Here is a 144,179-nt window from a genome sequence, read left to right on the forward strand (position 1 = left end):
AGTATCTTGAAGCCTCTGCCCCAAAAATGTCATTGCCTCAGCAAGCATATAAAATATTAAACAAACATCATAGGATAATAATAAATATACATCAAATACAAAGAAACCAATTGGGCGAGTCTAATATAAGATACAATCAAAACTATGAAAATATGTCTCTTAAGAGTGTCTATAATCTTGTTCCTGATCCAAAATGGTGGTGAAACGAGCGCCACGTATGATGTCATCACTTGTAACCCACACAACGTTATTACACGGTATAATAATAACCGACTTTCCTAAGTATACTAACAGCAATCGGACCGCGAGAACATACCATGCAGCAGAAAGATAGAAAATAAAGCAAGACATCATTCAAATAATTTTCTAATCTAAACAGTAGAAATCCTCTAACCAAACAGAATAATGCATACGATAATGTGGATGATAAAACTTCAGGAGCACACTGCCACAGAGGGTATTGAAATGTTAACTTCTGCTCTATCTATGCGAATATACCGCTGCTCCAAAACTGAGACTAAAGCTTTTCAAAATGTCTATCCGTAGGGAGCGAGAGAGAGATAACATTTACAGATCCAAATCAAATATCAAATTAATAATCCTAAATCGGTAATCTATGGTGACTAACAGGCCATATTGAGAAGCCATAACGATATTGGCAACTACCATAGCCAAGCACGGCAAACCGACGTCAAGTGAGTATAATCTATTCTAGAAAATAAAAAACTATTTATCCTTTAAAACAGGCAATAAGTGACCCGTACTGGATTCCCCTTTTTAGGAAGCACAGCACCAAAATTTAAAATAAATAAAGACAATCAACTGCAAGCATCATAACAAACTTTGGAACTTAAACACATCACCATTCGAGTGCAAACGGCACCCCCTGATGAACCGTCGTATTGTAGACGGGGAAACACGTGTTGAGGAATGAAGTAACTGAAATTAGTCAAACCAGGGGAATTAAATCACATATAAGTCAACTGAATGAGGTCAATCCAATTGTTTAAAACAAGTAAAGTATTAGCTGAATGAAGATGAATTCACACAAATGCTACTATTGAATGAAGTCAATTTAATTGTTTCTAGTATGAACAATGCAATTCAACTAAAAGTGCAAAATAAATTTTGAGGTGAACAAAACTACTATGTATCATGTAATCATTTAAGTGAATCAGTTGCCAAAGGGATCAACAAATGGGGTGCGTAAGCACAAACAAATAGACTCCAAATGCCATAATTCAATACTTATAGAATTCTGGCCAGCCTCATGACAAAGAGTCTGTGAGTTGCAGCACCTACCAAGATCATCAAAAAATTAAACACTATTGACCAGGTGAAGCACCACAAGCTGCCAAAGGAGGAACATTCTCAAAATAAACCACACCGGGGTCCTGGTACAGGGACTGTACAGAATAGGAACATGCCGTAAGTCTGGGAAAAAGAAAACAGTCTGAGTTGATGTATGGCTGTAATAGTACGACTTAAGCAAGGTCCATGAAGTGAAGAGAGTAAGTCAATGGAGTTGTAGATAGGAACAAGGTACAGTGACCCTCAACAAGGAGAGGGGCATAGATCCATGGAGTGTGGGCTGAGGGTAACAGGGAGCAGGCCTCACAACGATTTGCCTCAGGAGTAATTGCCTTTGGGGCAGCGGGGATGTGATTCTATACTCTGCAGGGCATGAAGTGTAACTCGTATTTTGGACACATGCACATGACTAGCAGGATGCAGCAAACAACTGTGCACATTGTGGTATCATGTTGCAGATGTTGGGCGATATGCTAGTGAGGCACGTTCAACTGATGTACAACACATGGTTTGTATTCACTTGTGTGTACACTGGAAAGGAGTCAGTACATCACATGACATGGTTCACCTGGGGGCAGTCATTCCAAAAAGGCCAGATGGCACCACAATTATGCATGTTGGTGATGCTTTACTTCACATACTTAGGATGCACAATGTTGAGCACTCACCGGATGTGCCCTCATAATTTCCCTGGCCTCCCACGTCTCTTGCATCTGCTCCAGTAGAATTAATCATCTCATAGCCTCCTCATGCTCCATGAGCTGCTCCTCCTCTAGTGACCCCCTCCAGTTGCCAGAGCAGAGGCTAGGTTGGTACCCAGCTCAGACTTGTGTGATGGGTGAGATGATTCCAGTGCTTCACTACCTGTGCAGCAGTGCGCTTCTCAAACCCTAAGGTGTTGATCTCATTTGTGAAATGCTGCCAATGCACCATACGCTGAGCTGGTGTATGCGTGCTCCCCGGTTGCTGGCACATGTCACAGTGGTGAATGTCATGTAGTCCGTGAGGATCTCGAGTTCTTCATCATGTAATTCTTCTTCCTCAATATGTCAGTATCCTGTGCCTTGTCATGGTGTTGAGCCTGTTCCTGCTGTGCAGGCTTTGCCTTCTTGCCACAAGGTGTTGGTGCCACCCCTATTTGGCTGGGACAACTCTGGGTCAAGATGCCATACCACAAGTTGGCTGGTGCATGGCATTACCCTCTGGGGCTGGGAAGCTGCCTGCACAGCATGTCCCTTAGTCTTTTGGGCTGGGACAGCTGCTTCCACAGCACTTCCCTTGGCCTTTCGGGCTGGGACAGCGGCTTCCACTGCACATCCATTAGCATTTTGGGCTGGGACAGCTGTTTCCAGCGCACGTCCCGGAACCCCTGGGGCTGGGATAGTTGCTCCAACAGCATGTCCTGGAAACCCTGGTGCTGGTACAGCTGCTTCCACAGCATGTCCCTGACCCCACTCGATCTGCCCCCTTTCCCTCTTGGAGCCTTTCCACTCATGTTCCAGGTGTAACAGAAATATGGAAGGCACACCAAGTAATTGTACTGAGCAATTTGAGTGAGGGGGCAGTCTACATGATGGAAGATGTAGTTTTGTGGTGAAGCAAGACTCAATTGTACCTAAGGTGTGAAAAATATGGTATGCGTAATGCACAGGCACCCCAAAATAAAAAATATATACGTATGCGATACCAGCAGAGCTTCTGGAAAAAGAAAAAAAGCGGTACGCGATACGCAGTGGTACCCAGCACCAAAAGAAATGCATACATCAACTCCAGAAAGCTACTATAAGGGTAAGAACAGTGGTACGTGATCGACAGGGGCACCCAGAGTTGAAAAAAATGGGCATGCAACTCACCATTTGCCTTGCAAAAATCAAAAGTAGATGCGCGTATGCGCGGAGGCAAATCCCACACAAAAATAAGAAGTTTGTACGGTCCCTGAAGTGAACAGATTGCGTGGCAGCCCAAAATACACAGTACTCCACTCGTCTGTCTCCTCCTCTTCGCACACACGTTAAAAGTTGCTTCTACAGGTACTTACATATCTCCGAATATGGCAATCTCAACACCTGTGCTCAGCACATGTAATGTAAGTTACGCACTGAGGGCCTTTCCTCTGATTTTGTAATGTCCACACTTTTCTCATTTTTTACACGCAAAGTCCCTTCACTCTGTTCACTGCGAGAAACGGAAGACCCACGCTCCTGCCTCCCTGCCATTTTACCTGCCTCCACCTGCACTGTGCTGCCTCCAACTTTGCCATCTGCTATTGCCTGCACAGTGTGTGTGCCTGCTGCCCACAAGCACTGCGTTTGGTATGCCTGCTGTCGAGCCATTGTCTACGCTCCTGTCTCTGGCCCTGTGACCACGTCAGCTGCTTCGTTGGACTTCCACTGTGCCATTCCACCACCAACACTCCACAGCCCAGCTCCAGGACCACCTTGCCAACCCACACATGCCTCAGAATTTGGCATGTCTGCACCATCATGTAATGTTATGTTATGTTACTTGCCATTTGTATAGCACTCTATATGTCATTGGTATGATCTCAAAGCACTGGTGGGTTGAACGCCCTCGGGAACAGCAGTTCTGGTCAGTAGTGGGAGACAGTGGCATAGGGTGAGTGGGTGCACCAGATATGTGCGCAGCTGATGTAATTGCTGGATGGTAGCTGCATCCTAGCGTTAGGTGTGGTGATGAAGAAATCAGTTGGATGTGTGCAGTCTGGTGGGCAGACACACAGACTGGGTTCTGGCTGCGTTAGACCTGAAGGATGCTTATGTGGGAAAATGGGCCGGAATGTCATTGGATAGCTGTGTTTTATTAGGGTGATGAGGTGATCAAGGGGTAGTATTCGTATGTAAACAGATGGGCCGAATTTGTCAGGGGTATAGCTGTGTTCTAGTTGTGTGATGGTGTATAGTAGAGAGTAAGCGTAGTGATGTGATATGATGGTTATATTTAAAGCGCCCGAAACCAGGCAGGTGAACAGGATGGCAGGGAACACAGCGACACACAGACACACAGTGACAGGGGGCTGGGCCTACAGCGATAGGAGGGGGCATACAGACTTAATGCAACAGCATGGGGAACAGGAAAGCAGGGTACACAGTGTCACATGTGTGGGGCATTCTAATAATTACATTAGTGTTCATATCCAGATGTGACTCAGGCCAATGTTCACAACTCCACCCAAGTCTGGGACATGCTAAAATGTGCACTTCTATATATTTGCGACTCAGGCCGATGTTCACAACCTCATCCAAGTGAGGCACATGCTTCCATCCACAGGGCCATCAAAGTGTGGGACATGCCAACATCTGCCCCTCTATCTAGATGTGACTCGGGCCAATGCCAACAATTTCATCTAAGTTTGCCACTAGATACTGCCATTCACAATTCCATCCAAGTGTGGGACATGCCGACATTCACATTTCTGTCTAGGTGTGGGACATGTTTGGACATGCTAACATTCACATTTATATCCAGATGTGACCCAGGCCAATGCTCATGATTTCATCCAAGTGTGGCACATGCCAGCATTCACAATTCCATCTAAGTGGGACATGTTAGCATTCAAAATTCTATCTAGGTGTGGGGCATGCTAACAATCTCATTTCTATCTAGATGTGACTCAAGGTAATGTTCACAAATTCATCTAAGTGGGGCACATGTTACCATTCACAATTCCATCTACGTGTGGGACATGTTGGGACATGCTAACATTCACATTTCTACCCAGATGCGACTCAGGCTAATGTTCATGATTTCATGAAAGTGTGGTACATGCTACCATTCACAATTCCATCTAAGTGTGGCACACACTACCATTAACAATTCCATCAAAGTGTGGGACGCGCGGACAATTGCGTTCTATTTAGATGCGACTCAGGCCAATGTTCATGATTTCATCCAAGTGAGGCACATGCCACCACTCACAACTCCATCCAAGTGTGGCACATGCCGACATTTACATTTCTATCTAAGTGAGGGACATTTTTACCATTCATAATTCTATGTGTGGTACATGCTAAAATGCACAATTCTATCAAGATGCAACACCGACTAGTGGTCATGATTCCATCTAAGTGTGGTACATGTTACCATTCACAATTCCATCTAAGTGTTGGACATGTTGACGATTGTAATTCTATCCAGATTCGACTCAGGCCAATGTTTATGATTTTATCTCTAAGTGTGGCACACGCTACCATTCACAGTTCCGTCCAAGTGTGGCACATGCTACCATTCACAATTCCATCTAAGTGTAGCACTTGCTATCATTCACAATTCCATCTAAATGTGGGAAATGTTGACAATTGCATTTCTATCTAGATGCGACTCAGGCTAATGTTCACAATTTCATCTCTGATTGTGGCACTTGCTATCATTCACAATTCCATCTAAGTGTGGGACATGTTGACGATTGCATTTCTATCTAGATGCCACTCAGGCTAATGTTCACAATTTCATCTTTAAGTGAGGCACATGCTACCATTCACAATTCCATCTAAGTGTGGGACATGCCAACATGCACAATTCCATCTAAGTGCGGGACATGCCAACATGCACAATTCCATCTAAGTACAGGACATGCCAACATTCACAATCAATTCTATCAAAGTGTGGGACATGCTAGCATGCACAGTTTCATTAAAGTGTGGGACATGCCAACATGCTCAATTGATCAAGATGCAACGCAGGCCAAGTGTGGCACATGCTACCATTCACAATTCCGTCTAAGTGCGGGGCATGCTGACAATTGCATTCTATCTAGATGCGAATCAGGCCAATGGTCACAATTTCATCTCTAAGTGTGGGACATGCTACCATTTATAATTCCATCTAAGTGTGGGACATGCTATCATTCACAATACCATCCAAGTGTGGCGCATCTTAACATTTACAATACTAAGTTTGGCACATGCTACAATTCACAATATCATCTAAGTGTGGGATATGCTACAATTCACAATTATATCTAAGTGTGGCACATGCTACCATTTACAAATCCATATAAGTGTGGGCCATGCCATCATGCACAATTCTATCTAAGTGTGGGACATGTGGGGCTGGGAAAAGGGCCTAAAAATGTCCAACCAAGCCCTGGAGGGTCTCCCATTGCATTTCCCACTCACCTGGTGCTCGATGGTAAAAGACTGTGTGGCGCAGGCCAAAGTTCACAATTCTAACTAAGTGTGGCATTGATAACAATAATAATCCTTGCATCTGGCGCATACTAAGGTTCACATCTCTCTCTAAATGTTGGACTACTTAATGATCACAATCCTTAGAGGGAACATCGCAATTCTATTTAGATCTCAAGCAGGCTATTGTTCACAATTGTAAATTGGTGTGGCATTGCTTACATTCACAGTGATGATGTAGGTAAAGTTGAGTGGCAGGGTCTTCCGGCGTAGAGTAATTGCTCTACTCCCCACCTATACCACACTTACTATTGTGGTTGCTGCTGGTTGATGGCTTGTCATTGGCTTCACTACCTTCCCCTGCGGACACCTGCTGACACTTTCTGGAGCAGCCTCTGTTGGAGGTGCCGTTTGCCTTAGGACCCTTAGCCGCAGTGGCTGTGACGGGCAGAGGGCTGCCCTGGGAGGGACCGTTAAGGCCAGTGGACAAACCAATCATGGGTGGAGGGAGGAATGGGAGGGGGGCAGAGGGAGGGTATGAGCAGGAGAAGGAGCTGGGGATGCGAGGAAGCATGCAGGACCTGGGGGCATAACAGGGCAAGGCCAAAGATTTCCAGAGGCCTGGGGGGTGGGGGTTCTCACCTACTCACCTGGGAATGCCAGATTGTAAAAGGTATGATCCCACAGTGTAGCGACCCAGCCAGCAGTGCCTATTACAGGCATCCAATCACAGGTGGAGGCAGGGATGGGAGGCAGGTGGAGGGAGATGACAAGCAGTGGAAGGAGCCGGGAATGCAAGGAAGCATGCGGGGGGCCTGGGGGCATAACAGGGCAAGGCCAAAGATTTCAAGAGACCAGAGGGATCGGGGGGTCTCACCTGCTCACCTGGGAATGCCGGATTGTAAAGGCATGATCCCACAGTTCAGCGACCTAGCCAGCTGTGGCTATTACAGGCATCCAATCACAGGTGTAGGGAGGGATGAGAGGCAGGCGGAGGGAGGGGATGAGCAGGAGAAGGAGCAGGGGATGCGAGGAAGCATGCGGGGCTTGGGGGCATAACCGTACAAGACCAAAGATTTCAAGAAGCCAGGGGGTCTCACCTGCTCACCTGTGAACTCCGGATTGTAACAGGCATGATCCCACGGTGCAGCGACCTAGCAGCAGTGCCTATTACAGGCATCCAATCACAGGTGGAGGGAGGGATGTGAGGCGGGCGGAGGGAGGGGGTGAGCAGGAGAAGGAGCCAGGGATGCGAGGAAGCACACAGGGGCTGGGGGCATAACAGGACAAGGTCAAAGATTTCAAGAGGCCAGAGGGGTCAGGGGGGGTCTCACCTGCTCACTTGGGAACGCTGGATTGTAAAAGGCATGATCCCACGGTGCAGCGATCTAGCCAGAAGTGCCTATTACAGGCATCCAATCATGGGTGGAGGGAGGGATGGGAGGCGGTCTGAGGGAGCGGATGAGCAGGTGAAGGAGCCGGGGATGTGAGGAAGCACGCGGGGCCTGGGGGCATAACACAACCCCTTGGCAGTGAGGCAGAGGGCTGACAACTTCAGCACCGGGGAAGTTGACAACTTGGTGGTAAAGGTCCTGGAGAATTATGATGCCCTCTTCAACCCTGTAATGCAAGGAAGACATCAGCTGATCTGGGACGGGATTATGCATGCCATCAACGTGGAGGTAGTCCGCTCCTTCAAGACCATGCACAAGCACTGGGAGGATCTTAAATCCAGGACCCAAGGCAAGGCCATGCGATTCATCCAGACTAGTGATACTGTGGAAGGGCACCATGCGTGCAGGTGCCAGATGTTGGGGGAAGAAAATGCGGGTCAAAGAGAGGTTTTACCCGGCGCTGCACACATAGGTCAGTGAAGTATGGCAATGTCTGGAGTTTGCTGGTGAATATCCCTGTGGTGCACTGCTGTACGGGTGCATGTGTGTTGTGCATGTGCCAGCATGATGCCAGTGACCCCCTTAGGCTTGCAGAAAGTATGCTTCTGAAACAGATGTCTGCATGCATGTGTTTGGGAGCGAGGGGTCATTTGGGCCCCCTCACACATTCAGCATGATGTGGACCACTTGCTTGTACAATAGAGGGGGATGCCTCCATTGCCCGCATGCTAACAGTAGCATAAGTGGGGCTGTTGTGAGGGACACTTGGCTTCCATTTTGTGTGCCCTCGACTCCATCTTTGGACTAGGCCTCACATTGATAATACAAAAAGGCTTCTCACCCCTCTGCAGCGCCACACACACCGCACTCATGCCCCCACCTTTTCTTACTCTGTCTGAAGGCTTCACAGCTCCATGTCTCACAATGCGCCGGGGACAATTGAATATGCAATGTAACATCTGACTCTTCCTCTGAGATCACTGTCTTGTGTGTGAACCCACCAGAACCATGATTTGTAGCCCATTCATCTCCACAAACCTGCTTGTGCCCTCTTAGCCCTGCTGTTGGAAAGTTATTGCCACTATAACCCTGTGCCCCCTAAGGAATTCCCTTGATGTACCCGAAGTGTGACCCTGCTGTGAAGCCCACCCCAGTGTGCCCCCTACTAAAACTAGACCTCTGTCACACTACATTGCACCCTAGAACTAACAACTGTCAGCGTGCCCCATAGTTGCTTTAATGCACACTGTTCCACCCCATGATCAATGTTATCACACTGACCAAGACACCTAAGCCTGGTACTCCATATAAGTCCTAATGAGTGATGTTCTGATTATATGCATGCAATTTATAGGTTCAAAATAATTTACTTAAGAATATACTAATGATCATTGTTTATTGCATGTCTAATGGTAGTTTTTCATGTTAGCTTAGTGTAGGTCCTACCTCAACAAGTCTTGACCCTCACCCCTCCTGGATACTGGCAGTCGGACCACGTGATGCTCACCCTCCCATCAACAGAGCAACCAATCCGGATGAAGTAGCCCCCACAGTTCCATATGTATCAATGTCATTCATCCAATCAGAAGCAATTGTAGTCCCATATAGAGTGATGTCATTGATGACGCTTTGTCCCTTGATAAGTTCATGTCTCTGTAATGTTTGCCAGAGTGCTCTCAAGGCAGCAGAGTTCTCTGGATGCCAACTTTATATAAAACAAAACTTAACTCTTACAACCTGTTCTCTTAGTCTCATTCCCCATTGGAGTGTCTCATATTTTTTGGTATTGCATGTGTAAGACGGGGAGTGAGCCTTTACATTTGGTGACCCCCGTGACGTGATTGGGACACCCCCAGCAAAACCATTGCCTCTGCGGTTGACCAGTTTGCAGACAAAACAAAATGTTCCAAGGGTCTCCGTCATCTTTACAAATATCCAACTAACTGCTTGCCAAGGAGGGTCACGGCTTGGTTGAGGTATGGGCCAGATTGTGGATAGACCGTGAACAGCAGCTCACGGACTACCCTACCGAACATGTGAGTACTGGTTGCAAGACTCTCAGGGGTGAAGGGAAGAAATTGGGAAAGGGGTATAAAAAAACCAGGGACAAAATAGTGGGAAAATAGAAACTGAGGGTGATGTTCAGGGCCTGTGTGAATGTGGCTGAGGCGTTTTCTTATCTATCCTTTATATGGCCAGTAGGTTGTTGTGGAAAAAGAGATCAAAAAGAATATGGATCCTAGCCCCGAAGGGGGGTAGAAGGTGGCGCTGCATAGCATTGTCTCGACCAGTGCAGGGAACAAGTGGCGATAAAGAGAAAAAAAAAGTAGGAGTCTTATATATTTAGTAGACTCGGAGTAGTAATTTAGAATATTCTTTTCTGTGTGAGCAAAATTCTTTGGAAGGTAGCCTAAGAGAGCTCAGAGGTGGGGAGTGACTGAGAAGATAAGAACAAGGGGTAAAAAACTAAAGTAATCCAGAGGGGGAATAAAACTGAAAGGTAGTAGTATATGTTACATGTTCAATGTGTTAAAGTCTTCTGTGTTGGTTTGTCAATAAGTACACGTGTTTCTGTGTATTCTCCAGTATGAGGTCTGATGACAAATGTTGGTAAATAATTCGTGATTCCTGCAAAAGGGTGTAAGTAAAAAAAGTTGCTGGTATTTTTTGATGTTGACAGCGAAATAAGGTTGAAAAGAGGTGTCAAAGAAAGAAGTTTATTTGGTAACTGACATTGTGAAATTGTACCCAGGAAAAGAGTGAACACTGGTAAGAGCAAGAAATACAGTATCATGGAAGGGACTACACCGTAGCGCATATCTGACAACACCTCCCTTTGTATAGTGAGAAAATACAAAAGTACCACGATCAGTGGTTGATTGAAATAAAAGGAGAGGGTGTGTCGCCAATAGGGCCAGATGGAGGGTCTTTTGAGAAACGAGAACACATTTGCTAGCGAAATACAGGGGAAAGCAATTGCAAAACAGGAGAGAAGTACTAGACTTATGGCGATTGTCTGAGGAGGTAACTCCTAGTGATGCGGTAAGTAAAGACACACCCATAGAGAAAGAGAAGGCCCCAGAGGGGGAGAGGCTGCTGCGGTTGAGGACTGTACAATAAAAACAAGAGAGAATGATCTCACTAGAATTTACCTGTTAATGACAAGAGTCGCCGTGGGATACAATGAGCCCACGTATGTGCCAGCACCCACTGCACCAAACACCCCGGCAGCAGCGGCTACTGCCACAGCCCCGCCACCATATGAAACAGGAGGGTTATACGGACCAACTAGTGCCCCTCCAGTGAATTTAGCACAGCTGACTGGAAATTTAGACAGGCAGCTCGCACATGCCCTAATGGAAATAACACGATTAAGAGCCTTGTGTGATAAGGGCCAGATGTTGCCCGAGGGAGGGGAAGTACCACCATTAGCAGCAGTTGATCTCACACCTCCACCAAGTGTAGCAGGGGGATCTACACAGTCCCTGCCACCACCAGCACCAATATCGAAAGGGCAGGAGCAAGAGTGGCAATCAGGAGAGTTCCTTTTCCATTTAAATGGCAAACCTGAAAGAATAATACAACCTGGAACACCAGACAGTCAAAGAGGGGTGGGACAGGGAGAAAGAGAGTCAGAAGAAGAGATAGATGAAGTATGGAGTGATCTAGATGAATACTCTGCTGCCATTCCCATTCGACCAAGAGGATGAGAGGGCCACCCCAAAATGGCAAGGGAGGTTAAGGCAAAGAGTAGGGAACATGCTGGTAAGTAAAACAAAGAAGGGAATGGTAAGTAAAAAAGGAGGAAAGGCAAAACTACAAATGCCCCTGATACATAAAGGAGCAGGGAGAACACATTAAATACCATGGGCACAGGTGGACAAGAATAACTTGTTGAAACTTCTCCCTCCACTTTCGGGTGAGGCGGGGAAGTAGATACATGTATTTGAAAAGAACACAGCAGGGGTGCAATTAGCTTTAGGGAATGTAAAAAGTTTATTAGTGTCCGCCGTTCATGACCAAGCAGACGCAGTGTAGGTGAAGGTGGGCTTCCCAGGGGTTGCAGTGAACTGTGACTGCCATGATGGGTCATCATTTAATAACATAAGGGCACAAGTATGGGATGCATTGCGGAGAACTTTTCCAGAAACTTCCTATTTACACTTAGTGATGCAATGCACTATGGGAGAGGAGGACGAGCCTACGCAATTCATCCTTCAAGTTCCAGATCTGTGGAGATCTGAAACGGGCACAGCGTGGGACCAATCCACCACCTTGTTCTATTTTATAATTAAAAAAAGGCTCCCGAAGCTGGGATAGAAGCCAAAGGCTGGCCAGAGATTCAGAGCATAATTGTGCACCATTGTAGGAGGATCAAAGAAAGGGAAAGAGAGATAGCACAGAGAAGGTTGGCAGACAAAGCAAAGTTAGTACAAAATAAATTAGTGAAGGTCGCATCAATGAATGTAACAACATCCCCTGACAGGCACGGGGAAGGAGAGGAGGGGTTAGGAAACACACCAGCAAGGATGGCCGCAACTTGGTCTGCAAACGCACAAGAGCAATGGGTTGCAGAGGATCAGTACGAAGGCCCCCAATGGCAGGGCAGGCCCGCAAGAGGATGAGGTGGGTACAGAGGAAAGAGAGTGGGATATGGAGGAATGGGAAATAGAGGATTTGGAGGGCAAGGGATGAGAGGAGGACCACAAGGGTCATGTTGGAACGGCGGTAGGTGGGGACATTTTTCGAGAGAGTGCAGAATGCGACCAATGGGTTATTATCAAGGGCAACACCCCATGGGATATGAACAGCAGTATGGCCACCCACACCCAGCCAGTAGGGCTGTACCAGACTTCGGCTTTGAATCCCTATTCTGCCGAAGTTCAGCTGAAATACAGCCATCCGGCTTTGGCAGAATAGTCTCTGCGTAGTGACTGGAAGCCGAAGTTCACTTTCTATGATTAGCTGCCCTCTCCCTGTTTGGGAGATGACAGCCAATCATATAAAGTTTTACAGTGTTCAGGCTGCAGAAGCCAAACAAGCTGTTTGCCTATTGGCTTCTGCAGCCTGACCACAGAGGAACCAGCCTCAGTCAGAAGAACGTGTTGAAATAGGGAGCAAGGGAAGGGAACAGTTCTTCCCTTCCCTCGCTTCCTATGCCAACGGACAGGCTCCAGCCAACGGACAGATGCCAGCAGCACCCGGACCTGGAGAGACCACCATCCCCAGGTAAGTGACTGCCTATGACCCCCCCCATACCCCCTCATCACAGTGAGGCCATGGGGTTGCCCTGCACCCCCGCGGTCTCATCACAATAATATTGTTCCTGCTGGTCGGGCCACCGGTGCAAAGCCGGTGGCCCGACATTGTTGTTCAATGTGCCTCCCCCCAGACTCATGAGGCTGCCGGGGCACTTTGCCCGCCCTGGTGGCCTTGATTTCCAATGTGCCCCCCCGCCCCTTTAGCACGGTGAGGCCACGGGGCCACAGGGAACCCCTGCGGCCTCACCGCAATAATGTTGTTCCTGCTGGTTGGGCCACCGGTGCAAAGCCAGTGGCCCGACATTGTTGTTCAATGGGGGGCCGCTCCTGCAGGAGCGCCCCCCCCAGACTCATGAGGCCGCCGGGGCACTTTGCCTGCCCCAGCGGCCTCGATTTCCAATGTGCCCCCCTCCCCTTCAGCACGGTGAGGCCGTGGGCCATAGGGAACCCCCACGGCCTCACTGCAATATTTTGCTTGATGGTCGGGCCACCGGTGCAAAGCCGGTGGCCCAACATTGTTGTGCAATGGGGGCCTGCTCCTGCAGGAGCGGCCCCCCCAGACTCATGAGGCCACCGGGGCACTTTGCCCACCCCAGCCGCCTCGATTTCCAATGTGCCCCCCCACCCCTTTAGCGCGGTGAGGCCGCGGGGCCTATATGGAACCGCTGCAGCCTCACCGCAATAATGTTTTTCTTGCTGGTCGGGCCACCGGTGCAAAGCCGGTGGCCCACATTGTTGTGCAGTGGGGGGCCGCTCCTGCAGGACGGCCCCCCCAGACTCATGAGGACGCCGGGGCACTTTGCCCACTCCGGCGGCCTTGCATTCAAATGAGCCCCCCCACCCCCTCCGTTGTCTCGCAATGTACTCCCATTTTCCCACACCCCCTCCGTTGTCCCGCAATGTACTCCCATTTCCCCCCACCCCTCCATTGTCCCATGATGATCTCATATGTCCCCCCACACCCTCCATTGTCTCACGATGATCTCCCATGTACCCCCACACCATCCGTTGTCCCGCAATGTACTCCCATTTTCCCCCACCCCCTCCATTGTCCTGTGATGATCTCCCATGTCCCCCCACCCCATCTGTTGACCTGCAATGTTCTCTCATGTCCCCCCACCCCTCCATCATTGTCCCATGATGATCTCCCATGTCCCCCACCCCCTCCATTGTCCCATGATGTCCCTGCAGGAGCGGAACGCAGAGTTGCTTTTAGCCTTGCCCTCCATAGAGTTCTGTGTCTGAAATGTTTTATAAGTGGATCTCAGTTCTGCTATCTGTCATGGGACTTCTGCATCCCAAAGAGTCTCATAGTTTGTTCCTTCTAGGCCATAGAGTTTCTTGATCTTCTGAATTCTACCTTATGATCCAGTTGTCCTGGGCCATTTATTTGTTCTTGTAGACTTGTTGTGACAAAATGTGATGAGTAGAAAAATGTTGCATTTTCTGAATCCTGCAACACTTGTCTAGCAGTAACATCATCCGTTTCTTTACTTTAGTTGTACCACAGCCCAGAAAAGACGCAGCACCTACTAAGAAAGCTCACCCCTGAGATGGACTTACACCACCTTGATGCAGATTCCTGCTTAGTGCCTACAATCCTGGTGAGTACTAAGGGGCTTTTACTATTCAGGGGAAGCTTGAGGTGGGTGGTTACCACTCAGTGCATATGCCCGATTAAATGAAAGACTGCTATATAATGCTTTCTGCCGTCAATGGATGTACATAATGGCTCCTTCAACTCCTGTCAATTTCAAGTGTGGTTTTTGTCATTCATATTTCGTTTTTTACATAGTTATTTTTGATAAAAGGCTTTTTCAAAAACATGTTTAGAGGGAATCCCAATACCACTTCAGAGCCCAGAGCCATCATGCAGTACTGCCCTGCCAAAACTCTTAAATTTGACTTTTGCTTTACATTTCTTTGTCACTAGTACGAGCTTCTAATTTACCTAAAGGCCAACAAGCAACAGCTAGGAGACGTGCCCAGCAGAAAGTTACCCTATCCCTCGCCCAGAGCTCCAGAACCACCTTCGTTGTCGACATGAGTAGCACCAAGGAGAAAACCAGCCCTGTGTGGGATTACGTTGCCATTAAAATGGATGATAACTCCAAGGCAGTGTGTGTTGAGTGCCTTGCGGTTTTGTCTCGTGGATCTGCAAACTCGAGACAGTGCAGCACATCAGCACTGACCAACCATCTGCGGTCCAAACATCACAATGGCTATGTCCAATGTGAAAGGTAAAAAGAGGCAATTGTTGGGAGAATCAAGAGCAATGTGTATCCCGCAAAGTGCAAGAGGGCATTGTCACAGCTGTCCATTAAAGATTGTCTGGACAAAAAACAAGTGTGGCCTCTGGACAGCCCTTCCACACATGCGGTGCATTGCAGTATTGGCGAAATGATAGCACTAGACTTGCAACCATTTTCTGCTGTTGATGATGTCAGTTTTGTGCGTTTACCCCATAAATTGGAGCCTAGGTACAAAGTACCATCATGTAAATATTTTTCAACACACACCATCCCTGACCTATATGAGAAAGTGAGCCAGTTTTTTGCTTCAGAGGTTCAGAGGGCTTAGAAAATTGCATTTACTGTGGACATTTGGACATCTGATAAGACTGTGAAATCTTTTATGAGCTTAACAGGGCATCGGCCGGTCAGCAACATGAAAAGGCATGGAGTTTTGTTGCAGTGAGAGGCTTTTGGCAGAAGCCATACTGGTGCCAAAATAGGATTAACATTCCAAGAAATGCTAGAGAGGTGGCAAATTAGCCATTCCAAAGTGCACGTCATTCTTCGGGATAATACCGCTAACATGTGCAAGGCCTTCAGAGAAGCAGATTTAGCTAGTGTGGGGTGTTTTGCCCACACCCTACAGCTTTGCATACATGAGGGCCTTTTTGTGCAAAGATCTGTGTCGGACATGATGGCATATGCAAGAAAACTTGTAGGCCACTTCAAACATTCTAGTTCTGCCACGTCTCGCCTGCACGCACTGCAAAAAGATCTAAGGTTGCCTGAATTGCAGTTGATTCAAGATGTGTCAACACGGTGGAACTCGTCCTTTTTGATGCTTGGTCGACTGGTAGGGCATAGGCGGTCAGTAAGTTTGTACTGTGTAGAGGACGATAAAGTGTCAAATCTTTCTGCCTGCCAGAGGCTTTTGGCAGAAAATGTTTTATCTTTGTTGGCACCCTTTGCAGAGCTCACAAAGGAGATTTGCTCCCATGCATCAATCATCTCCTTGGTGGTTCCTGCTGTGAAAGCTTTAAGGGCCTACCTGAGCTCTGGCGAGGTTAGGGACACTGGTGTGAAGCTAGTGAAGGCAGAGTTATTGAAGGCTGTAGAGGCACGATTCAAAGACATTGAGGCCATACCCATCTACTGTGTGGCGACAGGCATCGATCCGCGGTTCAAATTAACATTTTTCAGCAATGATGTTGTGTCCAACAATGTGAAATGTTCTATGCACTCTACTGCCTTAGCTTAGCCCTCTGTGAGCAGACCACAGCTCCTGAGGGGCAACCTGCAGACCCTGACCCCCAAGAAGATGAGCCACCACCCAAGAAGAGTGTTCCATCATGTGGCATATGGGAATTCTGGGACAGTGTTGTTGAGCAGTCCACGGCTGGTGTGAGTCAGTCAATAAGTTCCCTGGACACTGAGCTCACTGTCTTTTTGAGAGAGCTGCTGCTCCCTAAAACTGAAGACTAACTGGAGTGGTGGGACATGAACAGTGTTAGGTTTCCAGGGTTGGCAAAAGTTGCTTGTGTGTACTTGGCACCTCATCCTACCAGTGTGGACAGCGAGAGAGTGTTCAGTTCAGCTGGAGATATTTATTCTGAACACAGAATTAGCCTCTTAGCTGAAAATGTCGAAAGGCTTGTTTTCCTAAAATACAACCTTCCCCTTACAGGTTACTCTTACTAGGAGTGAGGGCTTTTCCCATAACTTTTGTTTTTTTTTGTCTTTTGTCATAAGTTTACAGAGGTGTGTCCAATTAATAAATATATACCCATGCATAGAATGCCTCCTTAGTTTATTCATTGAAATGCTGTTTATTATGCCCTAGAATATGTTTGCCTAAAAAAACAACTATTCAGCTCACTATTCGGCTCCGGACGAATAGTTGACAAACTATTCGGCATTCGGCCGAATACTAAATATGCTATTCGGTACAGCCCTACCAGGCAGTCCCTATGGGTTATCAATTGGAGGGAGTGGGCAGAACAAACAATCCTATAATGAACCAAAACAGAGAGAGCCACAAATGCAACAAAGACAGCAACCACAACAGAGAGGTATGCAGCAAAAAATGGCAAGGAAGAATACTATGGGAAACGCAAACACCAACAGTTTTGCAACTTCTGCAAATGGCGCACCGGCACCTTTTCGCAGTGCAGCTGTAGTGGGGGACAATGTATTCTCTGTTCCAGGAACAGAGACATATGCAGATTAGGACACCCCACAGAAAGCACTTACATGTCCAGTCCTATCCACTACCCTACGTGCAGAAGAGGACCCACTAGTGGGGGTGGAGATAGGCAACACACAGTTCATCTTTATTGTGGACTTGGGAGCTGAAAAATCATGTCTTGTGGAAGGCCGGTTCTCGCTCTGGGGAAAAAATGTGGAACCACAGGGGTTCTCTGGGGCTATTTTAAATGTTCCTTACACAAAAGATCCTTGCCTCCAAACTCTGGAACTCCATTCCCACAACTATTAGATCCATACACTCCCCTACCATTTTCAAACAAAGAACCAAATTATGGTTAGTCTCTAATGTTGTCTAAATGACCAATGTATTACAGGCTCATATTCTACCTCTTCTTGTATATCTCCTCGCTACCTGTTAATATTGCAATGTGCACTTTGCATTAACAACTTAAACTCTGTGACTGTAAATAATCTTGTACATTATACTGTTTCTATGCCATGTAGTAACTTGTACTGTAAATTTACACCCTGTGCCAAGAAATGCGCCCGGTTGCCCTTGGGCCTGGCTGTGCTATATAAATAAATAAAATACAAAATACAAATTGACATAACGGTGGGGGGAAAAACAGTGCGAGCACCTCACTATATCATGAAGACTTGCCAATAAATTTGTTGGGAAGAGACCTTCTGAGTAAATTGAATATGACTATCTCATTTACTGAGCAAGGGATAGTGTGCTCCACTCTAGGGGTGTGCCCAGTAAGAACGATGTTGATGATAAGCACCATGACAAACAGAATTGCTGTAAGGGGGGTGCTCATAGACTTGGACATGTTCATTTATGGGATCAGGGTACTTGCCAGGGTGGTACCGGAAATAACAAGACAATAATGGAAGGTGCCTTCTGATTTTGTCTTTCAACCAATTGTAAATACAGATGTTATGTCTGGCACAATATTGTTTATTGATCTGGAAGGGGCACAGGTCTCAAGCAAACATATTGCAGTAATAGGACTGGACACACATGGTTGCGAATGGATAACAGTGCTCTGCATAGACCCAAACATAACTTTGCATGATTTAACTGATGAAGAATTGTTTACTGACAGTGATACTGATGGGGAAATAATAATGGAAATAAGTGTGCCTTCTGACATCATGATCCAACACAGAGAAATACACAACCCTCTCATGGCCAGTGTTAATGTGCCACCCACTATATTTGAGGAAGATATGGAAAAGGTACTGCCAGAATTATGGACCACAGGCCCCCATGACAAAGAACTATTACAAGAGGTCACACCCATAAAGATAAAATTGAAACCAGATGCAATACCGCCTAGAGTAAAACAGTACCCATTATCAAGAGAAGCAGAGTAAGAGATACGACAAACAATACGTGCATTATTACAACAAGGGATAATATTGCAGTCCAATTCACCATGTAACACTGAAATTTTCCCGATCAAAAAAGCAAGGGGCAGGGATTGGAGGATGTTCCAGGACCTACTCACACTTAATGACGTCATACAGAAAGAATTTCCACTAGTGCTTAACCCTGCATCAATTTTATGCAGCATACCTAAAGATGCTACTTTGTTTACAGTAGTGGACTTGAAGAATGCCTTCTTCTCAATACCACTTGACCGAGTTGCCAGTACCTCACAGCATTCACATTGGGGGGCAACAGATATGACCATTGTAGATTACCACAAGGGTACTCTGAAAGCCCAAGTATCTTCAACAGAATATTGCATGAAGATCTTGGTAACATAAATGTAGAGAGCAAGATAATTCAGAACGTAGATGACCTGCTCATCTGCAGCAAGAGTGAAGAACAGTGCAGGGCTAATTCAATATCATTGCTAAATTGATTAGCTACAAAAGGATACAAGGTGGACAAAGGTAAGTTGCAATACTGTCTAGCAGAGGTACTCTACTTAGGACAACTGATTTCAAAGGATGGCAAAAGAATAATACCAGACAGAGCAGCAGCATATGCCACCTAATCATGCCAAAAACAGTAAAAAACATGCAAAAATTCCTTGGTATTTGTGATTACTGTCGCGCATGGATACTTGACTATGCAGCATACACACGCCCACTATTACAGGCTTTGAAAGAAGCATAGAAAGGCAATGTTCCCTTAAAATGCACACAATAGATGATAACACAGTATTTCAAGTTAAAGGATCTCATTGCGCATGTATCAGTTTTAGCAAACCCTGACTATGATTGGGAGTTCTACCTGTTTTCACACTGCAATGGCATTTTAATGACAGCAGTTTTAACACAAAAGACATCACTAGGCCACAAGCCATTGGCCTACTACAGTGGTACTCTAGATTCAGTAATGCAGGGCCACTTTGCGTGCGAACAAGCTCTCACCGCAGCGGCATTCACGATAGAAAAAGCGCCACCATCATGATGGGTTGTTCGGTGACACTATACGCAGACCACTCGCTGTTTGCCATTTTAGAAAGGTCCAAAAACACTCTCACCACACAAAGGGCAACAGCATATGAAATAATAATTTTGAGCACAAACGTTCACGTCGTAAGACTGTGAACCCAGCCATATTCATTACCGAACCATGCACAATAGAAGACATACAGGAACATGATTGCCACATATGACAGAGAAGAAGATGACATTCCAAAAGCAAATGAAAATGCACTGGAGGAGGGGGAAATAAACTTTGTAGATGGGTCAGCCTCAATAGACAGCAAGACAGGTGAAAATCATGTTGGGGTGGCAGTGATAAGAATGGAAGAAGAAGAGTATGAAGTAATTGTACAAAAAAGGCTCCCCTCACACTATTCAGCACAGGCAGCAGAATTGATAGCACTAATTGAAGCGCTGCATACAGCAAACGGATGTGCTGTAACAATGTAATCTGACTCAGCATATGCAACAACAACAGTGCACTCAGGATTATCCTGTTGGCGGCGAAGAGGGTTTAGAAGGGCAGATGGTTCACCAGTGCAACATGCAGCACTGATGAATAAGCTAATAGAAGCATTAGCAGAACCGCCGGTGGTAGCATTGGTGAAGTGCCAAACACATGCCAATAACATGGACGCAATCTCATTGGGAAACGCGGCAGCGGATGCTGCCTCAAAAGAAGCAGAATATTTTAATATCCCACAAGCAGTAGAGTGCATTGTAAAAACGCCCAGTTCAGATACAGCAGAGGAAGGATACAGCCATACACCAATTGCCCAAATAATTGAGCTCTAAACATGTGCACCTGTGGAGGAACAGGAATTGTGGGGAAAAAGAGGATGTAAACAGTCACCAACAGACTTGATTTGGCGATAGGAACAAACAGGGAAGGTAGTAATGCCTGTGGAATTGTTAGACATAGCATTTCAACAATTGCACTTCCCAACGCATGTGACTAAACAACACATTGCAGCTGAAATACAAGAACACTGGTTTGTTCTGAATTTGCAGTAACATTTGTCAAAATTCACAGTAGAATGCACACTTGGCAAACATACAGATCAGAGATGACACTACCACGTCCTGTGGGCCCATTCAGAGAGCTCCACATTGACTACGCAGATATGGGGGAGAGATGCAATGGAGCAAAATATCTGATTGTAATAGTTTGTCCATTCTCAAGGTGGGTGGAAGCTGGACCCTGTCCTCACCCAGACACGAAGCATGCTGAAAAATTTTTAGTATGAGAGGTTGTCTCAAGGTGGGGAATATGTGACATCATACAGTCAGATAATGGCAAACATTTTGTAAATTATATTTTCAAGGATGTAACTACATTATTGGGTGTGAAGTACAAATTATGTTCGATTTATCACCCACAGGCAAATGGAATTGGTAGAAAAAATCAACAGCCTGCGCAAAGGCAAACTGTCATAATTGTGTAACACCCTCAAGAAAAACTGAGTGTATTGCTTGCCCCTAGCACTGTTCCAACTGCGAATGCAACCAAATAAGGACCACCATTTGAGCCCACACGAAATAGTGGAGGGACGGCATGTTCATACACCACTCTCGCCAATAAGAAGAACATCAGATGCTCACAGAGCTGCCACAGTGCTGGGGGTGAATTTAAGGAATACATTACCCAACTAACACGCGCAGTGCGCAGCACAGCAAGACAGATTGCACCACCATTAACATAGAACACTGAGACAGATACTACAGCCAGCACAGGACAGCCCAAGGGGACAATTAATGGCAGGTGAAAATGTTTATGTGCAAAATCTTGTGCGGTGGTAGAACTCCCCAAGGTTTCATGGGCCTCACGAGGTTGTATATTGTACACCAACTGCAGTGAAAGTGAAGAGTTTGAAATATTGGGTGTATCTCTCAGATGTGAGAAGAGCACATGATAGCACAACCCCTCAATGTGAACAACATGAGAACCACGAAGTTGCAATTGGCTAAAATAAAGATTAGCAAAATATAACAAATTTAAAAGCAACACATTAAGAAATGTGAACAGATATAATTGTATGATAAAGAGAAATATGTAAAAGAAGTGCATATATAATATACAGCAAACAGCTCTCTCTCTCTCTCTCTCTCTCTCTCTCTCTCTCTCTATCTCTTTCTCTATCTCTCTCTCTTCCTCTATAATAAGAAATTAATGTTATAATAATCGAAACAAAGTTATGTAAAGAAGTATGAAAAGTATTTTTTGCAATGTACTTAACAAATTAATATCACCCCTTCACATGGAAAAATGGCATATGTAGATAGTGATAGAGTAGAGGCAGTGCAAGAAACAGAGTATTATCGGAGGGAGAACAGTAAAAAGGATTAGTTTGTTACTTTAGATGTAACGAAAGGGGGAATGTGCGGGAGCGAAGGGTTGTTTAGGCCCCCTCACACATTCAGCAAGATGTGGACCACTTGCTTATACAATAGCGGGGGACACCTCTATTGCCCGCATGGTAACAGTAGCATAAGCAGGGCTGTTGTGAGGGACACTTGGCTTCCATTTTGTGTGCCCTTGAGTCGATCTTTGGACTAGGCCTCACTGCGATAATACAAAAAGGCTTCTCTCCCCTCTGCTGCGCCGCACACACGGCACTCATGACCCCCACATTTTCTCACTCTGTCTGAAGGCTTCACAGCTCCATTTCTCACGGATGCGCCGGGAACAATTGAAACAAATATGCAATGTAACATCTCACTCTTCCTCTGAGATCACTGTCTTGTGTGTGAACAGGCCAGAACCATGACTTGTAGCCCATTCATCTCCACAAACCTGCCTGTGCCCTCTTACCCCTGCTGTTGGAAAGTTACTGCCACTATAACCCTTTGCCCCCTAAAGTATTCACTTGATGTACCAGAAGTGTGACTCTGTTGTGAAGCTCACCCCAGTTTGCCTCCTACTAAAACTAGCCTCTGTCACAGTATATTGCACCCTAGAACTAACAAATGGCAGTGTGCCCCATAGTTGCTTTGTTGCACACAGGCCCACCCCATGATCAATGTTATCACACTGATCAAGACCTCTAAGCCTGGTACTCCATATAAGTCCTAATGAGTGATGTTCTGATTATATGCATGCAATGTATAGGTTCAAAAGGATTTACTTAAGAATATACTAATTATCATTGTTTATTACATGTCTAATGGTAATCTTTCATGCTAGCTTAGTTAGGGTCTGCCCTACCTCACCGAGACCTGACCCTCACCCCTCCTGGACACTGGCAGCCGGACCGAGTGATGCCCACCCTCCCGCCAACAGAGCAACCACTCCGGATGAAGCAGAGCCCTCAGTTCCATATGTATCAATGTCATTCATCCAATCCAAAGCAATTGCAGTCCCATATAGAGTGATCTCATTTATGACGCTTTGTCCCTTGATAAGTTCATTTCTCTGTAATGTTTGCCAGAGCGCTCTTGGGGCAGCAGATTTCTCTGGATTCCAACTTAATATGAAACAACATTTAACTCTTGCAAACTGTTCTCTTAGTCTCATTCCCCATTTGGGTGTCTCATATTTTTTGGTATTGCATGTGTAAGTCAGGGAGTGAGCCTTTACACATGCCACAGACATTGCTCTACATGTGTGCATTGAGATATCTTTGGATTTAAAATGTGCTTTTACTTGTATTGTGTGTTGTTATGCTGCCTTGCAAACCAAGCACCTGCAATGTTACTTCTGTCTACAATGTTCTAGGATGGCATGTGTGCCTATTGACAGAGTGTAGCCCACATCATGTGCATGCCTAATGGCTCATGTGTATGTTGACCAACATAGAAATGTGTGACTGTGTATCATTCATGCCTGGATGCAACACGTGCATTTGGATGTCTGGCTTAGTCATGTTGAGGCATTGCAGTTCATGGGACTCTGATGTGATTGGTCATGGCACTGTTTGGGCCCTCTGAGTTCATGTGTATGCATGCCATGTGTATGTGCCTATTGCTATGGCATGCTCACATGTGCAAGTGCAATAGATGCATGTGTGTATAGCATTTGCAATAGATTGGTTGTGACAGTGGCATGTAGTTTGATGAGATTGTGTGAAGTGATGGCCAGGCATTTGTATGCATGGATGTGGATTGCATATCCACATGTGCGGGTGTGGAGGTTTATGGTTGTTCCCTTTACAAGTCATGTTTCTGTGTATGTTGGTGATGCAACGCTGGCTTTGGTGCAGTACACTGATGTTGCTGTTCTGTGTCTCCTTTTTCACAGTTGCATCTGATGAAGAGGGTGGAAGCAGTGCTGTGGAGCAGGGATGCAGAGTTGCCTCCACCATGCAGAGGCTACGGCCGCAGCCACACACACATGACAGTTTATCTTTGCTGAGTGATGTGCCTGTGGCAGCACTGGTGACATCAGGCATGGCTGCTGTGTGTTAGTCCAATAAATTGAAGGTGGGAGTAGACTCTTCAGCAGCAGTGGGGCCAGGTGATGCCACACAGGGGCCATCCATGATGGAAAATGCCCCAGAGTCATCTAGGTTGACGGATGGGGAGGTAGAGGAGGTGGCTGTTGAAGCCCAGCCCATGGGGTCAGGTGGGGGTTTTGAGGTGGGTGTGCATACTGCAGTCCTGTCGCAGGGACATGAGGCTGTGCAGGCCACCGTGGAGGCACATGTGCAAAACCCTGTCCCTGGGCCATTGAATGCAGCAGTCTTTGCCTGCTGGGATGCCTCCACTCAGACCCATCCCCCGCTGTTGGCTGGTGTGTCCACCCAGACCGATACCCCCTTACCATATGATGTGTACATCAGGGATTATGTGCTACGGCTGCTGGCTGGGTTGATGAGGTGAACATGTGCCATTTGTGATGATCTGTAGGCTACTCGGAGTCTGCTTGCACATCATTACAATGAGCTCTCCCACTTTGTGTCCTGGCTTGCAACATGCCTCTTCCGTGTAATGTTCCATGGGATGTTCACTGTTGTGACCCCCTACTCGTCTTCCTCCTCTGTGTGCCTTTCGTTCTCCAGGGTGCCTTCTGGGCCAGATACCAGGAGGGCCGTCTGTGCACTAGTCCCACCCACAATGCCCTGTCTGGTGGAGATCACGTCCCTGCCTACGTTGGAAGTCCAAGGCACAGCAGCAGAGGTGGCCGTGTGCCTACCCAGGCACCGACAGGGGCATGTGCAATGGAGGGACAGCAGGCACCTATGAGCAGTGCAGGTGCCATACGCCCCCGGGTAATGTCATCAGCTCGGAGGGCATGCCAACTAAACAGTGACTGGACACTGGCCCAGCAGGTGGCAATGAGGAGAAGGTGATTTTTCGCAGGGCAGACCACCAAAAGGAGGCAGGTGGCAAGAGTGAGGCAGTGGCATGCATGAGGTGCAGATTGTCTTCCATGTTTCAAAGTTATAAAAGGCAGATTGTGGCAGAAAGACAACGGGCACAAGAAGCAGGAGTAATAATGGCCAGGGCTTGGATTGCGCTGCTTCGTGCAAGGAGGCAGGCTGTCATCCTGGAGATCACTTGCAGGTTGGCGCAAGTGATAGAGATATGGATCCTGGACGATCTGCAAGACCTCCAGGCAACAACGGAGGCCCATCTCTGGCATATGAACCAGCCGATAAAGATCTGTGAGGAGGACTAGCCCGCTGACTTTATAAATAGTTATTTAGATGTAGGTTTCCTTTTTTATTTAGTATTTTCCCCGGACTTGGCAGACTTTCCTTTTTCGTTTTCCATTTATATATTTAGTTAGGCATAGGGTTTTATTTCTTTTCTCATTTTCCCCTGGACTGCTTAAACCATTCATTCCCTGTTTTAATTGTAAATATGTATATGCAATAAATATTTGATTTTGTTGCATTCCACGCTTCATGCAGTTCACTCGTATGTCAGAAACATTGATAGTTCACTTTTCAGCCAGTGCTTCTCTCTATTGCAAGTCATGTGTCTTGTGGCATGCATGCATGTGTGTTGTTGCTGTGGTGGTTGCGGCTGCAAGGATGCACATGTGCCTGACATGCGGGGGGTCCATCAGATGACTGGGTCTGCACTGTATGTTTTAATTTGCTTTTAGCTGTGCAGCATCATTGTGTGTTTGCCATCAGTGTGGTTTGGGTGGAGGTAGGTGGGCTCACTGTGGATATGTTCCATGGTCCTTTTAATAGCACTTTTGTTTGTCATTGCTGTGTTAAACCGATGTCATGCAGACATGCCCACCAGCATGTGCAGTCACACACTGCCTTCTCTCAAATGTTGATCCACCTCGGATACTGGAATGCAGTATTGGGCCATGTTTGCTCTGAGTGGCAGCACAATTTTCTGGTCTCTGTGACTCATGCACTCTCTGACTGCCCTCACATTACCCATGCATGGCACTGTCATGTTATTGTTCCCTGCCTGGTAATTTTCTAAACCTTCCTCCCAGGTTACTGATACTCAGGCATTGACGTGCCTGGCCATTGTTTGTGTATATTTCATTTGTATTAGTAAGTTTACTTCTGTCGTGCGCACATATTCAGTTAGTGTGCTTTGATGCCTTGGCAATGTGCCATGGCCGCATGCCATTTGCCATTGCATTCACTTGTCACATGTGTATGGGGTGGGCTGGTAAAAGTCTTGCGGGGTGCGTCCACAGATGCTCCAGTCCCGGATGGATCTCTGGTGCTTCCTGTTGATCATCTTTGCGGTGGACATATTGATGTTTCACTTAATGGAGCTGGCTGACCACAGGGGTTCAGGTAAGCTGCAGACATGCATTGCACTATTATTGTGGGAGACGTCAATGGGCTGCCTGGCGGGTGGTGTCCAATCTGGAGGGGGCTGCCTGGGGGAAATTACAGATCCTATCATACAATGTCCAACCCTATTCCTATAACACAACTAGCAAAAGTTCCCATTCTCCATACGGGTTCTGTAGACAGACATGATAACATTCTCATTAATTGTTGAAAATGAATGATCCTGTTCCGCCTTACCCAGGCATGGTGCCGTTTGTTGTGGTGCATTGCAGATATCTCGGAAATGGTGCATTCCTATGGCCTTCAAACATGGTTTTCGAAGGTGCCTATGGGACCTCCAGCTTTGTTCATTGTCTCGGGACCGGTTGAGAAACATTTTTCTCTTTCCCTTCCTGGAGAACATGGTTTACTGCTTCGGCAGCAGACACCATTTCGCAAAAATCCTCTGGAAAAGTAATTTCACCTAATGCTGCAAAAATGTAGAAACTTCTGTTATGCTACCTACCTTCACCTTCGCCTCTCACATCCATTCACCTTTCATACATTTTTTGATTCCCTTCCCAGTAAAAAGGGTTTAAGGCTTCATCAGCAGTCCACAAACACTCAAACACATTTTTAATTTTGCTGAAATCCTTGGAACGGGGTGGTTTGTCCAAATGTCATGTAGCCAGTAATCTCTAAAGGGTACTAACATGTATCTATGCAACATTTGGTGCAGATTGGTGAAACGCTGTGGAATTGTGGAATTAACAATGCTTTGCACCACAAACCGACACACAATTTTGAAATGTATATATAGGTAAAAAGAGGTTTCTACTAGAAAGTCTCTTTCAAGATTAAACAACAGTCTGAACGGTCTGTCTGTCTTCCTGTTTTTAAAGTTCTCCTTCAGTCCTTCAAAAGGTCCTTGGATTCTTCAAATTCTCTTCAGTCTTTACTACATCCTCTTTACCTTTCAACTAATTACTGTTCATCACAGCACTGTTGGATTTCCCTTTGGTAATCACTGTTACCATATAGGAATATCTCTGACCTTCTCATTTGAGGCCCAAACTCAGGGCTCTTCAGCATTCATTTGATCAGGTCCCTTTTTATTTCACAAATTTCACTGAATCAGGTCAGTGATTCCTTGATCAAGTAGTAATATCACATGGCTCACAGGATTCTCTTGGCCAGGTTTCTCCATGATATACTTCTTAACACTCACTTATGTAGGTGTCTCCATACATGGCTTCTCAGGATTCACTGGTTTAGAAGTCACCACCTCTCATCATTTGCTAGATTCCACTTGTTTGGGGCCACACCAATATTGTGCTCTCACCATTCACTTGTTTAAGCCTCTGCAGAAAATTGGTTCTCCTCATTCACTTGCATAGGTCTCTCCACAATCTCAACAGCCCGACATTCACTGCTTAGGTCTCACTATGACCTGGTTCTAAGGATCCACTTCTATATTCCTTTTCACAGCTGGGTTCCCAGTATTCACTTGTTCAGGTGTCCCCACATTCTGGTGTTAAGCATTCATTTCTTCAGGCCACAGAAGGTTCTGATGATATGGATTCACTTGTTCAGGTCTCAGCACAATATGGCTTTCAGGATTTACTTTTCAGACCTCACCATGACCTGTTTTTGCATTCCCTTCTTCAACCACAGCACAACTTGGTTTTCAGAATTCAGTTCTTCAGCTCTGAATGCAGCCTGTTTTTCAACTTTCAGTGTTTGGGTCCTTCCTAGACATCTAGCAAGCTTCACAAACTTGCAGTAGTGCCAGAGTATTAAGTAATTACTCCAGGTTATGCTTTTATAAATACAGATTTACTAACCTGAAAGATAAAAAAAACACACATTTAGACCTCATTTAACATAGATGTATTTTGTAAGTCAATTAAGATAATTTTTGAGCATGTAAAACATTTTCTAATTTAATTAGATAAAAAAAGAAACACTGACTGAAAACTATTTAAGAAAACATGCAGCCGTCATTATTAAAACAATGGGGAAATATTGTTCTCCCTAAAAGAGAAGGTTTTGTATATCATGGTTTGAAACATTGTAAAGATTATGTTTGTAACAAGGAATTTCAATCAATTAATAATTAGCGAAAGAAACAAGTATCTCATGTTCAGAATGAATATCTACAGGAGAGAGCATTTAACAAAAGACCAACATTAGTCTTCATTTATTTTGTGATCCAAATGCATTAGGTTGGTTTTGAGGTTCACCTTTAATTCCTATAATCAATGATAAGCTGGTAAAAGTGGATGTATGTCAGAACTTTCAACCCACATGGTAATAACTGTTTATATTCTGCCACTCGTTTTCTTACACTTCTTCTGTGTTCCAGTCCATTATTATCCTTCTTGGTGGTTCCCCCCCAGTCTCTTTTCTTTTCCAGTTAGTCAACTGGTGCACATGGATCTAGTTCACCTGACCTTTGCCCCACCCACCTGCTTGCCACTACTGTTCATTATGTGTCAATCTTTTTTGCATGCCTTTTGTCTCTGTCTCCCTTTTTTACTGTTTTAAGCATCCCCCAGTCCCTTTCATGTTGTGTTGCATCAGCTGGTGGATTAGCATCTAGGTCATGGGACTGATGATCTATCCACTCATGAATCACTGACTACCATGTTCACCCCAAAGGGTTCTTTTGCATGGGACCATTGAGTACATGGCCACTGCAGACCTATTGACTCCAGGCTCCACTGTGAAGACCTCTTCCCTGCAATCAACATATCTCTGTGTCCTTTGACTGGGTTCCGGCCTTTTGCGCTCACCTCATCCACATCCATCCCCCCTCCGGTATCAATGGCAGTTCACACCTGTGACTGTGCACTCGCAAGGGGGCTGGGTGGATGTGAACGCACAAGGTGGCGAATACCATGTACACCCCAAAGAGCTTTGTCGCATGGGGACCATTGTCCTCAGGGCCAGTGCATACCCAGTGTCACCATACCCCCCTTTGAAGACCAAGTCACTGCAATTAGCATATCTCTGTGTCCTTTGACAAGGTTCTGGGCCTTTTGCACTCAACTCATCTGCATCCTTCCCCCTCAGGTATCAATGCCAATTCACATCTGTCACTGTGCGCTCAAAAGGGACTGGGTGGATGGGACCCCACATGCTGCTGAATACCATGCATATCACAAAGAGGTATTTCGCGTCGGGACCATTGTCCACATTGCCACTGCAGGCTCAGTGTATCCATATTCCCCTTTGAAGACCCCATCCCTACAATCTACATATGTATGTGACCATTCACGAGGCCCTGGTCTGTTCAACTCGCGTGATCCTTGTACACACACACCCTTATCAAAGGCAGTTCCCACATGAGAGTATGTACTTGCAGTAGTTGGATTCAGGTGCCCACAATCTTCTTTGAAATTTGATGTCATCAAAACCTCACCGCCATCAATCTTTAAACATACGCAAATGTGTGATGGTCTGAAAGGTTTGGGGTTTTGTGTAATATTTTTATAGATATTGAATTGACAATTTTTCTATTATGTGACAATTTAGACATGTATTTAAATATTACACTTTGTATTTGAATACATCTCTACTTTCTGGATCCACAAACAGAGAGCCTTTCCAAAAACATTAATAGCAGTATCTGAAAATTAAATATGTTTTCAAAATGTGATGATTAAATGTCTGACATTACACAGACAACACTGATAGAAGTCCAGACCTTTACCTATGAGGCAACGGCAGACACTGCAAACAGTCAAATGGTGTGCCCTACTGACATGCACTTATACCAGTTCTTAGTGGATTACATTGTTTATTTTGTATTACTAATATATCTTTTCTATTGACAATTGTTATGAATATATAAATTGATTAAAGGAAAAAGCTTCAACATCGACAACTATTCTGGAATCAACATCAATCTCACTTCCATTTCAAGTAATAGGTTTGGATATTCTATGTTTATATGCAACTATACTTTAGCTGTATAAGGTCAAGTTCAACTTATTAAAATTATGATAATTGTTATTGATTATATTTCATATTGATAATAATTAGAATATAAGATCTTAGCACAAAATCAATTCTGTGTTTATTGTACTTAAATTTGCTATAGTTCCCTTCCAACATTATCATCGTAAAAATATGCATATATATATTCAGTGAAAAAAATGTGCTAAAGGGACATTATGGTTAAGTTGCCCTCCTAGAAACCTATGAAATTCAGTGAAAAAACATTGTTAATGGGACGTTATGGTTAAGTTGCGCTACTAAAAACCTATGAAATTCAGTGAAAAAAATGTTGTTAAAGGGACGTTATGTTACAAGTAAAACCGAAAAAACACAGAAATTTGCCAGTTATAGTAAGCTAAGCAACCATAACTCACGCCACCACGGTGCACTGCTAACACTAACACACAGGACATCAAAGATGACATCACAAATGTCATTGATGACCTCACTGATGACATCTCATGTCTGGCTCCCTCTTTTTTGTTCACTGACATATCTAAACCAGGTGGCTTTCTTCACTGTCAGTCAGGAATTAAAAAAGTAGAAAGTACTATATTTGTAGACCTTACCCTTCTCATATGTTCTTACACTACTTTCCTTAGGGTACAGTTACATCATATGAGACATATACATAGGAGAAGAAGGAATCCTGAAACACAAGAATCTTTTCTGTGCATGAAGTTAATTAGGTTATGAACATTTTCTGGTAATACTGCAGTGTTTTGCTTATTTTACTGTCCATGTATATGCTTCTATTTGTATGCATTGTGGTCTCTTTATGTTTTGTGTGTGATAGTACAATTATGCAGTAAGTGAAGCAGTCGTAGGTACTTATGTTTCACAGTATGCAAAATTCTGAAATGAAAGCATTTATCATTTTACTATCCAACATGGGAAGATTTTGAATGTTGCACCTTTATGGCGCATGCTGCAGACAATGCCTATGTTTCTTCATGAGTTCATTCATATACTGAAAGAACTGAGTAATGCAATGGTATTTATAGCAATGCATTGCTTAATGAACTATTTGGCATATGATAGTTCTTCAATGACCTCTGATAATTTTCTGCCACCATTATAATGACTATCCCTTGTGGAGGCTGTGAATGAAAACTAAATGCACATGTGATGTCATCAGTTTATGTCATCAATGACATTTGTGATGTTATATTTGATGTCCTGGGTGTTAGTCTTAGCAGTGCACGGTGGTGGCACGAGTTATGGTTGCTTAGCTTACCATAACTGGTGAATTTCAGGGGGTTTTCGGTTTTACTTGTAACCATAACGTCCCTTTAACAACGTTTTTCACTGAATTTCATAGGTTTTTAGTAACACAACTTAACCATGACGTCCCATTAACAACGTTTTTTCACTGAATTTCATAGGTTTTTAGGAGCGCAACTTAACCATAACGTCCCTTTAACAACATTTTTTCACTGAATTTCATAGGTTTTTTGGAGCTCAACTTAACCATAACATCCTCCAAAAAAAAAAAAAATCACTGAACATAGATAAAGATAGCATGAATTTGATAGGCTTTTAGTAGGATTCCATTAGTTTATATACATGTGACACAGAACATTCTGAACCCCCTGTCCCATGCTAGTAGTTCTGATATCCGCAGACCGTGCGCATCTCGGGATACGGGCTCGGTCAACATTAACACTATCCAAAAACTTGAGGGGTATCTTACATTGTTGTTTCATGCAATAAAAACAGTGAACATGTTCAAAGAGTAGCACATAAATACATTACATTCAAAAATAAATAAGAAGTGCAAACTGTATATGTAAGACACCAACAGTCCAATTACACGTCCATAATGGAACATACCAAAAGAAAATAACATATGCATCCAGCAGAATTACCTCACAGAAACTGCACAACCAAAACCAACAGCACACCTACGCAGCAGTAACAGCAAAACTAAAAGACAAACTGGTAAGTATCCTACATTAATTCCTATATGTATAAACTTTCTGTAGTAAGGTACACTGAAATATATATATATTACATGGCCACGGTAGTGGCCATGTAGTTATGGTTAAGTTGCTGTTTCCATAGGAAGAGCACTTTTTGGGTGGCTTATAACTTCGCTCTCCCTGGACGGATCCTCACCAAACTTTGCAAAAAAGTAGTTGGGTCACTCTGAATGTTTTTGCAAAGTTTGGTGAGGATTCGTCCAGGGGGGGGGAAAGTTATAGGGGGGTCCCATAACTTTTTTTTTTCCCATAGACTGAATGGGAAAAAACTTTGCGCACGGCTAAAGCATGAACCGCTGGACGGATTTACACCAAATTTGCGGCAGGAGTGGCGGCCTGGTCCCAAAAGCGTGCTTTTGTAAATTTGGTGTAAATCTGTCAAGTAGTTTTTTTAAAAATGACCAAAATGTAAGGCAAAAAAATTAGTGATATCTGCGTTCGCTTCGCGGACGGACTTCCCTGTTCGCTCTGCGGACAGCACCTCGATTGGCCCATGGGCTTGCGTCATGTCCGCGGACATGCGACATGTTCGCTGATTGGACGGCGAGGGGCGTGGAGCGCGTCATATTTTCTGTGGCGCCCGCCATCTTGTATTCGCAGTCGACCGCGTACAGCGCAGTGAAACGTGGATAAAAAATTGTATTTAGTGCCGTGTGTTGGTGTGTAAGAGTTTTTGGGAAGGGTGGGGGAGTATGAGATAGGTTCAATGTTTTGTTTTTTTATATGCTAGACCTTTTTGTTGCGTTCGATTTGTCAACGGAGAACACGGCTGTTCTGACATTTTGTAAATAAACTAAATGGTGGGGTGTTTAGAGGACGGAGTATGTGTCATTTTTGTTCACAAGGAAGGTAAAAATGAGCTATGAACACTTGCGGTGTACTTAATTGCTCGTAAATACAGAAACTGGGGGTGTCCTCAAGACGCTGTCCGTATTGTAATCTGTCTAGTTGAATGTGTTCTAAGAACACTCGCAGTGTCCCGAAATGGTTGCAATTACACAAAATGGGGGTGTTCTGAGAACGTTGTTTGTATTGTTCGTTGTCAGGGTGAAAGTGTTTTAAGAGCACTCCTTTTGTTCGCTAATAGTACAATTTCCTAGGGGCGTCAACTGACTTTTTGTCCACTAAAGAAACGATAAATCCGGCTGGTGTGCGCCAACATTATTTGATAATCCTATGACTGGTGCTATTGACCTGGCTGACTTGCTTTTGCGACACTAAATCATATCTCCCGCCCCTAAGCCTGATATTATCAAAGCATTCATATTCCCCGCCTCTCTCCGTGACGTTACAGGGTGCGTAATCAAACGCGCCCAGTCGTCTCCAGTACTACGCGACTTTACACAGAACCCGGAAGACAACACACATTATGTCACAACACAGCGCGCCACAATTCGGAATATGAAACTGTGATTTAAAAACAAAGAGCAAGATTGTAAGTGTTGTAAAGTACATTTATTTGACATCAAATGTTTAGAGAATATTCAGCAATTTGCATTTGTCTTTGTTGTCGATCCGCAAAAGTTCATGTTGAGACACGCAATGTTCCTTTGCGGTACAGAGAGTGTTAGCATCAGCTTACAACTCAGTGCGCCACAATTCGGAATATGAAACTGTGGTTTAAAAGTTAACAGCAGGATTGTACATTTGGTAAAGTACATTTATTTCACATGAAATGTTTAGTGAATATTCAGCGATTTGCTATTGTCTCTGCTGTCGATCAGGAAAAGTTTATTTGGAGCCACGTGTTGTTCCTTTGCGGTAGATAGGCTGTTGGTTTATGATAAAAGCAGTAAATGGTCGCTCTGATAATCGGAAGGTTGCTCCAACAACGAGCCATTAGACCACTCTATTGGTTGGTATGTTGTTTGTAGCCGCTAGTACTGCGTAAGGGCATATTGGTCCTTGGCGATTGTCCCATAAAATGGTGAAGGTCATGAAGTTGCATATTTGGACTTGCACCTGGCAGTTGAAGACCCCATCCGCTGCAGTCTGTAAATCGTGACATAGACAAAATGGGGCCATGTACCTGTTTTAAAAAACATAAATTAGTCTCACCAGCCGATCTTCATTAAAAATCATCATTTTATTTATTAGGGCGTGAAACTATTTGCTATCGAAGATAGTGCAACAGAGTATGTTAATAATAAAATAATAATATTTTCCCATTCATATAGCGCTAAGAACCGTGAGGTATGTAAGCGGTGCTTATTATTAACCACGGTGTGTGGTGCTCATTTATCGACCACGGAAGGATGAAAGGCTGAGTTTCGCCTTGCGTTAGCAAGCTGTGCACGGAGGTCAAAGCGAGCGCTATACTCGCTGTGCCACTTGACAGGCTACAGTGAAGTGGCACAGCGAGTAGAGCGCTTGACCGCCTATAGACCGGTTACATTATTTCTATTAACCCACCCTGTGTCGTCTGCCTTTTTCAGAGCCCTTTAAATGACAGGGGATCAATTCGGCGGTGATAGTGCGCGGTAGAAAACATTATGCCACTTTCAACTAACAAGTTCAACTTCAGCAGTCTTTAATGCTACGCTATTGTAATTATATTTGGTATAAAGTAATCTAAAGGGTTACTTACAGTACAATTGCAATTTCCATTGTCTACGAGTGGTGCAGTCCCAAAATACGACTCTGCGTGTGCCAACGATCTTTCGCATAGTGATATAATATATAAAAGTGGTTTCGTTTCAGAAATTTCATCTTTATCTTCTCTTACGTTTTAGCAACACTCCTTCAAGAGAAGTCTTTCATCACAATCTCTGTCTGTCAAGGTCAAAACACAATACAACCTTATAGTCTGCTTCGTGAGCCTCTCCGGGGCCCGAGAAAAAAATGGAAGCAGCTGACCTTCACTGTGAACAAGCATATATTCTTACTTTGCAACATTCTGTGTAAAGCCATCTGTAGAAGTTGGTTTTTGCACGCCATGTTTGTATATTGTTTGCGTGATATTAAAAAAAGTTTGTTTAAAGGACGTCATGGTTCTAAGTACAGCCGAAAGACCCCTGAAAATAGCAAGTTACGGTAAGCTATGAAAAAAAACTCGCTCCACCACCATGCACTGCTAAGACTAACACACAGGACATCAAAGATGACATCGCAAATGTCATTGATGAAATCACTGATGACATCACATGTGTATGTACTTTTCATGGAATTTGTGTACTAGAGATTTTTATTATAATGTTCCGAAAAAAGTGTGAAGGATATTGCAATAAATATCATACCATTATTAGTGCTTTGAATGATGCATTGATATACATAGCATTGTACTATGGGATTCTATGTAGTATACTGAGCTACTAATGGAGAAAGATAGCATTGTGTGCAGAGTACAAGATAAAAGTATAATATTTGTAATGTTAATATGTTGAATAATGAAATGATAATTGTCCTGAAATGTTCGAAAATTCACAAAATGGGGGTGTTCTGAGGACGTTATTCGTATTGTGTGATTATTTAGCTGTATGCAATGAGGGAATGGCACAGAGAGTAAAGTGGACGCCGTCCGTGGACACCGCGGCTGTTCGTGGACAGGGCATGGTACATCCGGGTTTTTCCAGGAAATCCAACATGGAAAGAAGACTGTACGGATCAGCCAATCAGATGTCGAGGTTGTGGATTTGTGTTGAAAGAGACTGTGTGTGGTGAAGATGGCAGAAGTGGAGAAAGTCAGGGTGTTGGTGCTCGGAGATATGTTTGTGCATGGTTTACAGCAGTACGCTGAATGCAGGCATGTTGCAAAGAACTTTGATGTGAAAGGAGTGGAGGTGGTGTGGAGCACTGTGCCTGATTGCAATGTACAGGAAATTGTACAAGTTTGTGCGGATATGGCCACGATGAATAGTCCACATGTGGTAGTTTTGCACTATGGTGCTTTCCATTTGGGCAACGTCAGTGCCCCTACTTTGTTGGCTGATTTGGAACGCTTGGTTCAAGTCGTAATGAAGATCCTTCCAAATGCGAAAGTAATTTTTTCTGGATTACTACCTAGGGCAATATGGGACAATAGTTCAGTTTTTTGTCCTCAGCAAAACATTGCTAGGTGTGTCATCAACCGAGGCATGTGTGCCTTCATGCTTAGAGCTGGTATGTTCTTCTGTAACAATGAGAATATTGATGCCAGTAATGCTCTTAATTTTAAAGAAGATGGCATTTCTTTATCTTTTACCGGAAATGCCTTTCTATTTTGGAATGTAAGGGTTGCTTTGGAGAAGGGTATGTGAAGATTTTAGGAGTAAAGTAAGAAAAAAAACAAGAAAAAAAATATAAAATAACAGGTGTCTGTCAAGCATCTGTAAAAAAAAAAACGCTCTTTTCGGACTTCAAAGGGGAAATGGGGCACACTATTTAAATTTACATTCACCACGCTCACATTTTCGATGTGTCCGCGGACATGGCGGTAGTCCGCGGACATGAAAATCACTACGAGGGGGTTAGTATGTTCTATGTTACATGTCAGGGATATTATGGTTAAGTTGTGCTACTAAAAACCTATGAAATTCAGTGAAAAAACTTTGTTAAAGGGACGTTATGGTTAAGTTGCGCTACTAAAAACCTATGAAATTCAGTGAAAAAACTTTGTTAAAGGGACGTTATGGTTCAAAGTAAAATCGAAAAACCCCTGAAATTCGGCAGTTATGGTAAGATAAGCAACCATAACTCGCGCCACCGTGCACTGCTAACACTAACACCCAGGACATCAAAGATGACATCACAAATGTCATTGATGACATCACTGATGACATCACATGTGCATTTATTTTTCATGAAAACTCTGTAGGAGGGATTCTTATAATGTTGACCAAGAAGTGTCAAGGATCATTTGAATGCATATCATGAGCTACTTAGTCCATTAAGCAATGCATTGATATAAATAGCATTCTATTATGAAGTTCTATCCAGTATACTAAGCAACTCATGCAGAAACTTAGGCAGTGGGTGCAGTATACATGATGAAGGTGCAATATTCATAATCTTGCCATGTAGAATAATGAAATGATAACTGCTTTATTATTAGAGTTTTGCGTACTGTGAAGCATGTAATAAGTAGCTAATAAAACCCACTTAATACATAATTACATTATTACAGACAAAACACAAAGAGACAACAACATATACAAATATGAGTATATACAGGGACAGAGAAGTAAGCAAAAAAGCAGAAGTAGTAGCAAAAATAGTTCATAACCTAACTGATTATCTTTATGCAGAGAAATGATTGCTCTGTTTCAAAGCTGCTACTTACTGTATGTATGTGTATCAAATGATGTCAGTGAACCCTAAGTAAAGGAGTGTGAGTACAAAGTATACAAATATGAGCATATACAGGGAAGGTATAGTAATGAAAATAAAACTATGAGAAAGTGCTCATAACTCTAATGATTATCTTCATGCACAGAAAGGATTGCTCTCTTTCAAGCCTGTGTCTTCCGCTATATTTATGTTTCATATGATATGACTTGACCCTAACTCTACAAATATAGTACTTTTCAATTTTTACTTCCTGACTGTTACTGAAGAAAACTATGTGGCTTAGATATGTCAGTAAAGGAAAAAAAGGGAGAGCCAGCCATGTGATGTCATCATTGATGAAATCAATGACATTTGTGATGTCATCTTTGATGTCCTGGGTGTTAGTGTTAGCAGTGCACGGTGGCGCGAGTTATGGTTGCTTATCTTACCATAACTGCTGAATTTCAGGGGGTTTCAGTTTTACTTTGAACCATAACGTCCCTTGAACAAAGTTTTTTCACTGAATTTCATATGTTTTTAGTAGCGCAACTTAACCATAACGTCCCTTTAACAAAGTTTTTTCACTGAATATATATATATATATATATATATATATATATATATATATATATATATATATATATATTTTTTTTTTTTTTACACAGAAATGTCTAGTACTTTGGAACGGCTAGAAGACAATTTTCCTCAGGACGAAATGAGTGAAAACAGTGATACTAATGGTATATACTACACCTCTCCAAATAAACCCATTAATAACCATTATTTTATGTGTACTTTAACAGAACATGCAGACAATAAGAATAATACTGAAACAGATACCTTGGAAAATTATCTGCAGTGTTTAGAGCAAAAAATGTATCAATTAATGACCAATTTCATTATTTTGAAGAACTATGTAGAGGACCATATAAAGGATAACATTAAATATTACTGTCACACATGTACCTGTACCCCTTCTCCATGTCCCAGCCATCCATCCCCAAAAAATCCCCATCACGAAAAACGTTATGATGAGACTTCAATCCCTTCCTCTCCTACCATCCAACATGTACAAACCCATAGTTCCTCTCTATTTGTATCAATTTCTGCTTCTCCCTCTCTTTCATAATTTTTTTTATTTTTATAAAAAGAATAAAATATTATGTGTGCTGTTACTATATTCCTCTGTGTCTTGTTTTTTTTTTTTTTAAAGGTTATTAGGGTGTCCGCTTACAGCGCTACTGTCCGGGATGTCTGCAATTAACCAAAATGGGGGAGCCCTAAGGACATTATACCTGTCTGCACTGTCCGCAATCAAAATGGAGGTGTCCGCAGGACATTAAATCCACGCGCATGTCAGCAACTATTCAAAATAAGGTGTCCTAAGAACATACCCCCTGTTCGCATTGTCCGCAACCAGAATGAACATCTCCGTAGAACACATAGCCCGTCCGCCTGTCCGCAAAGTTGTGACGCACATTTCATTTGTTCAGGGACCTGTACACTGTCCGTAGAACACCTGCACGCATGTGTATTACACCCTTGGGTCCTACGAACATTGCGCCTGTCAGTAACTTTCCTCTGCACGTGTGTCACACTTTTAATTAGTTCGGGGACATGAACACTGTCCGTAGAACACCCGCACGCATGCGTACACCTAACCCCGTGCATTTGGTGTCCTACCGACACCTGTCCCATTCACAAATGTGTCTGCAATGTCATCATGTGACCGCACCAACGCTAAGCGTGGGTCCTTGTTCGCTAACACAGTACGGGCCCCCAGACACCTAAAAAGTGCTTTTTTGAGCAATACAAGGTATTTCCCTGTGAAAGTTCACCATTGCACATGTCCCAGACAATGTCCCTAGAATTATACATATTTTTTGGAACTTTTTGAGCCCTTTTATGGTGTTTGAAGAGTTCACGGACAGCGCGGGTGTCCGCGAAGCGTACACCAGCACCCCTATAAAAGGCCACACCCCAGAGATGCTTCTCATTGTGTTTTTGGAGTTCCAGGACAGACATTGCTGCCTTTTCTGTGCCTCTTGAATCCATTGAAGATGGCAACCATAGCTGCTGCTGCTACTTCTGCCTCAGCACCACCCCCAACCCCTCCACCACTACCACCTCCCCAATAGCATGCAGAGGGGAACAGGCATGAGAATGAAGAGGAGGATGAAGAGTATGGTGAGGATGAGTTAGTGGAAGTCCCAACTATTAGCACTCACCATGAGTCTTGGGTGTGGAGGTTGTTTGCCACTCTTGATGGAGTACCGAAAGCTTGTGCAAACAAGGTGCGCTGCACTGAGTGCCAGTTGGTGCTGAGTCATGGCAAACCAGGTTTGAACAGCTACGGTACTACCTCAATGAATCAACAACTAAAGTCATAATGCAGTGGGGCTATTTGTAAGGTTGTACCTTGGAATAAACGTAGTAGGTTGAGTTCCTCTGCAACATCCTCCATTTCTGCTCCTGCCACCACAAGAGGCACTCCTGTGGGGCAGCACATCCCTCCAGCTGCCTCCCAGGCCATACGTGATGCTGTAGACCCTTATCTTTCGAGGGTCACAGAATTTTGTATGTACTGTGAGGCACTATCTGCAGCGGGGAGACCCTTTGAAGTGCTTTTGAGGCTGCAGTCCGGGAGCATGAGAAGGACTTCTACCTACCTGATTAAGGCCCACCCTACATCTTCCTCACTCCACCTGTCCTTTCTTATCTCTGTGGTTGGTGCCCCTTCCTTACCCTCCCTTCCCTTCCTTTCCTTATGTGTCATGTCTGAAAAACCACAAAAAATACAAAACAACAAAAACCAAAAAAATTAATGCTCTTTTCAGAGCCCCCTTTCACAGTTCAAAAATAGAAGCACCAATGACATGCTGCAGGGCCCTGTGCATTTTAAACAGTTCCCTCCACAATGAATAATAATATTAATGTCTGGCTGACGCTGTGACACCAAAGTAACACAAAGAGGTACCAAATACAGCCACTTGATTTCACGCACTCCATGCCAGCTCACTTCCACATGAGGGAATCCAAAATGTGCAGCCACTCCACAGCGATCTGCATGCACCTTCAACCAATTTATCCCTGACTCTCCCAAAATACAGACAATCTGCCTTCTGAAAGACACAGCCATTGCTAGCTGCTCTCTTCTCAGGAAAAAGACTTTCTGACAAAGTCTCTCCTTACACATCACACCCAGTAAACTTTATTGACCAAGCCATTGCCCTGCTAAGTCTCATTTGCATGCCTCTCAGTCTCAAAATCCACGTATGTAATACGCAGTGTCCGCAGACAACGAAGGTGTCTGCAGACCAATCATAAAATCTGAGAGTGGGGAATGAAAATTTAAATAGTGTGCCCCATTTCCTCTTTGAGGTTGCCTCTGAAAAGAGCCCTTTTTTTATTTGAAGATGCTTCAGAAACATCTTGTATTTTGTACTTTTTTTTTCTTATTTTATTCCAAATATCTTCACATTAGCTTCTCCAAAGCAATCCTTATATTCCAAAACAGCATGGCATTTCCCTTGAAAGGTAAAGACATGCCATCTGCTTTAAAGTAAACAACATTACCAGATTCAATGTTGTCATTATTGCAAAAGAACATCCCAGCTCTAATCATAAAAGCAAACATGCCTTGGTTAATTTAACACCTAGCAGCATTTTGCTGAGGACAAAAAACATAACTATTGCCCCATACCACCCAAGTTTAGAAAGCAGAAAAATAACATTGGCAATTGGAAGGACTTTCATGACTGCCTGAACCAAGTTTTGCAGATCTTGCAACAAAGTAGGGGCACTGACATCACCCAAATGCACAGGACCACAGTGCAGGACAACTACATCTGGACAATTGAACCTAGCCATTTCCTGACAAACTTCCAGCATTGCCTGCAAATTAAAACCAGGCACAGTGCACCACCTCCACTCATTTTATGTCAACATTGTTAGCCACATTCCTAGATTTAGCATACTTCTCCAAACCATTCACAAATATATCTCCAACCATCAACACCCTGACTTTCTCCACCTCTGCCACCTTCACTACACACAGCCTCTCTCAATACAAAGCAGAACCCCAACACCTGATTGGCTAATCCCCAAACTACACTCCCATTTCATGCTCAGATGCCCCGGATGTGGCACGCCTGTGCGCGAACCCCTGCAGTGTCCACAGAGCACGTAACACTGGGGCAACCCTTCTACTCTTTCCACTACACTCTCTGTGCCATTCCCTCATTGGCTACTATTAAGCAGTCACATAACCATCCACCAGTCACATACAAGAACTATACATCTAACTCCATCATCATGGTTCAGCACTTTAGATATATTGTTGATCACTCTGAGTACAATTGGGCTGTGATTGCAAAGCACCTACAGCAACAACTACTGTAAAACTCTCCAAGATTTCTGCTTGCAGATTCATGCACATCCACATGCATGAACACAAACTACAGGTATGAATATTTTCTGCACTGTACATGTACAGCTCTTGTATAAATGCATATAAACAGGGTAACTGCCACTTACCGTGTATAACCTGCAAAAAATGCTTACTGCCGTTTCTCCCATCTGCTTTGATCAAGTGTTACTTGCAAAGCTTTCTGCTCTCCAATTTATTTACCCATATTACTAACTGTAATGTTCAAACTGTTATTCTCTTTGTTCATTCTGTCATTTGTGTAAACACTGCCACCTATTTATCCACATTTCAACCATAATAGCATTTAATGCATTATAGTACATAGGATGTGCATACAATTTCCTTCCTATATATTCAGGATATTTTACATACAATCTATCATTTGAACTTCCTTTAGGAATGATTATAATAGTAATCAGACACAACACACACAGCTGTCTAACAAAGTGTAATTTATGTTAAAAGATGGGAGAAAAACTGTATAATTGTGGGAAAAGGCTTTGAAAGGTGTTATAACTCAGAAGGAACCTACTCTTTCCATCCAAAAAATTAAATGCAATACTGCCATAATGTTCTAATTGTTACTCAAACACTATAGAATTCTAGTACTGTAAAACAAAAAATTGTATTAACCCTGCAGCATTAGATTCAGTATTACTGTTTGCCCCTCAGCAGGTGAATACTTTGTATTGTCATCTGAACACCAGTATAGTAAGACACAAATACGAGAAAAGCCATCCCAACCTGAAGTAACAGCCCATTGCACAATCACACACCTCTACATTCATGCTTACCTTCGTACTCAGACACTCATGCACAAAGCACAAATACACTGCACAACATCCCAACCCACACTTTCTTTTTTTCTCCAACAGACCCCAAGGAATGCCTACCAAAAAGCAACTCTGTAGAAAGCAATGCAAAAGTAATCAAAATAAAAGTGTACAAAATAAGCATCCACCTCTAGCAGAATTTGTACAAAAAGTTCAAACAAAACAGCTAAGATAGTCACTAAGTGAAACAAAACCAGCTTCCAGTAAAGAAACTTTGCCTCCTCTTTCAAAATGTAAAACGAAACAGAAAGTGATTAACAAGACTGCAGCTACCACTAGTACTATCACTGCACCGAAACATCTCGATGTAGCCACAATGAAGCATACCAAAACAAATATTTACAAAAAATGTTCCACCACAGAGTCCTTCAGAACTTTATAAATATGGGAGAGAAATCACGCACAACCCTTAAAACCTACTGTAGAAAATTAATCCTAGAAGCTCTCATAGACAGTGCAATCCTTCTCAAAAGGACATTTTATATTTTAGTTTTAAACAAAATGAAACCACTAACAAAACTAACTACTAAACTACAAATTAGACATCTCAATAAATGGAATATCAACAAAGATAGTTTTGCAAACATCTGTGGAGGTGAATGGAGTAACACCACCAGCACAGAACCATATTTCAATGAAGAAGCATACAAACAAAAGCAAAGAAACCCAACTGCCATACATAGCAGGGGGCGAGGGTATGAAAAACTCAACAATGCCATTATGGAACAAGAAACTCTGCTCAGAAAAATATCCCCAGAAAACGTATTATCAACTCTCAATTCCATTGAACCAATGTGTCCAGTCTACAAATGGCCATGGACATCAATGTGTAACATAGGCAAAAAATCTTTCACATTTTTACGCCAGTTCCTCAATCAGTATGTGAAAAGCAAAGACAAATTGAAAATAAAACTATTACAAAGTATGGACTCCTGTCCAGTGCGCACATACACAGGACTACAAGCACATTCATTAGCCTGCATTTCTGGACCTATTTGCAAAAGCACCTACTACCATATTAAAATGGTATCAACACACCATTCAAATATAAGAAATCTGGTTCATAAACTGTACTATACCTAAAGTCCTGCTTTAGCACTAGCCAATTTAAATCACAATCTTCTACATGGTACAGCCAAAGAACTACTCGAAGAAATAGAGCATATCTAGAGAAAATATTTTGGAAGTGAAAGCCACTTACAAAATGCAATAGCTTTACAACAGACTAGCAACAACTTTACAGATGGCAACCTTCTACTACACACATACAAAAAAGAAATACTAAAGTTTAAAAATACATCTGCTGAAGTAACAAACCATGTGTGGGTGTGTTGCTGCAGGACATTTTTTTAAGTATAGCAAAAAAAGTATAGAGATAATGTACAAAATAGAAGATAATGAAGATTCCAAGTGGTTCCAGTTAGCTCTCTAAATACAAAATTACTGACCCCTTAATACTTTGCAGTTACTGCACTGCAAAACTTGACAACAACCAAGCCCCTTCACGTGCTATCACAAATAACATAGAATTCTTCCCACTCCAAAAACCCCTGCAACAACTTAACTTTTATGAGAGCATCATAATGCACTTATCTTGCACTTGCCACCAGCTAGCCCTTATTATTTATCTTGTTCATTACTAACCCTGTACTGCACTTTCCCCTCTCCCTTCCCCCTTGCACTTTTCCCGTCCCCCCTACCCATGCACTTGCACGATCTGAATGACACCTGGCCTAGTAGGATCGTTGTCTGTCTCCCCTTGTTCCCCCCTCCCTGCCTCGTCGCGCCTTGAAACACTTGTGTATAGGCGCGTTACAAATGCCATATCATATCATATCATATCAATGCGGCAGCAAAAGGGGCTGAAGACCATAGTGTATGGCACCTGGAAGGGGGAAGAAGGGACAGAAAGGGTGCATTAGTGAGAAATTCTTCATGTGATACATCTCATTAGAAGAAGATGGTGGTGTTCTAGTGCTATCCATGCATGTGCCGCAAATGCACGGATACCTCAACAGGCAACAATCTTGTGTGGTCATTGCAGGCAGCCTTTGTTATGGCATGGCAGCTGCAGCTCTGATGTCTTTCTGTGTTGAGTGGTGGCAGGCACATTTGTAGAAGGGGACTGCATTCCATGAGACATGAGGATTTAAACATAGAGTTTACTATGGTGTGCTTTGTGAGGTAAGTCAGTAAACCACAGTGATGCATGGCTGCAGCCCTAGCACAGAAAAGTGTGTGCACTGGTTGAAAATGTATGTCTACTGGTTGAAATTAGGTGCCCCATTGTTGCTTTTATGTGTGTGGTTTGGTTGCAGTGCACATATTGTTGGTTGCATGGGAGTGGTGATTGGTAGAACAACCTACCGTTGTTGGTGTATGGGTGGAGATGCAGATGTGACCACTCATGCAGTGTGTCCACTGGGTGCACTAACGGAATAGTGTACATATGGAAGAGGTCATGGTACAACTGGTTGTTATATGTTCTTGCATAGTGTGCATTGCACAGATTTGCCATGTTTATTATGCTTTGTGATTGGAAGTGGGTAGCAGTGGCAAATACAGTGATATATTTCTGCATTATGGTAAGTGGAACACGTGTCCTTGCCTTCCTTCTTCATGGAGTGGCGCATGGGTGGAAGTGCTATTGCATATGTTGTCTTTGTGATTTCTGGCACATGCCAACATGGTCGCCTGCATGGCTCTTTTATGTTGTGGTGAGTGTGCCCAAGGCCTAGACTATTGGGTGCATGGCCGAAGGCTGTAGTCTGCAGGCCATGCACCCAACAGCCTAGACCTTCATCACAGCCACCACAAAATAATGCAGCAATGCAGTTGTTATTGTGCATGTATTTGTACCCTTGGTAGAACAGCAAAAGTGAGCTTCTATGCGTACATTAGCATATGGTGTTCACCATTGCCCCTGTTGCAAAATAGGGTGGCAGATGTCACCATTTTCATTTGCAATAGTTAGGCCCTTTTAAGACCCTTGCTTGAGAAAATGTTTGTACACATTGCCCCATAAAAGGAAGTCAGCAGCATCAGAAAGTTGCTATAGGCACAATGTACAGAGGCATGCACATACCGTTCAGCATAGGCAACCGACCGTCATGGAAGCATGCATGCAAAGATGTGGCAAGGGTGAAGAGTGACAGGAGCAATTGCAGATGGGGAATGCATTGCACATAACATGAGGAGTACAATGTGGGGTGCACTAAGGAGTGCTGTGTGTGGTGTGGGCCTAGCATCTTGAATGCATGGCTGGAATCCTTACACAAACAGCTATGTTGGTTGGTTGCAACTACTCCTCAGATTGCTGCGTTTCGTATATGGTTTGTGAGTTGTGCATGCATTGTTGATTGTATTGGTGTGCTCATTTTTTCGCACATGGTAGATTTGCCACTGCGTGGCAGGAGCATATGGAGTGACCAGTTCTGCAGTGTGTCCACTGAATGCTGTGGTGAGAAACTGTGTGTGTAGCAGTGCATAGGGTTCAAATGCATAGTGTACTAACTACTGTACTGCACTTTGAATTATTTTATTATTGGAGTTGGTGGAGTGCTGGGAGGAAACAACTATGGCTACCTGCAGTTCCTAGTGCTGGGTGCCACTCTGGGTGAATGTGGACGCTGAAAGCGTGCATCGATTTGGAGAGCTGTTACCTGGAGATGCTTTCACATGACACAAGACATGTAGTGTGAGTGTGTAAAGGTACGAAAGGTGCAGAAATTATAGTGGTGGATGCAGAGGTCTTAGATGCGAATTATAAATGTGTGTGTGACTATTGCATACTACCTAATGCAAGAGTGTTGCATATATAATAGTGGAAATGGAATAAGGAGTGCCAGTGCTTTACTGGGGTGTGGCCCTTGCTTTAACTGGGAAGACGCACATGCTACAATCTGCCCATTTGATCATGGTGCCTTTGCAAATGTAACTGTGGGGATTATCCAATCAGTTGTCGAGGGTGTGGGTCACAGGAAGGGGCAGTGATATATTTCCCCAAACCTTGATGCAGTGAGGTTGACAGAGATGGACAGACGCAGAGTGCTCATCGTGGGTGATACCTTTGTGCAAGATCTGTACAGGTATGCAGTGGAAAGAGGCTTTGATACTAACTTTCAGTTGGAAGGAGTGGAGGTTTTTTGGGGGACAGTGTATGAGTGGGGTTTCAGTGCCATGGTTCTCTTTTGTATATTTGTGGCCTCTATAGGCAGTGTGGATGTTGTGGTCATGCATTATGGATCGCTACATTTGGGGTACATGTGGTGCTCACATTTGCCCTGTCACCTCACAAAGTTGATGAGAGCAGTGATGTAGATTTTTGCCACTGCCAAGGTGATGTTCTCCAACATACCACCAAGAGGTGCATGGGACCATGCTGGTGTAATTTGCCAACAGACAGAGGTTGGGAGGTGTTTCTTACACAGAAGCATGTGTGACTTTATGTGCAGTGCTGGGATGTTCTGCACCGACAATGACAGTATTAACGAGCAAGATTTGCAGTGGTTCCAAGGAAATGGCATTTTTTTTACCTCCATTGTCAACGCTCTTTTGTTTGCCACTCTACACACAGAGTTGCAGACAATCCTGTACAACTGTTAGAGAAACGTTGACGTTCAGTCCGTACAAATGTGAGTTGGAGAAGCAAACAGAAAGTAATTGAAAGAGATTAAAAAAAAAATATATATATATATATATATATATATATATATATATTATGCAAGCACGTACATAACAGAAACGGGACAAAACATTTTTTTAAAAAAAAAAACATTTTGTTTTCTGAGACAGTACTACAGATCCAACCCCCAACCCTGTTTTAGGAGTAGTGACAGCAGACGCTAAGAGAAAGGCTTCAAGGTGCTTCTGGAACCGGTGATGGATCCCCTCAAGTGTCGGGGAGCCAGGGAGGCTGTTGCAGATGGAGGTCACAGGTGAAAATGCACAGCTCCCACCAACTATTTTTTTTGCAGAAGCACCTGACCCTGAGGGAGTTGGAGACACTTGAGGGAAGAGGTTGTGCTCACAAATGTATAGGGAGTTGCAGTTGAAGTTTTTGAAGTCCCAGGGGCCAGAAGGTCTTCTGCATAATGCAGAGTCTTCTCAGTTTATTCGTTGCAGCCACTGGGAGCTATTGGCGACATTTCATTGCAGGAGAGATAACATCCCAAGTCACGCACTGCTCTTCTGGATGTGTTCCAGAGGGCGGACAGTAGAAGGGGGCAGATTTAAATAGAGCCTGTTGCAATAGTGCAACGTAGCCAGAAGTACAGCTGTGCAGACAGTGATCTTTTGGAAAGTTGCTTTTGCTTGGTGCCATACATTAAATGTTGCAATTGGTGGAATATTTTTACGATTTACGTAGGAGGTGGGTTAGTGTGGAAAACATTTCGTAGAATTGTCGGAAGGAAAGCAGAGAGTTCCTGTTTCGATATTACCCTTTATGATATGGCTAAATGAGAAAGTTGCAAGCACATATCACTGAAGTGCCACTTCATGGTAGGGGATGGGTAAAAAAGAGAATGCTTTTAAAGAACGTTATGGCCGCTGAGTGGCAGATACTGTGCGCAGAGGCACTTATAACCCAGTCATGTACATAGTACAGAAAAAGTTTCTGTACTTCCTTTTTCCGGTGATGGGTACCCAAGTGGATGATTGTGGATGCACAAATCTTTCAATATTTTTCTGAACTTTCTAATGCACGTGCTGTCCAGTGACAGCACACTAGCAGGCTGAATTTGTAACGGTACCTATGAATTGTTGTGCAGAACTGACAGTGTTAGAGGGTAACGTCTTGGATGGCATTGGTGTAATCTTGTGTGACCATTTACCCGTACCCAATGAGGTCTTGCTGGACAAAAGGTAGTGGAAAGGGACGAATGACTGCTCCTGCTCTACTGGTATGTGGCCCTTGTTGTACTTTGAGCACCGCAAGTGACACAATCTGCGCTTCTTGCCTTGCTGGCCAATCGACATGGGACATTTAGGATTATCCAATGAGGTACCGTGGGTGTGGTTCATAGGAAGGGTTTGGCAAACTATTGTACATTACACTCCGGGTAGTGAAACTGGCTGACATTGCAAAACGCATTGTGTTGCCTATAGGTGATGTGTTTCTACTAGATCTGCACAAGTGTGCCCTGGAAAGAAATGTTGCTGATAATTTCGGATTGGAAGGAGTGGTCGCATTGAGGAATGGTGTCTACGAGCACAGTTTCGCTGACATGGGTGCACTTTGCAAAGACCTGGCCACTTTTTCTAGAGCCAATGTTATCGCTGTCCACTACGGTGGTATGCATATTGGTTACATGTCTTGTTTAGTCTTGTTCCGTTGACTGAAGAGGTTGTTAAAACTAGTGAAGAGAGTTTTTCCCACTGCCACAGTGCTTTTCTCATTCATTACACCACAAAGAGTATGGGACATTGCTCCTGGAAGTTGTTCCGGGCCAGAGGCAGGGAGGTGTCTGATCAACAGAGGCATGTATACTTTTTTTGTACGCTGCTGAGATGTTCTTCTGCAACAGTTATGTCATTGGTTGTGGAAATGGAGAATTTTTCCAAGAAAATGGCATTTATTTGTTGCCCATTGGTAATGCTGTTTTTTTTTGCCCATCTACAAGATGCAGTGAAGAGTTTACTGTAACAATGTCTGCACAAGAAAACACAAAAAAAGAAAATAAAAAGTGAAAAAAGGTGTTTCTCTAAAAGCTCGTTTGAGAGCCCCCTCCTACAATGAACTACCTCTACCCAGGTTGCGTGTTATTCCCCCATGCTCGCACGCAGCAAGAAAGCAATATCCAGGGATTTTCAGGATGGCGCCCATGGAAATGGGACTCTGGATCCACAGGGATTGCACAACATTGTTTCTGGGTGTAGTGTGTACGCAGAGGACTGTTGTACAGAACTGATAATATCACATGGAGAGCTCTTCAATGTCATTGGTGGAAGCGTGTGGAACTTTTTAACAGTATGCAATGACGGCGTGCTGCAAACCAGACACTGGAAATGGAAGAAGGAATGTTTCTGATTCATTGGACACGCCCTTCGCCGCGCTTGGGCAAAAACGCACTTGCGCATACTCACCTTAGCCGGTAACTACCCATGACATTGGGACAATGGGGACTATTGCAGCTGCGGGTGTGGGTCACAGCAACGCCTGTTTATAATTTTCTACATTACTGTGCATCCTCAGGCAGACTGACATGGTTGCTATTAGTTGCATACACAATGTAGCACAACAGATTTGGTGCACCATTACTTACAGGGCAAACCTATGTGGCATGCTACTTTGTTCTGAAAAGCTGGAAACAGATTGCATAGCACATCTGTGGTGTGTTTTTTTGTAGGGTTGCAGTGCACAACTTCCACCTGGAAAGCAGATATACATTCTTCCAAAACATACATATATGTGCAAAGGCACATTGAGGTGTGTTTTAAAGCGTGTACTTTCCGAAAAACACTCCATACATTGCTGCACCCTGCACTTTGCCGGTGGTTGAGTGTCTGGCTCTTGTCCCCGAAATAAGGGCCCTTGCGCAGCGTGGGTGCGATCGCATGATGACGTCGCCAATATTCTCGTTTGGGACAGATGCCTGCTGGACATGTTTTGGGCGAAATGCGTTGTGAGCACATGCATGGGTGTCATATGGACACTGTTGCATCTTCTCCACTGACTAAAAGTGCACCACACGTGTACCGACCGTTTTGGTTGACTCTGGCTATTTTTAGGGTACAGGAGGTGGGATGTTTATGTGCATAGCTACCTGTAGGGTGTGGGTGGATGCCCCAACCTAATGAACGTTCCTTTGTATGTGCTGCACAGTGGCGATGTTACCAGGACACAGAGGAACAGATACATATGCATGTACTTGTACTACGCACAAACATGTGCTCCCATACAAATTGATAGGTGGTGGAGAACATGCAGACATGCAGAGAATGCTGGTGGCAAACTGATTCCTCCATTATCATTGTGGATAGGCCGGACAGCTGTGGTGTCCGTAGGACATTTACCTTTTTCTTACTTGCGGGCATTTCAATGAGGACTGTGTGCCGCTGAGTCAGAGCCCCATTTCAGGTAAAAAAGAATACCACACAAAAACTGAGCAACATTCTCATTATTACTGTTTACTTGCACACATGCGGACACCCCATTTGGAAAGGGGAGGGATAGCAGAAGTGGATACTTATTGTGGAGAAATGGGGATTTGCACTACTTGGTTGTGAGGGGAGGAATAGATTGATGTATTACTGTAAAGTATTCCATGAAACATTTTTTTGCGGTAATTGCGGGCTCTGATATGCAGAAGGAGTACACATGCAGGTGTGCCAATGCTGTTTCATTTTGTCCAAAATATATCCTTGTACGCAACCTTTAAAGTGGCACAATTGTACACCAGTTTCTCCACTTTGAGTTCCTTGCAGTCAATTTCCCTATGTACAGAGTTTTTTTCCTTTCATATGCCCGTATGCTGCTGTGGATAGGTTGCCATTTGTACTGCCTTGCTTTCCTTTCCAATATGTTCTCTTACCAAAAAAGCATGTGTTTGGTGTACATGAAGCAATATACATTACATAATTTACAACTCACAGCACTGTGCATACCAATGGGGTTAATATAGAACGTTATTGGGCCTCCTTACGAGTTGGGCGCAAAGGGATACCGGGCACCTTTAAGGACATTGGTGCCGGTAATCCCTTTCAACCCTATTCCGAGTTCCCTTAGCGGGTCCCTTCCTTAATGCCTGGTCTGACCAGGCGTTAAGGATGGGACCCGTTAAGGGACCCGTTAAGGGACTTTAGAGCTAATAACGGTACCGCAAATTGCAGTACCATTATTAGCTACTTCCCCATTCCCATTGAGCCCTATGGGGGCTGAAATGGGAATGGGGAATGGTTTTTTCAATGGGGACTTACCGGTCCCTCCAAGGTCGGAATGGACCGGTAAGTCCCCATTGAACCAGGTCGGACTCGGTACCGGTATGGGAGGTAGTCATAGCGCAAATAGCACCATGGTTACCTCCATACTCAGATTGAGGACCAATGAGTCATGAGGGAAATGTTCATACTGCCACTCTAAGATGCTTGCCATTGCTGTGTGACAAAAAGACACATTATTCTTCTGTACTATTGCTTACTGCAGCACCTGTGCAGTTATTAGACACAGTTTAGGTTGTAGTAACGTTGACATTTTAGCACTTTCCAGTCATTACTATGGGCATTTGTTTTTTGTTCCCCTTCACAGTAGAAGTGTGGTAAGATTGGTGAAGACAGACGTGAATTCTGTTATTGATGAATTCCGTTATGGTGCACTCCCTATGCCTTTGTCCTGTTTGCTTCATAAGTACAGAATTTGCAAACCTACTCTATTTCCCCTCGCAGGTATTGCACATGGTGCTGTTTGTCTATGTTCTTTGCTTTTGGTAATTGGTACTACTACGTAAGAGGGCAACTGCCTTCCTCAGTAGGTTGGCGTTAGGGAAAATTCTCCAGAATGGTTAATTTCCCTTACCTACTGAGTCCCTCAGCAGCTTTGCTGGATTTCTAGGATTTATTTTTCTCACCTGGTAAGTGTGAGCCTTTTTTCCCACTCTTACATGTGTTTTGCTGTGTGTGTATAATGTTTTTCTGTTCATAGACTGTGGAGCCTCACCTACTCCACAGGCATCATCTTTTCACTGTGTGTTACACAGCACCTTCAGTGCAGTGACAGAGGGTTGTCTTTTAGACTTCCCAACTCAGACTCCATTTTTATGGGACTGACTTCTGTCTCTCAGAACACATAACGTTGCCATTAACTTTTTTAGCCTCTGTAAAACCACAGACCAAATTTGTGATTTCATTTGTGATGTCATCTTTGTTTAGCTGACCATAACTTGCAAATTTCTGGGGGGTTTTGGTTTTACCTGTAACCATAACATCCCTGTAACAATGTTTGTCCATTGAATTGCATAGGTTTTTACAAGTGACACTTAACCATTTTGTCAGTAATTACATGGCCACGGTAGTGGCCATGTAGTTATGGTTAAGTTGCTGTTTCCATAGGAAGAGCACTTTATGGGTGGCTTATAACTTCGCTCTCCTTGGACGGATCCTCACCAAACTTTGCAAAAAAAGTATTTGGGTCACTCTGAATTTTTTTGCAAAGTTTGGTGAGGATTCGTCCAGGGGGGGCAAAGTTATAGGGGGGGTCCCAAAACTTTTTTTTTCCCATAGACTGAATGGGATTTTTTTTTGCTTGCGCCTACAGCCCAAACGCTGGACGGATTTCCACCAAATTTGGACCAGGAGCAGTGGCTTGGTCCCGAAAGCGTGCTTTTGCAAATTTGGTGAAAATCCGTCCAGTAGTTTATTTTAAAATGACCAAAAAGTAGGTCAAAAAAATGTGTGATATCTGTGTTCGGTTTGCGGACACACTTCCCTGTTCGCTCCGCGGACAGTGTCATGATTGGCCAATCATCTTGCGTGATGTTCGCGGACATGCAACGTGTTCGCTGATTGGGTGGCATGGAGCGTGAAGCGCTTCAGATTTTTCGGTAGCGCCCGCCATCTTGGATTTACGGACGTCCGCGGACAGCGCGGTGAAACTTTGTTCAAAATGTGTATTTTGTAGAGTGTGTTGGTGTGTAGGAGTGTTTGGGGAGGGTGGGAGTGTATGAGATAGGATGAAAGTTGTGTTTTTTATGTGCTAGACGTTCTTTTTGTGTTCGATTTGTTTGTGGACATCACAGGTGTTCTGAAATGTTCTAAATAAACTGACTGGGGGGTGTTCTAAGGACTCAATATGTGTCCGTTTTGTTCGCAAGCAAAGTGAAACTGTTATAAGAATACTCATGGTGTCCGGGGAGTGTTCGTAGGGGGTGTCCTGAGGACGCTGTCCGTATTGTTCTCTGTCAAGTTGAATGTGTTCTAAGAACACCCGCGGTGTCCTGAAATGTTCGCAAATAAACAAAATGGGGGTGTTCTGAAGACGTTTTTGAGAACACTCCCGGTGTCCTGGAATGTTCGTAGGGGGTGTCCTTAGGACGCTGTCCATATTGTTCGTTGTTAAGTTGAAAGTGTTCTAAGAACTATCGCGTTGTTCTGAAATGTTCGTAGGGGTTGTCCTGAAAACGGTGTCCGTATTGTTCACTGGCAAGTTCAAAGTGTTCTAAGAACACTCACATTGTTAGCGGACATGAAAAGTTTCCCATAGATCATAGTTGAAATGTTTGACTCTATGGATGTGATATGCTGGGTGGTTGTTGCCAGGGCATAGAGTCTTGGGTGCATGGCCACTTGGCCATGCACCCAAGACTGTATGCCCTGGCAACAACCACCGCAGCATATCACATTCATATTTGCTTATAACTTTGGGTGAAAAACAAATGTATGGTTCTCTGTCAAGTTGCATGTGTCCTAAGAACACTTGCGGTGTCCTGAAATGTTCGCAAATAAACAAGATGGTGGTGTTCTGAAGATGCTTCTAAGAACACTCGCGGTGTCCGGGGAGTGTTCATAGGGGGTGCCCTGAGGACGCTGTCCGTATTGTTCTCTGTCAAGTTGAATGTGTCCTAAGAACACTTGCGGTGTCCTGAAATGTTCACAAATAAACAAGATGGTGGTGTTCTGAAGAAGCTTCTAAGAACACTCCCGGTGTCCTGGAATGTTCGTAGGGGGTGTCCTGAGGACGCTGTCCGTATTGTTCTCTGTCAAGTTGAATGTGTCCTAAGAACACTCGCGGTGTCCTGAAATGTTCGCAAATAAACAAGATGGTGGTGTTCTGAAGACGCTTCTAAGAACACTCGCGGTGTCCGGGGAGTGTTCGTACGGGGTTTCCTGAGGACGCTGTCCGTATTGTTCTCTGTCAAGTTGAATGTGTTCTAAGAACACCCGCGGTGTCCTGAAATGTTCGCAAATAAACAAAATGGGGGTGTTCTGAAGACGTTTTTGAGAACACTCCCGGTGTCCTGGAATGTTCGTAGGGGGTGTCCTTAGGACGCTGTCCGTATTGTTCGTTGTTAAATTGAACGTGTTCTAAGAACTATCGCGTTGTTCTGAAATGTTCGTAGGGGGTGTCCTGAAAACGGTGTCCGTATTGTTAGCTGGCAAGTTCAAAGTGTTCTAAGAACACTCACATTGTTCGCGGACATTAAAAGTTTCCCATAGATCATAGTTGAAATGTTTGACTCTATGGATGTGATATGCTGCGGTGGTTGTTGCCAGGGCATAGAGTCTTGGGTGCATGGCCATGTGGCCATGCACCCAAGACTGTATGCCCTGGCAACAACCACCGCAGCATATCACATTCATATTTGCTTATAACTTTGGGTGAAAAACAAATGTATAAGGAACAAAGGTATTAGATACTATGGATGTGATATGCTGCTATGGTTGTCCATATTATTGTATACTTACTGTTTGGTCTAGTAATGGGAGTCCATGTTTTTCTTCTTCATTTCTGTGATAAAAGAAAATAGCATGTTAGTATTAATATTTTGTAATGACTTATTACATTGTATAAGCAATACACTTTTATTTTTTTTCGACCCTCATATTTAGTAGAGTACAAATCTGCTCAGTTTCTGTATTTGTTGCTAAAATCATTGGGTCTGTGGGAGAAAAAAAAATCCATGTTGGATTAAAAAAAAAAACCTTTTTCTGTTATGCTACAGTTTATTTGTTTGTTTGTTTTCAGTGTTCACTTGTTGTTTCTGGCTAATGCTTTATACTTTGCTTTGTTGTATTTTTTTGAAGCAGTAACAGATTCTTCATTTGTTTTGATATTATAACATTTTGGAGCAGTTAGATACCAATTGGCGTATTCTAACTGTCTTTTTTTTTAATATATTTTAGTGGTTTTGATTTATCTATTTGGATATTGTTAAATTTTGGGACAGTTAGATACCAATTGGCGTATTCTAACTGTGTATTTTTTGGCCTAATTTAGTGGTATTCATTTATCTGATTAGTTGTTGTAGAATCTTTGAGCTGATTTTGGAGTATTCTAACAGTTTATATTATTTTAACACAAATTTATAATTTTGGGACAGTTAGATACCAATTGGCGTATTCTAACCGTGTATTTTTTGGTCTAATTTAGTGGAAACAAAGCAACATCCAGACATAATTGTAATTCATTGTGGAGGGAACAGTTTAGGACATGTGACTGGAATTTTTTTGCAATTTGCTATGAAAGAAGGACTTAGGAAGGTTATGGACATGTTTCCTAATTCTCAAGTGATATTTTCACGGATTGCGCAGAGACAAATGTGGCTTTGTTCTTCTTCATTTGGTCCACAAATGGAAAAAGCAAGGTGCAATGTTAATGAGGCTGTTTGTGCCTTTTTAAGAGATCTTGGCATGTCTTCTTTTCACAATGAAAATATTATGTTTTGTAGTACATACATTTTTCGCAGAGATGGAGTCCATTTTACTTATGCTGGCAATCAGATTTTTCTGAGAAATGTACAAAATGCATTGCGACCTTTTTTTGAATTACAACAAGGATTTTGAAGTAGATGTTAAGCATTTACAATTTTTGACTTACAAACACCACCCAAAGGCTCTTTTCAGAGCCACCACATCTTTCCAGAGAAAATTACAATGTTTGTGATGGAGTAGCAACCCAATTTTTTTAATGTTCGCGAACTGTCCGCGGACTTCTAAAAAATACAAAGAGCCCTGCTTCATTTATTTTCACTTCTATTTTTTAACTGGGAAAGGCGGCTCTGAAAAGAGCCTTATTTGTTTTTGATTTTTGTAATTTTGTATTTTTTGGGGTTTTTCAGACACGACACACTAGGAGAGGAGGGTAAAGGAGGGTAAAGGGGGGGACACCAACCACAGGGATAAGAAAGGGCGAGCTGAGAGAGGAAGATGTAGAGTGGGTTTTATTTGGGTAGTGAGCATGTCTTCTCGTGCTCTGAGACGATATTCTCAAAAGCACTCCGAAGTCGCTCCCCCCTGCAGAGTATTGTGTCACAGTACATACATACAACTGTGACCCTCGAAAGGTAAGGGTCATCAGCATTCTGTATGGCCTGTGGGGCAGCTTGAGGAAGACACTGTCCCACAGAGGTGGTCCTTGTGGTGACAGGATCAGAAACAGAGGATGAAGTAGAGGAAATCAACCTGCTACGTTCTTTGCAAGGTACAACCCTGCGAATAGCCCCAGAGTGAAATGACCTCAGGTGTCGCTTCATAGTAGTGGTCCCAAAGCTGACTGAGTATCATTTTGCACTCATTGCAGGTAAAACGGTTCGCACGAGCCTTAGGAACATTACCATGAATGGTAAATAACCGCCACACCCAAGACTCACGCCTAGTGCGGGTAGTATGGTTTTCCTCTACCTCATTCTCATCATCCTCTTCTTCCTCCTCCGCATCCTCACTCCTGTTCCCCTCTTCAGGCCCTTGGGGAGGTGGTGGTGGTGGAGGGGGTGGTGGTGGTGCTGAAGCAGGTGCAGCACCAAGTGGCAGTTCAGCAGCCAAGGATGCCATCTCGATGATGATGTAGTCTGCAGGTGGCAGCAAAAATCACTGTGTTCTGAAGAATAGCCAGAAACACAATGGGAATAAGCTCTTGGGCGTGGTCTTTTATAGGGGTGCTTGTGCGCGGTTCGCGGACATGCGCACTGTCTGCGGACAGATCGAACACAAAAAAGGATCGGAAAGTTTCAAAAGGTATATAGAAACTCAAGATTGCTATGTGGGACTTGTGCCATGGTGAGATTTTATTGAAAAATATTATGGATTAACTGAAAATGTACTTCTAAATTGTTCAGGGACACGAACAGTGTCCGCATTTCAGGACACACGATGAGCGTGGGCGCCAAGGACACCAAGGACACCAAGTGCACAGAGATTGGTTAGCGCATGCGCATTGATGTCCTACGGACACTGTTTGGGTTCTGAAGTAATTAAAAGTGCGTCACACGTGAAACGAACATTTCAGGACACCGCGTGTGTTCTTAGAACAGTTTAAACTTGGTAGCAAACAGTAAGGACAGATATAGTGTTCTTCAGGACACGTGTAATTTCGTTTATGTACGAACATTTCAGGACACCAATTGTGTTCTTAGAACAGTTTCAATTGGGTAGCGAACACTACGAACAGGTATAGTGTTCTTCAGGGCACCTCCATTTTCGTTTACGTACAAACATTTCAGGACACCAATAGCGTTCTTAGAACAGTTTGAACTTGCTAGCGAACAGTACCGGACAGGTATAGTGTTCTTTAGGACACTGTAATTTTTGTTTGTTTACGAACAATTCAGGACACCGCGTGTGTTTTTAGTACAGTTTCATGTTGCTAACACTACGAACAGTTGTACTGTTGTTCAGGACACATCATTTTAGTTTATTTACGAACATTTAAGGACACCAATTGTGTTCTTAGGACAGTTTTAAGTTGATAGCGAACATTACGGACAGATATAGTGTTCTTTAGAGCACTTTAATTTTTGTTTCTTTACGAACATTTCAGGACAGCACGTGTGTTCTTAGAACAGTTTCAACTTGCTAGCGAACAGTACGAACAGGTGTGGTGTTCTTCAGGACACCTCCATTTTTGTTTATGTACGAACATTTCAGAACACTCGCACTGTCCGCGGACACTTTTATTGTTTTTTAAAAAAAAAACAGAAACTATTCACAATACAATATAAAAATTGAACTTTATTTAACATATATTAATAATTTATGACAGAGAAGGTGAGGTAGAAAAAGAAACATAAACAGGAGAATTTGGGGTTTCAACATGATTGGTATTAGGTGAAGAAGGGATGGAAGTCTCATCAAAACGTTTTGGATTATGGAGAGGGTTTGGGGATAATTGACTGGGATATGGTGAGGAGGGACAAGTACATGTGGGGCAATGGTACGAGGTTTTTGGTTTGAAATGATTTTCTAGAAAAGTTTTTAAATTATTAAAATTAGCCAACAATACATCCATTTGTTCTTCTATATTGTGAAGACTGTTATCCATAACAGTTTTTTCTATTTTGGTATGCTCTGTACAAAAAAATAATATATATGTTAAATGTATATAAAAAAATAATAAATAAATGGTTTATATTATAAAGTGTTTACCATTAGTTTCACTATCTTGTGACATTTCTTCATGTGGGAAATTGTCCTCTAGCCATTCCAGAGTACTAGACATTTCTGTGAGAAAAAAAAAAGATAATATATTTTTTAATCTAATACAGAAAGTTTATAAATATATGAGTAAAATGAAGTAAACTTACTATTTCTGGTAAGATAAGTCCTATGTATTCAGTGGGTCTGGTCTTGTTCTCAGTTCTGTTGTGTCTGTGAGGTAATTATGTTGGAAGCCAATTTATCTTCTTGTGGTATATTCCATTTCAGAACATATTGTATTTAAATGAATGGTTAGTGTGTTACATATATGGCTTACATTCCTTATGTATTACTATATATAATGTGTTTGTGTGCTGCTTTTTGAATTTGTTAAATGTTCCTATATTATGATATAACAATCAAACATACCCCACCCACCCTCCCCACAGTTTTTAGGTAGTGGTACTGTTCTCCGAACATGTCCGCGAACATTAAATAAGTTCGCGGACATCAAGTTCATAAGAAGAGATCTAGTCAGTTCCATATGACATGTATATAAAGTCAAAGTCATTATTGTTAAGATGTGCTACTAAAAAACTATGAAATTCAGTGAAAAAACGTTGTTAAAGGGACGTTATGGTTAAGTTGCGCTACTAAAAACCTATGAAATTCAATGAAAAAAACTTTGTTAAAGGGCCGCTATGGTTAGGTTGCGCTACTAAAAACCTATGAAATTCAGTGAAAAAACTTTGTTAAAGGGACGTTATGGTTCCAAGTAAAACCGATAAACCCTTGAACTTCGCCAGTTATGGTAAGCTAAGCTACCATAACTCGCGCCACCACCGTGCACTGCTAAGACTAACATCCAGGACATCAAAGATGACATCATAAATGTCATTGATGACATCACTGATGACATCACATGTGTATGTACGTCTCATGAAATATGTGTAGAAGGGATTCTTATTATGTTGCGAAAAAAGTGTCAAGAATCATTGCAAGAAATATACCCTAATAAGTGCATTGAACGATGCATTGATATAAATAGCATCCTATTATGGGGCTCTATCTAGTATACTAAGCTACTCATACAGAAACATAACATTGTGTGCAGCGTACAAGATGAAGGTATGATATTCGTAATGTTAATATGTTGAATAATGAAATGATAATTGTTTTCTTAACAGATTTTTGTGTACTGTGAAATATGTAATAAGTAGCTAATAAAACCCATGTATTACATAATTGCATTACTATAGACAAAACACAAAGACACAAGAACACATACCAATATGTGTATATACAGGGAAAGTGAAGTTAGCAAAAAAGCACAAGTAGTAGCAGAAACAATTCATAACTTAACTGATTAGTTTCATGCAAATAAATGATTGCTCTGTTTCAAAGCTGCTATTTACCCTATGTATATGTATCACTTGATGTGATTGGACCCTAAGGAAAGGAGTGTGAGTACAATGTATACAAATATGACCATATATAGGGAAAGTACAGCCACAAAAAAACAACAGAACTATCAGAAAGTGCTCATAAGTCTAGTGATTATCTTTATGCACAAAAAGGATTGCTGTCTTTCAAGCTTGTGTTTTCCCATATGTATATGTTTCATATGATGTGACTGTACTCTAAGGGAATTACTGTAAGAACCTACTAGAAGGATATGTCTACAAATAAAATACAATTCTTAGTTTCTGACTGTTACTGAAGAAAACCATGTGGCCTAGATATGTCAGCAAAAGAAAAAATAGTGAGCCAGACATGTGATGTCATCAGTGATGTCATCAATGACATTTGTGATGTCATCTTTGATGTCCTGGGTGTTAGGCTTAGCAGTGCACAGTGGTGGCGCGAGTTATGGTTGCTTAGCTTACCATAACTGGCGAATTTCAAGGGTTTTTCGGTTTTACTTGGAACCATAACGTCCCTTTAACAATGTTTTTTTCACTGAATATATATATATATATATATATATATATATATATATATATATATATATATATATATATATATATATATATATATATGTGCAAATGTCTTTGTGGTGGGATTTGTGGCAAAGTGTTGTTCCTTAAACAATACCGCACCATTTTACCACCCTGCACCAAATGTTGCATAGTCACCTGTTAGGACCCTCTAATGGATACATGACACTTGGACACCCTACCCCTTTCCCTGGATTTCAGCACACATCAACATTTGTTTGTGGGTTTGTGGCTTGGCAAAGCGTTGTTCCTTATACAATTCCACACCGTTTCACCAATCTGAACCACATTTTTCATAGTTACCCGTTAGGGCACTCCAGACATTACTAGTTACATGAAATTTCAACACCACACCCCTTTCCCTGGATTTCAGCACCTTCACAGATGAGACAGTTGCCTGAGAACGGTGAAATATCAATGTGGTCGAAGAAGGACTGGTCCCATCATGAGGAAAAAAAGTTGCGGTCCAGACCCGAGGATGCACGGAAACCAAGATATTTGCACCGCAATGCACCACAAAGACAAGTACCATGCCATGGTGTGGTGACATGTGAGGAGAGAGCAAACAAGGTTCCAGTATGCAGCAGTACACACACTCACTCCTCCCCTCAATGTTTGCCCCGGGGTATGTCAGCCAGCCACACGCATCCATTCTCAGCACAGTTCACTTCAGGGTGCAAAGCACATAAAGTGATAAGCTAATTGGAACAGCTAACTACAGGATCAGTGTTATCATGGCTGTCTACCGAACCCGTTCGGAGAGCGGGTACTTCTGCTAGTTAATCATCAATCTTTTTGTGTCATTCACCTCCCTAAAAGGAACATTGACAGTAATCCCTCCCAAAAACTATAATTGCAGAATAATTACATGCAATCTTTTATTCTCAAAATCATCTATATGTATATTAATATGCTGTTGCTGGACATCTAAAGTGCAATGAATGAAAATCAACATTATCAAACGGTATTAGTGGTGTCAATAATGTATGTTCTATATTTTTGCAGGATGACAGTATAATGCTAACTCTAGTGCCAATTCTCTGTGACATCAGTGATGTTCAACAAGTACATTTCAAAATCAATTATTGTTATATTTACTTACAATGTTTGATGTTATCCTTTTTAAGGATACATGTTTTAAAGATTTTACTAGAAATCTCTTCAAGTGATTTGCCATTTCTGTGTTCTATGAATAACTTATGGTGGAAAATTAGCAATAAGACAACTTTACTTATGAAGATGTAATCTTTGTGATAAAAGAAGTTAATATTCAATTGTCTAACTAGTATCCACTTTTATATGTTGCTCTGTGCAAGGAGCCTACTACTTTAGTGGTCGAGGTGGAAGAGACAAATGGACCACAGGTATACAAACAATACTGATAATCATAATTTATCATGAGTTATCATTTATCATAAAACAAAGATTGTCCTCATCGGGACACGATTTCCCACCTTCCCTCTTTCTCTTTAGCCAGCGTCCCTTGGCCCTATGCCTCCACCTACCAACGAGGCAAAATATGTGGGGGTCCTCTTCGACTCCACTCTCTACTTCTCGTCTCACATAGCAGACATCTCTAAAAAGTCCCACTACCAACTGCACCTTCTCAGAAGTATTATACCTTTTCTCACTTTCCCCCAGAGGCTTTCCGTCTCCAGAGCCCTGGTCCTCTCTAGACTGGACTACTGCAACAGCCCCTTTCTCAACTTTCCTTCTTCTACCCTTCGTCCTCTTCAACTCATCCAGAACAGAACCGCACGACTTTCAATGGCCTCAAGCCCAGAGACCACATCGCTCCAGCGCTGAAATCCCTTCACTGGCTCCCTGTGGCTGCAAGGATTAATTTCAAGACCGTTTGCATTGTCCGCAAGGCTTTCTTGGGCCTGGCCCCACTCTATCTGCAACTCTCTCTACCTAAATACTCTCTTTCCCGAGCCCTCTGCTTATCTTCCTCCAACTCTCTGCACGTGAGCCACTTCTCCAAACAGAGAGATGGGGTAGATCTTTATCCACTACAGGGGCCTCCTTCTCGAACAGACTCCCTGCCTCTTTCCATCTTCAGCCAGATCTCATTAAGTTCCAGAAACTCCTCACAGCTTTCCTGTTCAGCTCCTCCTTCTCTCTCCCTCTTTCCTGCTAACCACCTCTCTCCGCCCTGTCGCTCTCTCTCCTCTACTTCTGCTTAGTTTTGCTTACTGGCTGCCTGGTTTACCTTCAGAGCCTCGAAGTTCCCAAGCTTCCTCACCTCTCTCCTGCAGTTGCCCTTGGGCTTTGCACATGACACATCACTACTGCACTTAGGTTACAACCCATGAGAGTGGTATCTTTCTGTGCTTAACCCATGGTCTGACGGGACTGGGCACACTTGGTCCCTATTGCCCCCTCACACTTTGTGTTCTATTCACCTGCATGATCTGAATGTACCAGCCCCAGTAAAATTGTTTGTCTTGTCTTCCCTACGTGTTCCCTTCCCATGCATGGTTGCACTTCGAAACACTTGTGTATAAGCGCGTAATACAAAAACAATCAATCAAATCAATCAATCAATCATCTGGTGTACCATTAACTTAACCTTAACTTTGATTGTGTGTGAAGTGTTTTTCATACAGAAATCATGTTCTTGTTTTAATTGTATTTATGTTTCTTGAAACAGAACAGTATTACCTTTTTGTACAGCATTATGTGAATGATCTTTTAAAGTTGGGTGATGAAATCAGCAATTCAAGATTGACTGTATCAAAGCACACCAAGAAAACAAGGGTAAGTACCATCCATGCTGTTCATTTTCTTTTTTTTGCGTGTTTGTTTAGAAATTCTCTAATTGGTATTAGATTGTAAGGTTCATATTCATATGTTCAGTAAGTGTGAGTAGATTCAAGTGGATCTAGGTCACCTGGCCTAAACCCCGCCCACCCGTAAATCACCTTAAACTGTTGGCACCTTCCTTTTTCCCACCCTTTTCCCCTACTTAAGAAGCCTTCCAGCCTCTTTCCTTTGTAGTTGGTGAGCAGGTGCAAGTGGATCTAAGTCACCTGGCCCAAGCCCCGGCCACCAGACAATCACCTTAAACTGTTGGCGCCTTCCTGTTTTCCACCCTTTTTCCCTAATTAAGCAGCCCTCCAGTCTCTTTCCTTTGCAGTTGGTGAGCAGGTGCAATTGGATCTAGGTCACCTGGCAGAAGCCCAACCCTCCTTCATACCCTGCCTCTTCCTTTCTGCTCTTCACTCTTAGATCAAGGTTGTCTCTTGTCTAGGCATCTGAAGTAAAGTGCAGATGAAGAAAAAGGGAATTCCTGTTTGGACCTATTCATACCTGGAGGACCCAGGGCCCGAACCCCTGCTCAGACGGCATGTAAACATGTGCTAACGTGTTTTCTCCCTCTGTCCCCGAAGGCCATCCCCACCATCACCAGGCAATGCCAGCGACAACGAGATCACCTCCCCTCTAAGGCATAGACTCCACAATGCAGCAACCTCACCCATATCAGCCTGAAGCCCATCAAAACCCCTTCACCATCCACAACACAGAAGGTGATGCTCATCAACATACGCTCAGCTATCACCCATGCAACAGACATTGCCAACCTCATCAATACATACGACCTTGACACCATCTTTATCACTGAGATATGGCTGACAGCCACCTCCACCCACATCCTGGATGTCTTTGTCCCGATGGATACAGCATTCAACACAGAGACCATCTAAAACAAGACGGCCAAGATCCTCCAGTCAAACACAAGACATAGAGGCCCTGCACCAGACTTGAAATGGACAACAGACATGGATCCTTTGAAGTCCTCTCCTGCAACTTCCCACTCTCCCTGATAGACACATTCACCTTCAATCTCATCTGCAGACCACCCAAACCGAACACCATATTCATCTCAGACTTCACTGATGTGGTCACCACCATATCCCCGAAGCACACCACCAACATCTTCCTAGGTGACTTTAACCTCCCAGGCAGCAAGGCCACCAAACCGATGAAGGACGCTCTCCTCAGGCTTCTCGACACCATCAGCCTCACACAGCACAAGAAAGACCCAACAAAGAGGTAACATCCTCGACCTAATCATTACCACACTGTCTTCCCTCCACTACAACTCTCTTCACCTGCTTGACTGGTCTGACCACTTAGTTCTGCCTGTCAACATCCTGTACATCACCCCAGTCAAGCAGTCCCAGCAGAAACCCAGCAGGAACACCTTCAGGTCCTTCAAGAACTTCCCAGTGGAAGCCCTCACAGAAGACCTTGCCAATCTACAACTTACATGGACAGAACACCCCCAACCAAACTGCAACTCTCTACTGGAAGCACTCAATGGCATCTTCTCAGCCTCCATTGACCAACACGTGCCTCTGAAAGAATGCACCTGCAAACCAACACTGTCAGCACCCTGTTACACGTAAGACCACAACCTCAGCAAAAGAGTCATCAGGAAACAAGAGAAAACCTGGTGCCGCTCCAGGACTGCATCTGACCTGGTGCTCCTCAAGGAAAGATGAGCAACACACCGACAACTAATCAACACAGCCAAGTCTTGCTACTATCAGACACCATAGCAGAAGCCGACATCAAAAGCAGAGCCCTCTTCAAAGTGGTCAAGCAGTGTGTCAAACTGCTACCCAATCCTGCCATACCACACTCCATCAAAATAATCCACCACCATCAACACCATCTTCATCAACAAAATCTGCAAGATTCACCAGGACACATAGACACCAGCTCTGCATCCACAGACCCGACTCACCTCCCTCCTCTTAATATCTCCACACCCTGGACAATAGTCAAGACACTCTTGACAGAGGACCTGGTAGAAACCCTGGCCATCCTCAAAGTTAGATTGTGTACAGATAACATCCTCCTAGCATCCATTGTCCAGACACTCCCCACAGAAGCTCTCCTTCCCTACATGGAGATCATCAATAGCTCGCTAACTCAAGGCACCTTTCCATTGACCCCAAAAACAGGAAAAATCATCCCTCTACTAAAGAAACCCACTATAGATCCTGGCAACCTAGGTAACTGTCTCCCAATCACCCATCTTCCCTTCCTAAGTAAGATCATTGAAAAAGTGGTTGCCACACAGCTCTTCAATCTATACACAGAGCTGCTGGGAGCCCTCCTAGCCACACACAACATCCACATCCACCAATATGTCGATGACACACAGCTATACCTCTAGATCAATTTCAACATCCATAGGCTCAAAACCTGCCCCTCCCTGATCCAGTCTTGGATGTCCAGTACATACTTGAAACTCAAACCCTCCAAGACCGAGTTCCTACACTTCACCAACAACACTGAACACCCGGACTTACAGACATGGTTAATAACCATGAACTCTGAGGGCTTCAAACCCAGGCTCACCTCCTGCCCCAAGTCACTTAGGTTCCACATTGACAAACACCTCTCCTTCAAGACACACATAGCTAAGAAAACCAGACAGCTTGGTATCAGCTCTCACTCCTGCAAAAAGTCAAGCCCTTTCTCCCTCTGGACAGCTTTAAATCCACCGTTTAAGCACTGGTCCTATCTCAGGTTGAGGGGGAAATTCACTCCTTGAAGGCCTCCCGTCATACTCCCTTGTGCCCCTGAGAAGTGTCCTGCATGCGGACGCATGCCTCATCAAGGGTCTATGCAGATATGACCACATCACCCTGCCCCTCATCGAACTTCAATGGCTCCCACTATATGCACAAATCACCTTCAAGTATTGCTGCATCAGCTATAAGGCAGTCACCCTAAAGTCAACCAAATACCTCGCGGAGCAACACTGCATCTCTGGCGGATAGTGCACCACCAGAAGCAAGGACACATGCAGATTTGAAATCTGCTGCTGCAAAAATGAAAAAAAAACAGAAAACAAGCCTTTCTACCTATGCCCCAAGATTATGGAAACTCCTCCCCATCGGCATCAGACTTGCCCCCACGCTCCTACAATTCGGAAAATAACTCAACACCAACTCTTCAAGTAGTCTCTCCTCCTCAAAGCCTAGGCCATCGCGTCACACCTCACACCACCTGACTCGCTAGATGCAGCCTGCCCCTCTCTTCCCTGCCACCCGGTACAGCTGTACCCTCCCTCTGCCCCCTTATATCCTACCCCCTGGTGTATATCTGTTTTGTAGTTACAACTGAAAAGCATGCCATTATGCTCACAAATCAAATATGGTGTACACATCTGTCAAGCACTTTGTTATGTATCTGTTTTGAAGTATACCTCTGTAAAGTGGTCTGTTGCTTCTCCAAGCTAGGTAGGTTCACACTCAATAAATACCATAATAATAATAATAAAAATAAAACAAGCAGGAAGACTCAGACCACACCACTAACAAATTATGTTGCTTGGCAAACTGATGTCAGTTTGGAGCAACTAATGGTTGAGGATGAGCATGCTCTTCCCAAGGTTCAGAGTAAGAATGCCGATATCCAGTGGCTGGAATTTAAACTGAATATCACCAGTGAACCAGAGAACATTGTTACAATACACAACATCTACACGATGTGTTAGACAACACAGAAGATGTTTTGTCATTACTTGCACACAATCCACACCCTCAAAACAGCTTCAAAGAAATACATAATGTTCCATGTTCCACCAAATACATTCTGAAAATCCCAAAATGCATCTTCAAAATTGATCGACAACTATGATCATGACCCTGACTTAACTATTTCAATTGCGGAGGACTTATCCACCAATAGAGAATCGCAAACCACTGTGCTGCAGGACAATTGGCTATTGCAGGAACCAAAATACCTTTTAATTGACAACTGCCTAATACTGATTATATACATGATTAAATGCAACCATAGGATGTGTAGGAGGATTTGTGGGGAGCCATTGGTGAAGTTTACTTGAGTAGTCAAAGGCACCAACCTGAAGATCTAGGGTAGCTGTGTCTACAGACATGACACATTTTCACGGTCCGCGCATTGCATTTTTTTTAAAGTGCCTGTTGGAACTGTACTTTGTTATTCTGCTCTGTTGTTCAGTGGATCAGTGTTCAATAACGTAACACTTTTCTGTACATTTGTAGGACTTGATTTCCTTACTAAAACCACACACTACACATATCAGAGAAAGCTCTTGTTCCCCCTCTATTAGCAAGGCCTGGAACCTCAAACAGATATCCAAAGACAATGCTCTCACAGCCAAAGGATCAGGTTTGCTGGTGATGGACAGTCCAACAGTCCTGGTTTTTCAGCCAAGTACTGCATTTACCAGGACATAGACACCCACAAAAGTGTGAGATCTGTAAGGTTGCACATGTCTGAATGTACATCTTCTGTTGACATGGAGAAAAATAGTTTCATTAAATCCATTGAATTTCTGAAATCAAGGGGAATGCAAATAGAACTCATAGCCACTGACAGGCATGTTGGAATAGCAAAGACAATTTGAGAACAGTTCCCACACATAAAACAGCCATTTGTTGTATGGCACATAGCAAAATCAATATCCCAAAGGTAACAGCTGCTGGTAAAAGAAAGGGTTCAGAAGCAATTTAAAAATGGTCACAGTCTATCAGCAACTATTTTTGGTGGAGTTCAAAAATGTGTAAGGATATTCTTGTTGAAAAGTGGTGTTCAATGCTCCACCATTGTTCAAACCTGCACTCATGGGAGGTCAATGAGCAGTTTCACAAGTGTGTAACTTTTGAGTGAGGAGCTCTCTCCATCAATATTCATGCATCTGTATATCTCACTGTATCCATTTCTCTATGTCTAACCTTGTCGATCTGTGTTTGCATGTCTCTATATGAACAGTTGCATTGCGGTTGCCAGTCAATTCGTCGAAAAAAATTGGTCGACCAGACAAATGGTCGAATCAAATTGGTCGAAAACCATTTCGTCGAAATTATTTTTTTTCTATTTTAACCCTTTTTTTTTTTTTTTTGGGGGGGGTCCCCCCCCCAACCCCCTTTTTTTCTCTAAAAACCCATTTTTTAACAAAACGAAAACCCAAAAAATAAATATATAAATAAAAAAATGTTTTCGACGAAATGGTTTTCGACCAAATTGCGTCGACCAAATTGCAGTCGACCAGTTTTTTTTCGACGAGTTGACTGGACACCTTGCATTGCACTTCATCTTTTTATCTGTGTACATCTGCATTGATATGTATAGATGTCTATGAATCTCTCTGTCTACCTATATGCATCTTTGCCTCTGCATTGCACACACACTTAAGTGTCGATCAGTCTGTCAATGCTTATTTGTCCCAACGGACATATGCAGATTTATATGCATCTATATTTTTCCTTCTCTGAGTAGAATGACATTCCTTCACATCTGTATATTTATTTCTATATATGTTCTATATGTCTATTTAAAGGACGGCCAATACTTCTCTCATGTATACCTAGTTGTCTATTTATACATATTACTACCTAGTTATGTATTACATAGCCTGCGGCAGCGGCCATGTAATTATGGTTCAGTTTCTCACCTAATATGAAGAACACTTTTTGGGAGGCTTATAACTTAGCCCCACCGTGGATGAATCCTCACCAAATTTAGCAAAAAAGTATATGGCCCGCTATAAATTGTTTGGTGAGGTTTCATCAAGGGGGGGAAAAGTTATAGGGGGAGTCCCAAACATTTTTGTTTCCATAGACTGAATTGAACAAAACTTTGATCACACCTGCAGCCCAAACCACTGGACAGATTTTCACCAAATTTGTGGCAGGAGTGGTGGCCACGGCGGACCCATTTCCCTGTTCAGTCTGTGGACTGGACTTTGATTGACCCGGAGGGAAACATGATGTTCGCTTTCATACGACGTGCCCACTGATTGGCTGAACGGAAGCGTGATGAGCGTCATATTTTTCTGAAACGCCCGCCATGTTGCATCCACAAACATTCCCGGATAGCACAGCGAACAGGGCTGGAAAACATGTTTTGGGGCATCTGCTGTTGGGAAGAGGGGCTGGAAAGGGGGGGAGTGAAGGATGGTTCATATGATGTGTTTATTTAGGTTGAGGAAGATTGGGTTGTGTTTACAGTGTCCGCGAACACCCTGGCAGTTCGTCGGTAGATCCTCAGGTGAGCAGGTTGTGTGGTGACTGCAGGCAGGCTTCATTAGGGTAGGATAGGTCCTCAGGCATGCAGTTTATGTGGTGACTGCAGGCAGGCTTCATTAGGGTAGGGGATTGGAATGTCGATGGTATGAGGATGTTTGCATAGGATATATATTATGCTGTGGTGTTCGTGGTTAGTATTATGCTGTGGTGTTTGTGGCCAGCTACTAGACTCTTGGGTTGGGAGTGGACTGTAGATGATATGAGGATGTTTGTATATGTTCTATTATGCTCTGGTGTTTGTGGCCAGCTACTAGACTCTTGGGTGCAGTTTGCTCACTGGTTGAAGTACTGTAATAGTATGTAGAGAAGTGTAGGAGGCTGCAGGCGGTTTAGGGTATAGGGGTGGAATGTCAATGGTTACAAGTACACTGTGGCAGTTGGTGGGTAGGTCCTTATGGAAGTAGCTTATGTGGTGACTTCAGACAGGCTTCATTAGGGTAAAGGAGTGGAATGTAGATGATATGAGGATGCCTCTACAGGCTGTATTATGCGGTGGTGTTTGTGGCCAGCTAGTAGACACTTGGGTGGAGGCCATGCACCCAAGAGTCTGCCCACTGGTTGAAGTACTGTAATAGTATGTCTAGAGGAATGTATAGGGCTGCAGGTGGCTGATTATTGGATTGAAGAGTACACTGACTGGTTGTACGTACTGTAATACTATGTGTACAGAAGTGGACAGGGCCTCATGTGGTTGGCTTATGTGTGTGGGCTGTGGCAGTGTATACATTGTTGGGTGTATTACTGTATTATGCTGTGGTGATTGTGACCAGCTACTACACTCTTGGGTGTATGGGTGAAGGCCATGCACAGAAGAGTTTGTCCACTGACTGTAAGTAGTGTAATAGCATGTGTACAAAAGTGGACATTAAGTGGTTTGTTGGGCTGTCTCGAGATTCTTGGGTGTATGATACTGTATGCAGTGGGAGGTAATTGTGTCCAGCTAGTATAGATTTGGATGCATGATCGGAGGCAATGCGCTCAAGAGTCCAAAAATGTGCCCACTGATTGTGGTACTGTAATGGTATGTGTAGAAAAGTGGACAGGGCCTCAGGCAGCTGGCTTATTGGACTCAAGAGTGCACTGACTGGTTGCATGTACTGGAATACTGCGGGCCTCATTACGACCCCGCCGGAGTTGTGCTTTTTTCCGACGTCTGGCTTTGGGGAATTTCCAGGTCGTTACAGCCCCGGCAGCCCCGGAAGCCAAGAGGCGGAAAAAGTAACTCCCCATTCCCATTCGAGTCCCATAGGACTTAATAGAAATGGGGAGGACTGAAGCACCGGCACTGTGTGCAACAGTCCCAGTACTTCCATCAAAGTCTGCGAGCGGGTGCCGTTCCGGCCGCCAGGCCAGACCTCGCAGAATTGTACTCTGCCGGTCTGGTAACAACGGTGCCGGTGATCCTACTGGCACCGTTGTTACCGGAACAGCAGGGTTGTTATGAGGCCTTATGTGTGTAGAAGTGGACAGAGCCTCAGGTGGCTGGCTTATGTGTGTGGGTTATGGTCAGTGTACAGATTGTTGGGTGCATGGCTGCATTATGCTGTGGTGATTATGACCAGGTACTAGAGTCTTGGGTGTATGGCCGGAGGTGATGAATTCAAAGGTCCAAGAGTATGCCTATTGGTTAAAGTACTGTAATGCTATGTGTAGAAAAGTGGACAGGGCTTGAGGTGGCTGGCTTATTCGAGTCAAGAGTGTGCTGACTGGTTGATGTACTGGAATACTGTGTGGGTGGTAACATACCAATGTTCTGATAACATTAGAAACAGTGGACCTCTTAAGGTTGAATGAGTAAGAGTGAAGCAATTGTTATGCGTTTGGATAACATTGTCTAGGCTACAATAGAAGAACACTGCACTGTCTGAGTAACAAGCAGAACACTACAACAGTAATGCATTTACTTTTTTAAATGTGAATAGTAGGTTTCTTTTGTGTTGTATTCCAGCAGACACATCTCTGGCTTTTAGCAGCCGGTTCTTCACTGCAAATGCAAAAGAAGGATGTTAGTGGGTATGTTTGTTAATGGTAAAGTAATAGCAGTAGGAGAACACATTCTTTTAGATTATAGGAGGATTTGTTGGCAGGAAGAGTTAGTGTGTGTGTGCAATTGTAAAGCACTGCATATGCATGGGGACTTGGGAGTATGTGGGGCAGTGCTGCATTGATAAGTGTGCCCTATGGGGCTGTAATTTTGAAATGTGTGAAATGTTTTTTAATATTTGTGTTGAAAATGGATTAGTGGAAGTCATAGTAGAGTGAAAAAAGGGGAGAACGATGGAGAGATTGGAGAGGAGAATATTACTGTGTATGGAAGTTTGTTAAATTTCTCACACATAGATGTTTACTACATGAATGCAGAAATTATTTTCAGTTGTGGAAGTTATGCATCCAAATGTACAGATAGTTCTGTTTGCAATGTATATGTGTTTTTTGCTTTCTTCCCAATGGTGCATTTTGTGAATTGTGCAATGCATGTGTTTAGCATGCTTTCCGGGTGTACATGCAGTTTCCCTTTTGTGTGTGCATTGTTGGCATTTCAGATAGGATCTGGCACTTGCATGTGTTGTGGAAATGTTCCCAGTGTGTTTTTAAAACATTTTTTATAAAACAATCACAGGCAGTGGTGCTGATATTGAATTATGTGGTTTGCAGCTGTTATGCTAGTGGGCAGTACAAGAAAACTGTGAAAGCAAACAGCATTGTAGGTAACTGTCAGTTGATGTGAGGAGATGGTACAAATGACAGTATTATTATTTGGTAGGTTATACAGGGCAAGTGGCAGGCATCCTGTTCAGATGGAGAACCATCTCCGGTTCCGGAAGCACCTCAAAACCTTCCTCTTTGCCTCTGCTTTCTCTCCCCCTCTTCCCAGCTAAAATCACTGTACCTGCACTGAATCTGCAACTGGGCCACTCACCGATCTCGGTCCTTGGCCCAGCCACTCTTCCCATCACTGCCTCCATGGCAACCCCTGCACTGCGGGACTGTCTCTGTATCCCTACAGCCACTACTCCCAGCACTTACCTTGCACTTGCCACTAGCTGGCCACTATTACTTATCTGTATTCTACTAACCCTGTACTGCACTTTCCCCCCTCCCTTTCCCCCTGCACTTTTCCCTTCCCCTCTACCCTGCACTTGCGCGATCTGAATGACACCTGGCCTAGTAGGATCGTTGTCTGTCTCCCCTTGTTACCCTCCCCCTCGCCTCGTCGCGCCTTGAAACACTTGTGTATAGGCGCGTTACAAATGCCATATCATATCATATCATATCATGCATGCAATATATGTACTTGCTATGCTTTTGTAATATACATGCAGTTTTAATGTTCTATGAGCATTCCAAAACATATGCATACCTGTAGTTTCTGTTGCTGCAGGTAGATGTAGATGAATCTGGAAGTAGAAATCTTGGAGATGTGTACAGTACTTTTGAATGCAGCTGTTTGGGAATCATAGGAGACCTGTTCTCTAAGTGTTGAACAGTACATCTCCAATGTTGTACTGAGTTGCTAGAGTTAGATGTAAAGATCTTAGATGTGATTGGTGGATGGTTGTGGGACTGTTTTCCAGTAGCCAATAAGAGAGTGCTGTAAAGTGTGAAGTGGAAAGGGAAGAAGGGCTGCCCCTGTGTTACGATATCCGCAGTGGTCCACCCATCACATGTGCTGCATCCAGGGCTTGTCAGCATGCTTGGCATGGAAATGGGAGTGTACTATGGGGATTAGACTCAAGGGTGAGGGCTTAAAGGAACTGTGAATCTTCGTGCTTGTCTGTATCCATCTCTCAGCTTTGGGATATATATCCTGCTGCCTGTAATTGGGGTTCCGGTGGACAGAGCTCCTGCAGTCCCATTGTTTAGTACTGTATTGATTTGGGTTGGGAACCCTCTGTTACCGTGGCGCTAGATGTGGAATGTGCCAGTTGGTATTCCCATACCCTGTGTTCAGTCTCTAATGATAAAGGAAACTTTTGTGTGCCTGAGATTGGTTGAGTTTTATTGTTCCATAGGTTGAGTCACAATTTTTTGTATACGGGCAGGGGGATGGGGGTCTGCTGGGCACACAGATGATCGCTGTGAGCCCAGCAGTCTGCCATCCCTCCGCTCCACCCGGCACGAAAGCTAACCAGCTACACTAGATGCATGTGAAACAAACCTACCATTACAGGGCAAGACAGGCCCTCACTCCATGCCTTCAAAAAGAGCTATGGTTGAAACGTGTGTCAGCACTCTAGCTAATGCTATCAGTATTTGGCATATATGCAACTACATGCAGCAATGTCTGCCAATAATTGGCAAAATTGTATACAAAATCTTGCAACTGAACCTATGGAACAATAAAACTCAACCAATTTCAGGCACACAATGGTGTTCTTTATCATTAGAGACTGAATGCAGCATGTGAGAATACCAACTGGCACATGCCACATCCAGAACCACAGTAACACAGGGTTCCAACCCCAAATCCATACAATGAGGATTATCCAATCAGGTGTTATGGGTGTGCTTTACATGAAGGGAGGGTTACCTTTGTATTCATTGCTGTGCTGGATGTATGGTGAAGATGGCATGAATTTGTGCCTGGGTACTCAGAGATAGGTTTGTTGCTGATCTGGAGAGATATGCACAATCAAGAGGTGTTTCTACAGATTGTGGGTTTCCAGGCATGGAGGTTTTGTGGTGGAGTGAGCCTGGACGCAATTTGGAGGAACTGGTTTCTCTTTGTAGCAACATGTCTACTTTTGGTAATCCAGATAACTTGTTGGTGCACTGTGGAGGAGAGTATTTGGGGTACATCAGTGCCCCAAGTTGGATTTCTCTGTTGAAGTTCTTTGTGGACAGACTAATGCAAATGTTCCCATGTGCAAAGGTGGTGTTTTCTGAAATGTTACCAAGAGCACAATGGAACCAACAAAAAGTGTTCAATCCCCAGCAAAATGTTGGAAGTTGCCATGTGAATAAAGGCATGGGTGTAGTTATGTGGTGTGCAAATACATTGCTTTTATCCAATTACAATATTCACTCCCTTAGTGTGCAGTTTTTTAATGCAGATGGAGTTTTGTTGTCCATTCTGGGGAATGCTTGTTTTTTTCCGGAATCTGAGGGATGCTGTTAAGAGGCTGATATAAGGAGGAAAGGAAGATTTAAAAAAAGAAATACAAAATAAAAGGTTTTTTTTGAAGAACCTTAAAAAAGGCTTTTTTCAGAGCCACCACTAAAGAGGAGACTCCCTACCCTGGTTGAAATGTCTTCCCCCACCCATGTGCTTTGCACGATATGTCCGCGGACACTGCAGTAGTTTGTGGATCGCACATGCCACACACTGGGCTTTTGAGGATGGCAGGCATGGACATGGGGCTGTGGAGGCCAGGGGATTGGTCAATAAGGTTTTCTGGGTGTGGTGGGCAAGGAGAGACTGTGGCAGAAGGTGTGTTTGCTGAGTGGAGTGCAGATTGCTTTGTCTATGGCTGTGTCTTTCAGGAGGCAGAGTGTATGGATTTTGGGGGACTCATGGATACATTGGTTGTAGGTGTATGCAGAACACTGGGGAGTGGCTGCACATCTTGGATGCACACTGGTATGGAGTGCGTGGCATGCAATGGCTAGATTTGCTTCCCCTTTGTGCTACTTTGGTGACGCACCATCATCCAGCCATTATTATTTTTCATTGTGGAGGGAACATTTTAGGACACAATACTGGAATCTTTCTGCATTTTGCAATGAAGGAGACACCTGGGAAAGTCACAGGCATGTTTCTAAACTCTTGTGTCATTTTTTCGCGCATTGCCCAGAGACCGATGGGGCCGCGCTCTTGATCATTTGGTCCGCAAATGGGGAAAGCCAGGCGCAATGTCAACAAAGCTGTGCTTTTTTGCGAGATGTTGGTATGTCTTCGTTCCACAATGAAAACATTTCGTAGCACCAACAATTTCCACAGAGATGGTGTCCACCTTATTGATGCTGGCAATCACCTTTTTTTGTGCAATATACAAAATGTTTTTCAGCCATTATTGCAAGCATATGAAGCATATGTGCAGTAGGTGTTGGCTATTTCAAAGTTTCAAAGCTTACAAGAACAAAAAAAACCCAAAAAGGCTCTTTTCATGGCCACGACTTTGTTCCAGAAAATAATGCAATGGTGTATATGCTGCCCCCCCTGCATGCTTTGGAAGTTGGCAGACTTCCATGCTGTCTGCAGACTTCTCAGGCTGCACAGGGCCCTGCACAATTTCATTGGCACTTCTATTTTCAAACTGTGAAATGCAGCTCTGAAAAGAGCCTTTTTAAAAAAAATATATATTTTGTGCATTTCTTTGTATTTTTTAAACACGACACACAAGGGAGGGAAGGCTAGGGAGGGTAGGTAAGGGGCACCAACCACAGGGATAAGAAAGGGCAGATGGAGAGAGGAAGATGTTTGGTGTGCCTCATGGAGATAGGACACAAATTCCTTTGTGGTTCCAGACCGCAGCCTCGAAACCATTTTGGGACTGCTCACCCCCTACAGAGTACTGTGTCGCAGTAAATACACAAACAGTGACCTTTGAAATGTAAGTATCCATTGCATTGTGGATGGTCTGCAAGGCATCTTGAGGAATCCTCTGTCCCACAGGAGTGTCCCTTGTGGTGACAGGAGCAAATGTTAAGGATGCATCACTTGAACTCAACCTACTTCCCTGTTTCAAGTGGACGACCCTCCAAACTGCTGCTTTGTGATTCGACCCCAGGTGGAGGTGGTCCCATAGCTGTACAGCCCAAGTTTGCTGCAACTGAGTACCATCTTGAACTCCGTGCAGCTGGAAGTGGCGACTTCCACTACATCATCCTCATCTTCTCCTTGTTCCTCCTCTCTATCATCATGCCTGTTCCCCTCTCCAGGCTCTTCGGTACATGGTGGAGGTGGTGGGGGTGGTACTGAGGCACAGGTTGCAGCAGCACAGGTAGACATGGTTGTCATTATAATCTGCAAAACAGCAGGAACACAGCAAACCGTTATCTGGCAATTTGGCACACAGCTCTGTGTTGGAAATCCAAAAACAGAATGAGGAGCAGCATTGGGGTTTGGCCTTTTATAAGGATGCGGGGGCGCACTTTGCACACAGTCACACGCTCTGCAGACATTTTGAACCACAAACTAGGCTCAAAATATTTCAAAAAGTCTCTAGATCATCAGAGGCATGCTCTGGGACCACTGCAAGGGTGTAGTTTCACAGTGAAACACTTTGGATTGCTAAACAAAAGCACTTTTTTGGTATCCTGGGGCCCGGACCCTGTCCGCACGTAAGGACCGATGCTCAGCATGGGTACAGTCACATGGTGACGTTGCGTACATTCGCGAATGAGACATCTGTCTGCAGGACACCTATTGCACAGGCTCTATTGTCCACATGCACATAGGTGTCCTATGGACTTGGTTGGGCTCCCTGAACTAATTAAAAGTGTGCAGGTGGGGCAGTGATATTTAATTTTTTTCCATGATATGTCCCTGTACAAAATCTTTTAAGTTGGCAAAAGTGTTCAGCAATTGCTCCATTTTTGAGTCCAGGCTGTGTCGTTTATTTTGTAAAGTGTTTGTTTAATTTTCTATGTGCCGTTGCACTTGTGGAGGAGCTTCTGCTTCTGGGGCATTTCCTTCATTTCCTGTATGAACTATTAAAGAAAAAAAATATCTGTCTGGTATTAGTGAAGCAATGTATATTAACTGTCTTACTTTTCAAACTGTGTTGTGTACCACTGTACTGTCTTCACTCATTTCATCCTGAGGGAAATTCTCTTCAAGCCATTACAGGGTGCTTGCCATTTCTGAGTAAAAAAAGAAAAATCATGTTTTCTAGTATTGTACAGTGAACAAACTGTGCGGTTATAGGAAAAAATGTAGTGTACTTACCACGTAGTAGTACATTGCTGCTGTCAGTAATTTGCAGTTGTCCAACTAACAGTTACTTCTCAGTTTGTATGTAAAGCAGCACAGAGGTAATATTGTTGGAAGCACAGGTTATTTTTCTAGTTGGTGCATTCTATTATGTTGCATACCCTATGCAAATGATCTGTTGCTTTCATAAGTACAGAGTTTGTAGACCTTCTCCATTTTTCCTTCGAATTCACTTATGTGTTGCTCTTTCTACATCTTCAGTGTCTTTGCTGCATGGTACAACAATGTAAGAGAACCCCTGACTTTTTGGGCAGTTTGGATGCTACCTGAGGTCCACAAACAGTCGCATTGCCCGCAGACCTTTGGCTATCAGCATGGGGCCAGGGGGTACTGTATGTTGTATGATACATCCATATAAATTAAGGGTATCCTGGTAAAAACCTATGAAATGATGAACACTGCAAGCGGGCAACTGCCACAGAGACTTAACAAAGTGCAGCCATATTGCAGTATGCTCAGCAGTGCCCCCATATATGGATCTTTATTTATGCCTCTATTGATTGATCTGTATACATCAATTTCAAAGTGTATCTCTCTGTCTGCATCTTTATCTATCCATAACTCTCTATGCATTTGTATATATATGTATTCATTTGATGTGTGATCTATCACCATTGTTGTCCAACTCTGCAACCATTCTCCAACCGAAACAAGCAGTCCAGGCCGTCTCTCTAAATGTCTGTCTTTTTCTCTGTATGTCTGTAGTATTGTGTTTTTAAACCGTAAATATAATGCATTTGCATGCTCGAATATGCCATTAGTGTGTCTGTTTAGTTGAACAGCCTTTTGAAGACCATCATCAGTCATGGGTGATGTGAAGAGAGGATTTATAAAATTAGTTTGTGTGTTTTTATCCAGCACAGACGGTGGGTAGGGAGTGGCTAGTTATCAGGTGAGGGCATAGGTGCATTTACTATTTTGAAGAAGGCGGGAGGGTCACAAGGGTGAAATGATGTAACTGATTGACAGAATTTTGAGTGCATCTAAGTTGTGTTGGGTTTGAGGCGGCGATGCTTGTTTTAATTGTGTGCAATCCATTAGTGTATATTGGGATGTGTGAAGATGGGCTGGCTTTGCCCGGGCGTGATACGGTTATGTTTGATTGTGATGGGGTGTTGGAATTTACATTGAAAAAATACTGTCACCTCGTTGTAAAAGCTCTTGGGACAGTAATACCATTATCTGATCAATTCACAGTAAGTAGTGTAAATCCCAAAAAGTAAAATAATAAATACACTGACACTGCCAAGATCTAGAGCACAACCACCAAGCTCACATCCAGTCTTCCCAACACACAGATCACAAGCCATATACCGTGCATCCTTCAAAGCTATCACCAAGACTGCAAAACCCACAAATTGGGCCCTTTTACCCACCACCCAACAGCCAGAGCAGAAACACAGTAATGGGCAGCTATTGGTGCCTATGCTCAAGCACACGAGTGGTTTTCCCTGTGTTCGATGCTGGCAGTCTTCATAGAGAGGATGCAAGTACAGAAACACATGAACACACCTGACCTGAGTGTAGGTGTTGGTGGTATTTTACAAACCGTTACTATCAGGGGAGTATCCAGTGTTGCAAGATTGAGGGTGGCATGCCACAAAAAAGTCATGCTATGTTTCCCACTAAATGCACCTTGGACGATTAATTATAAACTTACAAAGAATCATTACTGCCCCACAGGGTAACGTGACTCAGCACCCTCTATCCGCTAAATCCGGACAGGGCTGTAACATGGAGCTGTGAGCTCACGCTTTGCATCTGCATCTAGCTCTACCCTTTATTGGGCCTGATGTGCATTCGACGTCCTGGAGTGTGACACAAATTGTGCTCCTGCTGTGCCACCCATCGTGCATGTGGGGTGCAGAGCTGGTGCATACAGCCACATTGCTTGCTGTGTCCTGCCACTGTTCAACAGGCAGCCAAGCCAATCAGGATCACATGGCAACACTGCTGGCCCAGTTAGGATGCCCAAAAGAGAAGCCATCAGGTCACAGTAAGAGAATGCTGAACTGTTGGCCACAAACTGCACTCCAGCCAAGCAACAACATACACCATGCTTGGTTTAAAACCAATCATGGGACGCGTAACCACCTAACCACGCTGAAACCTTAGAGGCAGACAATCCCGCCCCCCAACACTACCCCCACTGATGCATGATGGCATCCCTTCTGGGCATCCATGACAACCCTTATCATATATCCCCAGAAATAAAAGTCATGCCACAGTAAGAATGCAGGTAGCTGGTGCCTCTGGCCCCTATGGCCATGAGGGACTAGTCTGTCAGATGCACATACTGCCTATGCCTCGGGTGGACCTGGGCACACAACAGTGTTTGGTGTCCGTGTCCCACAGTGCTCCGGCTGCAGCTGCTGCAGTTGCCCAAAGCGGTGTGGGGCAGGGCACCTGGAGACCATTAAAATGGCAGTGGTGCACTGTATACATCACAATAATATAACATAACATAACATGGATGTCTGTTTCTGGTGTGGTACTGCTCAGATGGCAACGTAATTGTCTTGGCAGAGGGATACCAAGCAGCCCCCACAGCAGCCCCCGCTATTGACACTGGTAACTATTGTATCAAACTCACATTAAACCATGGATATAATTGTCGTTGTTAATGTAAAATACTGTTTGAATTGGGTTGAAACAAGTTAGTCGGTATTGATTGTACCAAATTAAATTTGATTTTGAAGACAAGTTATAATCTATTTGTATTGTACAAATAGCTGACCAGATGAACACTCTCTTAGTCTGTAGTCTTAATATAATTAAAGAAGGTCAGATTAAGAATGTGTCTATTTATAGTAAAGAACAAAATAAATAATTTCTTCTTCTGAAGAGTAAAATCATGTTCTTATTCTCACTAAACGGCCAGCAAATGAAACTGGAATATTGTTCATTTTTGTGGTATTTGTTCCCAAAAACCAAACCTTCCTTTGACAATTTTACCCCAAAATACAGGGTGTCTTTGTTATTTGTCCATGAATCCCTCGTACTAACACTTTCAAGGACAAATTATGGCTAGTAAACACTAAGAAATTATAAGATTCACTATAATGAAACATAGCGTATGAATGTCAAGTTTCTATTTATAAGAGCTGTTGAGCGAGACAGTGATTCAACTTTACATTGCTAGAAAATTAGCAAATAATATAAGGAAACACTTACATAAAATGTGTGCAATTGGACGCTTATTGATTCATGATGTGCCACACTGATATTCAAGTTGCCACAAAAACTGGACATCGTAAATGTCAATTTTACTGAAAAGTTAATTTTTAATTAACATATTGATGTACTCTCTAACTTATTTTCAAATTGAGCACTGATATATACATCACTCACACCTCTAAGAATTCAAACTATCAGCTGCAACTCCTCAGAGGTATTCTTCCTTATCTCACCTTCCCCCAGAAGCTCACTGTCTCCAGCAGAGCTCTGGTCCTCTCTAGGCTGGACTATTCAACAGCCTCTTTATAAATCTGCCTGCCTCTACTTTTCGACCTTTACAATTTATCAAGAACAGGACTGCAAGACTTGTCCTTGGCCTCAAGCCCAGGAATCATATCGCTCCAGCTCTGAAACCTCTTCACTGGCTCCCCGTGGTTGCAAGGATCAAGTTCAAGACCCTCTGCATCATCCACAAGGTGTTATGGAGCCTGGGACCGCTCTACCTCCCACTTTCTCTTCCAAAACATCTTCCTTCTCGAGCTCTTTGCTCACCCACCGCCAACTCTCTGAGGGTCAGACGCTTCTCCAAGCAGAGAGTTGGGGGCAGATCTATCTCATCTGCACAGGCCTCCCTCAGGAACAGCATCCCTGCCTCTCTCAGACTTGAGCAGAACCGCCTCCAGTTCATAAAGCAATTTAAGACCTTACTTTTTGCTTCCGCTTTCTCTCTCCCTCTCCCCTGTTGATGCACCTGACTGCTCCGTACATTGGTTACCTGGTCAACCTCTGAACTCAGGCATAGGCTCCTGTATGTTCAGTTGCCCTCGCACTGCCTCCGGGCTCTTCAGCACTCAAGGGTCTGTTTCTGCAACCCTACAGTCCCTTCTCTCAGCACTTATAAGCCACCCGCTGGCTGCACTTGTGAGTTAACTACACTTCCCCCTTCCTCTCCCTCTTGACACTTCTCCCCTTCCCTCTAACCCGCACTTGCACGATCTGAATGACACAAGGCTTGGTAAGATTGTTATTTTGTCCTCCCTTTGTTTCCCCCACCTTGTCTTGCTGCGCCTAGAAACACTTGCGTACAGGCGTAAATGCAACATCATATCATATCATAGGGATGTGCATGTGGCATGGATACAGTCATCCCATGGATGAGTGCTTTAAACAGAACTGGAGGATAACCATCAGCAACAGAACTGTATTGTGGGCTTGTAAATGTGCTGGGGTGCTTTAGGGTTTGAAATTTGAATTGAAATCTGACACTAATTCTGGACAGCATTTTGTTGCTGCCTATATGTGTTGCTCCTGTTAGGAAAGCTTGAATTTACCAAGAAAACGGGAACGGTTTCTGGCTTGAGATGAATTTCTACTGTCGGGGACTATTCTCGAACTATACTTTCCAGCAGGCTGTGTGTTTAGTTATTTCCATCAAAGGCACGCTTCGAAGCCGGTTTGTGCCGGTTAATGCAGTACTATGGCAAGAGACTCTGTTCCCTGGTAAGACTATTATTTGTTAATTCATACTCACACTAGCCCTCATTACTATGAAACGCAAAGTGGAAATATAGTTGCAACGTTTACTGAGCACTGCTGACTGTCTTTTACTTAATATTAACACATCAGTGTCCTTCTTAGTATTGGCACAACTAAAAATGGATCAGGCTACTGCTATTTTGCTCTGCTATATTACTATGGACTTCTCTCCACCTGAAACAGCTCCTAGGTATCAGGAGCCCCATGATATGGCCTTAGTTAATGGCAGGGATGCTGGTACTCGCCTGTGGCCAGAAGATATAATGGGGGATGAGTGTGATGATAGTGCAGAGAGAATGTCAGCGAAGAAGTTAATCAGGGCTGTTGCCAATTATGTGCCAATTATGTGCAACAAGAAGCTCCCATTAAAAACAAGAATACGGAAGTTCACTGGTTGCCCATTGCCCAGCGGATCAAATTTAAGCAGATCAAATCACCAGCCTACCTTAAAAAACTTCTACAGTTGTACAGTTGTACAAGCCCGCCCACGTTTTGTGGTCCAGCTTGACATCTACAAGCAAATAAACGCATTAAGCGTACTCAAGCAGTTAGCTGATCATTCAAATTCCTTGCACCTATTATATGGAATACATTGCAGCTATGTTTTAGGTCTGATCCGATTCATATCTCCTTTCCTTTTTTCTGAATCCTTTTCCTGGATATATCATGGGTTCTGACATAACGGCTGGTCAAGCTTTGACAAATAGATTGTTGTTGCTGTTGTCTGTGCCTCTGTTCTTATTACAACGCTTTGAGATCTACAGGCTTTTAGCACTATATAAATAAATACAATATTTTGAAAATAAACTGTAATATCCATATTGTGGGAAAATCGTGAGGCATCAGTTTGCCCATTTGCACTGCCAGTAATAAGGAGCAATATGCCAGCGTTTATGATATGAAGATGTGTGGATGGCAAAGTGTTGCATTTTGACATGAAAGGCAGACTTTTGTTCTCCCAAACAAATGCCATGTGTTCCATACTAAATCGAAGGTGGAACACAAATGCATTAGATCTTACCACATGTATCTTTGACTTAACAATTCAAGTACAGGGATTATTTGATCGATGGAGACAATCAGAAATATTTGATAAAATGTGACAGTCAAACTAAACATTGGAGCTATGCCTTGTACTAAGCAACATTTTCTTTCAATCATTATATTTGCATACATTTTCTATGATTCCTTAGTTGTAATCTTTATTTTTAACTTGAGTTGAAAATATAACGACTTGGTAAATTCCCGAATATTAGTATTTAATTAAAAGTGTACGTTATATTCTTCTTTTTGTGAAAATAAAATAAACTTGCATGCTAGGTGTGTGTGTGTGTGTGTTGATCTTTCTGCATTTGTGTTAGGTTATGTGATGACGTAGCTGGTGATAGGTACGTTTGGGTATGTTGTCCACAAACATCATGAGAAGAGGTGGAGAATATTGATTGCACATGTTGTTGTCAACTGGAGGAACCGGTTGATCTGATTTACTGTTGAGGGAGCACTTGAACCCCAGGGTGATAGATCAAAAGATAAGATAAGCACAAGATCTTACCCATTTTTGACCCGTGAATTTTGCATGTGTAAATGTGAGAAAACCAAAGGTAAGATGCATTTGAAATAAAATTCAGATCGATCGATATAAGCTCCGAAATACATGCCCGATCCATTGGGCCAACAAAATTCCTGAGAGAACTTCCCCATTAAGCGTAATCACTTCATAATAGCAATTTGGGGATCTGACAGATGTAATAAGACACTCTGTTTTGGTGAGATTAAGACTGAAACAAAGATTAAGACTGAGCCAGGTCGAGTCCATAGAAAGTTCAAGATTTTGAAGGATATTTGCAAATGTAATTTTTATCATCTTTCTGCAATTGTAATAATAATCGGGTTTTGTTTGCATAGTTCTGAAATAAAATGTTTTGTGACTCCAGAAAATCATATAGCCGTTTAAGGTATACATTAAACAGTAGTGGCGATAAGCATGCTCTCTGAGGCACTCCACATACAATATTCATTCATTTTGACACTTGTATAGCACCTTTCACCACAAATATGCTCCCAACATGCTGTTGGTTGAACGGCCTCATAGGGACCAAAGTTCAAAATTTGTGAGAATTTGGAGGTGCTTTTATGCCTATCTGCATTTCAGCCAGTATAGTTATGTGAGGGTTTCCACAACCAGGCTAGTCAACATTGTCTCAATGGCATGTGAATGGGCGAATACTATGAAATAAAGAGGGTGGACATTGTTTAAGGAGAAAGAGAGTTAAGTGGGAAGATACAATTCGAATTTTAGTCATTAAAGGTTGCTTCATTCTTATGACAGATGTGTTGTGAAATAGTGCATGGAGGGTGTGTGGAATGAGCATGTGCCTTCTGCTAAGCTCCAAAGGTGCGGGGGGCTAAAACTATGTCTACATCTTGGATTCCATCTATGTGCAAGGTGATAACTTTCACAGAAGATCTAAGTGCTGAATTGGCACATAATACTCACCCTTTGAGAGGATCTTAGACTGATAAATTGCCATCCCTAGTGCCTTCTAGTGTGGGCAGGTCCCTCTTTCCTGTTTACTGGTGGTGACACGCCCCAACCTCATGTGCTTTACTTACAATGCCGACTATGATGGACGGATCCGATGTGTCTAATTCTCCTCCACCCCCTTAATCAGAGCAATTTTCCTGAGGTGTGTTTTAAGTGCAATGCATTGTCCAGCCTTCAAGCCCATTTGAGTAACTTGAGATATATGGTCATTGGTTCTAATTTATGCCATTTTAACTTTAGGAAGAAAGGTAACCATTTGGCAGGCCTGCCCAGCAGCTCAGCCAGCTCATGCATTCTGGTTAGAAGATCTGAGTGATGCAGAATGTCGAACATGGCCGACAAATAGAATAGTATTAGTGGCCACAAATAAGCCTGTTTCTTGATGTCAATTGGTCCTTGACCTCAATAAGTTCCGCTAACCTATGCAGATGTGGTCGGAAACCTTTAAGTAGATGTCCCTTCTATAGATGGTCTTAGAGCTTTAATATTGCTACTTTATACAGAATCTTCCTTAAGAATGGGAAATTAGCAATTGGGCAATAATTTAAGGGTTGGGGGTTTGGGTCAATGGAGGATTTCTTAATTAAAAGAGAGATTCAGGTCTTTTTAGAGCTGGATGCTATGTAACCTTCAAAGAAAGTTCTTTTTGCAAAATTAGTGAGCATGGGCCAAGTTCTGTAATACTGTTGTAGCACTGATGAACATCTACACTCCCGGTTAAATAAAAATGGCAGGAAACTGGAACAAGCTTAGAGGAAAGATTACAATTGACAGGAAAAAAACACCTTCCAAAACCAGAAAGAAATTGATAAAGCAGAAATCCTAAATGCACAAATACTGTATTGTGTCAAACACATCTCAAAACCAAAGAATACACAGAAAGATCTTTTTAGCATCGATAATGAGATACACCCAAATCTGTACAATAACACATTCACTCCCTCACAGGAACTAAGTGATAAGCTTGCGAAATGCTTTAAAACACAGCCATACACATCCAACAAGACATAAAAACTATTTTCATGGACAAAAGAAAAATTTCACATATGACCCAACACCGGATGCATTCTCAATATTGAACTATTTCACACCTATCTTGACAGAAGACTTTTCTAAAATAGTAAAGGAAAACAAAGAATTCAACATGAAAGTAGACCCTTGTCCCTCAGACATCATCAGGAACATCATCAGCAACGAGACACCTGCAGAATGCTTCTGCATTCTCATTAATCACTCCCTGGCAACAGGAACCATGCCCAGGAGCTTCAAAGAGTCTCACATTAAAACACTTCACAAAGTATCCTTCAGGAAACATAGAGAACCCCACAAACTACTGGCCTATAGCTAATAAGCCTCATTGGGCCAGACCCCTTTAAACCTACATATATGGACACATTCTTACACATGTGGAAACGAACCATCCACTGGATGAGGCACAATTTGTCTTCAGGACTTTGGAGGAAAGGAAAAAGTATGGTTCTCCATCTGGGATGATCTTAAAATAAATGAGACGCCAACATTATGTCTGCCCTGCCTGTAGTAGACCATGCAGGAGATTTTGACACACATGAGCATGCAACCCTCATCAAAGGGATGCATGAAATAGAGATGAACAACATTGCACTGCAGTGCATAAAATCCTTTCTTACATAAAGCATGGAAACCACCTGGTACCACCCGTCAGCTCAACACCAAGCACCCTCACTTGTGGGGTTCCACACAACTTATTACTTGCACTCCTACTTATCAACAAGTACCTGAACCCACATCAAATGACATGGACTCACATTGTACAACTATGCAGACAATACACAAATAATCTACAAAATCAATACCAGAAAAGAAATAGAGCAAACCCTCACCAACTGCCTCTCACGAATCAACTGATGGATTAGCTGAAATAGCCTTAATTACATCCCAGATACAACTGAAATGATGATCACACCAAATAACCTCCACTTCCAACAGCATATACCATGGCCAGACAAAATGGGAAACTGGTCAAAGTATCCAAAGTAGTTCAAAATATTGGAATCCTTCCGATACAGAACATTCACAATTGTCTCTCTCATCATGTTAACAATTTAGTAGACCGAGAGCATCTACCTTGGAATGCCTGACTACCTCAACGAAAAACTGCAACTGATGCAGAACACAGCACCATGGCCCCTTCTCAAGCTCAGAAAGAGAGAACACATTACATCAGCACTAAGATCCCTACCCTGGCTACCAGTCAAGTCAATGATTCACTCCAGAACACCCTGAATTACTCCCAGAGCAATACACAGCCCAGGAGCAGAATTCCTGCAATAAATGAATATCAGTCTTTAAACCAACAAGAACCTTAATACCCATTAATGACCTCTGTCTGGAACCCAATCAATACTTGAAAAATTAAATACAGTGGATCAGCCTTTCCTACCTCTCCGTAGGACACTGGGATTTGCTTCCCAAAATATGTACACAATAGAGGAACAACTGACTGTAGGATAGCATGAAAAACATGGTTCTTTGATCTGCCATGCTAAAACACCAAACCGCGGTATAAGAGAACAAACAAGTTTAATGCAAAAAAGGTGCTTCATGAAGTACAGGGTCCTCCTTCAGATTTCAATCAAAGGAAAATGCTAACATCACCAGCCCCTGCCTCACAATGAATCTTGGTCAAAAACACCAAACAATCAAAACAAGAACTGCCACATGTATCACCCCTCCTTAATACGAATCCTATTTAAACTCCCCTCACTCCAGGATATGTACCACTCACTAACTATGACAGCCACACACCACTAGTACAACACCACGATAACATCAAACAGCACAAATCTGTACATCCTCCAATAACTCACCCAATCGCAACAGACTCAAACCACTATCACAAAGTACGCATACAAATCCCCCACAGACATGAGCCCAGCAGTCTGCCATCCCTCCGCCCCACCCGGCACGAAAGCTAACCAGCTACAGTAGACGCAAGTGAAACAAACCTACCAATACAGGACAAGGCAGGCCCTCACTCCATGCCTTGAAAAAGACCTATGGTTGAAACGTGTGTCAGCACTCTAGCTAATGCTACCAGTATCTGGCATATATGCAACTACATGCAGCGATGTCTGCCAATAATTGGCAAAATTGTATACACAATTTTGCAACTGAACCTATGGAACAATAAAACTCAACCAATTTCAGGCACACAATGGTGTTCTTTATCATTAGAGACTGAATGCAGGGTGTGAGAATACCAACTAGCACATGCCACATCCAGAGCCACAGTAACACAGGGTTCCAACCCCAAATCCATACAATGAGGATTATCCAATAAGGTGTTATGGGTGTGCTTTACAGGAAGGGAGGGTTACATTTGTATTCATTGCTGTGCTGGATGTATGGTGAAGATGGCAGGAATTTGTGCCTGGCTACTCGGAGATAGGTTTGTAGCTGATCTGGAGAGATATGCACAATCAAGAGGTGTTTCCACAGATTGTGGGTTTCCAGGCATGGAGGTTTTGTGGTGGAGTGAGCCTGGACGCAATTTGGAGGAACTGGTTTCTCTTTGTAGCAACATGTCTACTTTTGGTAATCCAGATCTTGTTGGTGCATTGTGGAGGAGAGTATTTGGGGTACATCAGTGCCCCAAGTTGGATTTCTGTGTTGAAGTTCTTTGTGGACAGACTAATGCAAATGTTCCCATGTGCAAAGGTGGTGTTTTCTGAAATGTTACCAAGAGCACAATGGAACCAACAAAAAGTGTTCAATCCCCAGCAAAATGTTGGAAGTTGCCATGTGAATAAAGGCATGGGTGTAGTTATATGGTGCGCAAATACGTTGCTTTCCTCCAATTACAATATTGACTCCCTAAGTGTGCAGTTTTTTAATGCAGATGGAGTTTTGTTGTCCATTCTGGGGAATGCTTGTTTTTTTCCGGAATCTGAGGGATGCTGTTAAGAGGCTGATATAAGGAGGAAAGGAAGATTTAAAAAAAGAAATACAAAATAAAAGGTTTTTTTTGAAGAACCTTAAAAAAGGCTCTTTTCAGAGCCACCACTAAAGAGGAGACCCCCTACCCTGGTTGAAATGTCTTTCCCCACCCATGTGCTTTGCATGATATGTCCGCGGACACTGCAGTAGTCTGTGGATCGCACATGCCACACACTGGGCTTTTGAGGATGGCAGGCATCGACATGGGACTGTGGAGGCCAGGGGATTGGTCAATAAGGTTTTCTGGGTGTGGTGGGCAAGGAAAGACTGTGGAGTGGAGTGCAGATTGCTTTGACTATGGCTGTGTCTTTCAGGACGCCGAGTGTATGGATTTTGGGGGACTCATGGATACATTGGTTGTAGGTGTATGCAGAACACTGGGGAGTGGCTGCACATCTTGGATGCACACTGGTATGGAGTGTGTGGCATGCAATGGATAGATTTGCTTCCCCTTTGTGCTACTTTGGTGATGCACCATCATCCAGCCATTATTATTTTTCATTGTGGAGGGAAGATTTTAGGACACAATACTGTATTCTCTCTGCATTTTGCAATGAAGGAGACACTTGGGAAAGTGACAGGCATGTTTCTAAACTCTTGTGTCATTTTATTGCGCATTGCCCAGAGACAGATGGGGCCGTGCACTTGATCATTTGGTCCGCAAATGGGGAAAGCCAGGCGCAATGTCAACAAAGCTGTGCTTTTTTGCGAGATGTTGGTATGTCTTCGTTCCACAATGAAAACATTTCATAGCACCAACATTTTCCACAGAGATGGTGTCCACCTTATTGATGCTGGCAATCATCTTTTTTTGTGCAATATACAAAATGTTTTGCAGCCCTTATTGCAAGCATATGAAGCATGTGTGCAGTAGGTGTTGGCTATTTCAAAGTTTCAAAGCTTCCAAGAACAAAAAAACCCCCAAAAGGCTCTTTTCAGGGCCACAACTTTGTTCCGGAAAATAATGCAATGGTGTATATGCTGCCCCCCCTGCATGCTCTGGAAGTTGGCAGACTCCCATGCTGTCTGCAGACTTCTCAGGCTGCACAAGGCCCTGAACAATTTCATTGGCACTTCTATTTTCAAACTGTGAAATGCAGCTCTGAAAAGAGCCTTTTTTTAAAAATAAAAAAATGTTTTGTGCATTTCTTTGTATTTTTTAAACACGACACACTAGGGAGGGAAGGGTAGGGAGGGTAGGTAAGGGGCACCAACCACAGGGATAAGAAAGGGCAGATGGAGAGAGGAAGATGTTAGGTGTGGCTCATGGAGGTAGGACACAAATTCCTTTGTGGTTCCAGACTGCAGCCTCGAAACCACTTTGGAACTGCTCACCCCCTACAGAGTACTGTGTCGCAGTACATACACAAACAGTGACCTTTGAAATGTAAGTATCCATTGCACTGTGTATGGTCTGCAAGGCATCTTGAGGAATCCTCTGTCCCACAGGAGTGTCCCTTGTGGTGACAGGAGCAATTGTCCAGGATGCAGCACTGGTACTCAACCTACTTCCCTGTTTCAAGTGGACGACTCTCCGACTGCTGCTTTGTGATTCGACCCCAGGTGGAGGTGGTCCCATAGCTGTACAGCCCAAGTTTGCTGCAACTGAGTACCATCTTGAACTCCGTGCAGCTGGAAGTGGCGACTTCCACTACATCATCCTCATCTTCTCCTTGTTCCTCCTCTGTATCATCATGTCTGTTCCCCTCTCCAGGCTCTTCGGTACATGGTGGAGGTGGTGGGGTTTGTACTGAGGCACAGGTTGCAGCAGCACAGGTAGACATGGATGTCATTATAATCTGCAAAACAGCAGGAACACAGAAAACAGTTATCTGGCAATTTGGCACACAGCTCTGTGTTGGAAATCCAAAAACAGAATGAGGAGCAGCATTGGGGCTTGGCCTTTTATAAGGATGTGGGGGCGCACTTTGCACACAGTCACACGCTCTGCGGACATTTTGAACCACAAGCTAGGCTCAAAATGTACCAAAAAGTCTCTAGATCATCAGGGGCATGCTCTGTGACCACTGCAAGGGTGTAGTTTCACAGTGAAACACTTTGAATTGCTAAACAAAAGCACTTTTTCGGTATCCTGGGGCCCGGACCCTGTCCGCACGCAAGGACCGATGCTCAGCATGGGTACAGTCACATGGTGATGTTGCGTACATTCGCGAATGAGACGTCTGTCTGCAGGACACCTATTGCACAGGCTCCATTGTGGACATGCACATAGGTGTCCTATGGACTTGGTTGGGCTCCCTGAACTAATTAAAAGTGTGCAGGTGGGGCAGTGGTATTTAATTTTTTTCCATGGTATGTCCCTGTACAAAATCTTTTCAGTTGGCAAAAGTGCCCCATTTTTGAGTCCAGGCTGTGTCGTTTATTTTGTACAGTGTTTGTTTCATTTTCTATGTGCCCTTGCACTTGTGGAGGAGCTGCTGCTTCTGGGGCATTTCCTTCATTTCCTGTATGAACTATTAAAGAAAAAAAATATCTGTCTGGTATTAGTGAAGCAATGTATATTAACTGTCTTACTTTTCAAACTGTGTTGTGTACCACTGGTTTACTGTCTTCACTCATTTCATCCTGAGGGAAATTCTCTTCAAGCCATTACAGGGTGCTTGCCATTTCTGAGTAAAAAAAGAAAAATCATGTTTTATAGTATTGTACAGTGAACAAACTGTGCGGTTATAGGAAAAAATGTAGTGTACTTACCACATAGTAGTACATTGCTGCTGTCAGTAATTTGCAGTTGTCCAACTAACAGTTACTTCTCAATTTGTATGTAAAGCAGCACAGAGGTAATATTGTTGGAAGCACAGGTTATTTTTCTTGTTGGTGCATTCCATTATGTTGCATACCCTATGCAAATGCTCTGTTGCTTTCATAAGTACAGAGTTTGTAGACCTACTTCATTTTTCCTTCGAATTCACTTATGTGTTGCTCTTTCTACATCTTCAGTGTCTTTGCTGCATGGTACAACAATGTAAGAGAACCCCTGACTTTTCGGCAGTTTGGATGCTACCCGAGGTCCACAAACAGTCGCATAGCCCACAGACCTTTGGCTATCAGCATGGGGTCATGGGGGTACTGTATGTTGTATGATACATCTATATAAATTAAGGGTATCCTGGTAAAAACCTATGAAATGATGAACATTGCAAGCGGGCAACTGCCACAGAGACTTAACAAAGTGCAGCCATATTGCAGGCTGCTCAGCAGTGCCCCCATATATGGATCTTTATTTATGCCTCTATTGATTGGTCTGTATACATCAATTTCAAAGTGTATCTCTCTGTCTGCATCTTTATCTATCCATAACTCTCTATGCATTTGCATATATATGTATTCATTTGATGTGTGATCTATCACCATTGTTGTCCAACTCTGCAACCATTCTCCAACCGAAACAAGCAGCCCAGGCCGTCTGTCTAAATGTCTGTCTTTTTCTCTGTATGTCTGTAGTATTGTGTTTTTAAACCGTAAATATAATGCATTTGCATGCTCGAATATGCCATCGGTGTGTCTGTTTAGTTGAACAGCCTTTTGAAGACCATCATCAGTCATGGGTGATGTGAAGAGAGGATTTATAAAATTAGTTTGTGTGTTTTTATCCAGCACAGAAGGTGGGTAGGGAGTGGCTAGTTATCAGGTGAGGGCATAGGTGCATTTACTATTTTGAAGAAGGCGGCAGGGTCACAAGGGTGAAATGATGTAACTGATTGACAGAATTTTGAGTGCATCTAAGTTGTGTTGGGTTTGAGGCGGCGATGCTTGTTTTAATTGTGTGCAATCCATTAGTGTATATTGGGATGTGTGAAGATGGGCTGGCTTTGCCCGGGCGTGATACGGTTATGTTTGATTGTGATGGGGTGTTGGAATTTACATTGAAAAAATACTGTCACCTCGTTGTAAAAGCTCTTGGGACAGTAATACCATTATCTGATCAATTCACAGTAAGTAGTGTAAATCCCAAAAAGTAAAATAATAAATACACTGACACTGCCAAGATCTAGAGCACAACCACCAAGCTCACATCCAGTCTTCCCAACACACAGATCACAAGCCATATACCGTGCATCCTTCAAAGCTATCACCAAGACTGCAAAACCCACAAATTGGGCCCTTTTACCCACCACCCAACAGCCAGAGCAGAAACACAGTAATGGGCAGCTATTGGTGCCTATGCTCAAGCACACGAGTGGTTTTCCCTGTGTTCGATGCTGGCAGTCTTCATAGAGAGGATGCAAGTACAGAAACACATGAACACACCTGACCTGAGTGTAGGTGTTGGTGGTATTTTACAAACCGTTACTATCAGGGGAGTATCCAGTGTTGCAAGATTGAGGGTGGCATGCCACAAAAAAGTCATGCTATGTTTCCCACTAAATGCACCTTGGACGATTAATTATAAACTTACAAAGAATCATTACTGCCCCATAGGGTAATGTGACTCAGTACCCTCTATCCGCTAAATCCGGACAGGGCTGTAACATGGAGCTGTGAGCTCACGCTTTGCATCTGCATCTAGCTCTACCCTTTATTGGGCCTGATGTGCATTCGACGTCCTGGAGTGTGACACAAATTGTGCTCCTGCTGTGCCACACATCGTGCATGTGGGGTGCAGAGCTGGTGCATACAGCCACATTGCTTGCTGTGTCCTGCCACTGTTCAACAGGCAGCCAAGCCAATCAGGATCACATGGCAACACTGGTGGCCCAGGTAGGATGCCCAAAAGAGAAGCCATCAGGTCACAGTAAGAGAGTGCTGAACTGGTGGCCACAAACTGCACTCCAGCCAAGCAACAACATACACCATGCTTGGTTTAAAACCAATCATGGGACGCGTAACCACCTAACCACGCTGAAACCTTAGAGGCAGACAATCCCGCCCCCCAACACTACCCCCACTGATGCATGATGGCCTCCCTTCTGGGCATCTATGACAAACCTTATCATATATCCCCAGAAATAAAGGTCATGCCACAGTAAGAATGCAGGTAGCTGGTGCCTCTGGCCCCTATGGCCATGAGGCACTAGTCTGTCAGATGCACATACTGCCTATGCCTCGGGTGGACCTGGGCACACAACAGTGTTTGGTGTCCCTGTCCCACAGCGCTCCAGGCTGCAGCTGCTGCAGTTGCCCAAAGCGGTGTGGGGCAGGGCACCTGGAGGCCATTAAAATGGCAGTGGTGCACTGTATACATCACAATAATATAACATAACATAACATGGATGTCTGTTTCTGGAGTGGTACTGCTCAGATGGCAACATAATTGTCTTGGCAGAGGGATACCAAGCAGCCCCCACAGCAGCCCCCGCTATTGACACCACTGGTAACTATTGTATCAAACTCACATTAAACCATGGATATAATTGTCATTGTTAATGTAAAATACTGTTTGAATTGGGTTGAAACAAGTTAGTTGGTATTGATTGTACCAAATTAAATTTGATTTTGAAGACAAGTTATAATCTATTTGCATTGTACAAATAGCTGACCAGATGAACACTCTCTTAGTCTGTAGTCTTAATATAATTAAAGAAGGTCAGATTAAGAATGTGTCTATTTATAATAAAGAACAAAATAAATACTTTCTTCTTCTGAAGAGTAAAATCATGTTCTTATTCTCACTAAACGGCCTGCAATTGAAACTGGAATATTGTTCATTTTTGTGGTATTTGTTCCCAAAAACCAAACCTTCCTTTGACAATTTTACCACAAAATACAGGGTGTCTTTGTTATTTGTCCATGAATCCCTCGTACTAACACTTTCAAGGACAAATTATGGCTAGTAAACACTAAGAAATTATAAGATTCACTATAATGAAACATAGTGTATGAATCTCAAGTTTCTATTTATAAGAGCTGTTGAGCGAGACAGTGATTCAACTTTACATTGCTAGAAAATTAGCAAATAATATAAGGAAACGCTTACATAAAATGTGTGCAATTGCACGCTTATTGATTCATGATGTGCCACACTGATATTCAAGTTGCCACAAAAACTGGACATCGTAAATGTCAATTTTACTGAAAAGTTCATTTTTAATTAACATGTTGATGTAGTCTCTAACTTATTTTCAAATTGAGCACTGATATATACATCTCTCACACCTCTAAGAATTCGAACTATCAGCTGCAACTCCTCAGAGGTATTCTTCCTTATCTCACCTTCCCCCAGAAGCTCACTGTCTCCAGCAGAGCTCTGGTCCTCTCTAGGCTGGACTATTCAACAGCCTCTTTATAAATCTTCCTGCCTCTACTTTTCGACCTTTACAAATTATCAAGAACAGGACTGCAAGACTTGTCCTTGGCCTCAAGCCCAGGAATCATATCGCTCCAGCTCTGAACCTCTTCACTGGCTCCCCGTGGTTGCAAGGATACAGTTCAAGACCCTCTGCATCATCCACAAGGTGTTATGGAGCCTGGGACGGCTCTACCTCCCACTTTCTCTTCCAAAACATCTTCCTTCTCGAGCTCTTTGCTCACCCACCGCAAACTCTCTGAGGGTCAGACGCTTCTCCAAGCATAGAGTTGGGGCAGATCTATCTCATCTGCACAGGCCTCCCTCAGGAACAGCATCCCTGCCTCTCTCAGACTTGAGCAGAACCGCCTCCAGTTCAGAAAGCAACTCAAGACCTTACTTTTTGCTTCCACTTTCTCTCTCCCTCTCCCCTGGTGATGCACCTGACTGCTCTGTACATTGGTTACCTGGTCAACCACTGAACTCGGGCACAGGCTCCTGTATGTTCAGTTGCCCACGCACTGCCTCCGGGCTCTTCAGCACTCAAGGGTCTGTATCTGCAACCCTACAGCCCCTTCTCTCAGCACCTATAAGCCACCTGCTGGCTGCACTTGTGAGTTAACTGCACTTCCCCCTTCCCGTCCCTCTTGGCACTTCTCCCCTTCACTCTTACCCGCACTTGCAAGATCTGAATGACACAAGGCTTAGTAAGATTGTTATTTTGTCCTCCTTTGGTTTTCCCCACCTTGTCTTGCTGCGCCTAGAAACACTTGCGTACAGGCGTAAATGCCACATCATATCATATCATAGGGATGTGCATGCGGCATGGATACAGTCGTCCCATGGATGAGTGCTTTAAACAGAACTGGAGAATAACCATCAGCAACAGAACTGTATTGTGGGCATGTCAATGTGCTGGGGTGCTTTAGGGTTTGAAATTTGAATTGAAATCTGACACTAATTCTGGACAGCATTTTGTTGCTGCCTATATTTGTTGCTCCTGTTAGGAAAACTTGAATTTACCAAGAAAACGGGAATGGTTTCTGGCTTGAGATCAATTTCTACTGTCGGGGACTATTCTCGAACTGCACTTTCCAGCAGGCTGTGTGTTTAGTTATTTCCATCAAAGGCACGCTTCGAAGCCGGTTTGTGCCGGTTAATGCAGTACTGTGGCAAGAGACTCTGTTCCCTGGTAAGACTATTATTTGTTAATTCATACTCACACTAGCCCTCATTACTATGAAACGTAAAGTGGAAATATAGTTGCAATGTTTACTGAGCACTGCTGACTGTCGTTTACTTAATATTAACACATCAGTGTCCTTCTTAGTATTGGCACGACTAAAAATGGATCGGGCTACTGCTATTTTGCTCTGCTATATTACTATGGACTTCTCTCCACCAGAAACAGCTCCTAGGTATCAGGAGCCCCATGATATGACCTTAGTTAATGGCAGGGATGCTGGTACTCGCCTGTGGCCAGAAGATATAATGGGGGATGAGTGTGATGATAGTGCAGAGAGAATGGCTGATCATTCAAATTCCTTGCACCTATTATATGGAATACATTGCAGCTATGTTTTAGGTCTGATCTGATTCATATCTCCTTTGCTTTTTTCTGAATCCTTTTCCTGGATATATCATGGGTTCTGATATAACGGCTGGTCAAGCTTTGACAAATAGATTATTGTTGCTGTTGTCTGTGCCTCTGTTCTTATTACAACGCTTTGAGATCTACAGGCTTTTAGCACTATATAAATAAATACAATATTTTGAAAATAAACTGTAATATCCATATTGTGGGAAAATCGTGAGGCATCAGTTTGCCCATTTGCACTGCCAGTAATAAGGAGCAATATGCCAGCGTTTATGATATGAAGATGTGTGGATGGCAAAGTGTTGCATTTTGACATGAAAGGCAGACTTTTGTTCTCCCAAAAAAATGCCATGTGTTTCCATACTAAATCGAAGATGGAACACAAATGCATTAGATCTTACCACATGTATCTTTGACTTAACAATTCAAGTACAGGGATTATTTGATCGATGGAGACAATCAGAAAGATTTGATAGAATGTGACAGTCGAACTAAACATTGGAGCTATGCCTTGTACTAAGCAACATTTTCTTTCAATCACTATATTCGCATACATTTTCAATGATTCCTTAGTTGTAATCTTTATTTTTAACTTGAGTTGAAAATATAACGACTTGGTAAATTCCCGACTATTAGTATTTAATTAAAAGTGTACGTTATATTCTTCTTTTTGTGAAAATAAAATAAACTTGCATGCTAGGTGTGTGTGTGTGTGTGTGTGTGTGTGTGTTGATCTTCCTGCATTTGTGTTAGGTTATGTGATGACGTAGGTGGTGATAGGTACGTTTGGGTATGTTGTCCACAAACATCATGAGAAGAGGTGGAGAATATTGATTGCACATGTTGTTGTCAACTGGAGGAACCGGTTGATCTGATTTACTGTTGAGGGAGCACTTGAACCCCAGGGTGATAGATCAAAAGATAAGATAAGCACAAGATCTTACCCATTTCTGACCCGTGAATTTTGCATGTGTAAATGTGAGAAAACCAAAGGTAAAATGCATTTGAAATAAAATTCAGATCGATCGATATAAGCTCCGAAATACATGCCCGATCCATTGGGCCAACACAATTCCTGAGAGAACTTCCCCATTAAGCGTAATCACTAAATAATAGCAATTTGTGGATCTGACAGATGTAATAAGACACTCCGTTTTGGTGAGATTAAGACTGAAACAAAGGTTAAGACTGAGCCAGGTCGAGTCCATAGAAAGTTCAAGATTTTGAAGGATATTTGCAAATGTAATTTTTATCATCTTTCTGCAATTGGAATAATAATTGGGTTTTGTTTGCATAGTTCTGAAATAAAATGTTTTGTGACTCCAGAAAATCATATAGCCGTTTAAGGTATACATTAAACAGTAGTGGCAATAAGCATGCTCTCTGAGGCACTCCACATACAATATTCATTCATTTTGACACTTGTATAGCACCTTTCACCACAAATATGCTCCCAACATGCTGTTGGTTGAACGGCCTCGTAGGGATCAAAGTTCAAAATTTGAGAGAATTGGGAGGTGCTTTTATGCATATCTGCATTTCAGACAGTATAGTTATATGAGGGTTTCCACAACCCGGCTAGTCACCATTGTCTGAATGGCATGTGAATGGGCGAATACTATGAAATAAAGAGGGTGGATATTGTTTAAGGAGAAAGAGAGTTATGTGGGAAGCTACAATTCGAATTTTAGTCATTAAAGGTTGCTTCATTCTTATGACAGATGTGTTGTGCAATAGTGCATGAAGGGTTTGTGGAATGAGCATGTGCCTTCTGCTAAGCTCCAAAGGTGCGGCGTGCGTAAAACAATGTCTACATCTTGGATTCCATCTATGTGCAAGGTGTTAACTTTCACAGAAGATCTAAGTGCTCAATGGACACATGACACTCACCCTTTGAGAGGATCTTAGAGTGATAAATTACCATCCCTAGTGCCTTCTAGTGTGGGCAGGTCCCTCTTTCCTATTTACTGGTGGTGACACGCCCCAACCTCATGTGCTTTACTTACAATGCCTACTATGAGGGACGGATCTGATGTGTCTAATTATCCTCCACCCCCTTAATCAGAGCAATTTTCCTGAGGTGTGTTTTAAGTGCAATGCACTGTCCAGCCTTCAAGCCCATTTGAGTAACTTGAGATATATGGTCATTGGTTCTAATGTATGTCATTTTAACTTTAGGAAGAAAGGTAACCTTTTGGCAGGTCTGCCCAGCAGCTCAGCCAGCTCATGCATTCTGGTTAGAAGAACTGAGTGATGCAGAATGTCGAACATGGCCGACAAATAGAATAGTATTAAGAGCCACAAATAAGCCTGTTTCTTGATGTCAATTGGTCCTTGACCTCAATAAGTACCCCTAACCTATGCAGACGTGGTCGGAAACCTTCAAGTAGATGTCCCTTCTATAGATGGTCTTATAGCTTTAACATTGCTACTTTATACAGAATCTTCCTTAAGAAAGGGAAATTAGCAATTGGGCAATAGTTTAAGGGTTGGGGGTTTGGGTCAATGGAGGATTTCTTAATTAAAAGAGAGATTCAGGTCTTTTTAAAGCTGGATGCTATGTAACCTTCAAAGAAAGTTCTTTTTGCAAAATTAGTGAGCATGGGCCAAGTTCTGTAATACTGTTGTAGCACTGATGAACATCTACACTCCCGGTTAAATAAAAATGGCAGGAAACTGGAACAAGCTTAGAGGAAAGATTACAATTGACAGGAAAAAAACACCTTCCAAAAACAGAAAGGAATTGATAAAGCAGAAATCCTAAATGCACAAATACTGTATTGTGTCAAACACATCTCAAAAGCAAAGAATACATAGAAAGAGCTTTTTAGCATCGATAATGAGATAAACCCAAATCTGTACAATAACACATTCACTCCCTCACAGGAACTAAGTGATAAGCTTGCGAAATGCTTTAAAACACAGCCATACACATCCAACAAGTCATAAACACTATTTTCATGGACAAAAGAAAAATTTCACATATGACCCAACACCGGATGCATTCTCAATACTGAACTATTTCACACCTATCTTGACAGAAGACTTTTCTAAAATAGTAAAGGAAAACAGTGAATTCAACATGAACGTAGACCCTTGTCCCTCAGACATCATCAGGAACATCATCAGCAATGAGACACCTGCAGAATGCTTCTGCATTGTCATTAATCACTCCCTGGCAACAGGAACCATGCCCAGGAGCTTCAAAGAGTCTCACATTAAAACACTTCACAAAGTATCCTTCAGGAAACATAGAGAACCCCACAAACTACTGACCTATAGCTAATAAGCCTCATTGGGCCAGACCCCTTTAAACCTACATGTATGGACACATTCCTACACATGTGGAAACCAACCATCCACTGGATGAGCCACAATTTGTCTTCAGGACTTTGGAGGAAAGGAAAAAGTACTGTTCTCCATCTGGGATGATCTTAAAATAAATAAGACGCCAACATTATGTCTGCCCTGCCAGTAGAAGACCATGCCGGAGACTTTGACACACATGAGCATGCAACCCTCATCAAAGGGATGCATGAAATAGAGATGAACAACATTGCACTGCAGTGCATAAAATTCTTTCTTACATAAAGCACGGAAACCACCTGGTGACCACCTGTCAGCTCAACACCAAGCACCCTCACTTGTGGGGTTCCACACAACTCATTACTTGCACTCCTACTTATCAACAAGTACCTGAACCCACATAAAATGACACGGACTCACATTGTACAACTATGCAGACAATACACAAATAATCTACAAAATCAATACCAGCAAAGAAATAGAGCAAACCCTCACCAACTGCCTCTCACGAATCAACTGATGGATTAGCAGAAATAGCCTTAAACACATCCAAGATACAACTGAAATGATGATCACACCAAATAACCTCCACTTCCAACAGCATATACCATGGCCAGACAAAATGGGAAACTGGTCAAAGTATCCAAAGTAGTTCAAAATATTGGAATCCTTCCAACACAGAACATTCACAATTGTCTCTCTCATCATGTTAACAATTTAGTAGACCGAGAGCATCTACCTTGGAATGCCTGACTACCTCAACGAAAAACTGCAACTGATGCAGAACACAGCACCATGGCCCCTTCTCAAGCTCAGAAAGAGAGAACACATTACATCAGCACTAAGATCCCTACCCTGGCTACCAGTCAAGTCAATGATTCACTCCAGAACACCCTGAATTACTCCTAGAGCAATACACAGCCCAGGAGCAGAAATCCTGCAATAAATGAATTTCAGTCTTTAAACCAACAAGAACCTTAATACCCATTAATAACCTATGTCTGGAACTCAATCAATACTTGAAAAATTAAATACAGTGGATCAGCCTTTCCTACCTCTCAGTAGGACACTGGGATTTGCTTCCCAAAATATGTACACAATAGAGGAACAACTGACTGTAGGATAGCATGAAAAACATGGTTCTTTAATCTGCCATGCTAAAACACCAAACCGTGGTATAAGAGAACAAACAAGTTTAATGCAAAAAAGGTGCTTCATGAAGTACAGGGTCCTCCTTCAGATTTCAATCAAAGGAAAATGCTAACATCACCAGCCCCTCCCTCACAATGAATCTTGGTCAAAAACACCAAACAATCAAAGCAAGAACTGCCACATGTATCACCCCTCCTTAATACGAATCCTTTTAAAACTCCCCTCACTCCTGGATATGTACCACTCACTAACTATGACAGCCACAAACCACTAGTATAACACCACGATAACATCAAACAGCACAAATCTGTACATCCTCCAATAACTCACACAATCGCAACAGGCTCAAACCACTGTCACAAAGTATGCATACAAATCCCCCACAGACATTCAAAACACCAAACACCCCATCCTCTCACGCCTCCTAGAGGCAAACCCACACAGTGACTGTTTTTACTGAACTGAAACTAACAACAGAACAGCAAAGCATGCTTGTACTCTCCCTCTCCTCTCACTAACATACCAATCCCACCCCTTTTTCTTTCCAGAGCTTCCTGAGCACCAGGAGGCCATGACAATGACAGCAGTGCACAGTACAAATCACATTAAAATAACACAACATAATACATACCTTCCCCACTATGGAGCGCAAGGATCTTTTGGACATGTGGTGTGATTCATGGTTATAACAATTTTAATTATTTGATCTGCAGTTACCAGCGAGCAGTAACAAGATGGTGATGAAGTTTGGTAAATGACAATGATGGCCACAAACAGTGACAAAGAGCTAGTCTTGCCATGTTTCTGATTTTCTGCAATTCCATTTCTGATATAATTCATGTTATTGTGAAATGTGTTATAAAGACAGTTTTTCTAAATGCTGTAGGATGATCCAAGTGGGATTGTTTTGGAAAAAGCTATTTTGGGGCTGATGCTGCTGTTTCAATATGTTTAGAAGAAAAATGTTATTTAGATTAAAAAATTACATGTTTATATTACAATGACAAATTATATAAATGTGCATTTTTGTCCTGTAAGGGATCTTCTCTCCATTGTCTTTCAACTGTTCTTAAATGAGTCTTTATTTTTCTTGAAATCACCATTATACCAACAATTACGTTTTTTTATTAAGATTGCTCTTCTTAGAACATAAATTAGCAATGTGATCCACAGAAGTCTTAACTGTTAAATGTAGAGGCATTACTAGGTTGTCTATGTATAGGCGTTGATCCATTGTAAGAGAACTTGTAAAGCAAAATAGAGATTCTATTTAGTTATCAATGTTGGCTCCTGATCGGGATCCCTTTTCTTGGGTTTGTAGGAGAACTGAGTCAAATAATGTCAAAACAAATTCATTGTTGATCGGTCCATAACATTTCTAATTTCAGTATTCCAATAATGTACCGAGCCCAACAGTCAGACTTTTTTCACAAGTAGGATGTCTGACAGCGTTAACACAATCCAAATAGCACAAAGTAGCCGTGAGATGTATTGAGAAAAGATCAGTCGGGTCATTAAGGCCCAAGTTAACATCACCCACAATTAGTAGTTGGTCAGAATTATGCACGACCAGAAAAATCACTGTAATCAGCTTTGTGGTGAAATCTATTCCTGAGGAAGGTGGGCAATGCATAATTAAAATGTGCAGCATGGCGGATTCTCAAAAGGAACGTTTAACACTGAGGGTCTTACATTCTTGGATCACTAAATGTGGCTCTTCATGAATAGATAATGAAGAGGAGAACATGAATGTGAATTCTCCCAAGAGGAGAGCTGGCATTCAATAAGGCCAATTATAAGCAGGTTGTTTTTTTGTGCTACCTGGTCATCTGGTCACCTAGCCATCTGCTCCACTTAAAAAATAAAATATCACCAGCATCTAGGAGAGGATTAGGTGTAGATGTAAGTTTGCATTTGGATGGGCATTCCATGGACAACAGTAAAGGATGTGGAATCCATGTAGCAATTGGTTCAGGTAATGGTTGCTTAATTGCAAGCCGGGATACCCTGGGGAAATGGAGTAATTACAGCATGTTCAAGAGTGCTCGGAAAAAACACCCCATGGGAGCAATTCTTTGAAGACGATAGTCTGAATTAATGTCAGGACAAAACCCTTTATGACAGGTGCAAGGCATGATGTTATCAGTTTAGATTCTTTAATGTTGATACAAAAATGTAAGAACTTGAATGAGTTTGGTGAACAAGGTTGTGAATGCTGAGTACAGCACGTGTTAGAGTACAGTTTGATTGATATTAACTCTCTAATTTTAGCTGTCATTGTTGACAGAAATAATTGGTGTTTGGAAGCACTATGTGTGTTCTTCAAAATAGGTGGATCGATAATCTCTCTGTTCACTTTGAACAATGTATTAGATTCGTGTGAGGGCACATTTGCATAGTACATGAATTTACACATTGCCACTCTTGTTATCACTGTGCTATCAATGGCAATGAGGTCAAGTGTCAAATTTCTATTTCTGCCTACGTTGTCAAGTAGCTATTCAGAAATAGGTTCTTAAGCTGGTGTATAGGTGGACGCTAACGATTTCTAGAAGGCTCTGTTGGTCCCTGCCTTTATGGATCAGGCCTAAATGACATCCAGGGACATTATATTATCAGGAAAGCACTGTAAGATATGGTACTTGAATGGACACGAGAACATGATTATGGCATAAGCTTGTTTATTGTAACATATGTGAGGTTCTGACGGACCCGGTCTGGAGTGAGGATCCAAAGGAAACCCATAGCCACGCTGGAGTCCTGTGTTAAAATGTATTTATTTATCTGAAGCCAATGCTGGGGTTCGAAGATCTCTAAAAAAGGTAAACTTCTGAAAGATCTCCTCTCAGCATTATACTTTGGAATGCAAAGTGAGGGAGCAAAAGTAATGACATAATGCACAATCCAGCTAGGAATAATCAGCCCGGCCAATCTGGAAAGACAGTAGACGGGTATCCAGCACCACAAAGGCTTCAGGCATGAAGTGCACTATTGGCGCTCCTTCCTCTTTGGCATAAGCCCACTAGTCGCCAAAAATAATGTCGAAACTATGGGTACAGCTGAGGCTCACTTGGGGGAAGTATGGGGTTTGGAGCTGGAAGCATGCACTAGGGAATATCCCAGACTTGGAATTGATATAGATGTATATCAACACCTGTCCAAAAGTATATACAATGTTGCTCTGCATTAACTCAGAGGTCTTTTGGTGAAGAGCTATTTAATTGCACATTCCTTTGAAGTTGAAGCTGATTGGCTGACCGGTAGTGGGGCAGGGAAAATAACCTGCTGTGAGCAGTACTGTCAGTTGAGGAAATGTACCTACCACAGTACTGCTAAACACTCATTTCTCCCATTGGTACTGATGGGATTCTTCCCATGACAGCTGTCATTAAACAGTCACACAATGCTGTTCAAGGACTTTTCAAGAAACTCAAGTACCCATGTTATAGTTGTTTATAAAATACCTATCACCCATCGATCCGGGTTTTATGGACAATAGCATAATTTATGTGGGAAAAATAAAGACTGCATTTATTGAAGTTGCTCCCGCCCCTTTTCTTTTTGGGGTATGCCATTGGAGATGACTAACTGACCTAACATGGTAATCTGCAAGTCAAAATATTTAAAAAAAACGGTCAGAAATGTTGTTTCCCTATGGAATGGAATACGTTATTAATACGAATACATGTTCCTAATGCTCTTGAAACTCAAACTAAGTGATACGCCTACCCGTGGGATTGAAGGTTGGTACCAGTCCTCGAATTCACATTCAGATGCCAGTTTCTCTCTCTCTTTCTCTCTCTCTCACACACACACAAACGCACGCACGCGCGCACTCTCTCTCTCTCTCTCTCTCTCTCTCTCTCTCTCTCTCTCTCTCTCTCTCTCTCTCTTTCTCCTTGTATTTGATGTCTTCAATTGAATCTGCATTCAATTGCTGGTATGATTTGATGCATATAATGTTCTATCAATTCATAATTAATGCCATATTCATTAAAGCACTCTCCTGCAGTGTATGCTGATGATGCATGAATTCATAATACCAAAACAAGCCTCAAAGAATTACGCGGTGCTTGCAAATATGATGCACTAACCCTTCAACTATGTTAAATTCATCATGAGATTCAATATATTATTCATTACTCAGCATCCTGAAGTTCATTTAAGTAGAGATAGATAAACATTTATTTCATACCAACAACCTACAAACGTACCACTGTATGTTTTGAAAATTTAGCATGCACATATGAAACTAAGAACTGATTTGCAAATATTACAGAAACGCTGGCGAAATATGTGTTCTTGAAGGTATTGAGATGGACACATGACTTAAACTAGAGTGTCACCATATCTGTGGTCTAATGTTGCTAACAAACATTCAGTGGTACATTGTCACCTCTGCACAGAGATAGGTCAACAGACTTGAGGAAGTGCAAGAAGAGTACAATTGTGTTTTAACATTGCTCTAAAGTTCAAAAATAAGAACATTGGCATCTAAATAGTAATATTGCCTTACAGGGTTTCCTATACACAAAACTAGTTCAAACAGGTGTCATTGAAATGCATGCCTCCATGTCAACGGCTCGATAGAAAATAACACACAATTCAGCATTCCACCAATCATGTCGTTTTCCATAGCTATTCTGATATTCTATGGTGTGTCTCTACTACTTGAATAGTTGAGAAATTCTCAAAATGCGGGTAATGGCATCAGAAAAAAAAGAGAGGAGCAAGTCGGAGTCTGCCCTGAGACACTTAAACACACCTCCTGATGTGTCCAGTCTCCCGGCTGAAAGGAGCACGGACACCTGGGGGGTGAAGCGGGTGAGGCGTCTCATCACCTTCAAGAGCATGGACCCATGAAGGGGATGGCAATTGTAAGCAGTGCGGAAGAAGCTGGCAGCTAAGTTGAGCTGGATGATGGCAAACAAGCAGCACGCCTACCAACGAAACCGCCCCCGAAGAATGCGAAGAGTCCAGTGGAGACAGTAGAAGGATCCGCCAGAGCAAGTGGAGGAGGCATCCAGGGCGCAGCGGGGGGAGGAACTTACCTCACAGTCTTCCTCGGCCAGCCTCTCCTCCCCTGCTGCCGGCCACGGTCCACAGTCCACCGGCGAGGCGAGTGGCGTCTGTGCGAGCGCGGTAAGAGGACTGTGCCTGCCTGACAGGGGAGAGCACACACGAACGCCCGAAGAGGAGGAGGAGGCGGAGCTTGAGAGGCCGGAACTACACGAGACCAAAGGGAAAGCCAGAAGTAGAACCACGGCAGGCATAAACCCTGCAAGGATTATAGATGGTTCAAAGAGGGGAGAATAAAGGCGGAATTTCATGAAAACGCACCGCCAAGAGCGGACAAAGAAAAACTGGAAAAAAAGGACAACGCATTACAGCACAAACAATACCGGGGAACACATTGAATGAAAAGGAAATGGTAACGGAACTCCGTCCAAGCAGTAATAAAATTCTAATAAGGGCAATGATGCATAATTCCAGCAGAGAAAATGGTGCTTCCCCACAAAGGCAGGGAAAGCGAATAGGAAAGAAAAAAATATCAAATAACCCAGAGAACATTATAGAGATAATTGGGAGTGAAACGGAACCTGATACCGAAAAGGACGAGGATGAGGAACAATCCGATGAAGTAGCCACTGATATTGAAAATACAGTGGACGCTGAGCCGGAAGAGGAAACTGAAGGTAATCAAACGAAGATAAATTCCCCAGAGAAAAGTAAAAATACTTTGAAAGGCAAAACTGAGGTGAAACTATTGAAACAAGGGACGAAAAAGGTGCCAAATAAAAGATCAGTGACGAAGCAGCCCCGGACGGAACAGAAAGTCAAGAAAGGCATGAGAAAACAGGGTCAGCCGTCAAAGGGCTCCCTAACCCACTTCTGTCATGTCCATTAAAGGCATTCTTTACCCAACATCATAAAAGAAAGCTAATAATGGAGGAAGAAGTATCTGATGCAGAAATGCTGGAAATAGCATACGAAACGCCACCAGCCCAAAAGCAGAGAAAAATGGACGAGGTTGTCTCTTCAACAGACAAGCGAGTATCAGGAGATCTGGGTCCCCAAGTAAACAATGACACCAGTACTAATGAAGAGAAGACAAGCAAAGAAGGTCCAAGGGGGACTGGGGAGATGGGCGTGATGGAACCGGAGATAAGGAGCAATTTCAGATTCAAACCATTTAACGCCCAAATGCAACAACCAAAGAAAAGGGCCCAGGAGCTTACAGGCGAAACGGAAAGAGCGGTGCAAGGGAGTGAGGAGGCGAGAGTGCAGGCAGTCCAAACAGCCCGGGAGGCTAATCACAGTACCAACATACTGAACATAGCCTGGCCTGGACCAAGCCCCATCTGGCTATGGGCTCGACGACCAGTTCACCTACTAAAACTAGGGAGACGTCTAAACCCCTTTGGGGCAGCGTACGTATGAATAAAGGGTCAGCTGGCCATCATGTGTCAAGTGACAGAACTCAAAGATCGATATTGGACTGTACTGAAACAGACTCGCCAGCTCCAACGAGAAGACCGGCAAAAATCCAACTATCACCAAAAAAGAGAAGATTAAACGACATTGCAGCCTCGATGCAAAAAGAATCACCTAATAAGAAACTGGACATGATAGCAATCATGTCGGCAATGTCCATTGTGCTAGCGCCCTTCTGCAAGTTATATGAAGCCATAAAAGAGGACGTCAAGGACAATACCGCAATTCTAACAAACATGATAACTAAACTGTCACACGTCGAAAGTTACATTACAGCAGTAGAGGATAGAGCAAGTAACCAACAATACATTTGGGAAAGTAAAATGGAAGCTTTGGAAAGAAAGATTGAAACTATGGAAGCACTAAACAAAAAACAAACATCACAAATGAGCACTCCGAAACCAAAATTACAAGAGGGGCAGGTGCAGTTAAATACCGAGGGAAAATCACACCCAATACCCTCGCCGGAGAAAAGGGAAGGTAAACAATGTCCAACCGAAAAAAAAAATGTGCAAGTGATAACTCTTCAGACAGAAGCGAGCAGAAAGTCTAACAAAGATTTGAAAGCGACCAGCGACCCACCAGAGACAACTCAAAATCCGGTCGGGTTGGAAAAAGAGGGAAACCAGGACACACCAATACAACAATGGGAGCTGAATCCAAAACTCAGATCCCCTAGAACTATGGAAGAATTCCTAACCAGTTCCGATCCAATGAACATGTTGCTACAGGCCAAAAATGACTTGATCGATAAAAATGAAGCCCGCAGAAATGGATTCAGACCCGGTGGGCCCACCAACCAAATACATGCTCAAAGGCCAATGAAGTAGATGCAGATGAAGCGCAGGGCCTGAATGACCGCAAAATGTCATCTGCGGCAGACCCAAAGGAGTACAAAGAAAAAAATCATACAACAGCTAAGCGAGGAGGACTACAAGAGGAAAGACAAAGAAAGCAGAACGAAAACAAGCCCACAAAAACATTGAGCTCAAAGAGCAGAAATGGAGAAGCAAAACAGTTCAAAAGAGGAGATACGAGTATTTAAGCTGGAGCAATTGGATATAGATGCAGACTATTTAATACGAAATAGACCGACAGTATTGAGCATAACAAAGAAAATGAACACGCTGATAAAAATCAGAACGGAGGATTTCAAACTAGTGGAACCTTATCACAATGAAAAGAGAGCCAAAGCCTACTTACATCTAAAATCGGCGGGAATTAAATATATCGATCATCACGCATATGACGAAATCAAAAAAATGGGCTTTCTTCTAACGGAGATAAACATGAGGAGGGTAAGAAAGGACCCCAGATATGAAAAGTCTGAATGGCCTAAACACCACAGCATTACCATTCGAAAACTGAAGAACTATACCGCCAAAATCGGTGGAAATACGCCCAGGACTCACAAAAGTCCTCTAAGGATCACCGCAACACCAGCTGAAATGGCAAACGAAACAGAGAAATGAGAGAGTTGGAAAATCCCAAACATGACTCAAGATGGAGGCAAAATTACAGGGAGTTCACTGAATATGGACGATCTTCAGATAGGACCCGAAGAGAGGAGCAGCAAGTCCCACGGAAATACGCAGTAGAAGGCAAAAAAAACCAAGAAGAAAAAAAGGGGTACAGGCAAAGGGTGCGGAAAAAACAACAGAGTCTGTTCAATCTAAAGGCCCATGGACGTGGCTAACATCAACATTGAACAAAAGTTCTGCGAAATAGCAACGACCAGAGTCATCCTGCCTCCACGACCCTAAAAGTAGAAGAGGTGTGGAGCGACCCGAAAATGAAAAATGTAATCTGGGTTCGTGGAACACAAGAGGACATGACCATCTCATGACAGTCTGAGAGGTAAACTTGGGGCTTTTCGACATAATCTGCCTGCAAGAAACGTGGCTGGTGGAGCAACCATCACTTGACGGCTACACTGTGGAAATTTCACCAGCTGTTAAAGGTCTGCTAGGCAGACCATCATCGGGCCTCCTAATTGCAATCAAAACGGGCCATGGATTATCCGAACCTAGAAAGTGGAAAGAGGCATATGAGATGCTGGTTGTCCTGACGACAGGGCTATATTCCAATGAGAAGAAGCAAACCGGCCACCCCTATTCCCTAGCTATAATAAACCGCTATTGGAACCCACAACGTATGTCCAAAAAAACCTTCTGTTCGAACATGAGTACCACGATTTACAAGTTGTATGAAGATTTCGCGAAGATTGAAATCATCATATGTGGGGATTTTAACGCCAAATGCACCGACACAGGAGGTGTAAACTCAGAATTTGCCCAGTGCTCCGCGGGCATGGAAGCAAGCACAGAGAGAGGAAAGGCTTTGAATGAAGTCATCAGACCAAGAAACATACAAAATATAGCCTCGCTGTTCGCAAATCAAGTAAACATCCCGACGTGGGAACGTAATTCTTCAAAGGCAACCCTCGATTACATATTCACTTCAGACGGTCTTACACTTGGCATGAAGAGCTTCAAGGTCCAAAAAACCAACATAGTGATCAAAACCTACTGACCTGTACATGGCAAGGAAGTAGGCCGAGGAAAGCGGTATATGGAGCAGCCACCGAAGCGAATCCCCAACAAACCCGACTTAGGTTAACAGGAGCAGACACTCTGAAAATCAAAAGGGCTTGGGACCAAAATGTCACCACCAACTCCGCAAATAAGATTGATGAAAGACCAAACTATTTACCTCTACTATTGGCATACCAATCGCAGAGGTCTAAAAAAATCAGGACATCAGATCCCGCTATACATGCTTTTGACAAAGCATTGGTTGACAAAAGAAAAGTGGTGCGAAGACTGAAAAGAATAGCCAAAAAAACTAATGCAAAGGAAGATTGGGAGTTATGGAAGTTGGAAGTAAAGAGCTACAACAGCTGCCGTAAACATTACAGAGCGGCCCAATACCAAAAGGATGCGGAGGAGATGATGGCCAAAATGCAAACAAAAAAATCCAGTGAGTTTTGGGGACTGTTAAAAACAGTGAATACTGCTTCGAGTGTTATGCAGTCCAATGCAGTGGCGGAAGAAAGGTGGATCAGCTATTTAACGACGGAATTTTTGAGCCCGGAAGCAGACTTGCCTGTGGTGTCACAAAGGTCAAACATAGCCTGGGTGGACGTATCCGATCCAGCAGACATTGAGAGGACAATCAAAAAGCTGAAAACATCCAGAGCCCCTGGCCCGGACGGCTTATCAAACGTGGATCTCAAAATGTTCCCGAATGAATGGTCGGAAGTGATCAGTAGGATCTTTGCAGAATGTGGCAGGAAAAACATGATTCCGGAAACTTGGCTGAACGCGGTCATAGTGCCGATCTATAAGAAGGGAGATCGAAAAGAACCTGAAAGTTACAGGCCTATCGCCTTACTGGATATAATAGGGAAAATCTACGCTACTCACATGCTCGAACATTTTTGAATCTGGGAAAAAAATGGGCCTTCAAAAGACTTTCTTCAAACGGGCTTTCAAAAAAACGGCAGTACAGTGATTAACATCTTCCTAATAAACATCCTGAAAGCCAAAGTTAAGGAAGGAGCGCCCAAGGTGTTTTTGTCTTTCGTTGACTTATCAAAAGCTTTCGACAGGATAGATCGGAAAACAAATTGTGGCTAAAACTACAAAGTTGGAAATGCCCTAAAGAGGTCCTCGATCCAATTAAAGCTCTGCACTCCCAGACGAAAATCAGAGTCAAACTAAACCACCAGGGCACACCGTCAGAGGAGATTAAGGTGAACAAAGGCGTTAAGCAAGGATGCCTTTTGGCCCCGGCCCTATTCATTGCGTTTCTAGGGGACTACCAGCAGTCAGAGAGCAAGATAAGAGCATTTCCTCCAAAAATTGGTAAAACAGAGATTCCACGACTACTGTACACTGATGATGTCATCCTGAAAGACCAGACCAAAGTTGGGCTACAAAGAAAACTAACAAACCTGGTAAAGTACATCAGTGAAAATAACCTGGAGATAAACAAAGCGAAAACCAAAATTCTGGTTATAGAGAAAGGACCTAGTAAAACGAAGAAAAATCAGACCTGGTTTCTTGAAAACACCAAAATTGAAACCGAGTTTTAAATATCTGGGAATACAGATGGACAGTTCGGGAACGGACAACACCTTGCAAACAAACTGTTGGAGAAAACCAAACGTCTAACTTCACAAACCTGAGCAGTTGACAACAAGTTCGGGAAATTTTCTTTAACCCCAGTGATAACCTTTTATAAAACAAAGGTAGTCCCTCCTCTCGTATACGGAACAGAGTCCTCCCTATATATTACACGCCTGCTTTGGACTAATCTGGAGGGTCACGTCTTGAAATCTGTGTTAGGCCTACCGAAATCGACCTCTATGCACGCCATCAGGAGAGAACTCGGCCTGGTGTCACTATCGTCTATGGTTGATCAAAGCGCTATGAGATTGTATAGGAAAATAATCATGTCTGACACACTATGCATATACGACATCATTAAAGGAAGACATTGATTCAGGAAAGTGCGAAGCGCAAAAAAAATGGCTAAAGGCTAGAAAAGACGATCTAATACAAATAGCCTGTACAGAAAAAGATCTAAAGGAAAATCCAGATTGCATTAAACGAAAAATGGAAGAGTGGGATTGGATCATGACGATTGAAAAGGCAGTAGAAAACAAACTCCTAGCTCACTTACCACCGACCTTCAATAAGTTGAAAACAACATAAAATTACTGTCTAAAATTCCCGGACAAAAGATTGAGAAGTGTTTTTTTGAAAGCCAGATTAAACCTCCTACTAACACGGGAGATAATAGCCATTCGAGGACCCGAGAGCGACATGACCTGTCGGCTGTGTGAAAATGAATCAACGGCAGAAACACTGAAACACCTAGTGATAGACTGTCCGAAAACCAAAGAAAGCAGAAGGATCTATCTCCGCCCTTTGATTTCAAACGCATGAATGATACAACCAAATTAATTGTGGAACAGATTGATTTCAGGCGCAACAACTAGATGGTCGGTGGCCTTGGCGAAACTAACAGAATTAGCCTTGAAAAAGATAAACCTACAAGCAGCATCTAGTAATCCACAGTCAATCGTTGAGCCACCCCAGTGAGCAGGGCAAATAATTAATATTACACATCTGTTCCGCTAGATAGATTGTCAGCACTACAGGGTGGTGGATATATGAGAAGCGAAAAAGGCACGCCTGAAAAGAGACTTCGACACTTTGATAAAACTCATTTCTATATGAGTAAAAATCAAATAAAAAAATAATATATACATATATTTGTGTGTCATAATACCACTTGTTAGATTTATTTTCCAGTGTGTTCATAAGTCCTAAAATAAATAACTTTATTTTCATAACAGAATATCTAAATTCAATTAATATGTGAAATACTGTGTGGACTCATTGAGGGCCCCTGACCCCACTCACACTTTCCTGAGACTAAGACTTGACCAATCCTCACACTACCTTGACTGGGATTGTCAAACCTCTCAGAGCTCTCCAAGAATCTGTTCACCAGGCCAGATTCTAGAAATCAATCTTGACAACTGGGTACAAAAACTGCTTGCAGAGTGTGCCACCTGTGGCACTAACAAGCATCTTGAGACTGTGCCATGAAGGTGTAGCTTCTGGTCCACAAGTTATTTTGTGGCCCATTTTAGCACCAAACAGAAACCAAAGACATTATGATGGTCCTCTGCAGTAGCAACCTAGACTGTTGGAGGACACTTCAAATACTTTCTGGAGAGGATATTGGTATTTTTGTGATCAGAACACTTTCAATGCATGAAACTGATCTAACTCATTACATTGTTTGATTAATCCTTTGTAATACACTGATTACAGGAGACCAGTCTCTAAGTGCAGGGGTGGGATTTGAACATGTGTTGCTTTGTGTTGATTGTTTCCAAGACAAATGTGTCGCCCCTGAGCTATCTGCCTGGCCCAAGGGAACTAGAGAGAGAGATGTGATGAAAAAACATATTTTGATCTTTCAAACTGAAGTGTTTCACATAATGCAAGAGAAATCTGTCCCCTGTAAAATTGTTGCACTTGTCATTCTAAATAATCTCAACTGTAGCTCATTGCATTTACTAGGGCAACACACAGCCGATTCTGATCAAAATCACATTTTCAAATGCAGAGGAACTTGAATGCAGGCTCAATCAAGTAACTTTATTCTTTTTTGCTCAATATGCTCATTCACTGAGTTCTAGTGTGAAAGGAGTATAAAAAAGGATGTTGCTGCACATCTTCATTTTGGTAAAGCATGTGTTGCCCAAGCACTTGTGCCAGGAGTCACACATTAGTAAAAGTAGTACCAGGGACCCTTTTCACAGTATCAAGAAAAAAAGAATTATGTTTGTGTGAGCCAGTTGTGCATATTGTTCTTGTATTTTTCATCAAAATAACTCCACAGGAGACAAATGGTAGTACTCAATTATTATATATTTGTTCAGTATTTCCAAATTATCCATGCAGTGTGTTCATACTGTTTTGTATGTTCATGTTGTGAAAATTGATTGTGTTATGTATCACTTTATAATTGTTATGTTCGTCTATAATTTCACTGATAATACTAAAATCTATCTCTCAGAAAAGCTTTTCTGTTCCTCAAATTCATATTTTTTTGTGTTCCTCTAATTCCTCAACGCGTTTCACTGTTAATGCAAAGCTACTTCAGGAAGTAACAGAGTATCTACTCAAAAATAACAGAAGATAACCTATTGGTGTAATAATAATACATGGGTACCACATGGTTACCATAGCCTGCCTCAAGGGCTGAGTGCTATTAAACCTGCATTTCAGCTCCCCCACACCTTTAATCTAGATTGGCGATTTTAACTGTTAACTTTTTGCGCATGCTGTGTTTCCAGGGCAGTTGCTTCCAGAGATCCCTTCTTCCCTTCCCTGTTCCCCTGCCCGGCTCCGAGCCCTCACATGACCCATGATTGGTTCTGTGCCATCGCTCTTGGGTTCCTGTGCTTGTAACTACACAGTGGAATCGCTGCACATTGTTACCGCAGCCTGCCTCAAAGGGTGGGTGTTATTAGACCTAAATTCTGGGTCCCACAAGCCTTCGATATATATTTGGTGATGTTAATGGTTAACTTTTCACTGTGTCCAGCATTTCCTGGGCAGTTGCTTCCGGAGAGCCCTTCTTCTCTTCCCTCCTCCCCTGCCCACCTCCCAGCACTCTCCGACCCGTGATTCGTTCTTTGCCTTCTCTCTTGGGCTCTGGTGCTTGTAACTGCACATTGGATTTGGCACGCATTGGTACTGTGATCTGCCTTGAAGGGTGAGTGTCACTGGACCTACATTCCAACTCCCCCAAGCCTTTAATCTATATCTGGTGATTTCAACTGTTAACCTTTCACAATGTGCAGAGTTTCCCCGGGCAGTTGCCTCCAGAGAGCCCGTCTTCCCTTCCCTCTGTCCCTGCTCACCTCCCAGCACTCGCCCGCCCTGTGATTGATTCAAGACCTCTCTCTTGGGCTTCGGTGCTTGTAACTGCACAATGGATTTGGCGTGCATTGCTACCGTGGCCTGCCTCGAGGGGTGAGTGTTACTAGAGCTGCATTCCTGCTCCTTCAAGTCTTTAGTCTATATTTGGCGATTTTAACTGTTAACCTTTTGCTGTGTGTGGCGTTTCCTGGGCAGTTGACTCCAGAGACCCCTTCTTCCCTTCCCTCCTCCCCTGCCCGTGTCCCAGCCCCTCAACCCATGATTGGTTATGGTGCCCTCCTTAACTCTTGACTGTAGGACAGCCTCCTGCGGCAAAGGGCAGGCCCGACAGTTGTAGCTTCAGAGGTGTTTGCCAGTGTTTTCTGTGGCAGCATGCAGCGCAGCTGTCAACCAGAAGCGGCTGACCAGGTAAGAATGGTACAGGCAGGGGCAACAGCCATCACTGCTCCCTATTTAACTGTCCCTCCTCTCTTACAATTTCTATTATCTATCTGCTGCACTTGGAAGTTGTTTGTTACCCTTATCTGGCATTGTCGATTTCTCATAATTAGCCTGTGGTGCCCTTCCTCTAGTTTTTCCCACTTTTCTAGGATAGTTTAATCTGTGTGTTCCTGCATTGCTGCTGTGTTTAAGAAACAGGCTTTTCCCTCTTCTCGAAAAGTCGAACCTTTGTGTTCTTGCATTGCCTGTGCTTAAAAATTAGGCGATTTCCCTCTTTTCCCTCTATTTGGGGTTTTCCCTCTGTCCTGATAACACGCTTCTAGGTGTTGTGCTTTCTGCTATATGAGATGTAACCTAGGCGTGTTTCCCTTCTTGGACACTTGAAACTAGTTGTGTGATTGGGTCTTATGCACCACATTCCCATGGGTATGTGGCATATAATAAGAAGTAAAATAAATCAACACAAAAATAAATTGCTGTTGGTTGTAGTTGTTGTTGTGCTCTGCAGTTCCTCCCTCTCTCCCTCTCCCCTCATCTCCTCCTATCCGCACTCTACCTCAATGGTGCTCTCAATCTCTTCTATCTTCTCTAACTGCTATTCTATCACCTATGCTATCCCTCTGACAAAGTCTGGAAGGAAAACGTTCAAGAAGAATCTCATGGTCACCAATCCAGACCTACCTATCGCTGACACCAATGTTAACTCCTCTTCCAGGCAGTCTCTCACCGGCATCCTCTTTGTCGTACCTTTGCCACACCTATGGATTCCCCTTATGGTCTCTGTGCTCTCCCCGTTCTCTTCCTCTGCCATTAATGGTGACACCCATTGGGAGATACTCAAGGTATACTTCCTGTCCTCTAGGGCCATCATGAATGTCTGCCTAAATGGCACTGTCATGGTCCAGGGCTCTCAGCCCAACCTCCTCCTTCTTGGTAGGCATCTTCCGTCACTCATCGACTTCCTCCCCTCTCCTACTTCTGCCACCCCTCTGGCCCCTCTGCCACCTCCGTCAGGTGTACCACACTCTTGTACCCCCCCCTCGAAAAACCTTAAAAAGTGGCAACCTGCTCCACTTAGCTACACTCAACTCTCGCTCTGTTAACAAACACTCCTCTAACATCTGCCACCTCCTTGAAGACCTCAACCTAAATGTCGTCGCACTCACCGAGATGTGGTTCACTGCCTGCGCTGTCATGAGTTTTAACACTCTTCTCCCTGAATGCTACAAGATCCTCTGTAAACCCAGGCCTACCAGGCCTAGGGCAGAGTTGCTCTGAACTTCCCTGAGTGGGTCCCTGCTGCAATCATACTCACTGAAGCCAACTCCTTTTTTTAATGCCTTCTCTGCAGATTTGGTGTCTCGTCTCTCTCTGACTCTGGCCAACATTTACAGGCCTCCTTGCCAGGTCTCACACTTCCTCTATGAATGGGCAGCCCTCAACTCTTCTATCCTTGCCTCATCCTCCAAGTTTCTCCTCCTCAGAGACTGCAATATTAACATTGATGCCCCAGATGTGGCCTGTGGTCTTTGCTGCAACCTCTGTGACCCTCTTTCCCTCTCCATTCTTCCCTCCTGTCCGATGCACGCAGCTGGACATGCTCTCATCTCCTCAAACATTCTCATCTCCAACCCTCTCATTACTTTTATCTCCTGGTATGATCATGCTCTCCTTTCCTCTCACCTGGAGCTCCTAGATCCCTGGGCTAAGTCTCCAACCACACTTCCAGCCTCCTTCTCCGTCATTAAATGTATGAAGTGAGTCTCAGTCACTGCTTTTGCCACTACCTTCACTCACCTTCCTACTCCCACCACTGACTCTCACTCTTACACTGCCCTTACTAACCTTCAACTCTCCATCTCCAACAGTAATGACATCCTCACCCTTGTCATGAGGATCTGCAATAAACCTGTATCCAAGTGCAATTCCTGGTATGTCTACTAACTGGCCGCTCTGAAATTCAAGTGCAGAGTGGCTGGGCGGAAGTGGCAGGCCTCGAGCACATCCTCTGACACACTGGCTTGCCTCCTGCTCAAAAGGCAATACAAACTCTCCATCTGCTCGATGAAGAGGACCTATATCGAAGCCTGTATCTCTGTGGCCACTAACAACACGGCTGAACTTTTCAAAATCTGCAAGGAACTTGCCAACCCTACTGCAGTCTCCACTTCTCCTCTTCCTTCCATCACACTCTGCACTTCTCTGGCCTCTTACTTCATTTCTAAAACTCGGGACATATTGTCCTCACTCTCCTCTACTCCTCGCCCTTCTGCCTCACCTGCTCTCAGGCCTCCCTTGGTACCCCTCTGTCCTCCCCTCCTACTCTCCTCGTTTTCTCCTCTCCTATAACACCTGATGAGGTTTCTAGATAAGTCCACTCTATGATGGTATCATCCAAACAGGTGCTCCCCTGCTCCTCCAGAACTATCAAGGACAACATTGTCTCCATTGCTCAGCCTTGGCCGATTTCTGCAATCAGTCCTTTGCCACTGGATCCTTCCTCTCACTTCTCAAGCACTCCCTTGTGCACCCACACCTCAAAAAACCCATCTGACAACCCTTCCTGTCCAGCAAACTACCGTCCTATCTCCACCACCCCCTCCCTCGGCAAACTCTTGGAGAATCTGGCCTTCTCCCATCTTTTCAAGCACACTGAATCTGTTGGTTGTATCCACGACCACCAATCTGGCTTCAGAGCTGCCAGAGGCACAGAAACTTCTCTCCTGAACACCCGTGAAGACCTGCTCTCTAATCTCGATTTCAGCTCGCCTTCCTTCCTTTCTCATCCTTCTTCACCTGTCCTCTGCCTTTGATATGGTCAATCATGCCACCCTGATAAATCAGCTTCATGAAACCCTTGGCATCACAGACCTAGCTCTGGACTGGTTGACCTCCTTCCTTTTCGGACCGACCTTACCAGGTTTCACGGGCCCTTTTCTCTTCATCATCTCACTCACCAGCTGCTGAGTCCCTCAGGGCTCTATCCTCTTACCTGGCTCCTCTAGCCCACTTGTTCTCCATCTTCTCTCCCAACTTCCAGTCTTATGCGGATGACAAACAGCTCTCCTTCAAGCTTCCCTTCTCTTTCTCCTCCTCTTCCTCTCTCCTTCCGAACTGCCTGGCTACTATTCAACATAGTGCTCTGCTAACAATCTCTGCCTTAATACCAATATGACAGAGATACATCTCATTGGGACCCCTGCTCTCTATTTCCTTCACACACTCTGGCCACCCTCCATGGGCCCACTCCCCTCACCATCCAGAGAGGCAAAAAACCTTGTTGTCATCTTTGACTCCTCTCTCTCCTTCTTTTCTCACATCATGGACCTCACCAAGAAGGCCCACTTTCAGCTGCACCTCCTCAGAAGCATTCTTCTTTCCTCATCTTCCCCCAAAAACACAATGGGCCTCATTAGGAGTGTGGCGACCGCAGAATGAATGGTGCCAGTAAGGGACTGGCACAGTTCATTCCGGACCGCCACATTACGAAGTCTGCAGCGGGTCCCGCTGAGGATGCGGGTCATATCAGGCATCCTTAGCGGGACCCGTTAGCAGACCAGAATGCTAACAACGGGCCAGTCATTAACAGGCCCGTTTTTGGCATCCTCCCCATTCCCATTGAGCCCTACGGGGGCTCAAATGGGAATGGGGATGTTCCGGATCCGGGTCCGACAAAAGGGTTTTACCGGGCCCTCCAAGGTCAGAATGGCCCAGTAAGTCCCCTTTTACGGGACCCGGACCCGAGTTTGGAGGTAGCCATGCCCTTTCTAAGGGCATGGCTACCTCCAAACTCGTAATGAGGCCCAATGTCTCCAGAGCTCTGGTTCACTCCAGGATGGACTACTGCAACATCCTCTTCCTTAATCTGCCTAACTTCTCCCTTCACCACCTTCAACTAATCCAGAATAGGACTGCAAGACTTATCCCTGGCCTCAAGCCCAGTGATTGTATCTCTCAAGCCCTAAAATCACTTCACTGGCTCCCGGTTGCTGTAAGAATCAAGTTCAAGATCTTCTGCATCATCCATAAGGCGTTATGGGGCCTGGGACCCCTCTACATCCATCTTCCTCTCCCTAAATACCTCCCTGCTTGACCGCTTTGGTCATCTAGCTCTAACTCACTGTGGGTCAGATGCTTTTCCAAGCAGAGAGTGGGGGTACATCTCTTTCCTCTGCAGATGCCTCCCTCTGTAATGGCCTCCCTGGCCCTTTCAGTCTTGAGCTGGATCTCCTTAAGTTCCAGAAGATTTTCAAGACCTTCCTTTTCTCTTCTTCTTAACCTCTCCCCCACCCTTGCCCACCCTGTTATGTACCTGTCTGTTTCTTGACTGGCTGACTAGTTCCTCAGAGTTTTCAGGGCACCAGGCCCCCCATTCCAGTCTGCACTTGGTCTCTCCGGACGGCTCCCTCTTTCTGCCACTGCCCTTCTGGGCCCCTCCCGTCACACTTGCCTGGCTGGGCCTGCACCCTTGTAGCCCTGCAGCCCCTTACCTCGCACGGAGCTCATGGACCTTCCTTCCCTGCAGTTTCTGCTCCCCTAGCAATGTCCATCTGGTCTCCCCTGGCACTCAATTTCTCTCATCGTCCTTCCGCCCAGACCAGCACTTCTCCTCCTCCCCACACCCCTGCACTTCACTGCTGCACTTGCACGTTACAAATGTCACAAGGCCTAGTAGAATCGTTTTTGTTTTGTCGTCCCTGCTCCCCCACCCTCTTGTCTTGTTGCGCCTCGAAACACATTGTATATTGGTGCATTATAAAATATTTATGTGTTGGCAAAAATATATCTAAATGGTGCTAAACAACTAATCTGCTCAATGCAAAAAGGATAGTGAATAGTCACCTTGCCAGCTAACATGTTTACATTGCTTGCTTTTATCTTTGGTGTTCCTGATAAATGATGTTAAGTTGTAGACTAGAGGGTTTAGATATGCATCAATGTGTTCCAATGTATGTTCCGTCAAATACCTCATCACATTAATAATTGGTCTCCCAGGTGGGAAATGTGGATCTTATTTATGTGCAGCAGAGAGTAAATATATGGTGGCCATAATAGGATGTTAAATGGGCATATAATGATATTCGGCTTCATCAAGGAATCCAGGTTGTGCCATACATTGCTCTGACTATTGTTCGGTTGTTTCTGTTAGTGGGTTGTACTCACTGACTTTAAAAGGCTGTTCGTTAAATGTTTTAAAAAAATGGAAGAGGTTAAATTAACATGATAGTCCTTATAAGCCACTGTTCACTATGTGAGGGCTCTCTCAAACACCAAACAAATAGGGAAGGTGGTTGCAACCTTCGACAATATTATGAATATGGTGGGAGAAGCAATGATGCTCACTGAGGGGAGAAGCACTGATCATGTACAATTTTCAAGAACAATTAAGGGATACCGGGCCTGAGTATGACGAGATAATGTTAAACAGAAAAGGTAAAAGGAAGGGGAAGAGAAGAAGGGGCGAAATATAAGCGACAGATGGGGAGGATACATTCAGACCCTTATACACTCTCAGCATAAGAACAAAGCAAAATATGGCAGGCTCAATAAGCCATGCGTTACTAAGAGCAATAGAGCGTGTTCAAAGATCCAAAGGGGAATAAGGCATGAACTGGACAAGTATAGTCATGAATACAGTAACAATAACATCAGAGAACACATACATAGTTCCCCTTAAATGGGTTTAGTATGGCCACTGCAGTGGAGGACACAATAGCTAATATGCAACTGAGAGTGAGGCTGCAGTTACAAAACCTGCTACCAAATGCAACACATATTAGATATATCAATATTAAGCTATCTTGATAATTCTGAAGGGGTGAACTTTTGGGGGCAGTAGGTTATAGTAAGAGGTCTCCCTAAAACAAGATGCATCTTAGATGATGAGTCATCTATCTACTGGAGGAGACTTCTCAGGCCTAGTCAAAGCAGCAACAAAAAGCTTTGATGGCATATTCATAACACTTGACAAATTGGGCCAAACGCACAATAATGTTACTTAACAAAGACAACTGTATAGTAAACCTGGGTTTTTCACCTCTTTCACAGTATCCAGATGTCTCAACCTCCATAACAATAGAAAACAGCCAGAACCTTCTGAGAAAAGATTTCAGAGATTGGAACAGTGTAACATAGATATTTAGAAATGACAGGCAACAGAAATAATTCTGTTTCGATAGCTAATATTGCCACAAGCTTCATTTCAGGAGGTGCAGATATTCAGAACATAATCCACCTAAATTCTGGAACAGACATTACTGTAATAGGGTACGAAGACATGAAAGAGAATTAATCAATCTAACTCGTAAAGAGGAGAATGCAACCTCCACAATTAGTCATTATTACGTTTACCAATCTTGTGGAAATCAGTCAAAACCTCAAATTAAAGACTAGTATGTTACTTTGTAACATGTCTATATTGAATAAGTATTACTAATTGTTTGTCTGAATAATCAACTGTCAGCACTGAAAGCATACATGCCACATGGGAGTCAGAGAATTCTGAAATGGGGTCATGAAGAGATTAAGAATAATAGCATGGATTTACACATTGGGGAATTACCTATGTTTAGCAGCCTCTACAGATGATTGTCCATATACCAAAAGCGAAACATAAGAGAGGTTTTTTTAAACATCACTAGTGCATACTCTGAAAGAAATAGGAATTTAATTGAAATGTGAAAGGCATTAGGGTGGTGCGCTCACAATTCCCCGTCAAGATGGCTGCCTGGACACTAGCTCTAGCCGGCACTGATAAATCCATGCAAACCTGCCGACACTGTGTTTAAAGATCCCACCCACCACAATGCTGATGAGTGGTTATCCAGCAGATTAGATCAAGTTGAGAGGGCCAGGGGGCTGCCAGAGTAGTGCATAGTCAAGCCGGGGAGCAGGGCCCTGCAGCACAGACAATTAAGCATGGGGCTTTTTAGAGAAAGAGGTGAGCAGCATGACAGGATGGAGCGTGCTTGCCCCCGAAAACTGGAACCGCATAGAATAGGAATCCGACAGGCAGCCATATACTTGAGAGTGAACCCTCAGGCACAAGTCCCCTGGCAAACCAAAAGGCCAACCATCAGCAAAAACAGCTTGATAGCCCAGAGGCAGCAAGGAGGAATGAGCCTGTAACAGAAGCTCTAAGATGGGCACCGCCCAAACACCTGGATCGGTGGACATGATAGCACAGGGCACGCAAAGAATAAGGAGAGCAGCATGGCAGAGTGAGCGGCAGAGGCAAGGAACCAAACAGGAAGTCATATATCCAGATGGGAGCCCTAAAACAGGAGACCCATGATAACCCCCCGAAGTCCTGCTGACAACAATAGCCTGGCAGCCAGAGAAGCATTAGGGAAGAATGTGCCTGTAGTGGAAGCTCCAGAATGGCTGCTGACCAGCTCTCTAGAAATGAGAGTAAGTCAGATTTGGAGTTGGGTATCCTAGTGGGCAAATCAGTCTAAACAGCAGAGCAACCACCTAAATTGGAAAATAATCTACTACCTAAAAAACCTGGTGAGAGGGTGGTGAACAGGTCTCCTCCCAGGCGCCGAGACATGGGTCACCTAAGGGAAATTCTGTAAAAAAACACTGATATCAGTGCATCCCCTAGAATTTCAAAATGGACAATGCTGATAAACAGCAAGCAAAAATAGCATTTTGGAAGGCTGCAAAGAAAGTCGCGGCTACATCCCCTCTGTCAGACGAGATCAGTGCCTCTGAAGTGCACCAATCTTCAAGATCAGAAAGCCTACATAATGAAGTGAGACACATGTTTGAAGAGCTGAAAACGAGCTTCCCTGGCACGTAATGCTGCCTCCAGGATCAACATAATCTATGTTTCAAGACACATGATGTCATGGGATAATGGCATTGCAATACTTCCCTCACAACCTCTTACATCACTTCCCTATGATGAACCAGAAAGACAGGGGTTTAACAAAGCCTTAACATGGGCTGGATGCTAAAACCCAATGCACTTTTAGATATTTCATTTAAGGACTCACTATTCAGGGATATAGTGGAATTCTTTGAAATAAATATGACTTCTGTGGATAGTTTAAAAGTGGTTGGGAATCATTTAGGCTTACATCTAATAGCATGCAACAATGTACATCTGATTCTTTGTTTTCTAAAACATAGATAGTTAGCTTGCTGTTATGTTCTTCTATTTGGCACCTCTTGGCTACAATTACAGACCTAGTGCAATGCTGGGCACTGTAAGGAACCCATGATGGCAAAAGTAAAGACAGACACAAGTCATCACAGTTCATGGGTGTTTATTAAACTGTATAGGAAGGTTGAAAACATGCCTAATCTAAACCTACATCTAAGATGGGAGTTAGCTTTGACCATCAAACAATAATAAGGCAGTCCAAGTCACATCTTGTCAAATAAAAGGGCCTATACCAACATAAACCTATTGCCAGTCCTTACGCTAAAAATCAAAAGAGTGTGGGATAATGTTCACAAGAAAGAAGGAAGTGTATACACATAATAAGTCAGGATGCGATAGCCAGGGTTCTCCCTTCCCCACGTTTTAAGCACGGGACGAGGTAGGATTCCAGAGCACTGCACATGCTCAAGCTTTCCCAGCACGAGCCAACAGTTCCGCTCTCAGCAATCAGGGCCTTCAGTGATTAAGTGTCTTTTCTACAAAAAAGTCTCTTGCCTCCGAGGACCTGATGTAGCCAAAATAAAAAAAAACAAAAGTTATTTTCTGCATGCATTGTGGGTGATAACTTTTCACCCCTAGAAGCCCTGCTTCCTGGCTCCTATTAAAAAAAAGTTTTTAATGATATCAGGACCTTTGGTAGTTACGTTTTCTCGCTTCTGAGGGCTTGACAGGTTTAAAGTAATAAACAAAAGTTCAACAAAAGTTCTTTTCTGGTTGCACTTTGGGTGATGATTCCAGTTCACTCTGTTCATCCCTTTGCCTGGTTCACTCTTGTCAACACACTATTCATTGGGACTTCAAGCTTTGACCCCTTTTCATTGGCATCCTCTTGCCAACTTTGCCATTCACACAATTTCTTGCAGTTTTTATGATGCAGGATTCACTTCCCTTAGCTGTTCTATCATCTGCCGGCCAAAGACTTTCGACTCTACAGAGGATTTTACTAGACCCCCTTATGACCACTTTGACCTTTTTCTCCTGTCTCTCCCAAAGCCTTCTGGTAATGATAGTTTCAACAATAGGGTAAATGCCCAGAGGTTCCTGAGTGAGCACCCACATGGTGCCTGACTCTTATGTAGCTGGTTTTCACCTTTCTTATTAACAGTTCTTTGTACTTTCTTTAATTAGCCGTTTGCTACTTTTGTTCAACAAAGTTTGGTTTCTTACATGCTCTCCCCTTGACTCACCGACTGTGATGATCCACTTGGATTATCTTGTTTCGGAAGTCAAGACCAGTACCACGGTGGCAAGCATCTCTCCCTGACTTGGTTATCCGGGGAAGAAGGCCCTGTGTACCATTGACATCTGCTGCAACATCCGCTGTCTATTGTTCGTGGTCTTACGATTCTTTCCGTGGAGGTTTCACAGGCCTGGGTCACTTCTCTCCTTGTCACCTCTCGGTCTGCGCCATCTTTCTCCTCCTCTTGAACTTGTGTGCTGAGTTAGCTCTCTTGTTGTGCGGTCTGCCTTGCTCATATTGTGCTCTCGTGCTCACCTTCTATCCTTGTGGGAAAAGGAAAGGGCCGTCAGGTGTGTTTGTTTCTGGTCAATTGAGGTTTGGGCTCCTAGTTGGTTTACCAGAAGTATAAGGGTCGTTGGATTGTATTAGGGGAGATTCTTGGGTGGAAAGGAGGTAGATATGGAATGACCCCCAAAAAAACTCAGTGATTTTGTCCCTTATAGAATACTGTGTCTCTCCTGGGGCATTCCTCCAAGCATAAACCCGGACTCCCTAACCCAGGTGATCCTCCCTCGCTCGTCCACCCCCAGAGTTGGGATCTGAGAGTGCCAGCCCTCCCCTTGCCACCTGAATAAGGGATTTCCGAGGTCTACCATGGAGAATACCCTCAGGTTTCTCACATCACAGAAACATTTTTATTGTGAAAGAATAATTCAAACAATGTTGGGCCACACACATACGGTTTTTATAATAGAGCTCTTCCAGTTTATCTGAATGTGTTACAAATAGGACAGAATCCAAATGCAGCTTATCAAAATGCATGTACAGCATAAAAAGTCTGCATGCCATCGAATAAAGTCATGTACCACTGGCTTTTGCAATCACATGAAAGAAATAACAAGATAAACATATGTTATTACACATTTAACAATGGAGAGAAACCATTCTATATTTTTTAGAATATTCAGCATTATTTGCCATTTACCAAACAATTGGTAAAATGGCAAATATAAAAATGAGAAATATATTCACAATCAGAACAGCGAGGGGAACACACTTTGATGCCCCCCCCCATGCATTTCCTCCCACAACAATAATTTCTTTTTTCTTTTAGCAAGACTATTTATACATCACCATGCATTTGGCAGGAGATATGTAGTTCACCTTGGAAGTCAAACTAAAAGCCCCAATCTGTTCCAATCTCTGAAATATGTTCTCAGAAAGTGGTACCATTGCAAAATCTACCCTTTGCATTAGAAATGGAAATGCATTGAAAACAGATTGGCACCTTACAACTCTGACCCGGGACTGTTCTAATCACCTATTGTATGTATCTTTATTGTTCTGACTAATACTCACCCAGCCCACCGAGAGAGGATTCAAGAGAAATGCCTTTGATCAGAATGGCTGTCTTTCTCCCACGCCACTGGTGGCTCGGGCTTGCACAGCACAGCCCTGCCCCTCCTTCTTCCAGACTCCAGCTGCAGTCACTCAGCACAAACACATGGCCAGTCAACCACTCTTCCCCGAATCCCTTCAACCTCCTTCTTCTTCCTCTTTTAGTTGTCAGCCACCCCTTTCCTTACTCCTCTTCTTCCTTGTCAGGCATTTTCCTTCCATCCCATTTTGCTTGTACCTCCATAAAGAAAGTATATCATTTTACCACCCATTGCCGTGAGGTCACCCTTCAATCAAACATCTCCCCTAGTTTGGCCAGCTCCCTCTAAATTTTCAGCAGCCTTTTGCTTCTTCACAATTGTTAGGAAAGATTTCGTTATTGTAGGGAACTTTCCTTCCATGTGGCAACCCCTAAACTTTTTGCTATTGTTTTCAACCTGTTTTCTTGACTTTGCCAGAGAAGTGCAGCCTTCTGCTGTACTCCTCTGGGCTTTCGCTCCTTTCTTACGGGGAAACTGACATGCCCTTAAGACAGTCAGTACCGGGGAACGCTGTTTCCCGTAGTTTCTTTTATCGTGTCGCCATTTTAGTGCAACACGACACAAGAGGGCACTGTAAGCTAAGTTACAGCTCTCTTGGGTCTCTAGCCTTCTACAGACCCTAGACACTCTTGTAGGATGGTTTTTGGATCGGTGCAAGTCATTCAGGGACTGGGCTGGTGGCAGCGATCATTTGGTTTATTTTGAGCTCCTTTTGCCGTTCTGAGCACCTTTTTGCCGCGAACACAAAAGGGTGGCCCGGCTACCCAAAATGGCCGGACCACGAGGCTCCTTTGTCTCGTCCACTGTCCGTCTTGCTCCCTTTACCTTCCCCCGGGTCGGGCGACCCGGGGCCTTCCTTATTTGGGCATGTAGTTTCCCGCGAAACACGGTTGCTTTCGCGGGCTTCTACATGTCGTTTGAGTGCCCCCAGGATGTGGGCTGGGCTGTCTGGTCCCAATACACATCCTGGGTGCCAGAGAGTCTAGGGTGGTGTGAATGCCTGGGACCACTGTGGTCCGTGATTGGTCCACGTATGGTATGTGTGTTGATGAGCGGATCTCCCATTGGCTCCCCTCCGTTTTGGCGCGAAGGGAACCGTGGATAAGAGGGAGCTGGAAACACCACTGCCATGTCGATCTCCTGAGTTCTTACGAACCCAGGGATACAGGAGCCAAGTATCCTGCGAACACGAGGCTGGACCGAGGAATCGCTGGTGACCCCCTGAAGAACTTCTGCTCCTCATTGCTGTCGTCCGGTGAAGCCCTTTCCACCTAAGATCGAACAAGAAGGCCTGTACTGGCGCTTCGACCTATTGGAATAGCAGGACCAGCTATTCCCGGCACCTTCATCAACTCCTGCTGTAAGCCTTCGGAAGTGTCTCTGGGCCATCCAGTTGACTGACCAGCTTACTAAGGAGGCCTGCTCTGTAATCGCCGACAGGTTGGGTGGTATTCTGAGTCCGGGGCATGCTCACACGCTTCGTTTGCTTAGCAACCCTAAGCTAGAGGTGAGCAGTGCTCGTTTGGCTTGAATACACCCGGCCGTTCCGTTGCCCTGCTGTGGCGACAAAACTGTGCTTGTTTCTTCGATCGGGACGTCTTTTTACTCTGCACGACGACGAGGCGTTCCCTGCTCTTCAGAACCTGCCAGAAGCTGCATCTATCGAGGAGAAGCTCGGGCCTGCTTGCTTCGGGGACCGGTGAGTAGATTAGCTAGGATCTGGTCGCCCTCCTGCAGTGCCCCTTGCTTTTCCCCGCTGTAAATACAGCACCCCTTGTCCGTACTCGCGCCCTGCTTCTGCCTCACAGTGGAGGCTGCGCTAGAGTCGCGGACCGTGTTCTCCTTCATTAGAGCTCCCTACAGAGCTGTTCAACGTCCTCCGAAGAGCTTCACCTTCTGCCCATTGGCACCGGCGTGTGCAGGTACTTTTGAGCGCTAGGCTCCACTCTTCGTAGGGATTGGACTACCATCCAGTTAGGGGCCTCAGAAGGCGGACATATCACTCGCATTGGTTCGCACTGCCTGTTTTCCTTCCCCTGCAGGTGGATAACATATTTCGTGCTGCTAATGCTGTGAAACTGTGTATTCTGTATATATATTGGGTGGATAGTGTATGTGTTGGTTTAATATCGTTGTATATTGCTGCTTTTACTGTGGTTATTAGTTTCAAGGCCTTATAATAAATGTGTATCTATTTTTGATATAAACAACTGTTTGGAGTAGTTTGTAAGCGCTCTTGCTTTGTGTGCTCATTGCGGGCTTTCAGTCACCCTCACCCCTCTTGAGACCTAGTCTTGACCGCCGCGATCGCTACCTTGATTGGTCTGGCTTGTCCAGAGGTTACCCTGTTCCAAGTAATTAGGTTGGCCTTCTGAACCTCTGCGCCACCAGGACAGAGTTCAGAAATCCGTCTTAACAAATTGGTGTACAGCGGTGGGATACGACTGAAGGTATCCAGTGTTGCGCACGAGCTAAGGCGTTTTCAGGTTATTCCAACCAGGACACGCAGTAAAGTATTGAATATAACGTTAAAAAGACCATAGTCCTATCGACAGTATGGAAACGAATACTTTATTAACCTTAAATGCTTCGAAATCTGAAACATTGAAGAAGATGTGTGCGGAGAGAGGGGTTTCCTCTCAAGGCACTAAATTGGAAATGATCCAGAGAATCGTGGCGTGGCAAGAAGCGCAGCTTGACGCTATAACTTCCGAGGACAGTGCAGAAGGTGGTGGGGCTGCTCTCACTGGCAGAACCGACGGTTCTGCCGCTGCACTGATCCATCACGACCACGAGGACAGGGAGGATGTAATGTCTAACGTTTCCTCTGCCAGTGTTGATGGGGAGGCTATGCTTGAATTCAAGAAGCAAGAGCTGCGGTTTAGGCAGCAGGAGCTTGAATTCAGCATAGCCAAACTGAAAATCGACCAGGCAGAAAAACAAAAAGACAGGGATCACCAGTTGGAACTGGCCAAGCTTCAGTTCGCAAATGGGTCCAAGGGTCCTGGACATGGTTCTGGGGCTTCCTCTCATCCACGGTTTCCAAAAGATCTGCTCAGTGTGTATGAGGAACGAAATGACATTATGGACTGGTTAAATGCGTTTGAGTATGCATGCGAGGTTCAAGAGGTTGATAATGCGGATAAGATTGCATGGTTACTCAGCAGACTGCCCCATTCTGGTTGCAGTGCCATTATGGAAATGTCGAAGGCTGAGCGCGCTGATTTTGCAATGTTGAAGCAGACTCTCATTTTAAAGTTTGGGAAGACTCCGACCCAATATTTGAAAAGGTTTAGAGAGTATAAGAAAAAGGAAGGTGGTACTTGGGTGTCGTATGTAGCTGAGTCCCTGAAAAACTTGACTGGCTGGGTTGAAGGTTATAAGGTTTCTACCTTCGAAGGCATGATCAATCTGGTCATGCTGGAACACATTTTTGCTTCTTCTTCCCCGGAGCTTAAGCAGCATTTGGCCGATTCGAAGGAGATAGATCCTAAGAAGCTGGCCATTGCAGCAGACTTATGGGTGTCACATCGAGTGTCCCATAAGGACAAAACTCATCCTGGTAAGCAGGAGGAAGGGAAAAAGTCCAAAGATGTGGAGGGTGGGGAATCTGCTAAATCTTCTTCCCATAAGGGCCACAAAAAGAAAAATAAGGGTAAGCCATCCGAGAACTCACAGGGTAGTGGAGGTTCGCCTCCGAAACAGAACTCTGGTTATAATAAGCCTCCCTACGTAAACAGACCCAATGGGGCTTGTTTTTCTTGTGGAGCAACTGACCATGTGAAGGGGGATCCCCGTTGTAAGGTTAGACCTTTGGGGGTCCACTCCGCTAATCTGGCCTTCTCCTCCTACGAGGAAGAAGAGATTACAGGAGCATCCTTCTCCTCAGACTCATTTCCCAGCGGAATAGAGGCTGAGGTAGTTTTAGTGTCCCTGGGTTCCTGGGAGCCTAAAGTCGCAGAGGCGTATGCTAGGATTCCGGATAATACCAAGCACTACTTTAAAGACAGTGTGCTGATCAATGGAGTGGATACTCCAGCTCTTAGGGATAGTGGGTGCAGTCGAACTGTAGTGGATTCTACCTTGGTAGACTCAGAGGAAGTTGCCAGAGCTACTCTGATGCCCACTAAGTTGGCTGACGGCCCCCTCCGTATGTTTCCCGTGATCCCTGTTAATCTAACTTTAAATGGTACAGCAGTTAGGATTCCAGTGAGCATTCAGAGAAACGTCCCGGGAAAGGTCTTGTTGGGCAATGATCTCAGAGCTCTAGGGCTCGTAGGAGACACTGCCGAAAGACCCTACACACGGTCTCAAGCACGGGCAGCATTGGCCAAGTCCAATACGCCGCCCCAGCCGAAGGGGAAACCCAAGGCGAAAGGAGTCAACAAGTCCCGACGGGGGAAAGAGAATATTCCCCCGAGCTCGCCTACCACTGCGGTGGAGGGAGTTGGTCAATCGCCCGAGCCTGACGAGGAGGTGGCGATGCCTGAAGTGTTCGACCCCAACGACCATCCTGAACTAAAAGACTTGTTAGTTGAAGGAGGTCCTGATAGGGACGACTTCAGTAAGGGCCAACGTGAGTGCCCATCTCTGGAAGGCCTAAGGAGACAGGCCTGCTCCCAGCTTGAGGGTGAACCTCCTGGGAAGCATCGGATTTATTGGGAAGGTGGACTCCTGTACAGTGAGCCCACAGAGTCTACAGAAGGAGACCATAGGAGGTTGGTGGTTCCCCTTTCTGTTAGACCCTTCCTCCTGCAGTTGGCGCATGAAGTTCCCCTTGCTGGTCACCTTGGAATGAAGAGGACCAAGCAAAGGTTATCTATGCACTTCTACTGGCCCAAGATGGGGGTGCAAGTAGAAAGTCACTGCAGGAGTTGTGCCTCCTGCCAGTTGTCTGGTAAGGTTGGCGCGACAATCCAAGCTCCGTTGGTACCGCTCCCAGTTGTGGGGGTACCATTTGAAAGGGTAGGGATCGACATCGTTGGTCCCCTTGACCCGCAAACATCCTCAGGCAATAGGTTTATCCTGGTGCTGGTCGACCATGCAACCAGGTATCCTGAGGCCATCCCATTAAAGACTGTAACTGCCAAGTCAGTTGCAAAAGCGTTACTCGGCATATTTACTAGGGTTGGCTTCCCTAAAGAAGTTGTGTCAGATCGTGGCAGCAACTTTATGTCGAAGTATATGCAGGCTATGTGGAAAGAATGTGGGGTCACCTACAAGTTCTCTTCTGCATACCACCCCCAGACCAATGGTCTGGTGGAGCGTTTCAACAGAACGCTAAAGAGCATGATTGGGGCTCTGGAGGAGCCCCAGAGGAGGAAATGGGACCTTCTTTTACCATGCTTGTTGTTTGCCTACAGAGAGGTACCACAGGAGGGTGTTGGCTTCAGCCCCTTCGAACTTCTGTTCGGTCATCCCGTACGGGGACCCTTAGCCATCGTCAAAGAGGGATGGGAGATGCCCACTCCCCCTGTTACTACCAATGTAGTTGACTATGTGCTAGGGCTCAGAAAACGGATGGTACTCCTGATGGGCTTGGCTAGTGAAAAGTTGAAGGCCGGACAAGCGCTGGTGAAACATTGGTACGACCAGAAAGCTTCCTTAATTCACTTTACCCCTGGTCAGCAAGTCCTGATCATGAACCCTATAAGGCCTCGCGCTTTACAGGACAAATGGTCAGGCCCTTACACAGTGGTGGAGCCCCTGGGTGAGGTGAACTATTTAGTGGACCTTGGAAGGCCTGGACAGGCTCCAAAAGTGTTCCACGTAAATAGGCTGAAGGCTTTCGTCCCAAGAGTCGAAATCGCAGCACTGCTACTGGCGTCAGACGTTGAGGAAGAGGAGTCAGAACCTCTTCCCGACCTGTTCCAAAGCGGTCCTTCAGATAGCTCCGTTGAGGGTGTCCGAGTGGCCCCTCACCTGACTTCTGATCAGCAGGCTGAGGTGAAAAGTTTGCTTAGGCAGTTTTCCCCCCTGTTTTCACAGTCGCCTGGTTTGACACCTTGGTGCAAACATAACATTGACACAGGAGACAGTGTACCTACCAAAAGTAGGGGATACAGGATGTCGGATAAAGTACGGTCTTATATTAAGACCGAGGTCAACAAGATGTTAGACCTTGGGGTGATTGAACCCTCTAGTAGTCCTTGGTCCAGTCCTGTGGTTCTGGTTCCAAAAGCAGGCACTTCTGAATTGAGGTTCTGCGTGGATTACAGGGCTCTGAATGCTGTCACCAAGACAGACGCTCACCCCTTGCCTCGAACTGACGAGCTGGTGGATACCTTGGGTGCCTCCAAGTACCTCAGCACGTTTGACCTGACTGCGGGCTATTGGCAAATAGCTTTAGCAGAACATGCCAAGGAGAAGACAGCATTTTCAACTCCCGACGGGCTTTACCAATTCCGGGTAATGCCGTTCGGATTGAAGAATGCACCTGCCACTTTCCAGAGGCTTGTGAATCATGTGTTGAATGGGTTGGACGAATTCTGTCTTGCATATCTGGACGATATAGCAGTTTTCAGTGCCACCTGGGAAGACCATGTGAAACACCTCGGGATTGTGCTCCAGGCTCTTCAGAAAGCCCACTTGACCATAAAGGCGAGTAAATGCCAGATTGGACAAGGCTCAGTGGTTTACCTTGGGCATGAAGTAGGTGGAGGAAGGATACAGCCTCTCCCCAGTAAAGTACAAGCAGTACAAGACTGGCCTACCCCCACTACACAAACCCAAGTGAGAGCCTTCTTAGGACTCACGGGTTATTACCGCAATTTTATGGCAGACTATGGCACCATAGCTGCTCCTCTGACTGCCCTCACAACTCCGAAGAAACCCAAGAAGGTAACTTGGACTGACGAGTGTGAGAAGGCCTTCAATGGCTTGAAAGACTCCTTGTGCCAGGCCCCTGTGCTCAGGGCCCCTGATTATCAAAGACCTTTTATCGTGCAGACGGATGCCTCTGACACTGGGATAGGAGCTGTACTATCACAAGTAGATGAGAAGGGTAAGGAACACCCTATCGGTTTTATTAGTCGCCAGCTTAAGGACAGAGAGCTCAGATGGTCCACGGTAGAGAAAGAATGTTTCTCTGTTGTGTGGGCCCTAAGGAAGCTGCGGCCCTACCTCTATGGGACCCACTTCACTGTGCAGACTGACCATAAGCCGTTAAAGTGGCTAATGAACATGAAGGGGGAGAATCCAAAGTTGCTTAGGTGGTCCATAAGTCTACAAGGCTTCGACTTCACTATTGAGCATAGGCCAGGTGTCCAACATAGCAATGCTGATGGGTTGTCCAGAATGTTTTACCGACCTGAACAAGAGACTCATCCAGGGGTGGATTAGTTCCCCCTGTCCATAGTCTGGGAGGGGCGAGTGTTAGGAAAGATTTCGTTATTGTAGGGAACTTTCCTTCCATGTGGCAACCCCTAAACTTTTTGCTATTGTTTTCAACCTGTTTTCTTGACTTTGCCAGAGAAGTGCAGCCTTCTGCTGTACTCCTCTGGGCTTTCGCTCCTTTCTTACGGGGAAACTGACATGCCCTTAAGACAGTCAGTACCGGGGAACGCTGTTTCCCGTAGTTTCTTTTATCGTGTCGCCATTTTAGTGCAACACGACACAAGAGGGCACTGTAAGCTAAGTTACAGCTCTCTTGGGTCTCTAGCCTTCTACAGACCCTAGACACTCTTGTAGGATGGTTTTTGGATCGGTGCAAGTCATTCAGGGACTGGGCTGGTGGCAGCGATCATTTGGTTTATTTTGAGCTCCTTTTGCCGTTCTGAGCACCTTTTTGCCGCGAACACAAAAGGGTGGCCCGGCTACCCAAAATGGCCGGACCACGAGGCTCCTTTGTCTCGTCCACTGTCCGTCTTGCTCCCTTTACCTTCCCCCGGGTCGGGCGACCCGGGGCCTTCCTTATTTGGGCATGTAGTTTCCCGCGAAACACGGTTGCTTTCGCGGGCTTCTACATGTCGTTTGAGTGCCCCCAGGATGTGGGCTGGGCTGTCTGGTCCCAATACACATCCTGGGTGCCAGAGAGTCTAGGGTGGTGTGAATGCCTGGGACCACTGTGGTCCGTGATTGGTCCACGTATGGTATGTGTGTTGATGAGCGGATCTCCCATTGGCTCCCCTCCGTTTTGGCGCGAAGGGAACCGTGGATAAGAGGGAGCTGGAAACACCACTGCCATGTCGATCTCCTGAGTTCTTACGAACCCAGGGATACAGGAGCCAAGTATCCTGCGAACACGAGGCTGGACCGAGGAATCGCTGGTGACCCCCTGAAGAACTTCTGCTCCTCATTGCTGTCGTCCGGTGAAGCCCTTTCCACCTAAGATCGAACAAGAAGGCCTGTACTGGCGCTTCGACCTATTGGAATAGCAGGACCAGCTATTCCCGGCACCTTCATCAACTCCTGCTGTAAGCCTTCGGAAGTGTCTCTGGGCCATCCAGTTGACTGACCAGCTTACTAAGGAGGCCTGCTCTGTAATCGCCGACAGGTTGGGTGGTATTCTGAGTCCGGGGCATGCTCACACGCTTCGTTTGCTTAGCAACCCTAAGCTAGAGGTGAGCAGTGCTCGTTTGGCTTGAATACACCCGGCCGTTCCGTTGCCCTGCTGTGGCGACAAAACTGTGCTTGTTTCTTCGATCGGGACGTCTTTTTACTCTGCACGACGACGAGGCGTTCCCTGCTCTTCAGAACCTGCCAGAAGCTGCATCTATCGAGGAGAAGCTCGGGCCTGCTTGCTTCGGGGACCGGTGAGTAGATTAGCTAGGATCTGGTCGCCCTCCTGCAGTGCCCCTTGCTTTTCCCCGCTGTAAATACAGCACCCCTTGTCCGTACTCGCGCCCTGCTTCTGCCTCACAGTGGAGGCTGCGCTAGAGTCGCGGACCGTGTTCTCCTTCATTAGAGCTCCCTACAGAGCTGTTCAACGTCCTCCGAAGAGCTTCACCTTCTGCCCATTGGCACCGGCGTGTGCAGGTACTTTTGAGCGCTAGGCTCCACTCTTCGTAGGGATTGGACTACCATCCAGTTAGGGGCCTCAGAAGGCGGACATATCACTCGCATTGGTTCGCACTGCCTGTTTTCCTTCCCCTGCAGGTGGATAACATATTTCGTGCTGCTAATGCTGTGAAACTGTGTATTCTGTATATATATTGGGTGGATAGTGTATGTGTTGGTTTAATATCGTTGTATATTGCTGCTTTTACTGTGGTTATTAGTTTCAAGGCCTTATAATAAATGTGTATCTATTTTTGATATAAACAACTGTTTGGAGTAGTTTGTAAGCGCTCTTGCTTTGTGTGCTCATTGCGGGCTTTCAGTCACCCTCACCCCTCTTGAGACCTAGTCTTGACCGCCGCGATCGCTACCTTGATTGGTCTGGCTTGTCCAGAGGTTACCCTGTTCCAAGTAATTAGGTTGGCCTTCTGAACCTCTGCGCCACCAGGACAGAGTTCAGAAATCCGTCTTAACAACAATCACCTTTGCACAGCATTGATTCTCCAGTGCTGGGGGCATGTAACATTTTCAATGAAGCATTTTCCAAAGCAGCTTCCTCTGTAAAGTTGACATGTTCAAATCTCTGCTGGTTTTTGGGATTGATATTGGATTTTAAAAGTGTCCTATGGTCAATAGGATACACATTTTTAGAAGACTTATCCACAGAAAAGTGTAGAACAGGATTACTGTTCCAATAAAGCTTTTAAAGTTCCGGGATCACTTTGGATGGTCAAAAACCTTCTGCCCTTGTTTCTGGCTTAACTGTTCCAAAAAATAAAAAAATATTCTCAGCGGTTGAGGATGTTTCTTGATTAATTGTTAACATAATATGTGAATTGTGTTCATCTACTCTTGTCTGCTTGTAAAGTTGTTCAAGATAGAGAGTCGCCTCCTTCAGAAACAGGGAAGTAACCATATGGAGCAGGCTTAAGGTGGTCTACCAACACTTGATGTGCACCTTTTGTGGGAGGCAGAGATGGCAGGATGACAATTCTTGAGTCAATGAATTTCAGTAGGAGGTCTGTAGAATGGTCCAATTGTTTTTTTTTCATGGATTTTCTCCAATAAATAGTCCCCAGACTACAAGGTGGTGTGTGACCTGTCTTTATCTTGTTGTGATGGTAAGACATTTTCACCATGGATGGAATCCCTCCGGAGATTTGTTAGTAACTGGTGGCCTGGCCTGGTGAGAGAACTGCAAGGATTGTATAAGACAGGCATGTACATGGGAGTGCCAAATAGCAACTTATAAGGGGTTTTACCATTACATTCAGAAAGGAAAGGTAAGTTATTTATGTTACGCTGCAATAGAGGTACATGATTTACCCAATTACCTCCAGGAGAGAGGATACATTTAGTGAAAGCTTGCTTTATTATCCCAGTGGTTCTATCAACCACCTCATTTGACTATGGCTGAAATAGGTTTGAGAAATGCTGAGTACAGCCCCAATGTAACTCACCAACCTGAACTGATGTAAAACCTAATTGCATTGTTTGTGTATCCTGGTGTTCAAACTAATTCTTAATCTTGAGATTACTTTTTTCTGCAGCACATGCAGCAGAATATTTAGTATGTTTTCGAACTTCTGGAACAGCACTCCTGACAAAGTATTATTTGCAAACATCCAAAGTGGGGTGTCTGGTGCTGCTGCATCTGCTTCTGGTTTTAAAGACCAGTCTGGTTAATACAGCTGTAGTAGTCTGGCCTGTAATGATATTTTCTATCAGTTGCTGCTTGGCTAGATTCTCATTGGACACACATTGAGTGCAGTCGGTTAGCATTGAAGATACTAGAGCGTGTAGCTGCTTCTAAAAGCACTAACAGTGTTTTTATTTGCATAATAGTGGTTGCAGCTTCCATGCATTCCTTCTGCACTATTATTTGAACTGCAACCAGAATTTCCTCTTCTAGAGCAAACATCTGCTCTGGAATTGTATAGGCATGTGAATGGTGTACTATGGGTTTTGTCTCACCATGATTATATACTACATAAGTGAATGCATTTATACCAGGAAACAATGTGACCTCCAAATCCTTTTCCATGCTTCTGTCCTGAAGAGGACTACTTTGTGTCGTTTGCTGGTAAATGTGGAGCAAATTGTGTGTGTGCTCCCCTTACAGTCTGATGGACGCAAGTTGAGTTTCACCAGGTCATATAGTCGTTTCACTAAAGCTACATGTTCTGCAATGTATGAACTCTCAGAATTCCGAAGGCCAAGCATGGCCTGTAACTGTTTAAGTGTGTGTGGGCTCTGCAAGTGTGCATATTTCTCACAGAATTGAGGCGCAAGTCCCCTTCCCTAAACAAATAATAAAAACACAAGAAATGTTATTTCTCTATAGGCTATCTTAGATTCATTTTTTTATGACTATGTAGCCTTTAGCTAGTAGTGTTCTTATGATCATATTCACCTTTTCTAAGTGTTAATTTAAATCATCATCTGTACCCTATATGCCACCTACTTATGTCCAGCAATTTTGAATGCTAAAGGTTTTCTAAAAGATATTGTATTCTTTTTCAAATAATCCCTGGGCTATTTGTGTACCCTTGTGATAGTCTGCTGAAACAAAGCTGTCTTCCTCTGAATGTTATAGGTGTGTATTTATAGCTCCCTGGTTCCAAGGTTGTGCAAGAAATCCATTACCCAGATTCAACACAGTCTTATATGAATGTCTTTGTATGTTACACAAAGGGCCTGAACTATATATTTATGTATTTATGTTAGTTATTGTTTGCTTGTTAGGTGGTTATACAGCAAGTACATACTGTTTCAAAGCACACAAGAGTTTATTCCAGAGGAATGTAGCGGTCTGCAGGCAGAGTATTAAGTGAGGTAGAGTTGAAGAGTTGAAGATAGTGAGGTCCCCAGGCCCAGAGAGCCTTGCAGATGATGCAGATGGATTTGAATTTAGTTCCAGCAGTAACCGGGTGCCAGTGAAGACTTTTAGGGCAGGAGAGATGCAGTTCTGAACAGCCTCTGGGCATGTGTTTGCATTAAGAATCCTAAAGTCAATTACCGACAATATGAACCATCCGGCTTGGACATTGAATGTAATGCTGTGCTTGTTGTGGCAGAACCCCTTGGTCTACTTCTGGTCCACTATCGTCTTTAATTGTGAAATAGTCTGTGCATTGATTGGATACTGTCTCTGAGGCTTTGGTGTTGCAAACACTAGCATTCTATGTGGATGGTAAATCATGTAATGTACTACATGATTCTTGAATAATTGTGCTGCACCAAGACCCGCTCATGACACTGCATAAGCATTCACTAAGTCTTCTTTGACCTCTTCTGAAAAAGATGACTTAATTTCCTCTTCCCCCTCTAGGGCTTTTCCTAACCTAAAGCCTGGGTCAGTCTTTTTCTGCTAATATGTCATCTTGTGTTATGTGCAACGTAGACCAAAATAGTGCTTCTATTTCTTTTGCAATGTAACCAAGTACACTTCATTGTCCTCAAACACTTCTCTGGTGTGAGCAATAACGCCTGCATTCCGATTAGTAGGAATGTGATATAAAAGCTTCTTGTGACTTTCGCTGAATGTGGAGATATGTGTGTCAGAATCCAACAATACTGCTAGCCAATCTTTCAGTTCTCTAGTCACTCATATCATCCCGTGAGTCTGGTTTAGTACTCTTGCCATTGTCCACTCTAAAAGCTGCAGTTTGCTTCTATTCTCATTCCATCTCCTCCCTTTTGGCAGACTCTTGCTCTCCTTTGGCTGTAGAGCCCTGTCTCTTCTCTATTTGTGGAGCCAAACACGGATAGTATTAATCTCTCTATTCTTGTGGTTGCCTGATCTGTGCTTTATCCCTGGGTTGATAGGGACTTCTTAGACCAGTTCTGCCCTCATAGGTCATAGGTTATTTTCCCCAAACCAGTTTACTGCCTGGGACCAGTACTGTCCCTATCTACAGATACTGCTCTGCTATGAAAGGTCTCACTCTCATCCTATCCTATGTGGAGCACACTTGAATCATGTGCCCTTTGCTTTCTACCTCCAGCTGAGAAGATGTTTCTGCCTGGTTTCTGTGTAGTGCCAGTAGGTGGTTTCTTTTAGTGTGTTTACTCTCTCTTAATTACTTCTTTGTCCCCTCCCTGACTACCTCGTTGATCTTTAACTAGGGACCAATAGGTAGCTGTCACAATTTGGCCATACTGGAGTTTCTTTTTATGTTCACCAGGCAACATGGCAAGGTGCCTGAAGACTTCTAGTCTCACTGAGTCTCCTTTCATTAGAGGCATGAATGCTTCCTTTATCACTGGATAATTGCCTCCAGTTATTGCTAGTCCTAAACACATTGCCTCTTCTGCTCCCTGGGTGAGTAGTATCTCTCCCAGAATGCAGGTCAATGCTGTAATTGCATGACTCCCTATTGGATGAAGGTATAGTCAACTGTACACTGCAGCCGAGCTGTCACCGTGTTCCTTAAGTGGATTTCAGCCTGCTAGCATTATGATAGATGAAGCCCTCTGTCTCTGCTGAGGAGTAACGTGAGGGTAGGCAATCTAAAGCTGACCTAATTTAGTGGCATACCATTTAAGTATTTCCTCTTGCTTTGTGGGGTAGGTGCTCAATAAGGCTTTGAGGGTTGGGAATGGAAGTGCTCTTTCCTCCCCTGCTAATACAGGTCTTGGTGCTGCTAGTGTAGCCCATAAACCTCTGACTCTACAACATAAGCACAAACTGTGTCAAAGTGTCTCATCAAAATATCATAGTGTTCCCTGGTGTAAGGGTCATTTCCTCACTATTTGGGTGGTACCTAAGATTTATCCTTCCATAGCGCAAGGACTATTCTTAGCCCTGGTATTGAGATATGTCAATCCCCCCTTGAAACCAGTTTTGGTGGTCTACCTGCTGCAAAGCTAACTAAGGATAACCATATGGTACATAGTCGTATATAGTGTGTTTGGTCTGGGTCCCTTCTAATGCACAGGGTGTCGAACCTGCCCTCAGGCTTGACGTCAGGTGTCTTCAGGTGTCTTCATGAATATAAAAAAGGTTTCCCCAGGCAATTCTCCAGGTACAGCCACTGTACTGTGCAATTTGTGTTAACATTCCTAACACCTTCTTCATGTAAACATATGGTTACTGCTTGGCCACAATCTACAGGTATAGGTACATCAACATGTGGTTTAGCCAGTCCTAGGAATGGAGGTAGAAAAAAGCATATATCTGTCACTATGTATCAAAAGAGAGAGTAGGCAATAAACCCCTGCAGTGGGTTAACCACCCTAACCCACCCACACAGGACTGATTTACTAATGGCATGTAATTGTTTTGATGATCTACTGTTCAAACCCCTACCATCCCATTCTTTATGGAAAATATGCACCATGAGAGATGTAAGAGATTATATATTACTTTAAATACATGTCCCACACTTAATACACATGTAAACATGCTTCTAATGTGATTATCAATAATGAACACTCAATTAATGCTCTCACACTCTCTTGTAAAGTGGCAATCTTTTTATTATGAGAAATAAGCTATTCAAAAGCATTGCCAGTATTATTGTAACTACACATAAAACACTCACTATGCAAAAGGTTACCCATTAAAATACATCTATCATTTTCTTAGCCTCTATGTCTACTCAAGATTAGTCAACCATCTCAAAAACACAATAGCTCCTTAAAGGCATTTGTATGCTCAAAATTTCTCACTAAACAGCCACATAAAATGAACTGCCTTCTTAACTGCTCATCAATGCAGACTAAACAGTCTCATAACATGGGCATGCCTTCTTAATACCTCCTTTTCACTATGTAATATTGAAAACGGGTAAAACTGACTTTCATACGCACTACTATCCTCTGATGGTAGGGAGAAGAGAGCTAAAGACTTAATGTCTGGTGCATGCACCCGGAGGAATGTATGTTGTCTGCACAAGCCAAGAAAATCCCCAAAATATCAAACCCAATTGGAAAGACCACCTATCAATAACATCATGATCGCTTAGCAAAAAACAGCAAAAAGATAAAAAAACGGAATGTTTTAGTTACAATTTTTATAGATAATGATGCAAGCATAATCCAAATCTGAATACAATAGTCCCTTGAGTAGTGAGCTGGTTGGCATAGGTAGAGTTGCTTCCCTGTGCAACTAAATCAAATATAGTATTTCTCACAAAAAGCAAAAAGAAAAGTTTGTTAAGTCTCTGGAGCCCAAAAATGCAATTTCAAATGCAAGATCCAAGCTGAAATGGCGTGAGAATTTCCAGCCTGTTTCTGATCCTCCAGCTCTGTTCTCCAGCCATATGGTGTTTCTCAAGGATTCACAAACAGCATGCATGCCCCTCACAGAAAACTGGCCATGTATAGCTATAGTAGCTGTAGCACAGATGTTTGCCAGAAGCTCAAAGCTTTTTTTTTATCTGTATCCTCTTTTGTACATTTGTCTAAGGATTATTTTTCTTGCATGCACCAAAGGATTTATCTCTATGCTTATCAGTCAACAATCCTCTTCAAATGTATCTCAGCACAGACGCCTTGTAGTATATTGCAGTATTTTAGGACTTAGTTATTGTTTATCAGAACATTGTGTGCTATTTACCTAAACAAAAATAACTATTGGAACACATACCAGACCATTGCAGAATCTATGCTAGCTATAGTGCACCTTGGTATTCCAAAACAACTGATTAGTATGGCTTGAAACCCAGACTTGCACAGTAGACAGTAAAAATCGCTTCATACATGTTGATGTGTGCTCACTGCAAGAATACATTTCAATGCATTTTACTATATACATGCTAACATGCAAAATAACTACACAGCTTGAGATAATGATCAATCTCCTGCATGGCTAAGATACACACAAATGTTAGTCACATTTTATAGATGTAGTCTACAATCCAAATAAATTCCCTATGCATCTATGTTTTGTAAAGGTAACAGTTGATCTTTAGTAGACTACGCAGGTCAGGTATTATGCAACCTTCTTCAGGAGACACACCAATGACTTCATAAAATATATACATTATTGAATTAAGTAATATGTACTATAGGAGGACTTTCTATAAATCAAGCCTTTAACATTAACCTTTATTTAGGGGTACATCAACATTCTTAAAATACTGAGTAATGGAGATATTCCATAAATGAGCAAAGTAATGTTTCAAAGTGACACCCTTTGTTAAAGCTGTATACGGAGATTGGAAGACATAGTAAAGAGGTATTCATAACATATTCAGCTAACATTCTTCTTCCACCTCGAATCCGCCGCTGTCACCTAATTGCACTTAAAAATGTCCAATGTTGATTGTCCATAATCTAAGTGTGTCCACTTTTGTATTGTCCCTAGTGACTGTTCGGTTTACTCTCCTCCACAACCTGGTCAGAATGTCCTTCAATCTCAGCCCATTGTAGGAAGCTCACTGCTTCCCGTCAAATTTGATTTCTTATCTATTGTACGTTATTTTGTGATCAAAAGGACATTGTTCCTCCAACATATAAATAAATAAAATGCAAATATTTTAGAGAGAATAGTGGAACCACAATCCCTTTCAATGTTCATCAATACTTTCGGTTACAGAAAAAAAATGAAAAAAAACCTTTATTTTGTAAAAAAAATGTATGTACTCGATAATATAATCACAGATCTAATATTGAAATACCCCAAGAGAAATGTGTAAATCAATCCAGCATATGAAACAGATATGAACATTCTGACACAAAAGGATGGTAGAGTTTGTGGGGACTTTTATGGGCTTGAATAATATCATCCTCAATCATATTCAAATACTATAATGACAGAATAATGCAGAATAAATTGCTTTTCTGCACAGTATAGTAATTGCTAATATGTAGTTGGTGTGAATTAGAGACAAGCACAACATATAGATAAATGATTAGCATAGCTTAAAGAGATCAGTCATTGGCCTACCAAGATAAATCACAGAGTGGGACAAAAGGGGCATAACATCACAGGATTCTGCATGGGATTTCTCCTCAATTCTTCCACAAAGAATGAAAACAACACCTATGTTCATCTTAGATTGTTGAATACAATCTATTATGTTCTTGAATCACATTTTGATTTGAATTTAAGGCTAATCTGAATTGAGATAAAAATGGTTTCCAGTTAGAAGTGGCTTTCTTTTTCTTCTCCCTATTTCTTAGCTATTTCTCATACAATTTGAGACTTTCTCCTCTATTTACACATTAATTGTACAA

The sequence above is a fragment of the Ambystoma mexicanum genome, chromosome 7q (assembly GCF_040938575.1).
Source record: "Ambystoma mexicanum isolate Mex_15411 chromosome 7q, UKY_AmexF1_1, whole genome shotgun sequence".
In the NCBI taxonomy this organism is placed as follows: domain Eukaryota; kingdom Metazoa; phylum Chordata; class Amphibia; order Caudata; family Ambystomatidae; genus Ambystoma; species Ambystoma mexicanum.